Genomic DNA, 115,980 nt, shown 5'->3' with positions numbered 1-115,980 from the left:
CACAATACATAGGGGAAAAAATCATCTAGTTCTCTGAACTGCAAATGAATTGCAAATCTTATTACTGGAGTGGATTCTGCAAACATGCTTTCTTTTCTTGTACACAAACTGTGTTTGTCTATTTGAGCATATTCATATAAATCCTTTGCAAACATCAGAAAATCTAGGTATAACCATCAGGCAAAAGCATGCACCTACATAACATAATGTAGATTATATTAACAGTCACATAGTATATCCTACTTGTCATTTTAGCTGAAAGCAACCATTTTACATGCTTTCATGCTATCGCGTGTTTTGTATAGATATTCATTAAAGAGTAACGTGCTTCTGTGTGAGGTACCTCACCTGTTAAACTTGAATAAGAAACTTCTTTATGTGCATAGTACAATATAAAATAATTTCTAGAGTTTGACTAAGTAGTTGGAAGGCTGATATAGGCTTATATTAATGCTTGCTTGTTTGCTTGGCTGAAACTCTCTCTATATTTAATTATGTATGCATTTAAGTATGTAATTCTTTATATATTCAATTAAATATTTTAATGTGCTGATAAACTGTTGTCTTTCAGTTGCTGGGCTACTCTGCATGAGGGCCAGTCAATGTATTACTAGGAATAGTTTCATAGCATATTAACCTTTAAATAAGCACACTGGGTACAATTTAGATAGCTAAAACAATCAACAACAATATTATCATGATAAAATAAAATGATATGAATCTCTGAAGCTCTCTAGACAAACAGGTGTATGAAAGAGTCTCATGAAGCCGTCTGTGCATACATCATATAACAACCAAATGTAATCTCAATCTGTTTTCCATTTGCTCACTAACCGAGTTAAATTATCAATTAGTCTCATGGAGATGGACAATTAGTCTCCTGGATGATCTCCTCAGCGTTACTCCATATAACAATGAACCGAGTGAGATAAGATGACAACTCTAATTCATCATCAAACCTTACATAACCCATTCGCTAACATCTAACATGATTAATATCAAATACACTAAACAACTTAAACACGCTTCATTTTAGAACTGAAATTTCAATTATGATCGGACTAAAGTCAAGTTGCTAAACATCAACAACCACAAACTGTAAATTCTCGGATTGGTCTGAAAGTATTGATTAGTTTTCTATAGCAGCAGCCCTGCCAATAGTTCCAAATCACCGGTTTATATTATGCACTCATTGTAACATGTCATTGTTTCTATAGTAACATATCCTTCTGAGGAACATGTATGGATGGTGGAAAAAATAGACAGACGGTTGAAACGGACCTCATTTAATGTTGAGAAGCAGTCATAAAGTCATTTGTGTGTGAAAAAAAAATGTTTCTGTAACCTTTCTCAGTTTTAATTACATAAACTGAACAATGTAATTTTAAAAAATTAGTTGTTTTATCATGTTAAGCAGGAAAATTACAGTCACTTCCCGCCCACATATTTACCAGAGGTGCTGGCTTTCAGCAGGAGATGTTCACAGTTCACAGTTTCAGCAGGAGATGTTGGGTGGAGCCACTGATTAAAAACTCATGAAAATATTTTGAAATTATTATTATTATTGTTATTATTATTATTATTATTATTATTTATTTATTTATTTATTTTATTTTTTTTTTAAATGGGAAATTTAAAACTGCACAGTAAACTGGTGTATGATGTTTTAAGTAAGCTATAGTTTCGTTGAGTCATCACAGATATTATGGTTAGAAAATCCAATCTATCCATCCATCTACCAAATCATTCATACATCGTCTATGTATTGATCCATCCACACTTTCCCTGCTTCCTCGAACGCCAGGGCATCTGTCCGTCATAGCCAAGCCAGAGCAGTTCTTTGTGTGTTAATATTTGCTTTCATATGACAGGCTGACTTATCTGATGTTTATACTGTGTAAATGTGCTTTTTGTGTGTCAGTGAATTGTTTTTTTGTTTCTTTGTTTATTACTTTAGTATATGTGATAATACAAGACCATATGTGTGGCAGTGTGTGAAAATCCATTATATGTGGCTGTGGCAGGGGTACAGTGGCTTAGTGGTTAGCACGTTTGCCTCACATCACTGAGGTTGGGGATTTGATTCAGTTATGATTGGCATTTCCAAATTGTCTGTAGTGTGTGTGATCATGTGTGTGATTATGCCCTGTGATGGGTTGGCACCCTGTCCATGGTGTCCCCCACCTTGTTCCCTGAGTTCCCTGAGAGAGGCTTCAGGCTCCCCCATGACCCTGTGTAGGATAACAGTACAGAAAAATGGATGGATATTGCTATGGCTGAATTCTGACAAAAAAGGAAAAAAAATAGGTTTTGGCCAAAGTTGAGTTTATCTGCCAATAATATTGCTTGACAGCACTACTTAAAACCTATAAGTGTTTGTCTTGTTTATATAAAATACTTGGTCACCTGCCAGTGTGTATGTTCTTCATAGCCAAGCAAGAACAGTTCTCTTGTTAATATTTGCTTTCATACTGACTGACTCATCTGAGAGCAAGGAATTGGAATAGGGCAAGAACTGTTAGTGTCCCACTGTGGTGCCTCTTGTGCAAGAGTGTGTGTGTATAAAGAGTTCAGCCTAATTACCAGTTTGAGGAGTTCGCACTTGAACCCGTTGGCATGTATTGTTCAGTCAGAGCAACCTAAAGAGACTGAGTGAGAATCTTTCTTCTTAATTTACTATCAGAGACGCAAGAACATTTGAAAGAACACACATGTAGATGCTAAGCTGATCTACAGCCAAAAAAGAAAAAATCTTTCTTCTATGTGTGAGGAGATATGGTGTTAAAACTAGGCATTCCCATTTTCCACCTGATTAAGATATAAACCATCCCACAATGCACAGATCTGAGCATTGTGTATTGTGTTGTTTATCAAGATTCATGTTGAATATGTTAATTTATTTAGATGGACTGTACACACTGGCCTCTTGAGGCAAAAGACAAGCTGGAGTCTGTAATGTTAATTCATTTGGCTGTTCCAAGAGACATGCACATTGTTTAGGCTTAAAAATGTTTCATCTGAAAAATTACACTCTCTCCAATTTTCAGAATAGCTTGTTTTCCCTTGTTGGCTAACCTTAAGCTATCATCATTATTTCTCTTTGGAACAATCACATACATTTCACATGATCATAGGCTTTTCAGGTGTGATTATGTGAGTAATATGTGATACACATGTGAAAAGCAGGTAAAAGTGCATTTCAATGATAATAGCCTGAAGTAAACATGCAACATTGTGTGAAGAATAAATCCACATGCCCTACACTATGTGGCCAAAAGTTTGTGGACACCTGACCATCACGCCCATATATGCAAAGTCCTCCTTTGCTGTTGTAATAATATGCTGTGGAGATTTGTGTTCATTCAGCTGCAAGAACATTAGTGAGGTCTGATGTTGGGTGAGGAGGCCTGGGGCACAGTCACATTCCAGTTCATCCCAAAGGTGCTCAGTGGGGTTAAGGTCAGAGCTCTATGCAAGACATTCAAGTTCTTCCACTCCACCATTCATGCTGGAACAGGTTTGGGCCTCGTAGTTTCAGTGAAGGGAAACTGTAATGCTACAGAATACAAAGACACTCTATACAATTGTGTGCTTTCAACTTTTGCCAACAGTTTGGAGAAGAACCACATATGGGTGTGTGGGTCAGGTGTCCACAAACTTTTGGTTATGTAGTGTACATGTGAAAATAAATGCATAATGTGTAACAAAAAAATCACACGTGAAAAATGAATCATAAAAACACATTAGATAAACAAATTATGTGGAAAAAATAGTCAGTGAATAATCTCAATATACTACTGTACACTACTGTAAGTCTACTGTAGATTTGTGCCTAAGAACTGATGCTGTAGTCATAAAGACTGTCCTGTGCTCATCCCTGGACTCTTATTCACAATCTGTTCATACTGAACAACCTTTCAACACACTTTGTACTGTTTGCCTTTACTTTTCTACATCTGTCTATTGCAGTGATTTATAATCTCGTCATCCTGTGTCACTCAGAAGATGATGACTTCCCTTTTGTGTCTTGTTCCTCTCAGGGTTTCTTCCTCATGTTGTCTCAGTGAATTTTCTCTGCCATTGTCGCCTCTGGCTTGCTCATTAGGGATCTAAATCTACATCAGGATTTCTGTAAAGCTGCTTGTGACAATGTCCATTGTTAAAAGTGCTATATGACTAAAATGTAATTGAACTGAAAATTGAATGTGGAGATACTGAAAGCTACACAACATCTGAGGCACTGCTGAAATCACAAAGATGTGCACACGACTATAGTCTGCGCTCTCATGCTGGAGCGGATGTCAGTCAGTGGCTGACAGGCTAGAGGAGGGCAGGTCTTATGACAGCACCAAATTTTGTTTGTGCATCAGGGAGATGATGCACTTCACCTTGTTCACATTTCTAATCAAAATCTGCATACAGCTGCATGGTGTTGCATTAAGTGCTGCATCTGGCATAATGACAGCACAATTAGAGGACAATCGACACAATTGGTATGCAAGTAATACATGCAAGTGTGACTGCATGTGTGACACAATGGAGGTGAATAATTAGAATATGAATTTACAAAAAGAAGCCAACATGAGCCACGAGGCACTGATTTCCTGGCATTTCTTTTACTAGTGATTTGAATGGATGACGATTATCATTTAATCTCATCTTAAATGAATTATCATGACATGATTACATTGGGGACGCCATGTTCATTCCTCATGGATGTGTCAGTGTGTGATGGGTGTGAAAACAACCTTGCCTTCTCATTCGCTGCCAAAAGGCATGTATTTTGCAAGCATTTAAGACAGTTTCATATTAAAATACAGAATATCTACTGGACAACAATATGATTCAGTGAAATATGTAACGTGTCAGTTTTGAAACTGCTCTTGTGTCTTATCCCTCTAGTAGTCTGAATATTGGTTCAGCCTTAAAATGTCTGATTAATGTTTTCATGCGTTTGGCAGCTAATGGAGTTCTCCATTTTGTAAGGGCAAAGCCTGAACCTTTTAATCTCAGCCACTTTTCCACTTGTTGAGATGTAGTACTACTAACATGTTCTCCCATCTCTACCCCCGTCTTGTCTATTTCACTCTCAAGCAGATGAAACCTGGTAAACAGAGTATATATGAGCTTCAGCATGCTGCTACTTTCATTTTGTTCCTCCATCAGACTCTTTTCAGAATAGATGCTGATAGCTTCAAGGCATGTATCAACACATACTTTGTGGATGAAGCATCATATTTAATAGGAACACCTGTATACCTGCTCATTCATGTAATTATCCAATCACCCAATCATGTAGCAGTGGTGCAAAGTATAAAATCATGCAGATAAATGTAAAAGAGCACATAAATAAATAAATAAATAAATAAAAGCACATCAAACATCAGAATGGGGAAAAAATGTGATCTCAGCGACTTTGACCATGAAAACATAACGATCTCCTGGGATTTTTATGCATAACCGTCTTTAGAGTTTACACAGAAAGGTGCAAAAACAAAACAACATCCAGTGAGCGGATGTCCTGTGGGCGGAAACGTCTTGTTGATGAGAGAGGTGAGTAGAGAATGGCCAGACTGGTTCGAGCTGACAGGAAGGCTACATTAACTGAAATGACCACTCTTTTAGTCTGGTCTGGTAGATTAAGAGGATGTTTAACAAACGCAGTTAAAAAGAAAAAGGCTACCAATAGCAGTTGGCTTTGTGGAGTCAGAATTAAATCTGCACATGGAATTTTCTCCTTTTTCACTTTTGCACTAAACTAGGATTATGTCAAGAATCTACACACAATAGTCCATAATATTGAACTGGGAGGAAATCTATATAGTTTTCAAAATTATATACAAATTAAAAAAAAACATAAAATGTTATGATTACCATCAGAAGCCATAAAATTAGTTGAATGGAGTTGGCCTGTGTGTAGCTTAAGTATCGCATGGTCTCAGTATAAAGGCACCTGTTCCTGGAAGACTCCAGGGTGTGTTAGAGAACATCAACATAACTAAACAAACAGCATCTTGAAGACCAATGAGCTACCAAACAAGTCCAGGATAAAGTTCTGGAAAAGTATCAGGCAGGGTTTGCTTATGAAAAATATCACAAACTTTGAACATTCCATGGATTAGAGAACCATCAGAGAAGGAACCAAGAGGCCATGGGCCATCTCTGAAGGAGCCACTATACAACAGAACATATGTCAAAATGTAATTCATTTAAATATTGATCCATCTCTTATGTGGTATCAGCATGTCATTGGTTTGTGATGAATTCATTTATATTATAGATAGAAGTTGTATTCAATATTTTTATTCATAATATTTTTAAATAATGAATTATCTTTATGTGAACTCTCGTTAAACAGATTATAGAGAATTATGTTCACACTGACAGACTGTGTAGATAGATCAGTTGTCTCTAGTGTATCTGAGCTTGTTGTACTGAAAGCAGTGTTATGTGAAATCCACTAGGTAGAACCACATTAATGCACAGAATGCAGCTCTGAGTTGGCTTTAGAAATGCAGCCCACAGTCTGGAAGCATTAGTCATTTATACTATCTTTTACACTGAAAAGCACTGAAAGCCACGACTTTACCTTGAACTACCTTTTAAGAAGCGTGACCAATAAAAACAGAGAATAGCATGGCCATGGGTCAGCTTTCTGGCCTGTGAGAGAGAATAAGGCTATTTAACAATCTACAGACACGTAACGTCATCTAGTAGCAATTTCCCCAGAGAAATTTCTTACAGACGTAAAGAAAATTCAGCCATGCATAAAGTAAAGCTGATTGGATTCTTACAGCTCTTGTGATAGGGTTATCAAGGATAGCACACACTGCTGTATGTTGGGAAAACTACCATAGTTTGTGTCACATTTTATAATTATGTATTTATCACATCCTATCATAATTTTGAAAATGTTAATGTGATTACACCTGGTCACCGCATCACTCAGTTCTGAACACAAGCTCATTTCAACATGATGATCAATAAGGAATAAGTCAGTTGGAGGAGTGTTGTTATAGTTAAAATAATAAAATTAAAAATAAATAAATAAATTAAAAAAAATAAAAAGACAGTGGCATGGTGTGATGTGGCCTGATGCAGAGCCAATAACAGCATGCACTGAAATATTTTATTCCTCTTATACCATTTTAAATAGCTAACACTAATATTTTATATAATTAAAGAACGACACAGTACTTTTTACCCATGTATAGTTATATTTGTGGAAGTTAGGTCCTGTTGTCACTTACATTATAAGAGATATATACAGTCATTCCATCACCAGCCTCTCTTTTTGTCTTTCTCATGAAGTTAATAAGACAAAATGTAGCATGCTATCTTACAGAGAAACTACAAAGTCCTCTGTCCTGAAGACTTTCCTGTTTTGGAGAACATAAAGAAACAGCTTTACCATTGACTGTTACAAGCTTTGATGCTGGAGACTCCTTCCAAAAATGCTAAATAAATGTCTCCACACAGCAAACTTTACCACATCAATGATTACACACATTTTTAAAATCTGTTTATATGGAGCATCCACCATACAAATCCCTGTGTAAGATGTTTTTATAGAAACGATGATATATTAGAAAAAGAGTTATGACTTATGATTTGCTTTACAGCTGGCAATACTGTCCGAGTTTCTATATAAAATGTATCAACACCTTCAGCTCAATCAGATTTAAGAATTCAACAATGCTGTGGTATAATGTAGCGCAGTACATTAGTTAGGTTCATGCTGTCCTTGGGTGAACTTGAATGAATGATCTTATTTTGTTGTATCATTAAGGTCACTTTGTATTTATACAAGTATTGACCCAGGAACATCTTTTGCTATGCACAATACAACAGCCCCACTTTAGCCTGTCTATCAATGGAAAAGGACCAACACAGGACCATCACTGAACAGACAGTACTGTTGCTGTGGTTTTTAAACACTGCACACACACACTGGTCACTATTAGACACATATATCTTGTTGGTGTGCAGATAATCTTCCCCTAACCCATCAGTGTCACTTTCTGACCACAGAAGTACTTTTGTTGGACATTTTTGGTTGCTGGGCTGTATCTCCTTCTAGCAATGATGCTGATGTGTTTTAAAATCCTAAAGATGTGTCTGATACATCACACACACTACCACATCACTGTTTTGTTAAGAAAGATCTGCTACATAAAAAAATATCTGCTCAGCAGTGATCCTATCAGTGGTCCTATCCACTAATGGACAGAGTAAAGGAAGGGCTGATAAATTGTGCATAACAACCAATGGACTACAATAACTTATGTATACAAACTGCTCCTACATGATTGCGGTACATGATATAATGGCTAATAAATTGTGTATGGGCCTATGTGTGTGTGTGTGTGTGTGTGTGTGTCTTGTCCCCTCATTCTCGTCCCTCTCACAACTTGGAAATGCACATCAGGTACATCAGACCCTTGATACTGTGACCATCTCTGGGAAACAAAATGCTCTTAAAGCCATTAGTAGTGATAGTGGAGTGTATCACACTCCTGAAGTGTTTCAAAATGCTGGTGCGCCCCAAATACCACTCTCATCATCATCATCATCGTCATCATCGTCATTATATCCCTAAATTCCTCTTACAGGTTGGAGCTAAGAAAAAACTAATGGATCATGGTACAACACCACACATTTGTAAACTTCTGCAGATGTATTGTGGCCTTATGTGGCCTTATGTACATATAAAGGCAGAAATCTTCACATTATAAAGAATATTATTATGCAAATAACAGCTTTAAAAACAACCATTGTAGCCTAAATGTCTTCTGCAGCTCTTGCTCTTCTTATAAAGTGGAAAATCTAATAAAACAGCAATGTGGTGAGTGTGAAATCCCAATTTCCTGTTAGATAGAACAAACTGAGGGACTGAAATCTTCTGGTTTCCAAATGTTTCACTGTCATTTTTTCTGAAGGACATTTTGGAAGTGAAACTTTAATGAGAGTTTGAGAAAGGGTCAGAAAACACATGGCTCACACTATTCTGTCTGTTGCTGTATTTTGGTATCTGTTTTGTAAGTTACTGTGTTGTATGGTTATATATTATATGGGGATGTATAAAATGTTAGAAAGGTGTATGTGTCTCCTGTGCACTCTGTACATGTTGGTAATAGATTGTAATAGATAGATAGATAGATTGTTAATAGATTGTGATTTAGGTGGCACTTCGGTGAGTGATTTGCGTAACACCTCCATCTTGTGGTCATACATAACATTACCATTATTGTCGGTTAAAATTGTGCTTGCGCGCCCCCTAGCGTTTAACTTGCAGAATGACGCAATTATGCTTTAATGTTATAAGTACTTAACATTTAATAGTTGTTTAATCAAGTAGGTCTTTCCTTCAACTATGAACTGCATAAAATGAGCAGTATTTTGTATGTGTGTAGTATTTTGTATAATGTGATAGTGTTTGTAGTCCTATGTACATATGTGCATGTCTGTGTGTACATATATATATATATATATATATATATATATATATATATATATATATATATACACATATATGTATATATACTTTTTTCCCCCTTCCTGCCCACTTAAAAACACTGTTGCAGATTTTTCACTTGTAAATCCCCATTGCAACATAACTTATTTATATTATATTTCTTTCTTAGCTTGCTGTGCGCAGTGCAAAATGGCACCACAGCAGACTAAAGCGGCATATTTCTTCTGGACTTTTTTTAACAAAATATGAGTTTGAGTATACAATTTATTCGTATAGCGCTTTTACCAATAGACATTGGATAAAGCATCTTTACAGACATATGGATGTACTCCCTGAGACAACATGAGGAAGAAACCTTGAGAAGAACCAGACTCAGAAGATATCCCATCCTCTACTGGGTGACACTGAATAGTAAATCATACACAATATAAATCAAACACTTCTGCACCTGTTTTCAGTTGTTTTAAGTTGTTTACTGCATGTGCTGAAAGGATGTTCAATATGAGGATATTGTGAATAAGAGTCCCGAGATGAACACAGAATTATCCACTGAAGTAAGGAGTCTTAAAACAGGTTTTGGGAAGTGTAAATCTTTAGGGTATCCATGTGGGACCATCAACAGAGTTTAGTCATCACTGTGGTTAAAAAAAAAAGATTATAGGATACACTTGTCCCTCAGCTCACCATGGAAAGCTGGTTTTAGATGATATCTAATATTGTAATCAAAAATGGCTACAATAATAATTGTACACTGTAGCATTCAAAGAAGAATTCGTAATAAATTAAAGCAGAGTCATCTGAATTAAGTTTAATAGTCTTTATTGATTTATAGACATTTTTTTTTCCTGTGGTAACTTCAGGTTTCTTTTAATATCAATAATATTTTCCATAAAGTTCTGTGTTTCATTTAAATTACATCTATATTATTTTACTCACATAGGCTATGCATTTATTGGTTGATCTCCTTATTGCAATAAACAAGAGTAGCCGGTATGGGTTGAATATTGCTACGTTTCACCATACATACTCTTTAATCCCTCTGACAAATTCAAAAATAACTTTATTGGCAAGACGAGGTTTGACCAAAAGCTTCTCAGGGTTTCCCTTTTCTCTGCTCCTGGAGAGGCTTAGGGTGGAATAAGGCTACGGCTAAAACACACTTCATCACTAACATTACACCCGCCCTGAAAGATTGGATGAATCTACCAAAGGACTGCAAACATTTATGTACACTGACAATGCTCCTTCTGTTGATGACTACAGGATGAACGTATTCTTTAGAGAGTTCACAGATGGACGTGTGTCCGTATCATGCTTATGGACTGTGCTGGGAAGTGAATCGCTGTTACTCCTTGGAGTTTTCAGCCTGACATGGCATCGCTGAAGCTGCTGTGTGAGTGGTGCTTACTGCAGATCAGTGAACACAGCACCACGGCCAGCTGCGGTCTGATACAAGTCGTTCAGTCCAGCTTGATTGGTTTCTGTCTGATATACACACAACGCTAGAAGATACACACTGACAAGAACTATAGCACCCTTGCTAGTGCCTCACTAACTAATGAGAAAATAAAATACATCTCCAAATAGAGGTCACTTTAATCAAAGCACAATGGTGGACGCTAACATGTGTTAGCATTTCTGTAATGGCATTATCATGATAATGATACTGTATTTCCCAAACCTGCTGACCACACACACAAAATGCAACAATGAAATCTTGAAACTTAGCTACATATGCTATGGTATGGCTGACTATATATTATTTTCACTCAGATTTCCTGTATTTTGTGCCCCTATTAAAGATTCATAAGGCCCTTTTTATGTGAAGGGCAGGTGAGAGTCCATCACAGCCCTTCCTGCTGCACTGAGAAGGCCAACATCGCTGTGGACGAACACAGATTCCCATCAGCAGGCACACACAAATCAGTTTACAGAACCCTGTACATTTGGTTTATGCTCATCTAGAGCAAGTCACGTAATCTGATTGCTTATTGCATTGCAACTATCCAAACAGTAAGACATTTTAGCGCATCACTTGTCAGTGGAAGGGCTTTAGGTGTGTCCATCAGTACCTTGTGGAAAATCCCTCCAATGTTATGATTGGTCTTGCTTTCTAAATGAATATTTCTGTTTCCCCGCATACAGTGAATAGGCCATGTCCCCACTGAATTTCATCCCATGATTCTCTACCTAAAAAAATATTTTTGGGTGTATTTTTTCCCCCACCACAGTCTTCACATCACTAATTATATAATCAACAAAACAGTGTTTTATGAAAATGAAAAAAATAACCACAACGACAAAACAATTACATTAAATCAACCATAGTAAAAGAATAGAAATTAGATGCATTGCATGGCTTTAGATTCAAGACAGGAAGTTCAGACCAAAGAACGGGAGAACAGTCTCGTCCCCTTGCAATGTGACTGTGATCCTGTAGCTTCTTCCTGTTTAGTTATTATTCATTCCATTTTTTCATTTCCCTGCCCTTCTCACTCCTCCTCAAAGTGTTGTCCATTCCTCCACCCCTCGCTGGGACAGGTGATAGAGTTCAGGATTGATTTTAGCCGGTATGCAGGAGGAAATGTTCAGGGTTCATATTGCTGGCCTTTCTGTTGAGGTTGCATAACTTGTGTATATATGAGAGAGAGAGAGAGAGAGAAAGAGAGAGAGAGAAAGAGGATGGACACATTGCGTATCCAAACCTTTGCTTATATTGCAGGGGTGCCCAAACATTTTTTGGGAACAGGATAGGGAAAGTAATATGCAGTCCCAGGCCACATATGCAATAATACAATTAATAGACCTGCTTGATTGCCACTATAACATTCCCTCTTCATCTAGGTGATCTTAATGGGTGAGTTTTATGCAACTTCTGCTGCATAAAAATCTGCCACAGATTTTTGTGGGGCAGGACACAGCAGGCGTGTTTCCTGTGGGCGGGATGAGCACAGTAGAGCTAATATCATTAATCAGGTTTGCCAGGTTTCAGCAAAACTTCCAGCCCACCTATCTCTCAAACTCCACAAAGAAGACTTGAACCTAGCCCAAAATATTCAGCATTACAAACAGGAGACATATTTTCCTCTTTTTTCTCGCAGTCTGTGAATGGGAAATAAGGTCACCTTGGAGGTATGGCAACCCCATTAACTGCCCTGTCCACCACTCCTCCCCCGAGATGAGGCAGTATGGTTCCTGCCCCAACGGGCCTTTATTAGCACTTCTTGCATTTCCCATTTTTGACCACTAGGTGCAGGAATAACTCTATGGAAACTAAGTGGGGAAGTGAACCTATTGCCCCATGATTGCGCAACTTCTAGAACGGCGGCTTATATCTATCTAATAGCAACAATCTTTTATATCATTGGTCACTCAAAAGAGGTAATTAGTATTTCAATGGAATTTAAAACATATGGCTGATATATATGGCTGGGCTCTGCCCCACCTTCCACTACACACACCAACACAGATTCAGTAGTCTTTTTGCCAGCATACCTGCATTTACTTTCTTTTTTTTTTTGTCTCTTTGGTGACACCATGTTTACCTGAAACCTTAGTAATGTTAAGTTAGATCTGCAAAATTAACCATATAAACATTACGAAGAGGGAAAAGGGGAGAAGATTAAAAGTTTTTAGATTCAGTTTTACATAGTAGTGACACCCAGTGGTCAAAGCAAGAATGTCACCTTTAAAAGTTGTTAAATAAGCCAATTTATTCAAGTCTTAATAGGCTCATTTTAAAAATAATTCAGAGGAAGGATGCAGTTTGGACACCCCTGTTATATTGTCTTTCTCTCTAAGAACCCCACCATCCATCTAATACCATCATCACTGAGTCTACTAACAGCTATACCATCTTTTCTATAACATGTATTTTTTTTTTCGTTTATGTGATACTACCAATATCAGCCAACTTGGAAGTTCTGGACTATGCTACACTACACAAGAATAAATAAATGTCTACTGGTCTTCCTTTAGGAACTGAGGGTTGATTTCTGCTAAACAGCAGATCATCAGCTCATGTCTTCCTCTCACTTCTGGAGAGAAGTTGGTAGATGTTTCCCTCAGGAAGTGTTTAGATGTTAGTGTTTGTTCTGAATCCAAACTGTAGTACCACTTAGTGTTGTGAGTATGTTTCCCCACACTGCCATGAATCCAGATTGCCTTCTAGTCACGCACACACACAGACACAACATCCCCTCTGGTCGTATTGTCACTTCTTGTTGAATACCGTAGTTCTTCCAAGGGACCGATCTAAGTACATTATGCAGAGAAGCTTCTCCACACTGGAAAGATGCTAACAGTGTCTTAGAGGGCAGAACTTCATAGGACATGGATTGATTAAAGAGGAGATCACTCAAAGCAGCTATCCTACTGACAGAACGGGTTTCTGTTGTTGTTTTTTTTTTTCCAAGGTGCATAGGGCTGAGGACACGCTGAACATGACAGAGAGAAACTACTCGTACTGTGGTACACAGTATATATGGAAACAGTTAGAAGTAGTAGTCTTTTAGTATGTGTGCATGTTTGGGTATGTTACATGTTACACAACTCTCCAGCAGTTTGTTTCTTACATCCGGTTCCTATGTGACTGCTTCTGTCTCACAGTGTGTGTGTGTGTGTGTGACAAGAAGGGAAAGATCAATGCTGAGCTGAAGTAATTATTATATACTGTCTTTCTATTCATTGCTAATCACTCACTCAGTCACTCCAAAGAAAAGAGGAGGGTAGGGCAAGGAAGAGAAGGAATAAAACTCTTGTCAGATCTTTTCCCTTTGTTGTCCTCCATTTCCTTTTGTTCCAGCTTTTTTTCCTCTTTATAATTGAGCAGTTGGTGGATGAGTTAATTCTAGTCATTGCTGTGCGGTTTGCTATTTATTTTTCTAATTTATTACTTCACAGTGTGCTTTTGGAGTTGCTGCTCCTGGCTGGCTGAAGTGGACGAGGGTGTGTCAGTAGGGTGAGAAAAGAATGGGCCCGTGTGAGGTGCGGATTGGCCCTGGGGCCGGTCTCAGAATAGCATGGCTAAGGGGCGGGGCCTGTAAGAGATGATGATGATGATGATGATGAGGGTGTGGGGCGGGAGCTGCGGCACGGAGAGCTAGCGGATTGGACGAGGCGGCAGCTGCCATCGCTGCAGCTACAGCCAGAGGACTGGGCAAAAGGCCAGCGCCCAGCGCTTTGGTGAGATCCTGAGGAAAGGAAAGAGAAGGACAATTATGCAAGCCAGCTGAATCTGACATGCACTTAGCAAGCTTCATCAATAAATCTGACTGTATCCTTGCTTAACCTTTTAATGTGCCAATGCAGAGCTATGCCTTGTTAGACCAACCAATAAATTTAACAGATAGTACCACAGTGGATTTATGCTGCGTATAAATAGATACAAAAGGGTTGCAACCTCACAACATACCCTGTGTTAAGAAATGCTAAATATAACAGTTAGGGTGAACATTTAGATCTTCAATATTTCTTCTCTAAATCCAGTCCTACTGCAAGGTATACTTTCTTAGTATTAATTTAACACCACTGATCCAGCTAATTCAATACTTCAATAGCTTCCAAATAAAAGAGCCAGGTGTGTGAATGAAATGCACAAGAGAGACTTGTCCTGAATTGGGATTGGTGTTGAAACCTGTAGGTAATTCAGTAAGAGCTCACCGTGAGGTCTGCACCCCTGTGCTTTTTGTGTCGGCTCAGGAGTGGGTTGGGCTTCCCTGCTACTCCATCCCGGTGCCTTCGACTTGATATGTGCTGGAGATTCAAACACATAGAGCTGTCAGTAGAATAACTCTTAAATGAATTACCTGTGTGTGGCAATCTAATCTTTCATCAGTGTGTGTGCGAGGGCTACAAAAATTAAAATCACATAAAAGTGTGAGTTATTTCAAGAGACATGGATTCTCTGTGTTAATCACTAAATTGAATGAATGTGCTGCTCCTCTGAGACTTCACTGGGCTTCTTCTCTCACCTGTTTGAGCTGCAGTTCTGAATTGACCCGCACATTGCAGATCTCACAGTGGAAGGTGCGTTCCTGAGTGTTGGGGTCTGTAGGCCCACTCTCTCCACTGGGCTTGGGCCCAAGACGAGGATACGCCTTAATGGGACCCAGTCCGCTCCGGGCCTCCAGAATGGTTTTGTGTTTGGTGCCTGAGGAACATAAGACAAGAGATAAGACAGGTAGTATGGAATAAATCATACTGTTAACTCAGCTGAAAGGAAGATATATTAGCGGAATAAGACCTGGGGCTATATTGTCATGACTCAGACTAACACCATCTGTTTTATGTCCTTAAACCCATCACTCTTTGGATTGTAAAGGAATGATAGGGATTTGGACTGCTTGATGTTTTTGGTTTAATTCAATACAGGTGTAAATTGTAACGTCTGACTTGGCCACTAGGGGGCTCAATTGTCAAGCATCACCCCTTGTGCTGCACTGTGCTCTTGATTATTAGTTGGTATAATTATTAGATAATTAATGGATTGACAGAAGGTTATGATTAACGATTCCAATCTATATCCTCACTTTGCTACATTCACATTACACTACATGAAGTAAGATTTAAGTAATAAATCGAGTGTTTCGTTTGCATAAGAAATTGTTTAATGTGTAGCATTTCCCAGTGTTTAAGCAATGTCACTCAAGCAATGTTGAAAGCAACCTTAAAGTTAAAACTACATCATTGCAATGCTGCTGTAAACAGGATTCTTCAGATTTCTGAAAACAGTTCAAGACACACTATTTTGCCAAGTACAAACTTCATCAGCGTCCACTGTGGTGTTTATTAAAGTGGAACACATTTCTTTTTAAATGTCTGAGTGTCATGTGAGGCTTCTGAGGATGAAAACATAGCTAAACCTTTTAGACAAACTGTGTACAATAACCAGCTTTAGCCTGGAAAAAAAAATCATGACATATAAAACCACCACATCCCATTATGAGGAACTGCCGTCAAGAAGCCTCACTTTGACCGAGAGTTTACCTTTAACCCCCTGATTCCTGAGCGATGTGTGTGTAGAGTTTAGATTACAGTAAGGGGATAAGTATAGGGGTTAAGGGGAAGGGCTGGAGATCAGAGTGCACGATCTAGAGTGCGCTAGCCAAACATTGCCTTTTAATGTTTGTCTACGTCTTGGTCCCACTTTGGACAGACAATAAGATTTGCCTGTCTCTTTGTCTGCATCTGTAACAAACAGATGGGATATAAATAAACAGATGAGATGAGTGCGGTCAGCAAACTAAATACACCAGCAGAGCTGACACCATGAGCAAACACTCAGCTCTTCCTGCTTCTTGGACTTTTTTCCTCCACTTTGCCGTAAAACATGTGCTTTTATTTTTGGGCCTCACTAGCTTTTTGAGATTTGTTTGATGAAACAGTTGTGTAACTTCCAGACTGCTTGGCACTGCTTAAGCCTTGATTATTGCTTGATTATTGATAACATATCATTCCTATCGATCTGCAAAGTTTGTTTTAAAAGCCTGTTTGTGTGTGCACAGAAAGTCAGAGCATGTGCTACTTGTGCTAAACTCTCCACGAAAGAATGTTTTAAAAGGTTTTAAACCAGGTCGATACAAAAGTTGATACAGGTGATTAAAATTATGTGGAAATTGTAATAGTGGTTTAAGAGCCTGCTTATTTAACTAGCTTGGCATGTTTTCTGCTCTAGTCAACCTATCCAAAAGGCCCTCCTGTTTTAATGCACTTTAAACTGCTGGCTCATGCCAAATGAATAAATGAAGTCATAAATATACAAACAGATGTAGCCATATGCTGAACTGTCTTTAAAAGAACAGACTTGATGTATTTCTTGCATGGAAGTCATATATCAGGACTCTTCTCTGTCCTGGAAGCATGAATGTCCTGGCTGTCCAAACAGCTGAGTAACTGGCTGTCTTCAAACACTGAATAAACAAACACCTTTTCACTAAGCACTTAAATGAGCACTATTTTAAATAAAAAATCCTCTGACTCTGTGTGCTTCTTGCTATGCTAATTTCTCCCTGGCAGGGTTTTAACTTGACAGTATTCTTAGACCTTGACCTAATGAACTAGCATATGTTTCTGTAAGCACTCATGTAAGTCATAAATGTAAATGTAAAATTTTAGAGACCTCTGCTGTCTGTGTGACAAATTGCATTTATAACGAAAAAATTGAAAAGTTTTTTGTTTGTTTGTTTTTGTTTTGTTTTGTTAGGAAAAGGTTCATAGCAGAGCAGTGAAGTTCTGAATGGGGGTGGAGCTAATTGCTAGGTCAAAAAAAAGTCTAAAAACAAAGAATCAAGTGAGATCCATTGCATGGCACTTTTCCATTGCAAATCAATTTTTAGGGTATCTTTGAAATGTTATTACTAGAATAAGGCTAGATTTAGGCTTTGAAAAGATTACAAACTGCACATTTAAAGAAAAGTCAAATTTTTTTGGACTGCATGCCATACTACAAAACCCTGGTGGACCTATTCTTTTAACACACAAAAAAAGCCAAAATACAGTAATAACTGCAGCTACTCCACACAGCTAGGATTCACTAATAAGGTTTTTTGCGTCACTTCTGGGGCATTGTAATGGAGCCTAGTCGGGTGTAAATCACAAATAAGCAAGTGCAAGCTCTCCAAGAGAGACCTAACAACTATCTGATTTTAGCCTTCTAAACAGTTTCATATCATGGTGACTGTAATTGCTAGTGTAGCTCTGCAACTCAGTCAAGTGTGTAGCCTTGAGAGCACATTTCTGCGGCTTGAAGTGCAAGTTAAACCATTTTTTCAGAAAGTGATTTCTTTAAATAATTATGTTTTCACCAGGGCAGGTATGCAAGCTGCTGGCAAACATGTGGCAACAATTCTGACAGGTAAGAAGAAACACTGTCTTACAATGTGTCATTATTTTTGTGCAACTGCAACGGAAAGTCCTCAGTATATTGGTAATCAAATGAGAGTGCTGAATTTTTAAACTTGCTGACCCGAGACTGTTCCGAAGCAGAATGGGTTTTGCATTTTAAATTATAACGTTCCAAACCCAGATGTATGGTTAAGACAGAAAGACCAAAAAGAGGCATTTGAATCAGAAAAGGTAAGAAAAAAACATATCTTGTACTACTGTGTAGATGTAGAAGCTTGTGTTTGTTTGTATCAGATAAGCCTGCAGGGCTGCAGCTCAGATTTGTGGAAAAGCTCACCTTTGTTGTGAGCTTCCAGCTGAGAGAGAGAGTTGACGGCCACTTTGCACAGCGAGCAGTACAGCAGTTTCTTGGCTTTGTCCTCCTCCGTCTCTCCGTTGCCAGGAGTAGCTGCGGTCGCTCCTGGTGCTCCAGCTGGCTCCGGGTTTGAAGACCCACAACCAGGCGAGGAGCTGCTTGCAGGTTGGGGAAGAGGAGTGGCAGGGCTTGGCATGAGGGCACCAGTAGAGGGACCAGGGGAGTCTGGGGTAGGGGGAGCTGACACAGGCGCAGGCCCTTGCGCTACCACAGGCCTGCTCAGCTGTGACACGGGCTGCGTCTCTTCTATAAAACAAAACAGCAATGATACAACACATATTACAGAGACTATTTGTTCTTTGTTTTTGCATTTCTGACAATAAAAATAGTGGATTGGAATGTAAGTGTTTCAAGTCTGCACCACAGGAATATTTTTGCCTTTTTTTTTTAACCTCAGACTGAAGTGAGGTTGAGTGGTGAATTCATTGCCAAGTAGTGTGCACTACAAAGTTTATTGAGCATAAAAATAGTTTGTAAAAATACCAGGCCATGAACTTGAGGGACTAAAAGTTACATGAAACTGTAAAGTGCTCTTTGAAGTTGTACAACAAAATAAAACGGGTCCTGACAGAGTTAATATGGCTTCATGGCAATGTGGCTTCACCCTATCATGTCTCTGTATTTGAGAAAGAAGTTCTTAACCTCAGAAACCAAAAAGAAACATATGGGCTCTTTTATTTTTTTTTATTTTTTAATAAATGCAGCAGTTTGTTTGTGTAAAAAAAGAAATTACCAGCTAAACGCATTCCAGACCTTGTGGTGATATATAAAGACACACATACACACACATACTCACACACACAAATGGTTCTCTGAGTAATGCATTTGGAATTCTTTCAGATTTAGGAGGAGGAGATTTAGACCAGCTAAATTTAGTTGGAGACCCCATGTATTTGGGTTGGAGAGTATTACAGAGAAACACATTTAAGTTAAATGTTAACTAAATTAAGTTAAAACCAATGAACACTTTAGTGCGCTAGATGAAGCGAATGTTTGTCACATACTGTACACTTTTAGGGGAAAAAAGGTTCAGTCTTGACCTCTACAACAGCAGAGAGAAAAACAAATTTGTTGTGGGACAAAATCAATCCCAGATTATGGTTTTGGAGAGAATGCGCAATTGTGCATTGTGCTGTGGAGAGGAACTTAAATATTTCTTTTAACCACTCGAGTTCCTTTTCCTGGTTACATAATGGATTATTTATAGCCATTTTGGACATTTTGAAGCTCTTCTCTATGTGATAATCTCCCTCAAATAAAGGCTCTGACTTTCTGCTAGGCTGCACCTTATATAAGAGGTGGGTTTTATGTAGTGGAAACATTCAGACTGAATGGGGAAATCTCTCGTCAAGTATTTTTTATTTGCGGTTTCCAGTCCAAGATGACAGGTGGAAGAGCAATATCATGATGGAAATACATAGGCTTCATCCTGGACGCCCCCCAAAGTCTGCTCTTCTTCCATCATGCCTCACAATTTACAGATTTGATATGGACGTGCTCTGGTGGTACATGCAGGATGTTTGAGTGACCCATTACTCACAGAAGGTGGGGTGGATAAATGACTCCATCAATACAAACACCATTGTGCACTTGTCAGCACACTGAAGAAGTGAATACATGGAAATATTTGTACATTTTAATTAACTCCATGCTACAGGAGGTGTGGCTTTAAAAAGTCACAGAATTCCCACTGTAACCTTATACTCCCAGGACTGCTCTCACAGAATCATTCATCATCTGTAGTTACATAAAATCTCACAAATGCACACACAATAAAATCTGCTATAAAATTTCTAAGCTCTGTATTAAAAGAAGCATTAGTGTGAGTGGGTGATGAGATACTGCGGTATCCGCAGTGTCCAAGTGGTTTGGGTTGAACTCTGTCGGGGTGAAGAGACCCCCTTAATGCTCGACCACTGCCATTTATCACCATCATCATTTTCATCATTTGCATGCACTCTACACCAAGCGCCCTTCTTCTGCCTTTTGTGCATTCTACTGTAAGCTGATGATTCACTCTTCTCCAGTGTTTATATTTCAGATAAGACAAATGATAAAAGGTATCGAATAGTTTGGCCTCATCAAACTACACCTTAAATATATCAAGACTGGCTTCAAAGGCTTAAAAATACTCTAATTATATACTAGCAAAATGCTTTAAATGTGGGTAATGTGTGTGTGTATGTGTGTGTGTGTGTGTCAGGCAGGTGAAGTGCAGGGCCGGTGCAGGCATGGCTGAGCCTCACAGGTGGATCAGGTGTTGAAGAGGTCAGATAGGATCGAGGGCCAGTCGCCTGCCATCCCACCTACCCCCCAACCCACCGTTAATCATGCATGAGTTCTGAAACCACTAAGCCCATACGAGCTCTGCGACTGATTAATTATAGAGAGGGCTACGTTTACTCACACACTCTCTTTTTCCCTCTGGCTGGCTCTCTCCAAACACTGAGTCAAAAAATATGCACACCTTACATAAAAAAATGTTTCCTGTCATTTTTCGAGACTGAAGATGTTCTGCCACTGTAGCTTCAATCCTGGATTATGATATAAAACTTCAGAAGAGATTTAAAGGAGATTAGAGATATGTGAAATAACAAGAGATATGTGGGCATGCTTGGAAATTAAATGAAAGCACTGCTATTTCCATTTCTATATTCAACTTCGAAACAGTTACAAAGTTCTGTCTTAGCTGCAAGCCAGATGTGTCCATCCAAACTATTGTCTGGAAGTCTAAAAGCTGTGGAGTGGTTTTAGTGCAGCCCTTCATTAGAAAGGGAGGGACCAAGGAAGAGAAAGCCAAAGGGAGTAAACAGAGGGTCTGGAGATCCGTCTCCCACGTTTACATCCCCCAAGCCCTGGCACGGCCTTTTCCCCAGAGCCTCGGGCTAATTCAGTGTCCAGGAAACAAGCTCTATTTCTTGTGGTGAATTAATCAATTGGCTGTCCTGACAGCAGGCTGAAACTGTACACCCGTGCTGGGTAAAAGGTGATGCCACGGATCTTTGTATTGTTTTTCCAACTTCTCCAAGAGGCAGCTCCAGTGATGCATGCAAGCCAACCTTTAATAAATAATAACAGCTCGAGCACCATTGCACATCGGCAGTTCTCATGAAAGCGTGGGAGTTTTCTAAGTTCTCTCCAACATGAGCCCCCACCCAAGCTATACACTCACAAATTAGGGGTGTAATACAAGGCCACTGTCTGTATCTGTTTAGTGCTTGAAATATCCATATCTGTATTTGGAGTTTAAACTCAAAGTGGGCGTGGTCTAAGCCTGCAAGTTTGTTTTTTAATGAACCCTATGACTATACCCCCCAAACACACTGGAAAAACCCAGAAAAATAAACACCAGCATTGTCAGCGTGGTGTGTGAATTCTGGCTCTGACAATTCCTCAAACTTAGCTACATCACTTGAGTTCATACATTTTTTGAGTTCATCTTAAGTTTTTTTTTTTTTTTTTTTCTAGTTTTTTTTTTTATCTGACTGCTTATCATGAAAACTTTTTTCATTGCATCCTGTGGGATCCCAGTCCTGATGCACACCTCTAGGCTCAACCAGATGCCTTACTGTGCCTTAATCCTTTCTGACAACAATTAGTGCACCTCCTATTTGTATCTTTTATAACATATTACTTCCCTCTATCACAAAATCAAAAACATATTCAGGCTGTGGTGTGAAATAATAAAGAAAAACCTCACTAAAATTTGAAGCACAACGTAAATCCTCCAAATTGTTGTGGCACATCAAACACACCACAATCCATTTATACTTATGGTGAACCCAAATCTAAACCCAAATAAAGTTTTGCCACACTACAAACACACACTGAAATTAAGCAGAAGAAACCTCAGGGAACTCTGAAGTACTAAATTATTCTTTTAAACTGTTATGGCACTCGCACACACCATTATTCTTTTCTACCCCCAGATAAAGTGCTTCAAGCAGCCAGATGGGACCGCAGCTGTTGACTCTTTTGGGTTTGTCAGCTCCGTGGATGCTCCGTTGTGAAACTCATATTAAGGAAATGCTGCAGAGAGGCTGATGGGAGATATGAGCTAGCAGGCAATGCATTGGAATTCTCTAAATGTGTGTGTGTGCTAGGGCGAAGGGTCACAGGATGGAGATTTGGATGGAAAAAGGCATTCTTTCACATGTATCTTGTTACACATTTAGATCATAGCTGGCTTGTTTTGGCTCTCTACTGCTGGAACTCATCCTGTTCTGGCCCTTATGAATATGCAAGCAAATCCCTGGGTGAGACACGGCTATACTGTCCTCTCTTTTCTGTCCCCTCTTTTGTAACCCTACCCTATCAGAGCTTAGGTAAAGAAAACATCATGAAGTGCAGGATTCCTATTCTGTCACCACACTTCCAAACTCATGAAAGTATGTACACGAAAATGTGAATGTCTGTCTCTCTAGATTATAAATGTAGTGACATCCAGAGAAAACTGAAAATGACTGTCTTTGGAAAATCCAGCTTCGTGTGCTTCCCACTTTCCTAATGGTTTGATCCAACCTTGGGTTAGTCAGGGTGAGTTAATGGAAAGAGAACACTGGAGAGGCAATGGTAGTGTCCCCCTCTTTCATCCCTCTCTACAGCTCTTTATCCTCTCAATTCAACCTGCTGTCTGAATCATCTGCCCACATTTAATCACTTTTCATTAGACAAAGATCAGCTGTGATGTTTCTGCTCTGCTATGCCGCTGGTCTCTTCTGCAAGCTAATCCCCTCAGACTTGTGAAATCTCTGTTCCTTTATGGTTTTTTTTATCCACCATCTCTCAGTCTCACACCATTACCATCTTTCTCTCTCACTATTCACCAAGTGCTGCCAGCTTTAGCCTTCGGAATCCAACAGTTTATTTTGAATGAAAGACAAATTGCCTTCTAATACCCGGCCTACAGCGATGTAAGCTCATCAGCTGCTTCCAATTAATAAAGATGCAAAACAACTGCCATGCATTGAAGCGACATGCAAAGTCACACCAATCATGTGAGATTGACCTTTAAATGGGGATCAATAGTTGAGGCCTTGGCCCTAGACTTCAGAACCACTGAAGATTCCCATGGTCTGTCCATGATATTAGCAGCATAGCTGTACGGGTTCAGGGTCAGGACTTTAGCGCTTGGCCCTGTAACTGACCTCTCAAACCCAATGCCAGAAAAGTAGCTCTTTTAGCTCTTTTTGAAATACTATGGTCAAAGAACACATGTGAAAGCACTAGAGTACGTAATGGAAAGGTTTGTACTGTTTTTCCATTTGATGCCCTGAATCATTTGCTAAGCAAACAGGGTTCTAGGTGATTCACATGAATCTTTATTAGTTGAAAAGAGTACTGGCAGTTGAGATGAAAGGAATGCATGATGTGTTTCACATAATCAAATACAGACAAGTTCAGATGTTTCTGCCTGACCAATTAGAGCAGCAGGTGATGATGTGGTGGATTCAATACGAACAAGCATGGACAAAGTTAGGAAGAATTACACCATTGCATACATCCTCCAAAGACTCTAGAAAATCTCTTCATTTCAAGAGATGTAAAAAAAATTCCAATGCAATTTGGTCATGTCAAAAAATGATTACAACAAATAAGACTTCTTCCACTGAGACACACTCACTGGCCACTTTAATAGGAACAACTGTATAACTGCACATTCATGCAATTATCCAATTAGCTCATCATGTGACAGCAGCACAAAGCATAAAATTATGCAGATACACGTTCAGAGCTTCAGAAAATGTTCACATCATACATCAGAATGGGGCTGGTTTAGGTATTTCTGAAACTACTGATCTCCTGGGATCTTCTTGCACAACAGTCTCTAGAGTTTACACAGAGTTTACCATGTCCTAAGAAAGTGGACAATGAGTGTATGTTAGTTGCTAAGAAATTACCTTGTGTGTTATGTGTATTAATGATCTCCCATATGATATATGTTAGAATGGTTTGTATAATTGTATAATGATTTGAATGAAATAAGGCAGGTTATCCAGAGATATACCATTTACACTCTGGGTATGTTTTTCTTTCTCTGGATTGTTAAGGGTTTATAGCTTCCTAATGGGATTTTTGATTATATACTTTAGGAAACACTATGTCCTTAAGGATTCTTGATGTGATGTGGTTCTAAGAGTATACATATGAGTATTTCTCTAAAAGTTTTGTCTGTTAAATTGCATCAGTGAATCTGAGTTAAACATCTGATCTAAGTAACATTAGTTTTGATAAATGCATTTTGGAATTACTGTGACGCACTGGTATCCCATTCAGGGTGTATTCTGTTCTCATGCCCAGTGTTCCCGGGATAAGCTCCAGATCCAGTCCCTGACCAGTATAAATCATTTACTGAAGATTAATCAATGAATGAAATTTTGGTACTAGGCTCAGACTTTTGAATCCTACTCTATGCTATATTAACTTTGCTATGCAGAGTGTGTAGACTGTAATCATTACCTGTTTTGCTGGAGTCAGTGTCTGTATTGGCCGTCAGGGATCCTGGGGGTGATGGGGAAGAAGTGGGCCCAGGAGGAGGCTTGTCACTTTCCTGTGGACGAGTCTTAGAGGTCTCAATGCCTTTCACTCTCCTGGCATGGCGGTTCCCCTTATAGTGGGCCTCTGCCTGACTCTGTAATGAAAAAGAAGTTTTAAACTAGTGATGCTGGCCCAGTGTTGTTCACAAAAACCTAGAGCCAAACTTAGATTTGTTCTATTCCATTTCATCAAAGTCTGCATATTTTTCCTTCTTCACTTAACTGGCTCATACTTAGGGCTGAAATACTGCAATGTAAAAATAAACACCAGGGACTGACAAATGCTCATTAACAAAGCAACCCTTTCATTATATAATGTAAAAACACAACAGTGACCATCACGATGTCATGTCACAGAGACACTGTAAACCAACTTGGTCACATTGAGCATAATGAGCACTTTCTAAGTAAGGTCTGTCAGTGTTGTGGGCGCTGTTCTTTATCCATAAGGAATTAGAGAGCTCCAGTCTACGCTAGCAAACCATCTGCACACATAGAGTTGATAAGCAGCAGTGGTCATAGTACTGAACCTTGGGGATCACCTATATCTGATGAAGATGCATGATGTCCTGTCTGTACATCACACTTTTTTGTCTGTCTGTTACTGGTGCTGAGAGAGTCATGCATACAGAAATGAAAATAGGAACAAGGATAAACACATCTAGTCCATTTTTGGATGGATTGTTTTTGAGAAAAGAGAAAATATTGACTCGATTTTAATAGACTCTATTTGTTTCAACACACAATGTCTAGAAATCAAATATACATGAATCCACATATGAAAAAATGTCCACTGCAGTACATTTCAGCATGAACAGACCAAACCAAGTAGTCTGTGTGCACTCTGGATGCTTATTCTGTTTTCATTTTAAAAAATATGATAAATATGGGATCAACATATGCAGAAGTACAGTTTGGGTAGTTAAAGTATTTCTAAAATTGCAGCAACTAGAAAATTCTGCTGATTTTTTCAGCCAACATGTCATCCTCCTTTACCCTCACCCTCTTGCTATTTTAAAAAAGTGCATAGTGATCTATATTAGGCACTAATGGCAATCTTTAAACTACGCTTCTTACTACTAGCTACCCAATAATTACTGATGCACGTTAGCCCCAGAATAAAAAGTAAGCAAAGGAGAAATACAAGCCAAAACATTCTGAAAATACAAGCCAACATTTCTGAAAATTTCATTTGCATATATATATTTTTTCCATTTCAAAATGAAAAATGAATGAACACAACATACACTGCCATCACTTACATATAATTATAATTATATATATATATATATATATATATATATATATATATATATATATATATATATATATATATATATATATATATATATAAAGAAAAATTAAAAGAACGCAACATACACGGATGCAGGGAAGCCTGTTGCTATACATATGAGGCCAGGTCCTCAAAGACTGTTGGTAGGTCAGGCTGTTAAAAAAGTTATGGTTTAATTGTTTGTCTAAAAGAACACATTTGTCAGAGAATGTCAGTGGATAGCACAATATATTTAGTTCTCCCAGTGGAGGAACAGATATGTTGTGCTCCTTCATGTTCAGAAGCAGTACGATCTCTGATATGTGGAATGGTACACACCAGTCATCCATCATACTGCTGACTTGACCTCTGGTGAGGATACAGGTTGGATGTTTCCAGAAATACACATTTAGAAGCTGTCGCCTGTGGTCAGTGTCCTCGTTATGGAGGATAGAAGTGGTCATCGGGACCCACACACATGCGTTACCTAATAGTAGCTTAAAGCATTAAACACAGCCCACCACGGAAAGCAGCCTATCAGGATGGAACTAGTCATTATTAGTCAGAAGATTGTCCTGCTGTCACTCTCCTACAAGAACTGAGAGATGATGACAGCTGCCATTGGCACTGAAAATACACAGAGAGAAAGAAAGCCTGGCACTGGAGTGCAGAAAACATGAACGCAAAGCAAACACTGTAGAGCTGAGATTTTTGAAATGGCGACAGAGAAAGACTGACATGATCCCATCTCTGTGGCAACATCGCACAAACACAAATTGGGGTGAAATTGGGCCAGTTCTCCATGTCCATGATGGCAGGCTGTGGGCCATAATTGGTGATGACAGAGCCATATATAGCTGTTAGTCTGTAATCAAAGCCCTTTGAGGCACTTAAGGGGTTGTCTGTCTAAAGATGTGAGATCAGATTTGAGGTCACAGAGGTGGAGGAGGCAGGTCACTGTTTAGGGAGCTCGGATATCTGGGATCAAGGAAGACTTACAGAAAGATCTATGCTTCTGAATGGCACAAGCAGATGCTCACGTGCTCTGAACCCTCCACCAGGAAGCCACAAATAACATAATCAGGTTTAGGTGTTGAGAATGTGTTAAGGGCAGACACATGGGTTAAGGTCACAGAGAGGAAAAATAAGACTGAACTGATAACTGATCGGAGACCAAACAGAGTGGAAGGAAAATCTGAGAATAAACACATTTTCTTGTAGATGGTGCATGTCATTACCATGTTTGGGCAAATACTCTAAGGCTCCATTTTACCAAAAAAATCCAAATAAAGAGTACTAATTTGCGTGTTCAATCAGATAAATTGCACTCGTAGTTTATGGGTGAGTTGCATTGATTTACAAAAACCTGCATCAGTCATAATACTTACAATATTTAAATGAGGTTTTTGCATTTGCTGTTTGTTTATAATAGTTGTTCTCTCAGAAGAGCAAACTGAAACTTGCCACATGTATTTGTAACCACATGCCAAGTATAGCACAGATTACAGGCAGTGAGACCTGGTCAAAATACAACATTAATGATGTCAGAGGAGAATGTCCAGACTGGTTCAAGCTGACAGGAAGGCTATGGCAACTCAAATAACCACTCTTTACAACCGTGGTAAACAGAAAAGCATCTCAGAATGCACAACACGCCGAACCTTGAGGTGGAGAGGCTACAATAGCAGGTGTGCAGGTGTTCCTAATAAAGTGGCTGGTGAGAGTATAAATATAATAGCAACTTTTGTGAACTGTTATGATTATTTTGAAATACTAAGGCTTATTTGTGATAAACTCATTTTTAAGACGTAGTAATTCTGACCTCAAATGGATTAAATATAATACCTGCCCTTCGGTTGTATAAGGTTGTACATGCAATTCTTCACCCAAAGTGACTTTTAGGCTCCTGTAAAACACAGTATAGGTGCCAAATTAATGTATTTTTATAGATACTGCTCTGTATTTTTCACCTTTAGGTAAAGACTCCTCAAACCTAAGATGCAGCACCAAGTTACATAAGGTTGACTGAAGGTTAAAGTTAAAGGAAATGTGAAAGCAATATGGCAACAGCTCATGGAGCTTAATGAAAACAAGCATAACCATTTCTTTCAAAGGACTAATAAGGGCAAACTCCCACAGTGAACAACACAATAACAGATTACTGTTTCTCACAAAACCAAGTGTGGGCAGAATGACAGATGCAATTACAAAAAAAAAAGAGCAGAAAAACATGGCAATGAGTGTGGCAACAGGGGGAGCAGCAGTCCCACTCATTTTACAGCTCGGATTTAAAGCCCTGCTTATTTTAGAGAGGTGATTTTAAGCTCCAGAAGTGACAGAGAGAGCCCAGGCCCAGTGACTGACAGTGAGCCACAGAGGAGGGCGAGAGCAGGAGGAGGGAACAGCACGCATTCAACCCTATCTTGCAGCAACAGTAGCACAAAGCAATGACATCACTCCTGCAGCGCGGCAAGGTTATACGTCCACCTCACGTGACACATGCAGGGACGCGGGGACACTGCAAACTGCTGCCTACAACAGCACAGCAACGCAGCGCCACAAAGCTCCCAGCTTCTGGTTTGATGAATGCAGCTCGTGATAAATGCTGGCAGCCAATCTGCAGCTGCTCTGTTATCACAGAGCAGGGATTAGAAATATACAGATCCATAATGAAGCGTGAAATGACGGTGGCATGGGGCGGGTGGAGGACGGATTTTAAAGGAATCAGCGTGATGCTGTTTTCGAGAGAAACTGCTGCATTCACTCACTCGGGGATTGTAATATGATCTTTCTAAAAGTGGTAATGCAAAAGGCAGCAAATATTAAAGCCAGGAAATCTGTAACGCTGAATGATTGATGCAGCTGAGTTTCTGTGAAATCATGAAAATCTTTAGCTGATACCTCATCCCAATGTTCTTTTCCTGCTGATTGATTAGCAATCTGTCTCTATCTACTGCCTGTTCCAACCAAACAGGACTCCATTGGCTAAGCATACATCACAAATACATTAGAAATAGTAGCATTTGTGTGCGCGTGTGTGTGTGTGCTGTGTGTGTGTCCAGGGTTGATGCATGAAGCAAAAATGATATTTCAGTAAAACATCTTGAATAGAAGCAATAGTCCTACCAAAAAAATTATTATACGATTACTGAACCTATTTCTAGAGACTATTTTTATGTAATCATACCAAACCAGATTTGTTTATTGACAAAATTTTGCTTCTTTCAAGAAATTGCTGAAGCAGGGGTTCTAAAATACAATAAATAAATGAATGAATGAATGAATGAATAAATAAATAAATGACTTTATTTTATGAATAAACTATTCAAATACTAGGCATATTATTTAAATGTGTAATATATATTAATTATTTATTTCTGAACTTATAGAACTCCAGAACATATTTTTATTATAATTGTTAGATTCCCGTTGATGTAATAAGTTTGATAATGGTGGGTTGTTGTTGGCACGACTGTAACAAAATTAACAAATCAGACCCCCTGGCTATTGTTCACCCCACTTTGAGAGCCATGGGCTTAAAGGAAGTAAAATGACGCAATAAACAATAAGCAATATGTTCACCTGATCACTACAACTAAAACTGATTAATACGTCTGTATATAGGTTTAATGGTTTTGCGGTGGGGGTAGAGATTGTACCTGTGTGGAGCACTGAGCACACAGAAAATTTTACAAAGCAGAACAGCTGCTGGTGTCAGAGATACCCACTAAAAAGTGTGCTGTTTCATCTTTTATTATTTGGAATGTGTCAATCTTTCCAAGCATGCCTGCAGTATTGAGCTGGTTCGACTAGAAGGTCATGAGCTGGGCTATAAACATAGAGCTTCTTCAGACAACACAGGTCTGTACGGAATTCACACCTAATACAACTACAACATCTGGACCAACAAAGCAAAATAAGCCTAGAAAGAGTATAAATAATCATTATGTGTCAAATGGGACCTATATTTAGCCGCACAAGGTCCTAAAATAAATGTCACTCCAATATAAAGATATGTTGCTATGTCTTTATCTTAATGCCAGCTGGACAGGCTCAGTGCGCCTCCCTGTAAATCATTTGTTACTGTTTTGACCCAGCAGCTTAACAGGCCTCCGCAGGCAGACTAGACTTCTCGGGCTTGCCCTCGTCTCTCTGTGTCTGTGGCTTGGGCTCAAAGTGAGCTGTGCATCTGCAGAGTGGAAGCTTAAGATTACAGCCTTCCTCCAAGAACAACATATTCTACCCATGATTACAGTGTTGCTCAATAAAAATAGCTCAGGATTGTGGGACACTCCCAGACATCGCTTTGGAACTAACCTCATGCACTATGCACTGCTTATCAGAGTTACCATCTGAAGGCAGTGCTGGAATATTCCAGGATCTGGTTTCCATTAACATAGATAATCATTGCAGTGCTATTCAGAGAATAAGTGAAAAACAAAAAACAAAAGAAAACCCATTTTAACATTTTTTAAAGAATTAAGTAGAGGTGAAAAAATCTTTAGCACAGGTCCCTACAGCATATTTCGAGTGTGGGCTATTAGTTTTTTATTTGTCGTTACTCAATGACCAAGTAGGTTCAACAACCAAAGAAAGAAAATAATTTCTATTTCCTACTGAATTTTGAAAAACAACAGTTTTCATTAGGTATGTATTTTCACACTCAACCTGCTACACCTCGATGCTGTAACTAAATTGAGTTAATTGTAAATTGAAAAGTAAATTGAGTGAGCTTCCGAATCCCACAACCTGGTGCACTACACACATCAGCTGTGTTGCAATCTGTCTGTTTTTACTAGATGGATTAATTAGCATGCACAGATGGCAGACAATCTTTTCAGAATTAGGAGCGCACAGGTATGTAGTAACACTGACTACACTGAGCAAAATAAACTCTTCCGCATATAACTGTCCTGCTAACACAATACAACAAAGTCACCTCGTGGTTAAACAAATTGCCAAAAAAAATGAAGACCCTAACCAGACAAAAATAAATTCTACTTGCGATGAATGGACAGATCACCACAGTTCAGAGCTGAAATATTTGCCAGTGACTTCTCAAAACTCTCAAACACGATATGGTACGTTAGAAACTTTATCAGTCATCACAACCCCAGGAATTCATATTCCCATTTGTATCACATAGTCTGGATTAATGCACTTAACTAGCTAACTAGCTCGCCATACATCATTACAATATGTTAGCTCTCACTTTTTAACCAGCTAATGAAATTTTGCCTCTTTTTGAGAAAAGGGAGGTGTGTAATGGACCATATTACTCGTGTTCACTTTTTTTAGTTTTCTTTTCTAATAGATAAATTTTAACCAACATCATATGTTGGAAGAAAATGACTGCCTGTAAGACATAAGATCTTAATCAACTCTGCATACTGATATGGAGTTTAAGAATCCAGCATAGATTTCACATGCTGAGCCTCCATACCAGCAACAAAACAACATGTGGATACACAGTACATCTGTATGGAGGTGGAGCTGCTGTGTTCTCCTTCTGGATCTAAATGAGGTTTCAGCAGGCTGGAGCATATCAGCCTTCATCTAGATGAATCACATTTTCAAACATAATATTTGTGTCTTTGTAGCTACCACATTGTATGTTATGAGCACGAATATCCAAACAGAACGTCCATAAAGTGACCGGCTAGAGCGACTGCTTAGATAATGCACCTCTGAGTTGAATCGAATCTGGCAGACATTACAGGAGATGATGGGCCGCTTGGTCTTAACCAGTGGGACTCCGAAGGTGTGGTTGATCACCGCCTTCTGAACAGGATCCATCTGGAAGAGAGAGAGAAAGCAAAGGAGAGAGAGAAGTGAAACAGCTGTTGTAGACAGAAACCATATCCGAAAGGCACAGTCCTATTAATCATGTTGATTGAGAGGTTTGAATGGCCCTCAGGTTAGAGATCACCAGGGAGAGAGGGGGTTAGGGACAATAAAGGGTCAGGACACTGTGAGTAGCACTCTGCACGTATTAAATTTAACAAGTTAGAATTTTACAGTGCATCAACGACTTAGCTAATTAATCAACACAACCCAACTCATTACCTGATATAATTGAGTAGATTCCCTGTCATGCCATTGTAGCTGATTAGCAAATTAGCAATTAGAATTCACACCAAATCCAATGTGTTGATTTTTAGGCCTGAATTTCACCACAGAATGAAAAGAAAACACAAAATGTCAGGAAATTACTGATAATATTATTAATGTATTAATGGAATGTCAGGAAAAAAAGGGCTAAACTCCTTTACCAAGAGGGGTGTTTTCTCCTGGAACCAGACAGCATAGCTTTTACAGTGCTTGAACAGGATCACAGGAACACATTTGTCAGATGCTCACTAGTGAAGGCGTATCCTATGGCGTATCCTATGACATCACTCTAATAGATTTCATGAGCTACCCATCTTAATGCAAACTGGTTGTCTTGAAAAAGTCATGTCTGCATCAAAGTCAGATCCAAGCACGTACAAACCATATTTTTCTAATAATGTCTAGCAGATTTTCTTTCTTTCTCTATTTATCTGCTAATTCCCACCCACAAAGCCAGCTCTTCCTATCATATAACAGCTACCAAGCAGTGAGGGTGAAGGCTAATACATGCTTCCTGGTGAAGGCTAATACATGCTTCCTGTTGAAGCCAGCCGTCCACAGGGCAGCGTAACGCACTCAGAGGAAAGCGCTATCTACCTCCTTCCGCATATATGAGCTCACAGACGCCCATGATTGACAAAAGAGAGACAGTACGCCATCCCTCCCACCCAGAGACCATGGCCAATTTTGTTTTCTTGTCTCCTGGTTGTGGATGGATGTGGATGGCACTGGGATTCAAACTAATGATCTACTGATGATGGGCATGATGATGAACACTTTTCTTTTAACTGATTTTCATTATGGTACACATTTCAAATGGGGCACAGTTCTCCTTGAGGTATGACTTCTGGAAAATGAACAGCACATATTGTACAGCATTTAGCAGACGGTCTTATCCAGAGTGACTTGAAAAAATACATTGAAGTCTTAGATGTAAAACATATCCTCACTCTAGTACAAATGTCTATGTACAAATGTCCAAATCCTGAGTTAGTGTGTGTTAAAACAGCAAATAAAACAGTTCAGCTCCTAACTTTGTAATGCTGCACTTTTATTTAGAAACACTGGTTATACTAAATAATCACTGGTTATACTAAACTAAACAAATTTCAGCACGCACTAAGAACATGCTTATTTTACACGAGGCATCTTTTTAACATTTCAAAACACATTTAGATGACAGCCATGCCTTTCACTTCAACTTCTAAGATCAATCAGGTCTGACAGGCCTGTCTATGACAGTCTCCCTTGGCTGGATGAAAGGGGAAAGGCCGCAGTGAATATTCGCCAACTCAAACAAAAACAGTTTGAAACTCCGCATGGGTGTGGTATCCAGGCAACCGTTGATAAAAAGTAAATACTCAGTCAAGTTAACACATAGAGCAAGGCGTGATGGCGCAGGCAAACACCATGTGAAGAATAACAGACCAACATCCTCTGGTTGTTCTTATCTCAGTACTCATCCCAAACTCATCCACGTAATCCACAGTCTAGAACAGAGCAGCGGACAAATGCTGGATTAATCACTACGGCTGCGCTGTCATGAATCTCCAAGGAATTAACTGCAGATGGCAGTCAGTTGGTTAATCCGAATACCTCAAGCCAGAGCGCGGCAACAAAACGGATATAATAGTCAGCACCAGTCAGCTCAGGAAACAGACTACACTCTTTGGATCAGTGTGATATACTGATATCATGATACTTTTTTCCTAAGTGTTGTCATTATCATCAGGTTTCAGAGCTGGACATTAAAAACTATTAATGTACCAGTTTTTTCATTGTTCCCTGCTTTTCTTGATGCATTACCTAAACTTTTATAAATGCTGGACAAAAATTCCTGAACCTACAGTAGCATATTTTTAGCAAAACCTCAGCAAAATTATATATATTGAGATATAGAGTATCATGAAGTTGTCTTAAGCATTGTGATGATATTTTTGCCATATCGCCCACCCCTACTGGAAAAGCCTCTCATTAGCCCCAGATTAGTTAAAGGGCACTGAAGCTTTTTAAAGTCCACTCAAAGCACTTTAAAACCACCCACATGATGAATTAATAGAAAACAGATTGTCTAATGTCAAAATGCTGATCCAGCCCAAATTCCAGGGAGTCGCCCCTCAGAGCCTCAGGAATCAGAACAAAAATAGCTGTGAGTGGAGTCTGGTGCCTTTTACTCCTACTTCTCTAACTTCATTTTCACTTAGTGTAGAGGACAGAGACGTCAGGCCATATGGCATAAATCAAGAGAAATAATCTCACTAAAACAACAGTCCACTCTTGGCTAAAGTAATGAAATATCTTACATATACTGCTATAGCAGAATTAAGATATTAATCTCAACAGTTAATGCCCTCAGAACCCATCTTCCAGACGACCATTCCTCTTCTCCACTTCTCATAACTACATGAATTTCCTATTCGTTTTACTGTAGTTAGTGAATAATTCATGGTAAAGACTGAGTAATATGAGGTGAATAACTGATTAATAAGAAATTCTTGTAGAGCCCTTTTCAGGGTACAGTACTCTTACCAAGAGCTGTTTTTATTTTGTCATTTATCATACCGAATATGAAGTTTTATTTATTTTATTGTTATTGATTTTGACTCTGTTCCACACTCACATGGCAATTTAACAAAACTGAATTAGGTGAGCATTTCCATTTCCATTTAAGGATAAAAAAAAGAAAACGAGATCATTGAATATAAATCTAAGATAAATGATAGCACAATAAAATGAGCGATAAAAGAAAACTGCCATTCTTATTAGGGGTGGGATAAGTGATTTTCTATATCTCTCAGTCCTCATTCTGTAAGTACAGTAACGAAGTACAACCACTCAAGTATTTTTCCATCCCTGTAAATATGCAGTAGAAGAAAGTTCTTGGAGGCAGACTCAGACTTTTCACAATACTAATAGAATAATTGTTATCATTTTTGTGGTGCCTAACAATGTCTGTTTCCACACTGTACACATCAACACAGTGACCCACTGGGCAGCAAGACATTTAACATCTGTGCTGTCAAGCCAGTAAGCCAGTAAGCCTGACACAGAGTCTGCTATCTCCCCATGTACGGGGAGAAAACACATCCTAGTCTATTGGGCAATAATATATCACACACACACACACACACACACACAAACACACTTCAACTCCAGGTTGAGCAGATTTGAACTCGGACAAAACCACTTTAATTAAACCATGGCATGCGGCTCACATAAACACACACATTCCACACACAAGGGACAAGTGAAACCCCTTCACTCTGCTCTCCCTGGTAAATATTTATTTCTCTAAGGATATCCGACATGCAATAATTGACCCTAAGGAATATTCCAGCTATAACAACTCATCGATATAAAAACACCTCTCTTTGTCTGAGACACTCACCTTTCTGTACTGAGCAGACACAGCCTCATCAGTCTCCCTGTCAGAGCTCACACACGTGTGTGTTTGTGTGTGTTCACTTGCAGGAAGGGGTGTGCAAAAGGAGTGAGTAACTTATCCAGAAGTGATCCACCTGATTCTCTCACACTCACTTGTTCTCACATACACCAATCCAAGAGCTACACACACCCTTCAGTGTTTACAGATCATTACATGAGTCTCTTTGTCCTTTTCTTCCTGTCTTCTGTCCACACTCTGAGCAGTAGTGTTGTGATATCTCAGTTTCTCTCTTTCTCTCTCTCTCTCTCCTGCTTTTCTTTCTTGCTGCTTCTATGTGAGCCTTCTGGCTTCTGATGCTGCTCTCTCTCTCTCTCTCTCTCTCTCTCTCTCTCACTCACTCTCTATGCCTCTCTTTCTTAATTTTCCTCCCCTTCCTCGCTCTCTCTCTCTCTCTCTCTCACTTATTCATAGCCCTGCTCAATGTTCTCTTTATTTTTCTCCTTCCCTGACCAACTTCCTTCCATCTCTCTGTCTCACACAAGCTCTCTCTCTCTCTCTCTCACGCACACACACACACACACACACACACATCCATACTTACTCAAATTGTCCAGATGCAGAGGAAATGTCATGCACTCTTCCTCCCTCTCTCCTTTTCCCTCCTGTCACCCTCTTTTTCTTTCTTCTCTTTCAGAGTGTCCGTCTTTCCTCTACGCCCCCTCTGTATCAGCGCATGGCTCCGCAGCTTGCCGGATTCACCCCTCCCCCAGCTCCCCCATAGTGACTCAAACTCTCATACTAAATACATCCCAAACTCACAGAGATCTCAAGCAGCTGCAACTCCGCCTCAATCAGAGGAACATGTCAAAACCATAAAGGCTTATGGTTCAACTCTCTGAATGATTCTTGCCAAAAACTGTCAATGTCATGAGTGGAACAATCTCTGGTACCATAAGATGCATTAAGACTGTGGTGGTATCACAGGCAATTCAACTCAATTCAATTTTATTTGTATAGCATTTTTAACAATGGACATTATCAAAAAGCAGCTTTACAGAAATATATAAATTCCAGATATAAATTTTAAATTCATAAATTTATCCAGCCAGAGGCGACTGTGGCAAGGAAAATTCCAATACAATTCCGAGGCGATATAAGGAAGAAACCTTGAGAGGAACCAGACTCAAAAGGGAACCCATCCTCATCTAGGTGACACCAGATGCTGCGATTGTAAATAATTTCCCACTATAACTGCATACTATGTAGTCAAAAAGTGCAATTGTGTAACCAGGAACTTCTGATGAGCAACTTATGAATATGAGCATCAGAGTTATTTCTGAATTCATTATAGTTTTAATTTGAAGTCTATTTTGTTGAGGTTATTGAAGTCTGTTTGTTGAATGCAATTGCTACGAACAGTTTTGCTGCGATGTCCTAGGACTGCAAATTGCTATGATAGGCTTAGTACTTAGTAATTCGCAGCAAAACTGTTTGTAGCAATTGCATTCATAAGCCATCCTTATGGTTACTAAGTGATACCATCCACAGTAATCTCACTGAACTTTAGGCTGTCCATATGGGGCCATCCTCAGCAGCGGCAAGTGGTTTTCAGCATAATCAACGTAATCAACATAGTTAATGTAAACCATAGTAAAAATATGGTAATCTTTATTGATAGGCTGTGCTGTTGAACTTGTTTTTTTCCAACAACATTCTGAGGTGTTTTGTTTGTCTAATTACCACAGCAATTTGCCAATACTAACATTTTTAAAAAAAAATTTATTAAATACCCATCATACACTTTATCCATTTACAGTTAGGTTTAATTTTGTGGAATTTCAGCAAAACAAGCTAGTTCTTGTTATCACATTAATTAACAACTTACAAAAAGTACCACTTTTTTGTTGCTGTTGAAGTTATCAAGACAAAAAAACCCACACATTTTCATGTTACCAGGAAACCACAAAGCCTACTGTCTGAAAGACTTTCCCGTGTGAGAAAACTTATAACTTTAACTCGGACTCTGATACTGGAGACTCCTTCCATAAATGCTACAGTAAATAAATATCTGCTTAAAGAAAACTTCATCAAATCAAGGATTACACATGTTTATAATCTGTTTATGTGGCACATCTTCCATACTGTCCCTGTGCGAGTTGGTCCTACAGAAAGTTTTTTCAGTCTCACAGAAAAAAATGTTCACATGAGACTTATTGCCCACTACATGAGCAAAGTTCAGGCTCATGAAACTTCTCTTTTTCCACACGTTCACGCGGAAACGCAGTACAGTAATGTGGGTATTTTCAAAATGCGGGAAGTCTATGTAATCTCTGTAGCCTAAAGAATTTACAGGTTTTTATATGCCTTGCAAGCCTGATTTTGTTTGCAAAGAAGAAGTTTCATGAGCCCAAACTTTATGCATGAAGTGTTAATATGCTAAAAAAAAAAGAGGTAAAATTATTTATTACATATACTTATTCAAATAGTGTAGTGGTAGAGGTGGGTTTGGTTAAAATAAGTTTAAAAATAAGTCTAGAACATGGCATACAGAGCATTCATCTGAAAGTTTGATACATTGCTGTGCAACATATGTGTTTGTGCCAGCATGTTGATATTCAATGTATAGAAAGTGCTGCAAATAAATTGCATGTGAACTTTTTTCTGTTAGATTGGACTGGGTAAATCATATTTGAATCATAGTTAACATTGAGAATAACAGTAAAATCATGGTAGTATCAAACCATAGCTCCTATTGTGTGCCATAATAAAAAGATTGTAAACTATGGTGAAATTTTGTGGCGATGATTTTGAAGGCATAATACTCCAGATAATACTACAAGTCACTCTGGAACAGAGGTAGGTGTTAACGTGGAATACTTGAGGTATGTGTTCTTGAGACACTGCAGAAACCTCGATTCCTAGAACATGTAGCAGGTGAAAAGTAACAAGTCAAGTATAATCTTCCTGATTCTCTGACTTTTAGAGGAAATTCCTGATTCTACAGTGTAAGTGTGTGCCAGATATTCATAAACCATCCACACTACAGCCAGCTGGGGTAAATTATGCAGGCATGTAACCACCCATGAGCACATCCATTCAGACAAGCAGGTACATGGGAAATCACATTAAAGTCACATTAAAGTTCCTGTGTGAAGCAGACACTTGTGTGTTGAGTACACAAGACCAGATCTGATTTAAATAGAAGTGTATGACTATGGCAAATGCCATTAACGTAGGCTTGTGCATTGTGGAATGACTCCAGCGGGGTGTTTTATGTGTCAGCATAATTCATTTGACCTGTTTAACAGTTACAGGAGAACGTCCTAAAAACAGCCTGTTTCTTTTCAGTGAGGGGCTCCATCAAGTAGACGTCAAACACAGAGATTTCTCGACAGCTGTTTACAGATTCCTTCCCTGTCCCCAAGCCAGGAAGGACCCATGAACTAAATATTTCATGTAGATCACTGTTTTAACAGACATAACACTGGTTTGAACTTCATGGCGCTATTACAGCTACATTTCTATCTGTCTCAAAAAGATGTCACAATTTATTATTCACTTATTCAGATTAAAGCATGTATTTAGTAAATATTAGGAAGTTATCAGTAACTATAGTAAAAATAATAGGCAAATTATGTAGTTAAAGGTGCATTATTGATTTTTTTTTTGTTTTACTCCTTGAGCCCATTTCCACCCATGTACACAAAGCACCGCCCCAGAACCTATGATCTAGTAGGTCAACCTTCTAGAGTTAGCATGCTACCTAGAGTTAGCATTAGCAAAGGCTGTCATGACATTACTTTCAAACACACTCAGACATTTAGCTGCTTGAAAGCCAAGTTATAACACTATAAACATGAAAATCGGCTCATGTTGATTTATGAGAATGGTCAAGGGTGCCTTTGCCATCTTGTTTTTCTTTGTAATGTGCTCTCATAAGCTTTATGCTCCAGTATTAGCATTGTTAATATAGTTAGTATAGTAAGCTACGTGATAAGCCATTCAGCTGCATAAACGCCAAGTTTATTTCTCTGCAAACAAACTGAGATGGGGTGGAGTAAAGAGTCATTGGGGATTGTCTATAAAAAAGAGGCTGATGTACACACAAACGAGCAGCCACAGTTTTCTAAACGTGTTTTCTCAGCCACATAATACACTTGTATTGAGGCCATGTCTTAAATAATTTTTTATCATGTTCTACATATTTTCCAGGTTATTTGTACTAGCATGAAAAAATTGACTATTGCACCTTTAAGAGAGGAACCAGCTGATGAGCCAGCTGAGTGTTTATAAGAGGTTAAAGATAAAATCCTAAGGGCTTGTGTTTGCATTTCACTATCTAAAAGTGTCTTGCATAATCCATCCTTCTTATATTTCAGGGTCCCAGTGCTATTTTATTGGACTGCGAACTGCTGCAATCCTCAGGACAACGTCCAGGTGTGCTGTCCTGTCCATTAAAAACCCAGGTCATGAAATTCTTAGAAATTCCATTAGGTAATGCAGTGACACTGCAGTGTGCTTTCAGCAGTGTCCTAGAGAGGAGGTCAGTCTGTCCTTCCAGCCTCTCCAACATCCCCATCTGCTGGGCAGCAGGCACATCTCCCCCATCAGCCTTGACCAGCCTGTACCACCTCACATGGCCCCATGGAGCAGGAACTACAGATTTATGGGCTGATGCAAAGTTCAAACTGCCACAGTGTACATATGCCTCTCCCTGAACATGCATGAACAAAAATGCCAACTCGAAAAGACAAAAGTTACAATTAAGTGCACAAGTTTGCACGCAGAATAAAAAAGACAAGGAAATGCCATGTGTTTCAAAGATGTTCTAATGAAACAAATGTGGTCAAAACCATAATTTAATCAAAAACTGGAGATAAAGTTTTGCCTGCAACTGCATCTACAAAATCAATAGGCATAACTCATCTCATTGAATCCTACATATTTTAAAATATTAAAATATCACTTGGCTTTCTTACTGAAATATAATTTAAAGGCTTTGGAAGAACAGTGGGCAGTTTGCTTTAGATTTGATGATCTGGCACAGAAACTGTATTTTCCCTCCATCTGTGCTGTCATGCTGTACATAGCCAAAGGGCACAGCAAATTTTACACTGGCAACAAGTGTCAGGAAACATCTAAGCCAACATTAGCACCATAAGTCAAATCTGGCTTTGACACAACTAAAAGCAGGTGTCTTTTTTAATGCATTCTTTGAAATGCACCCTGTAGACATGGAGGAGTTCTGAATGAGAGAAACTGCCAGCATGGGAAACTGAAATGATTAGCCATAAATCACCTTGTGTTTATTCATCACCCAGGGCAAATCAATGAGATCAGCCAAAGCAAACAATGCAGACATTTCAAACGGGTGCAGATGGCGGTTAACATATTGGTGATATCGAAACATCTATATCTGGCATGCTAGTATGATTTAAGCAATACTGTTCTAGTACACTCTGTCAGTGTGGTGAATCAGACACATTGGCTGGTTGATCAGACTCACTGATCTAAGATCAATTTATCTGGTGATATGAGGCATGGTGTCAATGAGGCTTTACCATTGTGAAATTATGAAAGAGTCCAAAGGAGTAGGACAAGGCTGTCTTTACTCACCGTGTTAAAATTGTGGAAGAGTCCAACACTGTGTGGCGGAGGTGTCTCCATGGGGAACTGCAGGAAGGGCTTCATGTCCAGATGAGGCTGGATCACTGTGGGGGTCCGCAAAAATGTGGGGACTGCCCCTGTTCGGTTGATACTTCCTGTATAAAATAAAGAAAAAAAAGAGTTTTTGAGAATATGATCATCATTTGATTGTGAACAGTTCTGGGAAGGACTAACACAGAAAATCTGAAATAAGGTCAGGCTTTTGCTAGTATTAAAGGTGTAGTTTAGGGTTGAAACACAATGCCACTATCTGTAACTGTATCTGTTTATTGCTCCAAATATCTGTATCTGTATTTGGATTTAAAACTGAAGTGGGCGTGGCCCAAACCAGAAAGGCACAAGACTGTGTTTTAAAATCCCACTCGTGCAATGATTTTTTTTTTTCATTTTTATTTCTTGTTTGTACCTGCCTGATATATTTTCTAACAAATTTAGTTAGTTCTATTTCCCAAAATATAAACAAACTAGTAGCCTAACTTAAAATACCATGACCTTGACCAGGCAGTTACTAAAGATGCTGTTAATGCATCACAAAGCAGCATGGGAGCACCATATACACTCGTGTTAATGACTGTGGTCTGTGTTTGTGCCGCAAGCTTCATATCTGACCTCTCAATCATGCCCACATGAAAGTAAAAACCTTCGCTTGCATGGCTTTTTTGTTGCAACCTGCAGGAACGCAGTCCTGATGCACACCTCTATTCTCAACCAGATGCCTTGTGAACCATTCTGGTAAACTTTCTGAAGAAAAAAAACCTATATTGCCCCTCCTATTTGTATCTGTTCATTCCAAATAATGCATTTGATTACATTCTTAGTATAGTCACTGATGTTAATGGAAGTTAGCTGAAGCTCATTGCTTTGAAACTCAAACTTCACACTTACAGAGCCTTGGCATTACACAGACAGGAGTTTTTGCTATTTTTAGCAATGAAAATGTGAGAAGAACATCACCAAATATTACAAACAGCATTCTGTCTTGAAAAAAAAAAACATTCTGACCCCAACTTTAATTCGGCATATCATTGTCAGTCCTGTGTTATGAAACTGCCCTGTCTCACTAAGCCTCTCTCTTTGCCATCTTCCTCCTTCTGCTCTCTTCTGCCCGTTTTCTCCTTTCCTCACTCCGTCTCTCTTCATTAATCTGCTGCCAGTGCAACCTTGTGGATGAGGCGTTGAAATGAGCGGCTCTTCAGAATGCAGCTTTAGCAAGTAGTTACTTAAAGCTGCTTAATTTTCACAGTTGGATTTTCCTCGCCTCCAGTTCCCAGGAGTCCTAAATCTTTTCTACTCGTCTAGGTCTCGCTCTCTCATCTCCACCTCTCTATTTCTCCCAGACATTTCTCCACTGCTTTTTCAAGATTGTTTGTCAGCCTCTTTTTTGATTCTGCAGTGCACTTCTCAGACGGGTTTCTCAGCAAGAGCCATCAGTGGGTTGGGCGGGGGAGAAAGCCTGCTGTGAATACTTCTGTCACTGAAGGTAGCTGACAGGATGTGACGAGAGGAGAGGAAAAACTGGTAGAAAAGAGGAGAGGAGAAGAGATGAGAGTGGGTTTGAAGGGAAAAATGTGTTTGATGCCGTACAGTTTCAGGTCATGCTCATGTGCTCTTCTTGCTCCTTCTCTGTTGGCGCCTCAGGCCCAAATAATCCTTTGCTTCATTAAGTGATAGTGAGCGTGCAGACCTGCAGGACTCCCTGATGGCAGGGCAGTACACAAACAGCACATGAGAAAGGAGGTGGAACAGGCAGGAATCAGTGGCAGATATAGAAATAGAAAGCAAAAGAAAGAAAATCTGCTTGGTGATAAAACACTGGTGAGAAAGAAAGCTTGTGGGTAGTGTTTAATCCCTCATTAACTCACATAACATTTAGGAGGTACTACAAAATTAAAATTAAAAATTAAAATTATATTGATGAATCTGAGGAAAAATAACCATTTTTTCCAAAATGGCAACTACATTTGGGGTATATTTAGGAACTAATTAGTTCTTGTCAAACTTTGTGCATGTAGAAAGAAAAGATACATTTACAAATTCTCAGCCAAGACCAAGCCATATTTAGCAAGACCAAGGCCCAAGACTACAACAAGTCCAAGTACAAATGCCAATAAATCAAAGACATGTCCAAGCCAATGTGCAAAACATCATGAGACTGGACTTGAGTCCTAGACCTTTGTATGAAAACCTTTGAGTGGTAAAATATGTTCTCAAAGTCAGAAGTACAACCTCTGACTTTGTAAAATCATCCAAGGCTGGTATTATTTTTGTTCATTAGTAAACTGTCACGTCTGATTATGGCACTGCGGAAACCCACTTTGTAAAAATGTTCCTCAGGTCTATGAACCAGCACGATCTCCAGCAGGTGTAGCAAATGAGACACTTTTACAGCTCACATAACTGTTCTGCAGAAGAGGCCAGTGCACCGTGGCGCCCTAGCTTCAAACTGTTTACACCACATACATGGCAGCATACGCTACATGTAACAATATTACAATGAGAGACAGAGAAGATATCAGACCCTTTGCATATTCTCATACCAGCTGTGAAGCAGTACAGAAATTGTTAGAGAGACAGAAGGAGCGACATAGTCATAGAAAGAAATAGCTGAAAAGGCAGGTAGTGAAGCACAGCAGTGGAGAAGGGAGGTATGTGTGTGTGTGTGTGTGTGTGAGTGTGGTTGTCTTTACAGTCTTGAGACTCATAATGTGTTTGACAGTGCACCACAGCCAGAGTGTATAAATCAGGTCCCGGCTGCTTCCTTGCCCTAGTGTATAATTACATCATTAAAATTAAAGCACCCTTTCGAGACCTGGTTCTCACTATAACTCACATTCATACGTGTCCACGCAGGCATGTGTGAGAGATTATATACCGATTTTGTTTACGTACAATACAATGTATGTGTACATATGCAAACATAAACTCTTGTGTGTAATGTCATGATTGGTGGATTAGGTTTTAATCATCAACAGCATTACATACTAATGTAACAAAAACACACACATAATCACATGGACAGCTGTTCCAGATCGAGGGGTTATACATCAATTCAAACAAGAGTGCTGATTAGCCATCACAGCACTATCAGATGCTTTGCTGAAAGACAAACAGCCTTGATGAGGATAGTGTGGTCTTAACAGCCTCATCAAACTCCCACAGAGAGCACCAGCTATGTTGTTGTGTCTCATGATCTAAAATCTCCCCTAGCTTGCCTGAGAACCTGATCAGGGCTGTGGGTGAATGATGGACAGGGCTGTCTGGGGAGATGGGAAGGGGGACAGTGCAGGTTTTGGAAGTCGATAAAACCTTGTGACATGCCAGGAATCCTGCAACACATGCAGAGGGCTATAATCACGCCTTTTAAACAACCCACAGTGCAGGGACTGTGCCAGTGACCACGATATTACAGCCAACAGAGTGTGAGTGTATACGAATACAAACATGGCAAGAGGAAGCAGCTGTAGCTAATGTTACAATTAAAAGAGTTGAAGGAAGATTTAAGAGCTGAGTGTGAATAATAGAGGGTTGGGATTTGGAAAGGGGAGGTGCTGAGATTTTATAAATAGACAGAAGAGCACCGGAAGATCATAGTTGCAGGAAAACAATTCACCAAACTCAAATAACTCTGTGTAACCATGATAAATGGAGGATCAGACATTTCTTTAATAAGTGACACTGTCTTCTTTGGTGCATTTGTTATTTGAACCAATCTTGTGAACACATGATGATGAACATGATGACGGGGATGAACACATTTTAGAGATCCTCAAGAAAGTAATCAAGGAAGTAGTTGAGTAAAATGGTGAGATTTCTATTGTTCAGGTACTACAAAAACAATTTACAAACAGTTCATAATCACTTAGATACATTGGGTCTTTTGGGATTTTTCTCATTAATAGTCCAACAGTCTCAGTTCTGAGGATTCAGTGTTTTGATTGTTCAAAGTGTCTTCAGGGGCAACAAAGGACCAAATAATCTGTCCACGTTTTTAGACATGGGGTGGCAAAGGAGGGGGGCAAGACCACACTAATGGGTGGCACCACCAAGTTATACTATATGGCTAAAAGTATGTGGACACCTGACCATCACACCTATATGTGGGCCTTCCCCAAAGTGTTCTCACAAAATTTGAAGCACACAATTTTCTAGAAGTCTTTGTATGCTGTAGCATTAAGATTTCCCTTCACTGGAAAAAATTAGGGGCCCAAACCTGTTCCAGCATGACAATGTCCCTGTATTAGCATCAAAACTGAAGCTTTGGAACCTGATCTGTTTGAGCAGGGCGCACAGATGAGGAGGTGAAAGACTAACGGACTAAAGCACTGCTGCATCGCTAGCTTTAGCTCTAGCTTTAGCTAGAGATGAAGAACAGGCTAAATCTCAATGGCAATACTATCAGCAAACAAACAGCATTGTAGGCAATGTAGGAAACCAAAAACCAAAAAGAAATAGACCAACATACAGATGAAAGAACTTTCAAACAAAAAATAAAAAAAATCTACTCAGAAATTCATCACAAAATAAAACTTTAAGATCATGTTATAGCTTTGTTCTGCTGGAATCTGGGAACTGTACTATGCTGCTCTAGTCTCCTTCTTTGTCTCAAAAGAAAATAAGAAAAACAAATGAGAGATAAGAGAGAGTGATAAAGGAGGATGGGAGAATTGCTTTCTTTGGAAGAATATAGATACCAGGTGTCCCCCCAGGTGAGCATTCATAAGAGAGAAAGTGAGAGAAACCCCATGCCCTAAAAGGCCAACTGGTGATGGTGTAATCCTCGTTTGTGAGTTCTGCAATGCCGTAGGGTGTCTCTTTTCTCATTTTGGGGTTCCAATGGCTGCACACTAGTATTCGCTATGAGCCAGTAAACACCTATTGGTAAAGTCACTTACAAAAACGCTAGTGTTATTAGCTAGGAACAGTCACAGCAGATGCTTTGTTGTGAGAAAACAATGTTAAGCAGTAACGATGATGAAAAGAAAGATATAAGAGAAAGTATAATGGTATCATGTTTGCATACAGTATCATGGTTGATATGTACATAGGACAAACAGCATACAATAAATAATTAAACCTCGCACCTGATTTCATCTACAGCCTACATCATTCGATATGGATGTCATTTTAATTTGTCAAAGTGATCATCTAGCACATAGGGCTAGAGAATGACTCTCATCTCCATCTGAAATCTGAATAAAAATGACAAACATTTCACTGGCTTTCGCCCAAGCATTTGACTGAGTAATGACATAAAAACTTTATGATGCTGTGTCCCAAATTTTTAGTTTTTTCACCCATTGAGAAAAACTAGCATACTACAGGTTCCCACTTTGTTGAAAACATCTAATTGTGGACTTGAAGGAGAACCACAGGACTTAGGGTGCCATGGTGGGGTTATGGGTCTTCCAGTGGCATATTTCCCTCCCTGTCAGTTTCAAATTCATTGTCAAGGAATAGAGTTTACTAATCCCTTTCGTTTTTACTGAACTAGGTTCGATCATCTCTTTTATGCTTTTTGTTCTATGCTCCCAATAACACAAGGGGTTAAGACTAAGACCCTTCACCCAAAAGAGCTTAATGGCTCATAGAGGAATGAATGAGATGTACAGCATTTGGCAGACACCCTTATACAGAATGACTTACAGAAGTGAAAGGACATTACATTTTACGTTTATCTCATTTATGCAACTTAGCAGTTGAGGGTTAAGGGCCTTGCTCATGGGTCCAGCAGGGGCAGCTGGGCAGTGCTGGGATTTGAACTCATGACCTTCCAATCAGTAGTCCAATGCCTTAACCACCAAGCTTCCACTGCCCTATATGTCCCATAATGACCATGTGCCATGCAGATGCTGCAGGCACAAACTTGACTGGAAGCCCGAGTACAGTTGCCAGTCCCTCCACAGAGACTGCTGTTTGCCCAACACACTCGCCTTACTTATTCAGTTGGTGAAATTTCAGGACACAGCAAGCCACTTGAGTGTGAGATCTAAGGGAGAGTTAAGGGAGCTGCTGAGCATTGTAGTCCAGATACACATATTTGTAACAGTCAAGTAATAGAGAAGAACCATTGCCCTGACTAATTAGTGGCTGAAATATTGATCAGATGAGGAAAACCATGGCTTGATTGGTTAATCCAAACCGAAATGCATTCTGTATTACTCATCAGTAAATGGAGGTGTAAAATAACTGACGTTTGGAAGAAAGACCACGCCTGAGACTCCATCTTCTTCCTAGAAATTTTCATCTATATGTTTCAAAGAAAACAAAGTGACAAAGATCTCATACTTCCCCATCTCCTCACTACTATATGCAACAACTCCTACCCAAGAATCTTTAGTGGTCTGGCTTTTTTAGCCAAAAGCAGAATTCCAGGTCAAATTCACAGAGTTCTCTCCACTTTTGACACTTTTGACAATTCCACAATCAATATTCATATGATTTAGTTGAGGGTGTGGTCTGCACTCTCAAATGTCTTATTGAAGAAATATGCAATAAGCCCATACTGAACATTATCTGCAATTACGTTCACAGCTGTGCAGATGATTCCTGATGAGAAAATGGTATTCTGAAAACATCTTCAGCATGCTTGCATCGTTAGAGAAGAACAAAGCTAAAATGATGGCCACGGTACTCCAGTCAAACAGCTGAAGAGATGAACATTAGGAGGGAATAATGTAGGGCCAGGAAAAAGGCTGTAATTACTGGTGCAGTAAACAACAGTAGGCAGGTGACACCTCTCTCACTGTTTAAATGAACGCTGTAAGCAGGAACATTTGGTGCATGTTTGAGGAGGCAATCAGCAAGGGAAAGACGCATTCGCTCATCATCATTATTTTACCACAGAATACACAATGGCTGTCTCTTCTGACAGTTTAATTATTAAAGGATGGGACTTTAAGCTGTGATATTCTTAACAAGAGTTCCACGTCTCTCCCATTCAGAGGCTATTTGACTGTGCATGGTTTCTTAATTATTATGCCGAGTATTTCATTTTTCATTATGACCATCTGTCTAAAGGCTAGAATCGCTTGCTGTCAAAGCATCAGAAAGGTCCATCACAGTTCAATTATTAACCACTGATTAATCTATCGACACATTTACAACTGTAAAACGATGCAATTGTAACACACTTGTTTTCTCTAAATGCCCACATGCATGTGTGCCTTCATTACATCCACAGACAAGTAGGTAAATTCTCTTAAAAAGAGAACTCTTGCTGGACAGGAAGTAAAAAGTAAAAAAAATGGAACTGAAGTATTTTTCTATTATTATTTTCTCCTTAAGTATACAAAAACTGAAATCTGTGTACACTTAGTTCTACACTGTTACTATAGATGTCAGAGTGTGTGCATGCTACTTCTGTTCATAATATTGTGAGAAAACATGAGTGGGACCTATAGTACAATTGTAGCCCCTGTTATAATTGTAGAACGTCATGCTTCAGAGGTGTTATAGACTGTTAAGAGTAGCAAACGCTGCCGTTGAATCATTCGGATCTCATTCACCTGCTCATTAACATCCATGTCCTTTCAGATCTTCCATCATTTACAAAAACTAACACAGCGAATAGAAGGTAACAGCAGATCTGCTTTATGGAAGTGACTCTAATGCCATTTCTGTGCCACTCTTGAATCTTCTGTGCCCGTCCTGTGCTCAGCTGTGGCTCAGGCTGGAGAAATAACTCATTCATTTAGCCGGTTTAGGGCTAATTAGCAGAGCGCCAGCACAACTCTGCTTTGTATTCCATCACCGTCTCTGCACAGAGGTAGGGGAGAGCCAGAACCTTCACCTTACCGCCAAGACCATACATCATCCAAATAAACCCTCCAGACTAAACCCCACTGCTGTGTCATAGTCACACACACTCCATCTCTCAAAAACACACTGCATGAACTGAACCTGGATATTGTCTTCTTTCACCTGCATGTATTATGCTGCTTCATGCTGCATTCCTCGGTTGAAGATTTACTGCAACACATCTGTTATGAGTGTGTGGGTCAACAGCAGATAAACTAATGCAGGCAATCCCATTATCTCACTGCCAGCACATAAAAGCCATACCAGGTCTCTAGAGAAAGTTCCTCATTAAAGATGTACATTTAATTAGCATGAATCTTTGGCACCGCAATCAGAAAGCAAAAATCATCCTCAAATCCGCAAATGTGCGGCTGGGTCCAGAAACCATTAATGGCCATTAAAAATAATAACAGAAGCATTAATCATTGCAAGCTGAAATAATTCTGATGTAGGCAATGAGACAGTTGTTGGCTCGCAATTATTGATCTGAATAAACATCTTGAAATAGTCATAACCATATAGTTCAATGTGCCCTGACAATTATTATAATTCAAAAAATAATACAAAAAATAATATTTAAAATATTTTTATAAAAAAAATAAAAAATTTAAACTCATTGTTGTTAAAATCATAGCAGGAAAAGTATATTTTGCCAAAGAAGTTCTCTACATTATATCAACTATATTAGACATGTTACATGATTAGGCCAAAGGCACGTAAGACAATCTACGGTCGTCTACAGTTTTTTTTTTAATAATTATCATACTCTTACATTTGTTTTGCTTCCAGAAGATTCTTTCTAAATGTGCTCCTTTTTGAGTGTAAATTCTCAAAAATCTTTCTGGTTTCTTATCCCAAGCAATTTTGAATGGTAATTAAGGTTTTTTCAAGTTTTTTATGGTATTATTCATTTTGTAACTTTTAACTGTAAAATAAATTCCACTTACCCTCCCAGTGCATATTTATTTTATGAATATGGAATAGTGAATATTGAAATATTAGACTTATTATTAAAGAAATATTATCTTTAAGGTACCCATATTATTAGTAATTTTGAATAATAAATTGTAAAATAATAAATTGTTTGAAGTATTTTATTTAATTATTCCACAGCTAAGAAGCTTCCTAATTCAAGTCTCAGGATCTATAATTATAGAAAAATACACAATTTAGAAACACCGCTAATTCTTCATGCCAACCTGAATAACACAATATTACTAACATTAGCTAGCTAACTGCTAGTAAACAAGTGAACACTTGTCGCAAGTGGGAATCTCAATTCGCAATGTCATTTAAAAAATTTTAAAAATTTATTTAAATGGTTTTAACCAATCAATTGTAGCTTTTAGAATTTTCAAGAAAACACTGTAGTCATTGTCTGATCGAAAGATAACACATGAGGTGACACATGAGGTGCTATTTTTTTACTGCCAGAATTTCCTTACATTTTTACATGTGTTTTATTTTAAAGTTTCAGTTTCAGTAAAGTTTTAAAGCTTTATTTTAAAGTCATCATTTGGTTAAAAAAAAAGAGCAGCACCTTTCCTAAAATCTTTGCACACCTGGACAGTCTCATAACATGTGCATTAGCGTATCAGAAGTGTCTAGACTCTAACCAGTCATTTAAAATCTGTAAGCAGCGCCATGGGGTTAGATCATAGCCTATACCTTGATTGGGCCTTGATCTCAGTTCACCTGCAAAAACTGGATCTAATATATTTTCAGTGCGAGAAGAAGACAACATTCAGTCTGTCATAAAAAGGCTATAATCATTTGAGGCATCCAAAATGTTCAACACAGTCCCAGCATTAGCTAATTTATTAATCTCTATACTAAAGTTGCTCTACATTTGAATCAAATCCAAGTCACTTGGCTTTTAATGTCTTCTACAGTTTCCAAAGACTGACACACTGGGTATAAATTCGAACCCTGGATGTTCTTTACATAGACAATAGGGAGCGACACCCTCTCTCCAGGGCTTAAAAATAAATCTAGGTTGTGTACACTAGATTTTAGAAAAAAAAATCCTGTACTTGTCTATTCTTGTATGCATACATTTGACATTTGCTGGTTCCACTATAGTTTCAGTGTGGAACTGAGAGTAAATCTGCCTACACCTGAGTGGTAGAAAAAATCTGAATCTGAAAGAAATATCTCAAAGTGAAAGTTATTTATTTAATTTTGTAAATTTAAGAAACAGATAATTATGTGTATGTCAAACACTTTCTAAGCCAAAACGTATTAATATACAGTACAGTAATAGTATGGCGAAGTGATGTGTAATGACTGAGATACACTGCCAAAAAAAAAAAAAAGACATTGCTTTAAAAAAAAAAAACAAATTTAGGGTATATCTGTAGAAGTTAAATGCTGCCTCAGTGTGTCAGGCTTGGTCATTACTCTAGGCACTGGACCTTATTGCAATTCAACCAATTGTGAATACCTTCTTTCCTGCCTATGTACTGTTCAGAGACAGTTACATAAGCACATTAATGAACAATACAGCACTATTCAAAATCTAATCACAATATTTCTGATTTTACATTTATAGACACAATAACACTGAATGAATTACATATTGTATAATGCAGTGTCAATCCAGCTCTCTGGATTTTCAATTTGTGATTATTACAACCTGCTGTATTGAATGATTCATTTGACTTGGCCTGTTTTTTTTTGTTTTTTTTTATGAATGCATCCACACAGACCTATATTCATATGTATCTACAGTACTGTACCCTTTTTTTTAACATAACCTTTGTTTTATACACTATATGGCCAGAGGTTTATGGACACCTGACCATCGCACCCATATGTGCTTTTGAATATCCCATTCCGTATTTAGCCCCTTTTTGCTGTTGTAATAAACTCCACTCTACTGGGAAGGCTTTCCACTACATTTTGGAGCATTGCTGTGGGGATTCAGCCACAAGAGCATTAGTGAGATCAGACACTGATGTTGGGTGAGGAGGCCTGGGGTGCAGTCGGTATTCCAGTTCATCTCAAAGGTGTTCAGTGGAGTTGAGGTCAGGTTTCTGTGCAGGACACTCGAGTTCTTCCACACCAACCTTGACAAACCAAGTCTTCATGGATCGCTTTGTGCACAGGGACATTGTCATGCTGGAACTGGTTTAGGCTCCTTAGTTCCAGTGAAGAGAAATTGTAATGCTATAGCATACAAAGACATTCTATACAACTGTGTGCTTCCAACTTTGTGGCAACAGTTTGGGGAAAAACCACATATGGGTGTGATGGTCAGGTGTCCACAAACTTTTGGCCATATAGTATACCTTCTGCATAAGTGTGTCAGCAGAAAAAGAGCAAATTTTAGGTTTCCAAACATTCCACAAATAAATGTTACCTAGAATATTTGAATGTCATTAAAGAAAATAACATTTTAAGCAACAGGTCACTTTTCTTTGATACAAACATAACAAAAAACTGTCTCGTATGGGAGAAAAACAAGCACAACAACCAAACGTCCTTATCAAGCTGCGTGATTGTACCTCGTAGAACTGATGCAGTTTTAAATGCAGAGTCAATTATTATATGCAGAAATGTTTCATTTCATTATCTTTGCATTATAGAATTTCTTTACAGTACTGTATGTTATATTATACTACAGGTGCTCTATAAGCTCATCTGAATGATTATGGGATGGCTTGTAATAGGAATATTGATTATTGGTTGTTTGGACTAATTGTGTCCTGTAGACTAATGGAGTGTTTTTCAAGCTAAATATACATGTGATGATGCTTTTGTACTTAAGATTAAATTCATCTTTTTTGCAATGCTTGACAATTTTGGAATTTATTCTTTTTTTTTTCCTGTTTACTAGGACACAATGAAGTAGCAAAGTGTCTTTTGTCCACAAGGAGGTGCTAGCATAATTTCTCCTACTTGGCCTGAATATACATAACTGCAGTTCTCCCTCGAGTTTATCACTTTTAATGCTTCATCAGTTTGTTTTCCCAGTCCTAACTTATGGCTGCTGTTTCCCTGTTGTTTAAATTGCTAAAAACTTCCAAAAGCAGATAATATTTTACTGGTACACAGTAAACCTCTAGAGTCAGGTTCTGGAGTTTATGATGGATTATTCTAGATGAAGTAGGTTGTGCTGTAAACAGTTTGCTCCCTCTTAAACATATTGTCAAATGCGAGTTCCACGTGAACCGAGCTCACTGCCTGCAGGTAAGTGAATGGGTTTGAAAATGAGTTGGGAGGCCTGAAGCATAGTTGAGAGCAGAATGAGTCTCAGCATGTTTGTCTTTAATCCCAGCACAAATCCATGTACAGGGTTTCTTCCGTGTGTGTGTGTGTGTGTGTGTGTGTCTGTGTCTGTGAGCAAAAGGTAGAGAGTGAATTTGTGTGTCTGACAGACCTGTAAATTAAAATGTCACCACAAATTATACACCTACATGAGATGTGGCATCACAATGGCTCTGACGTAATTCACCAGTGCTGTAATTTCTCTATTTTATATCTTGCCTTTTGGGATATATATTGGGTTATGGTTGGGGCACAAATTCTTGATGAATGTGGTGCATTGGTTTTCTGCAGCAGATTTTAGATTTTATATATGTCCTGAATGTCCTGAATGGAAATCCCTGTAATTCCTACATTCCTTCCACAAAGAAAGTCAACAAAACATCAGGACACAAAAACACAGGTTTTGTAAAATGGACAGTGATCTGCTGCAGCCCCCTTTCTCACACAAAACCCTAGTCTCACTGTGCTGAAAGCAGAGCCAGCAAGAACATCCCTGCAAAACATCAAGCAGATCCATTACCATCAGACTAAACTTCCTGGGTTTGTCACATACTTAAAAAGACAAGCACATATAGCAACACAGAGATGCTATTTTAAGACAGCAGGGCTGCAAATATCCAAATGTGGGCAGATGAAATAATATATGTAGTGTGCAGATTATGTGTGTAATGACATCCTGGGGAGATAATAACATGACTGAAAGTCAAAAGTCCCCAAAAGGTCTGAGGCTTGATCTTGTAAGTAGGTGAATCCAGGCTGTGAGGCTTTAATTACCAGGCTGTCTCTCTGTTGAAAAATGTGCTGAGTCTGTCTCCTGGCTTACAGGCCACCTGCACACAAGCTTTAGGAAGCTGCCCTAAGCTAAGCAAGGTTTAGAAGTTTACAGGTGCTTTCCACGTCTCTGTAGTCCTCATGTTGGGCCCACTCATAGCCTCTGTTTGTGTTTTCCTAGCTTAAAAGCAGATGCATACCTTAATCTTAATCTCTACGAGTTGCACTGTTGAGGCCACCTTGAAAGTAGTTATGCCTCACTGGCAACCAGTGGAGAGCAACGTTGGTGGCATTTGCTTTAATTCGACCGGAACCTTTAAATATAATTCATAAGGATGGATTCTTTAATGTTGTAACACATCCAAACATCTTGAAATTAAGGACTCTAGCAAAGTATCTTGCTTAGCATAATGTCCCCTTTGATTATTTCATCTCAGGAATTTGGAGGAAAGCCTGCATCCTGCACTGGGCACTGATAAGCACTAGAGGCAAGTCCTCACAAGAAAGTATAGAGACTTGAAACATGCTCTGATGAACAGATACAGTCTTAGCAATGAATACTTTGTTAAACATTTAGTGTTTGCTGAGAACATGCATTAATGTCAAGTCAGCTCTGGCACCAAGTATAATTTCTACTCTGGTTTTCATTGGCAGATTTGGACATGTGAGAATTGGCGGGTTTAACAATAAGTGGCCAAGAGATGAAAAATAATTATTCATGCAAAGAGACTCAACATGGAGGTTCTCAACGTGGGATTGTATAGCCAGGGGGTCTGTGGTTTTATTACTTTTTTAACATGACAGTAGTGATGAGCACAATTAACTTCTAGCAAATTTGCTGTAGTTGTTACAGCTATTATATAATTATTATATAATTATTATAATTATTATAATTTATATAATATAAATTATATAACAAATATAACAACCTGAATCAAACTGCAATCATTATGTATGTATGTATGTACATATTTGCTGCATGTGATTTGCATATATATATATATATATATATATATATATATATATATATATATATATATATATATAATAACAGTTATAGAACAGTTTACAGCTATGTAATTCAAGTGATATATTCAGCACAAACCAACATGCACTGTATAAGTAAATCTGTGTGTGAGTTCATACACGTACACACCAGTTTTATATTTCACTGCCTCAAGGTACCAGTATGTATTACAGTGAATACCTTTATTGTGTAGGTGCCATGATGTAACTGTTCAAGAAAAGGCCATGGATCCAGACACATGGTAAAGTGCTGTGAAAGCAAGAAAAGTCTTCTAATTATGCTGCATTAACTTACCACATTATCTTACTCTTCCATACTTCCTACTCTCTACCTCCTTCTTTACAGTTAATGGTAGTCTTAACTTTGTGTCATTATTTCAGCATTTACTCACTGTGTTCCAAATGATCTAAGTTTGGCAGCCGGACAGCTTGGTTGGTAAGATTATCTGCTCTTAGCCACTGCATGCTCTTAGCTGTAGGGCTCATCTGATTGACTCAGTGAAGCCTGGAGGCTGCTGTGAAGCGCATGGCATTTCACTGACTGTGAAATGAGAATGATCCATTGCATAAAGAAACAGTGTGTTTGTTAATCTCTATATTCTTTATATTCTATATATTCTATATAATCTCTATCTCTATATTTCGATCATTATGGCAACTTGATGGAGTTGGTGCCCAGTAATTTTTTTGGATCTTACACAGGGACAAATCACTAGTATAGCTACTAGGTTCAACAACCAAATAAGGAAAAAACTGACTTCTGATTCACTTCCGCAAAATAAAAGCTTTCATTTGGTGTGTATGTTTAAACAACATGGTGATGCAATAAACCTCAATGATTTAACCACAGCACATGCTTCCACGCTACACTATACACACGAGTAGAATGGTTTCCTAGGTGGATTAATTAGCAGAATCAGGAACAAATATGTATGTGCAAACACCGGACAAAAGAAACACCTAGAACAACTCGCAGGCATCTCACAGTTTGAGAGAAAATAAGTCTATATTATTGCATTTATCTAGCTAGTTAGCTCATTATGTTGTTACATTATGTTGCATTAACTACCACTTTTTAGGCTAGTCAATTAGCTTTCCACGCAACCAAATCATGGAACTGGGCACTCCAGTAGAATTTTTACTTGCTCAGTGGGCTGGCTAATGATTTTTTTTTTATTTTTCTACCTCGGTTACAGATTGTGAATTAGCCCTGCTCTCTTCTGCTCTCTCTCTAATCCTGCTTCTGCTTGCTTCAAAAACTTGTGTGCAACAAGGCCATTTTTGACTTTCTATTCCCTGCATAAGAGACAGAAACATTCCATCCTTGATCATTGCTGTGGAACAGAGCCACTCCTTCAACCCCTTCTTCCACCTGGCTGAGATCCGCCTGCAGGCTTTTCTCATCTCTCCGACCTCCACCCTCCCCCATTCGTCTCTCCTAACTTCTAAAAGTCAGGAGTGCACGCCCAGACAAAACAATGACCATCCTTTCTTTCCCACCCACCTCCTGAAAGCCTCCTGCCCTCAGGTATGAAATCCTATCACTCAGCACAAATAGCTGGACTACCCAAATTCATCTAAGAGGCGGAGACAGAGGGCTATGAGATTCCTTTACAGATAACAGTTAGCGCCACAGGTAACACAATCCCCTCCAGCTCTGGCTATAAGTACTTTCTGGAAGCCTGAGCGTCCAACGTTGTTGAGCAGAAAAAAACTAATAAAAAGAATAAAAAATAAAATGCAAAGCAAGTCAACATAATCCACAGTATGACATTATGTATCACAGAAAGGGGTATAAAGATTTGTCCTTATTTTGAGTAGCAGTGTCTATTATTAATATGTAGCTGGTTGACAAATGAGTCCTTGGCACAAGATGCCACTCTGCGTATATGTGTATATTCTATTAGCTTGAGTTCAATCTTGCTAAGTGCACTGGGCCATTTGAATGTCACTTGTCCTTGGTATATGACCACAAATGACAAGCCAGTTTTATACTGCATCCGAGAATAAGGGTATTTTATGTTGTTTTTTTCTGTACACAAAATTTTTGCTATGATAATACAGAACAAAGATTATCTTTGAGAGATAAATCATATAATAAAGAGAGAGAGAGAGAGAGAGATACTGAGGTAAAAACATTTCTGTGTAATGCGAAAAATGCTGGGGGATATATTTTTTTTTTGTGGATTTGCATTCATTTTAAATAAACACACAAAGCCAATCTAGGTTGGACTTGAAACACATCTTGGAAAGTAAGCGCCCCAAAGCCAGCATGTAAGATAAAGGATGCAGAGCAGACTGGGAATCCTTGCTTGCCTGGCAGAAAGTTACACTTCAGCAGAGCTCTGTCACTTCATATATCTGAGGGGGAATACAGTTGCGCATGTGAGGCTTGAGTTTGCGTCTCACTTCCATTAAGACACGGCTCTTAGCAGAAGGCATTAGTCTATAAATAGACCTTCCCTATGCCTTTCCATACCCTCTAAAAAACAGATCCGCATCCCCCATGAGGATAACGCTCTCATTTAACCTTGAGCGTATATGCATTCTGTTTCTCTCTGCCCTCTGCACACATGCTGAACCATGAAGCCAAGAGGAACTGCAGCAGTGCTTGCAAACATTTTATAAATGCATGCTGGCACACTCGTTATATAAGCAGACTTTGTCTACTGTTAGAAAAAAAAAGGAGGTGGGCAGCTCAACAGGGATAGGACAAGAAGGACAAAATAGAGATCGAACACTGAGTTAGCACCCTGTCTTTGTTTACATCCAGACCCCATCACACGCTTAATTTCTTTTCTCCTCTCCCCTTTCTTTGTCGCAAGCAGGTCTCCTAAGAGCAGTGGAAATTAGAGTTTGACTAGGAGAGAGCGAAGTGATGCAGATTCCCTCATTGTTATTATGATTTCTTTTTTAATGAGTGCACTGCTCTCCCTCTCCTATACAAGCGCCTGATTGAATGTGGCATTGTATTAGCATGTAAAACAGTCAGGACTTCATCGGTGAGCCTCTGACTGGCAGCTGATATCATCTGAGTAATTGCTCAGTACTAGAGACAGAGAGGAGAGCTCAAAGTTTACAAAACAAAACCATGAAATAGGTATTTCCTAAAGCCAGTCTGTGTCTTTGTGCGTATATGTCTATGGGAGTGGTGAACTGTTGGTTTTCCATTTCAGTGATGGTGTGTTGTTGTGGTATGCAGACTATTAAACAAGACTGCGCAAGGTGGTCCAGTTACTAAGCTTGGACCCAGTAGAGCAAAACAGACACATTGAAACAGCTCTCCTGACAAACACTGTGTGGTTGTTGTTGCCGCCACGACTAGCTTCACACACACACACACACACACACCTGGCTCTCTGCGTCAGCTCTGCAGCAGTGCTCACTGCCTGCCTGCATATCCGGACCCCCCCATTCTTTTGGTTCAAACTCTTCATCCTTTCTGCGTCACTACCTCTCCCCCCACCCCTTTTCAGTTTCCTGCACTCTTTCTCTAACTCTGTCTTTGAGCCTCTGCAGTAAATGAAGATTGAGCAAACACACCGAAGAGAAGGGCTGCAGAAAAGATGGTTATCCTTCCTCCACGTGCCCTGCATCCCATATCAGCCCTCCCTCTTTTCTTCTTCCCCTTCATCCTCTCCATCTCTGTCCTCTCCCCTTTACTCTACAAGCATTTCACTTTCTCTTACTCTTATATCTTGTCTCCATAACCCCTGATAATGGACTGATAAACTTTTGCTGTGTTCATTGGTGCCTGAGCTTGTGTATGTGCTGGCTCGCTTGGAGCTCTCTAAGAGGTGTAAGGAGAAGCAGTAAAGACCAATCCGTCCTACCTGCTTCCAATTCAATCGAGCCATTGTACCAAAAACTGACACCAAGTCAAACCAGTCTAAACCAGTCCAACCCAACCCAAGCATCCTTCTCCCTTCCAACCCAGTCTAGCCATCCTGCCCAAAACCCACCCCAATGAAACTATTCTACCTAATCTGATCAAATCTACTCATCCTGTCTCAGTCTAATCCAACCTAACCATCCTACCCTGAGCCAGGATAAAGAAACTTTCCTTAACTAGTCCAATACAATCCAAGCATCCTACTCATTTCTGACCCAGTCTCCCTGAATTCGACTTCCTACCCAAATTCCACCCTAGTCTAACTTAGTCCTTCCAAATCTATTAATCCTACACCAGTCTAATCCAATACAACCACCCTACCCAGAACCAACCCAAAATCTACTAAACTAACTCCAGCCAAAAATCTTTACCAACTCCAACCGAATCTAATCATCCTACCCTAGTCCAATTCAGTCCAAAGTCCTGTCCAGTCCAATCCAATTCAACCATCCCTCATGGACAAATTAAAGTGTTAAAGTAAAAATTGTAAGGAAGAAAAATATGTAACTATAAATATGACAGTAGCCATATCTTAATACTATAAATATGCAGGTCAGTGGATTAGAACTGTTACAGAAACTAAAACAAAAACTGAAAACAAAAGGAATTTTTCATTAACAGCATTCAACAAAACTCACAAACAAAATCACTTCAATTGTTCCAGAATGAAAACGTTAATGAAAATGAAATGCTTAATAATGGTTAATAATGTTATTTATTCATTCCCTTATGATTTCAAGAAAGTATAGCCTAAACCTAGACATTTCCCAGTAGGCCAAAATTCCTGTACAGAATTCGTCACTGCCTGTAGCAGCATAATCAGAAAATGTGCAACTAGTGCAGGTACTAGTGCAGTATATCAGAGGATCTTCTATGAGCAGAAATACAGGAGCATGACATATGTTGAATGACTGTTATATCAGCTAGAATGCAAACAGACAGCTAGCACAATATACCAGATGATTGTCCATACCTATAAGGTAAAAAAAAAAAAAAAGCAGTAAATGTTGCTTAAAACTAAACTAATATTTTGCTTTGTCATTTTTGAGTGACACTGAAGTAAGTCAAAGAGTGTTGAAGAGTGTGATAGTCATAGTGGAGTGCTTTAGTGGTGGAGTAGTAACAAATTGCCCACTACATGCAAATTGTTACTTCAGGTTTTTTTAAGTATATCTAATTAATTATGTTTAGATTGGACCCTTCTACCCCAGTCCAACCTTATACAATAATTTCCCCCAAGTACAGTCCAACTATTCTACTATTCTTCTAAACTAATTAAATTATCCTACCCCTATCCAACCCCTCTGCCATGGTACAACCTTTTCCAACAATCCTACCTCAGACCAGCCGAACAAATGCTACGTCATGCAAGTAGCTGTGTGAATAGAGACTAATATAAAATCTACCTAAGGGCCAGTATGTAAATGCAGGTACATATCCAATGTTCTGGTAATTCAGTCTTCCTATAATCAAAAGGGGAGGGATGGAGGAAACATTATACAATAAGTTTTGTTTCAGAGGACATTCAGTGTTCTGGGGAATGTGTTGAAGTAGAAATATTATTTCATGAAAAGATTTAGTGTTAAATTGTAAACAATACTCAGGTAGTTTGGCTATAAATTCCCCTTGCTGATTCAGGGCACGTCTGACAGATTATAGAAGATCCACCTGCTTTTTTTTTGTAATGTGGTCACTTGTAATGTGGTCACCGCACTTGAAAGCTCTACTCTGCGTCTTTCACTTTACATCTCTCAGCATGGCCTTGCTATAGTCCTTGATGTGAGATTAATAGGTGATAACCAAAGGGGTCTTCTCACTGTGCCAAATGCACCGAGCAGACAACAGCCGTCTCTCTCTCTCTCTCTCTCTCTTTCTCTCTCTCTCTCTGCCCTTTTCTACAATCTAGCCACAAAAATCAATAATTCTTTACATTAAGCATGGATTAAGAGTGGCCTGCCAAATATTTTACACACTGATGCAAGAAGAATTTTCACATTGTAACAGTGCCATACCTCATACACTGCTCTTTTTATAAATGTAATAGGCAATAAGCTTTAATATAACACATTTCTCTCCATTAGGGCGGGTTTTTTTTTAATTAAATATGAACTCTACCACTCTGCCCTGGAAACACTGGAAAACACTGGAAAACACTGGAAAAAAGTAGAAATGCCAGCACTTTTAGCAGTTTTTTCAGCCTCAGTCACACAATTTTTTTGTTAGTAGCTGACCATGACATTTTCTAACAAATTTATTTTCTAACAAATTTATAAACAAACTAGTGGACTAAAATAGATCTTCATTCATATCTGATCACTCGCTCACATGAAAGTAAAAACCTCCTGCTCGCTTCACATATTTGTTTGCATCCTGTGGGATCCCAGTCCCTTGCACACCTCTAATCAGAACCAATATGCATCCTATTTGTATGTGTATCTGTTTAGAACACATTATCTGTTCAATCCAAATCCTTTTTGATATCTCCATCCATTTTAGTAAGCTTGAGTGAAAGCCCAGTTTATCTGCTATACCTATGCTATTCTTTTCAGCCTTTGTGGAACCAGTTGGTGTTTTTATTCAATGAATATCAATATGCACTTTTGGTCACAAGCGACATATCTGAGACATTTACTCCTCTCTCGTTCTCTCTGTTTTTCCCATTACTTATTACTCTTTTGTTTGTTTGCCATCTCGTCTTCATGTATCCCAATGCTATTTTGAGATTCAGTTCTGGAGCAGCAAAATAGACTGCTTATTTTGTCTCAGAGGTCATCCAGCTGGGTGGGCTGGATGGGCGGCTTTACTTGGTCATCAAAATTCAAGACGCCTCCATGCTGGAGGACCTAGGACATCTAGTGAAATTAGCCTAATGACCAGACAGATGTGCCTAGCCAGCAGGCAGGAGACAAGATGTGAACAGTGTGTTCTCTTGCCCAGTGATGGAATGCAATTCTGCAGCACTATTATTTCAGCATAAGGCACAGGGAATGACAGATATGACACACTGGTCATAGGCACTTCAAATCAAAACAACCCTTTTTTGGTTTCATTTCTTTCTTTCAGCCATCTTTCTTCTGCCTTTCTCCTCCTCGTCCTCCTCTCTCTGCCCTCCCTCCACAGATCTACCCATGTCTGTGATTGCAGCAGTACTGGGTAGTCAGTTGGAAAATCCACTGATTGTTTCTGACAAAAAAAGAGAAATGTGAGGTCGAACAGAGAAACAAAGAGAGAAAGCGATATGAGAAATAAGAAAAGGAAAATAATATAAGGGGTATGGAACATCAATACCAGAAAGGATAAAGGATATTTACATATTTGAAAAGAGGCAATTTGAGAGGTCACTGATTTTGAAAGACGAAGATGGTGGCAAGATGCTCACATGCACGCTGTTCCGACAGTACGACCTGATGGAAATGCCCCAAAGTGAGCCGAGACCTAAATGCTGAATCTGCGCTATACATGCTACATTTACTCCCACTATGTGTAGAATGAATCTTTGATAAGCACATGCTCATTTCCTTGTATCGTTACACTATCAAAAGAGTAAAAGCTTGTCTGCAGAACTAAGGGTGTAACTATCTGTATCTGTATCTCTATCTTTGTGGTGCTCCAAATATTCATATCAGTATCAGTATTTGGATTTAAAGTGGATTTTAAAAATGTAGAGGTCAGCATGGTCTGTGAATTCTGAGCTGACATTTCCTCAAGCTCAGCTAGGGATGTGCATGGGATATTTTTTAAAATTATTTTTAGTTATTAATTTTTCATTATTAAATATCAAATCTAAGAAATCTAGCTGAATCTATTCCCCAAATATGAACACAAAAACCAAAACAAAGTAGTAGCCTAATTTAAACCACCATAACTCTGACCAGGCAGTTACTAAGGATGAATGAAGGAACATCCATGTTAAATAATGTGACTTTTTTTTGTTCTGAGTGCTTCACATTTGCCCTCTCACCAGAATTAACACAAAAAAAACGCCCTGCTCATACATTTGTATTGTTATGTCAGTCCCAGTGCACACCTCTAGTCCCAGCCAGATGCCCTGTGAACTTTCTGACAAGCTCCCAAAAACTAAATATATAAATAAAATAAAAAATAATTTTAAAAAAGTATCTTTTGTATATGTTTAGGATTAGTGATCTCTTCCCTCTGAAAAATGTAATTGTATTAGTTATAATTAGCGTTTACTTTTCAGCCTGTCTTTTTTTTTTTTTTTTGAGAAGTATAAATGTAAGGCAGTAGATTAGCTAAAGGTCTTGTTTTGCATTATTATTATGACTGACACTGTTTTCTCCTCTCTCTCTCTCTCTCTCTCTCTCTCTTTCTCTTTCTCTCTCTCCCTGGTGTATAAGGCCCCATGCTGTGAAGGTCATCCTCCTAACAGCTATGGATTACATAGCCATGCAAACTCAGGCAAAATTGGATACTGCCCTTGAGGGAAGGTTTGTCTGATACGTCCACCTCCAGCAAAGGTGCTAAGACCCAGCCAAGCCATGTGAATGTGTATGATAGTCACTCATCACATGTGTCCTCTTGATGGCGTTTTCTTCTTTCCACTATTGCTAGTTATTTATGCTGTGATCCTCATAGATGCTGAGAAAACACACAGCTACTCTTGAGGAAGTGTCTTAAACTTTCAAGATGAAGTAGATTAACTACATCCCAGAGCTGTGACTGAAATAGGCTCAAACACAGCGGCGGTACTTCACAAAGCTGCTGGATGAGTCATTCCAATCCCGTACCATTCAGAGTCGATATTTTCTCTTTCTCTCTCACTCTCTCTCTCTCTCTCTCTCTCTCTCTCACACACACACACACACACACACACACACTTTGCTCTGCCTGATATCAAAGCCCAGACTCAGCGCTGCAATAACACACCACATCACTGGGCATTCATCATCCCAATTTTCTGTCCTTTATAGTCAAAGACACACTCATCACCTTTCATCACTGGGCAAAGAACGAGGGGCATTTTGGTCTCTAGTGGGAATTTATAAATAACCCCTGAGAGTCTCCCAGTGGCACAGATGACATGGTGGAGCTGGGTCTTGATCTGGTGTGTGTGGTTAGAGGAGATCAAGTTGGCGGTAGAGAGCCAGTCTAGGTCAGATTTTGTAAGATGTCCACTGCCTGCTGTGACCTTAATTTGTTCTGCCTTGAGTCGGCGGCCTGCCGGGCTGCTGATGCACGTCGAGGGCACAAATGTACAGCTTGGATGGCAGATGTCTCTGAGTGTGGGTGTATTGTAACTTTGGTTTAATGTGTTTGTGTGTCCAAAATGAGAGAACAGTCTAAACGGATAAGACAGAAAGAGAGAAAGGAGTAGAAGAAGCAGAGGCAGAGGGGTGAGAAACGAGAGCAGGATCCATCTCCCACAGCTAATGCTTTAATGAAGATGTGTGGCACTGTCTGTGCTGTGATTATTGGGGTGCTGCAGAGCCAAATCACTCCTTTCACCCAGGACAGAAATACTTACATATGGGAAAAGCACAACAGAAGCACAGCAGCCATGGTACAGCGCTAGCTTAGATTTTTAGTTGCTAACACACAATAAATACACTCACTCTCCACTTTATTAGGAACATCTAAACACCTACTCATTCATACAATTATCTAATCATGTAGGAAAAGACCAGGCGATGTTTTTCAAATCTTCTACTATGCGGCTTATGTGAGCCTGTAACCTCAGATTCCTGTTCTTGGCTGACAGGAGTGGAACACGATGTGATGTTCTGCTGTTTTAGCCCATCCATCTCAATTTTTGGCATGTTGTGCAATCTGAGATGCTTTTCTGCTCACCTTGGGTGTAAAGAGTGGCTATCTGAGTTACCGTAGCCTTGTGTACCGTAGCTTGAACTAGTCTGGCCATTCTCCCCTGACCTCTCTAAAGAAAGGCTTTCTGATCACAGAACTGCCACTCTCTAGATGGTTTTTGTTTTTCACACTATTCTATTAAACTCTAGAGAGTGTTGTGTATGAAAATCAGCAGTTTCTAAAATACTCAAACCAGCCCATCTGGCAGCAAAAACCATGCCATGGTCATTCTGATGTTTGATGTGATCATTAACTGAAGTTATTGACCTGATTATGGTATGCATTGTGCTGCTACCACATGATTGGCTGAATGGATAATTGCAGGAATGTGCAATTAAAGTGGCCAGTTAGTGTATATGGTGTATGATGTACTTTGAAGAAAAGTGGAGAACACTTCAATTTGCTGCATGCCTTTTTCATAAATGTCTGTTGTTGAGATTAGTAGGACACAACATGAGTTTATGGCTCAGAGCATATTTTCTTTGTTGGCTTTCTCTCATCTCAGCTCACAGAGCAGCTCCTCGCCTCCATTTTACAAGCTAATTTTATGGAAATGGCTTATTTCTTTTCCAAGCATCAGCTTTGTTGCTTTTCATCATGAAATTCACCAAATGTGTTAACAGCCACCATGTGCTTCTCAATGAGAATGTGGAGTGCATAAACGGGAGACGCAGACAGCAGATCGCCATCACAGCAGGTTTGCTAAACGCTTTGCTAAACCATCTAGGAGCTTTGTGAAGACAGGAGACAAAAGGGATGTAGCCTATAAAACGATGAGAAAAGCATTTTCAGTTTATGGCTGTGTTTATTGCATTCACACTCAGTTTGACACAAGCTGACAGGATGAAATTCCACATTGTCTTTAGAGCATTCTCAATTTTCGAAGTCAGAGAGATGCAAACCTTTCCAGTGTGCCCAATTTTTTTTTTTCTTCGGAAAACTGGAAAGGCAATATCCTGCTGTCATCAAAGTACAGAGTAACTTTGTAGAAACAGCAGTTAGTTTGTCCCATTTCCTGGTTCATTTCTCGCTCTTTCATTTTATATGTAGATCAGATTTCATTCATCATCTTTGCTAGTGATGCATACAGTGAAGATTTAGACATTTAGACATTTGTATGTTTTGAATATTTATGGACTAATATCTTCTTTTATACTGTACTGTTTATTGAGTGACATGTAAGGAATTATATGATTGGAAAATGTATGATTATTTTCCAATAACAGAGCATTCTGAAGTGTTTTATTGCTCTTATATCCCAACAATTTTCCAGAGATTACAATTTTTAATTTATTAATTAACACTTCATGCTTTTTAAATATTTATAATTACATTTAAAGTTGTATAACATCTGCGAGACATTTTTCTTTCTTAAATAACATGTTTTTAAATCAGATTATTATTAGTCATAGATTATTAGATTAAATTAGATTTAAACTGAAATAATACCATGCCTTTATTGGTCACATTAATAAACTGTATCATAAACTGTACAAGCAAATTTACAGTAAATATGGCACCACAGTAAGGAACCCAACAGACATGTGTTAAAACATGTGAATGGAGATTTAATGTACTAAAGTCAATAATCCCTGATATGTGATGTTAGTTAGTTAAATGTAGGATTATTTCTGGTCACGTCTCTGCGTGGTTCTTGAAACACTGTCCTGTACATTGATCTATGCTTATTGCCCTTTAAACTGCAGTGGACTGTGGAATAATTTCTTAGTGCACCAGTGCACCTGGCTAGCCCTGTCAGCCTGGAGCACCTCTCTCTCCTCCCACACACACACACACACACACACACACACACTCCTCAGGGCTGGGGCAGGTCTCAGCACAGTCCCTCACATCCTCTGCTCTAAGCCAGCAGTGGGAGAGAGGAGAGACAGGGGGAAGCAGGAAGGAGTGGGGGACAGGTGCGCATACCAGACGCTTGTAACAGGTCCTCCACACCAGTACCGATAAAGCTACCTGCTAGCCAACCCGTTTTTCTGGCAGAGGTTCAGAAAGAGCTCAATGCTAATTTATGCTGTCAACTTCAGCAGCGGCACTCAGAGCTGAGGGCAGGTCTGAGCCTAACCCTCATAACTCACTCAGTAAAGCTTGTTAGTAAATCAGACTAAATCATGGTCTTAATCTTTTAAACTTTATTTTCAGATTTAACAGTCCTAGCAGGTTTTATGCAGATTTTGTTGTCTATTGCAGTGTAGCCCGAAACTGAAACGAAGAAGACAACGTGGATTCATGGTCTCAGAAGTAAAAGGAGGGTCATGCCTGATCGCCCTTCTGCCTCGCTCTCTTATTAGGAGTTTATTCAACACTGCTGGCTACTGGCTCTCTTGTAGGCATGAGTCAGACTTTGTATATTCAGAATTGTCTCAGAATACTGCAGGCTTGGAGGGATATTTTGCATATTCATTAACCAAATGCACACAACATACAAGATGTACTATATTGCATATGTGAACAATACTCTGCTCTATAATATCTCTTCCTATCTTCCTGTTTCTTTGCCTATCTTCCCTTCTTGCATAGCCACATGCAGTGACCTTGCAGGGTTTCAATATGAATTGATTTTTCCCTTTTTTTGCTGCAAAATCTTATCTTGATGCCGTTCTATGTTGTCAGCTGTTTGGTCCGAAATCACTGATAAATATGTCTGACTGCTTGCCAATGAACTTCTGTGTTTATTATCCATCCAGATTTCATAAGCGTCCTCCTAAACTGTCCGTTCGGCCACTGAGTCACAAGCGCTGATGATCCATTTGTTTACTGAGCTACTCTACAGAAAGCAAACACAACATCCTTTTTCCAGACCAAACACTGCACATGCACAATGTCTCTTATAGTGTGTGTACATACAACAACACACAACTGTTCACTCTCACAGTAAATGCTCCATGTGATTTGATCCCAAGGAGGATGTGGCTCTTTGGCTGCTCTATTGGACACCTGGCACTCATACACACTACACTTAAAGCATTAAAGAGCTCATGCAGGCAGAACAGGCACAATACTTGGCCTGTGTGTGTGTGCATGTGTGTGGTGTAGAAACCTTCCAGTGCTGCATTACAGCAAGCACTCCCAGGCCTCACACATTGTGTAACACATTCCTTCCTCCCAAAGCTCCACTTATAGTCATTTCATTAGTGTCTATTACACCTACTATTGACAAGCGTCTAACATCCAGACAGCAGTCAGTCAGCCAGCGAGGCATAATGTGCAAGATGGTGTGTGAGACGGTACAGTGTGAAGATTACAGTAAGCAGTCAAAGGTTTAGTTCTAAAGACATACTGTATGGTAAGGCATTCAGTCAGTTCCAGAATTATTGGTAGATCTTCTTACAATACAAGTAATATGATAAAAGCTATTATGGCATTTAAATGGAGAGTATGCTCATTAAAAATGAGCACAAGGTGCCAGAGAAACTGTTGCATGTTACTGAGAGCAATTCAGTTCTGCGAGCACTGAGCACTGAGATACATGCTTCCTTTACACTTTACTCTTCACTTTTTTTGTGAGTCATGCTGCAAATCATGGCATGTTGCACACATTTTTGATGACCCCACTGCCTGATATTGCTCTGTGCACTCAGGTCAGCCATCCTCATGCTCTCTGTTAAAGATGCTCTTTAAATGTAGTGACATCTTAAACATAAAACTCAGCATGAGGAGTTCATTGCTAGCAGCCCACGACAGCAACCAATATAAACAGAGGTTACTCATTTCTGTATCAGTATCAGTAGTGACAAGTACAAAAAAACATGTGCTTGTACTCATATTTTGGTCTGAAAAAAATGGTATCAATGCATCTCTGGGTAAAAACAATACACTTTCTCTTTTACTGGCAACTCACACTTATAGCACAGTAACAGTCCTAATGGTTAGCCACAGAACTGGATTAATAAGGGAGAACCACGGAGGATCATGGGTATGCAAATTAGCCTTGCTTACGGAAACACAGTGCTACAATGCTTATTTTTAATTTGACTATTTCACTTAGTGAATCAAATTTTTCTCTCAGTCAACAGGAGAAACTACTTGCTTTTCCTGTAATAAAATTATTCCCATAAGACGTTTTTTAAATCATATTATTTTCCACTTATAACAATATTGGCACCCTTTGCAAATGATATACTCCTTTTAGAAATGAAAAAATTGCACTAAAGGAACTAAATGTACAGGTGTGAGTTGAGACATCATATGATTATGTTTGATTTGACTTGGGTTTGAGGTTGAAATGATTTAGAATGCTGTCATAACTCACATCTAAGTCAAGACCAAACTCCCTGAACTGGGAGTCCAAGTCAGGTCCTGATGTAAAGTATATTAAATAATCACCATTGATGATTCATTTAAAATGTATCAGGGGAACTTGCACCACCTCAAATGACTTTAGTATACTGAAGCAGTGTTGTATGGGTTACATTATTTAATATAGAAACATAATTACACATAAGAGCATGAAAAATTGACTGAAAATCACACAAGCACATACATTCAGTATGTTTAGGATAGCTTTTTTGTCCTCTTTTATCTTCCACACTAATTTATTCCCTCATATTCACTGAATTGACTGATTGATTGTGGGGCAAATGAGTGATTCTTTGCATGAATCTTATGCTGACATTAATAATAGGTTATAGAACAGGAACGAAAGTCTACAGTAATTTATTCCATCCAGAAACAGGAACTTGAAGCCTACCTTGGGTGAGCTGCATATTAAACCAAGCCAATGTGCATGAATATGAGAAACAAATGCAAAAAAAGAAAAACACACATTTACAGTATGATATATGTAATTCCGCACTGAGAATAGCCGAGAAGATAATGTCAGAAATTAATACACAACAGAAATGCTTCTAATAAACATGTACATGAAGCGGTAAGGAGATTTGGTTCCTGGAATGGAATTTGAATAATGCTTTTTGAGGATTTGTGCAGCTTGTGCCAGCATTTAGAAAAAGTATGAATGTAAAGGTTGTCTATATGTGTGTTAAAGTTGAGCTGAGACTCAGACCCTGCCATGTAGATAAGTATGCTGAGCTTTAGTTTTAGTGAGCAGAATTCATAATTGCTGTGTCAGTCTAAAACACAGAAGGGACAGAGGGAATGGAGGAAAAAAAGCTTACTGAACAAAAAACACACTTTTGTTTCTATCTCGTCTGACCTCCACAGAGAGCTTATGGTATGGAGAGAGAGAGAGAGAGGTGGGGGGAACTAGGCAGAAAGAGAGAGGGGAAGAAAACAGCAGGATAAATGGAGAGATTTGGAAGAGAGGTGTGATAGATAGGCGAGCAGACAAGCAACAGGCATTACAGAGACAGATGTGTCTGCAATGAACATAAAATCTCAGAGACAAATAGACAGAAAGACAGATAACACATCAGATGACCCTGGGCACTGCGCCTAAATGCCACAAACAACAAATGCTCTCTCAAGACCGAAGAAGCTGACTCTTTATTTAAAAGTTAGATTTATTCTTTCACAGCGATCGCTGACCCAGTCCTTCGTATATGCAGAATTACATGGTGGAACTTCTTTCATTCTGGGTGAGAGGAGCATTCTCAGCACAGCAGCACACTGTGTGTGTAGCACAAATACAAGTGTATCACGTGCGGCAGCATTGCTGGAATTTTTAAACACCTCAATATAATTGAGACGCTGATGAAGAGCTAGACAAGTGTGCAAGTAAAATTTCTAACAGTCTAGTCACATAAAGTTCCTTGCTTACAAAGGTCCAGATAGGCAACTAACATGACTGAAAAGCGACAGTAGTTAGCTTTAATGCTTAACCATGAGTAATTCTCACTAACAAAACATAACAATTCGAAGTGGTTATGTTTTGTTTCATAATGACGCCTCATGTTACTACTTTTGAATAGCGCCACGGACTCTAAATTGATAAGACATCTATTTTGAATTTAACATATACAATAAATGCACACTTCTCTATCCAATTATCGTTAAACATTCTTTCATCCCAAACTTTATTTTTAAAACAAGCCATGGTGTCAGTTCACTAATCATCAGACCAGAGACCATAAATGGCACAGCTAATGTCTCTAGCCATGTAGCTAGTCTCTGGTCTGATGAGCTGCCTTCAGCTAAATAATTGACATAAATTTGAATAGAAAATTTGAGTCACTGATCTATGGCCATTTTTTTCAGACCCATATTGTCCCTGCTACAATATTTTTTCTAGTTTGGCCCACAGAAATACTTTGCTGGTTCTGCATCTAGACTGCAGTCCACTAGAGGCTAGAGGATGACAACAAATTCTTCATGTATAAAGATTAGCTGTAATCTCTGTCTGCACACCTAGAAGGTGGTCAAATACAGTGGCTTGCACATGAACACCAGTAACACACTACCATATCGTTATTACTGCTATACTTGGAATAATTCACTACCCACATTATATCTGTCCTGTGGTGGCCCTGTGATGTCTGCTTTCCACTGATCTATGTGGAAGAGGGGCACTGATAAATCATCCACATATGGTCTACAGTCAGTAATTGTATACTTACAAAGTGACCTATGAGGAAGGTTTGTCTGATAAATGACCTGTGATTGATATAGCTAAAATGTAGCTAATAAACTAGCACTCAGTGTGTCTGGATGTGAATAAGAAAAGACAATGAGAAAGGTAGAGGGAGTGAGACCGTTTTCCAAGAAACCCACACTGCAGTGAATTTAAGTCCCTTTATCAAACTTGACACTCTCATCCCAATCAACCAGGCCAACTATCTCATCCTGCTCATTTTTCAGAGACAGCAAGAAAAACAGAAAAATGAGTCTGATAGCGAAATGGAGAAGAGGGGAGGGAATAAAGAGTGGATTTATTCAAGGTCATTTAAAATGCATCCAGACAATGAACACACACACACATACACACACACATTCTCTTATGTATGTGCATACTAGAAATCAATGGTGTGAAAAGAGACAGCATTTAATAAATTAATTGCAATATCCCCAGCACACCGTTAGACAGTGTGTGTGTGTCTGTGTGTGTGTGTGTGTGTGTGAGGTCATTTGTATTTAGTGGAGTGTGAAAAGGCACAGCGGAGGAGATCTGACTGCATCGGCATTCTAAAGGTCATCGCAATGACAAGAGCCTCTGAGGGACTAGCAGCGTGCCAAAGCGTCAAGCAAACAGCAGAACATAAATCACAAAGGCAGGAACACAAAGGGTACAAACTCAGATAAGGAACACAGCACTTTTCTGCGATGAAATCTTTAAATATTAGAATGCCCCTGTGTCAAATTGGTTGCATCAATCAGAAAATCCCATGCAATATAACAGATATGTATTATATACTGTATGTATATGTATGTGTGTGTATTAGCTAAACACAAATTATACAGTATCACCTAGACTGGAGTAAAAATAAGTGTGAGATGCAGTGAGAAGCAATGTTGACTGATTAGCCTGTAGGAGGACAGCTGTTATTAGAGGGTTAATGATGCTATTAACACATCTCTCTAGTCACTAATGCCTCCTCTGCGTCTGGCGGTGTGTGTTGTGGATCTGTGCTCGTGTGCGTGTTAAATGAGGCTGGTTCTGCATCCTAGCATCAAGAGCAAAAAACACACACTAATGTGCAAAACTTAAAATATACAAAAACACACACACACACACACACACACACACTCTATAACAACGTGAATGAGGAAATCCAAATAGGTGGCTGCATGTTTTAACAAAGCCAATGCTGGACCTTGACAGAACATGTTAAGCATCACAAAAATCCTGCTAGAGCATGGATGCGACCAGGTCAACACATGTACACATATAAACATGGCACCAGAACCTGCCATTACTGAGCAAGCAACTGGCCTAAACACCAAGTAAAACAGAAGACTTCAATAAAAGTGTCTCTGTGATAATCTCAGTCTCAAACACACCACATCACAGACCCTATAATCATTACAGTCGGCGCTCTGAAAATCATGCCCTGCGGAAAGTATCAGCGTCGCTGCTGAATTAGCCCAGGCATGCATGAAGTAAAGCGGCCTGCCCCGGTGCAGACACACGACAATAGAATAAAGCCAGAACAGAACAACACACTGAGCCAGCATAGACTCGCACAGGCCTACACACCCAGAACTGTGTCAAGAGAAGAAATAAATCATTAAAAAAAAAGAAAATCTGTGAGTGTGATCATTTCATTTAAAGAAGCTAAAGAATCTTAAGTGACAGGACTGTTTCAGATCAATAATATTACAGGTTTACTGTATATGCAATACTGTATGAAATATATATGAAGAAGAATCCACTCAGTAAGTGCAATGCACATCAGTAATAAATGTAGAGGTAGTCAAAACTGCAGTGTAGTAAATAAAGTTCACAGGGATAAAAAGATGTTTAAAACTGTTTCAGCAAAGTGCGTCTGAATCATTTCTATACAAACAGTTGACACATTAAAGGAAAAACCTACGTAAAGTAAATGTTAGTAAGGTGTTGGGCAACCAAAACAGTTTCAAGTTTCTGGAACTATACTGAAGGATCAACTCTGTTCTTCCAAAAAGCTATTTGCTCAATTGGGGTTTTTAAGATGGTGGTGGAGATGGTAATACTGTATAACCTTTCGCTCCAGAATCTCCCATAGTTGTTCGCTTGGATTGAGATGATGAGGTGACTGTGAAGGCAATAGTATATGATCTGCATAATTATTATGGATGTTTTATGCAAGAGTATGAGTCGGTGTGTCTGAGTTCACACTGATGCAGCAAGCTGGAGTTCCATACACATCTCAGCTTACAAATCGGGAAGAAACTTCTAGCAAAATATCCCAATCAACCACTCAGCACCAGCCTATGATTAACGACTTAGGACCTTACTCAATACCAGCATGTCAATAATATGCATACACTGACTTTTTGTTTTAGTAGTTACTAGATTAGTTATAGCTAATAAACTGTCAGTCATTTATGTACATAAAGTGTATATACTGTATAAGCAGCTTATTAGGTATAATGATCATAAGACTAATAACATTGCAGCTCAGTGAATAAAGAGTGTCATTTTAAATTGGTACAAAGCCTCAAATACGACATGCCGTGATGCACAATTTTGGAGGTTACGCCAAAATTCAACTATTAATGAAGGTAATTTCTTTGCCATTTTAAAGTGTAGCCAGACAACACAACCTCCAAATTTTAGTGCAATCGCCATGACCTTTACTGCCAGAACACATTCACCATAAAGAAAACAGCCCAGGGGGCCATGCACCCTGCCACTCTTATCACACACTCTAGAGTTATTCAATCAGACAGTGAAAGAGTGCGTGTGTGTTTATGTGTGTGTGTGTGTGACTCATAGCTCAATGCATTTAAACCGTGAAAGGATTTGAAGCGTGCAATAAAGACATGGAGCCTCGAGAAAATGCCCAGAGGAAACTTACCCAAAATCATCCTGACAAACTTGGCTGGCTTCTTCACTGCTGATCCGAGTTCTGTGACGCTCCTGGAGAGCCCGATTCCAAATTCTTCTCTGCGCTCCTCTTTTCCTCTCCCCTCCGAAAAAAGAGGCAGATCAAGCAGCAAACACTATCTGAGTGCTGAGAGCATAGCTGCAGTCCATCGTGTGTCCCTTGTCTTGTGCCTGCTCTGTCCAGGTGAACAGTGGAGAGGAGGAGGAGGAGGAGGAGAGGTGGTAGTAATTTTGAGGGTGGGGGTTGTTACAGGTCCTCTGCTCCTCTCAGGTGAGACAGAGGGCAGTTAGTTAGATGTCAGGGAGGGGCATTTGTGAAGGTGGTGAAGACACAGCAGAGCTCCAGTCAGTGAATGAGTTACATCCAGGGAAGTCGAAGCAGGACGGATAATGTGTCCCTACAGACGGCTGATTAGCTATTTCCCTTCAACAGCGCCATTCATCAGAGAGTGTGGACAAAATGCCTTAGTAACACTGTCAAGCTGGTGCCTGCTCTGCTCTGCTCTGCTCTGCTCAGATACCCCCCCTCTCTCTCTCTTTCTCTCTCTCTCTCTCTTTTTCTCCCTCCTTCTTGTTTTGGGGTTGGGTATCACCTAAAGGCACCTTACATGCCTGCACGCTGATTGGTGGCCTTCCCAGCCAATCAGAAAGGCAGCAGCCGCTTGTCATTCCGCAGAGTGGGAAGCATGCAGGAGACAACGTTGGACCCAGAACGCCACCGTCCCCCTCTCCTTGTTTCTCTCTCTGTCTCGTCCTCCATCTCATTCCCTCTCTTTCACCAGCTCATCATCGGACTGTTTATGGCAGTCAGGGCAGCTCACAGACCCCCTCCCTGCTGCTCTCATTCATCTGCCAGCCTGCTCCCTCTCTTCTCTGACTCCATGTGACACTGGACTTGTAAAGGGGATTACCTTGCATCCCCTGTCCATATCTCCTTCCCTAGTTCTAGCTGCATCTTTGTGTACAGGATTACAGTTCCTGCTCCTAAGTCTTTTGGCTGGTAGATGAATTTCGGGGAGAGGGAAAGGAAAAAGGGGGGGGAGGATGCTAGAGGAAAAAAAGAGACGGAATAGAAGGTGACAGGGCAGAGGAGCTGGAAGAGATTAAACTAAATTCAAACTGACAGAGGAATGAGGAGACATGGAGTGATGGGAGAAAAGACTTGGGGGGAATGAAACAGAGATATTGAAAGAAACAAACAGCGAGGAAAGACAAGAAGACAAACGTAAGCAAGATGCACAGTAATTAGCTACAGTAGATCAATGAATGAACTTCAAAAAAAGTGTTTCCTGTATTGAATGGTGCTCATAAAGATCTGTAAATAGACCAGCTATGATATGCACTGGCACTTAAAGGAGGACAGATACTCACTCAAAGCTAAGCACACATGTATAAAAAGATGAATGCAAAAATGAGCCGGAAGATGGAGAAAAATGTCTTTTATTTAGTATCTCATTTCTCCCTATTCACCCCTTCTCCTTTTCCTTGTCTCAGGCTTGAGCAGTGAGTCAGTGAGTAGTGAAGGGAATACTAAAGAGGCCAGCTGACACTCATAATAGCCCAGTACACAGCACATAAGGGTGAGAGACAGAGAGAGAGAGAGAGAGAGAGAAAGAGAGTGAGAGAGAGAGAGAAAGACAAAAGACACAGCCATTTTGTGTGCATTACAGTATGTCTACTAACATAACAACATAATAGCACATCTATACAAGTAAACAGACACACACAAAACACGTGTACACAGATGCACACCCACCCGTGCATACATGCTGTCATCTGATGCCAGACATTGCTCATACTGTACACCATCACCTGAGCAAACAGCATTGTTTCGAGGGCAAATGTCAGCTCCAGAGAATGAGAACAATGATAAAGCTCTCACACAGATCTTAAATGAGCGTGCACTCATGGTCCTGGGATTTATTAACTGCTTTTTATCAAAGCTTTGACAAAATAATGTGTCATAGCAGCTTGGATTGCCCTTTCCACCTACTGCGATCACAAGTAGATCCACACCTGCTTCAGCCCAGGCTGGACAAGAGCAACAGGGAGCGATCTATATAAGTTGGGTTAGCCTTTATGTTAAACTTTGTTATTTTGTTATCCTACTGCCTAATAACTCTGATACTGCAAGAAGGAAAGTGTTCAGGTTAAAGAAATACTATTGCATTTTACAACCTAATCTTTATCCATAGCATCTATAATCAACACGTTTCCCTATACCGGGGGTCGTCAACTGGTGAACCATGGTCTGGATGGGGACCCAGCAAGTATTTCAGTGGATCAAACCAAGCACTGAAAAAATACTAACCAATGTGGAAAAAGTCACTGTAGTTCATAGACTTCAGTTTCTTAAACATGAACCATCATCTGTTGCGGCTTGTTTTGGCCAATTAGAGGCATTTATGCAAATTATTTATAATTCAGCTCATCAAGACAGGAAGGAGTTTTCACACACTTTCATAGATTTTTCCATTTTATTTACTTTCTCAAATTAGGGAGAAGACAACATGTTTTGCTAAAAAAAAATGCCAAAAACAACAATTTAAAGATTTTAAGACAGAGAAGTAGGCATTTATTTTCCATTTCAAGTTCAAAATATGTGGATGTCCTATTTATTCAGAGTCCATTCTTTTAGGCAAAAGTTGTAGCATGAAGCACTAATGCAAAGCAAAACAACCATTTCACATCGTCTTAATTATAGTTTGAGCGAATCATTAAACATTAAAAGGTAACTTTTGTTGCTTTTGAGTCATGTTAGTTGCTGATCTTGTCTTTTGTAAGCAAGGAACATGTATGTAGCTATACCTTTATAAATCATAGTTGAATACCCTTGCTGTATAGTGCAAAAACAACAAAAACTCAATATTTTCTCAAAACTCACTCATAATTTAAGCCTAAGGGTAGTCGTAAAAAAAAATGTTAACACATGCAATTATATAATGCATATTCAAAACTATAATTGCACAAACAATAAAGGCTTAAGCGGCATGAGAAAATGTCTTGTCAAAGCTGTTCTTATATAGAACCTTTATCCAACTGTCCAGCCATGGGGTGATATAGTAAAAGCAATTCCAGTTGCTTACTTTTTTCCAGTATGGTTTTGTGGAATCTGTGTGCCATCAGGTCACAACTGAGGCACTTACACCTTTACTTTGAATTACACTGACTGCAAATTCTTTCCTCTGAAAATGTAATCCCATCTCTGCATCAACTAATCATTTTCATCCTTAATTTATGAATACCTTTGACTGAAGACTTTATTAAAGCATTATGTATAGTATATGTTTTGCAAAAATGTTTCATCCAACAATTGCCCTTAGTAAATTCAGATTACGCAAGGTCTTCTTTTTTCAGTAAAGGGAAATGTGTTGCAGTTATTATCTGTGCTAATCACACAGATATGGTAGTCTTAAATTCAGTTAAAAATGCTGGAGTATTCCTTTAATCAATAATATAAGTTTTGGGTTTTTTTTGTTTTTTTTAAGTGTGACTTTGTTAATTTCAAGTTGTAGCCACTATACCATCATGAGAAGGTTGTACTGATAATAATATGATAATAAACTTTATTTGTAGAGCACTTTTCACACACATGGTAGCTCAAAGTGCTGTACATTAAGTAGTAAAAAAATTAAATGAAAATGTAATATTAAATAATGAATATTAAATAAGTTAAATGAAACGTAATATAAATGAATGCATAGGATAAAATAAATGATGAAGTGAAAATATAAGCACATAAACTAGCTTACACAAATATATAATAAAATGACATGCATAAAAATGTAATAAAATATGTAAAATGAAACTATACATAACAAAACAGAGGGGGTTCTATTAATTAAATGTGAAATCAAAAAGATGTGTTTCAGAGTCGATGTCAGATGTTGATAACGGTCATAACGGTTGCCCTTAGATTTTTGTTATAAATAAGTTTTAAGGTAGATTTCGTTCGTTTCTCACTATCTGTGGTAATCACACATATACTACAGATGCAGTGGATAGAGATTAAAATAATAAAACGCTTCAGTATTCCTTTAAGTGTCTTAAGCAAGAGCACAATGGCTAATATACTACATCTACTATTATTCCTAGCAATCCAGTCAAGCCATCAACTAGCTGTAATCAGGATTCAAACTGGTGACCCTCCAGTTAAATCAGAAAGAATCATTTTAAATCGTTGTCTGATAGTTTTGCTACTTTTGCACTAAAGCATGTGAACAATAGGCCATTTTCCACCCCCGCAGAATGACACAGAAATGCTATCAGATGCCCTCGACTTTAGCTAGCCTCTCTGTTTGCTCTGTTAAGGTGCAGGAAGGCAGGTGTGCTGAAAGACGATTGTGTCATCAGTGTGTGTGTGTGTGTGTGTGTGTGTGTGTGTATGTGTGTGTGTGTGTGTGTGTGTTTTGGGGAGGGTTATGGAGTGGAAGCTGGTATGTGTCAGCAGCAGTGGCGATCGTGTTTCCTCATTAGTTGTGTTGGTATCAATAATTCAGTGCTGGGCCTTGTTAAGCTCAATGGGCCGATTGCTAATGTGCTGTCTACCCGCTGGGGCTTTGGACCCAGCAGGACTTTAATGGATGTCATGATGAGAGGGTGAAATCCAAGATCAGGGATCTTCTGTCACCCCCTGGCGCAGTGTGTGTGTGTGTGTGTGTGTGTGTGTGTGTGCGCGTGTGTATGTGTTGAGATGGCAGATATGGTCACAGAGAGACAGAGTGGCCATCGATGGACAGGTGTGAGGATGGAAGAATAATCAAAGAATGCAGAGAAGACAAAGGGCAGTGGCCAAAGTCTCTTGCATGCCTGAGTAACCGTTCATAAATCCACTATTCTGGCCATAGTGTATATGAAAGCAGCGCTTTACTGCACTTTACTGTTACTAAACCTCTGTGTCAAATACTAGTGTATTTCATAGAGAAACTGGACACGTGAAGAATGGAAAAACGTTGTCTGGACTTTTCCCAATCTTCACCTGTCCAGTTTCAGTGAGCCTGTGCCCACTGGAGCCTCAGATTCCTGAGAAGTGGAATCTGATGTGCTATGCTGCTGTTGTAACCCATCTGCTTCAAGGTTAAAAGTGTTGTGCATTCTGAGATGCTTACAGCTGTAAAGAGGGTGCTTATTTGCGTTACCATAGCCCTCCTGTCAGCTTGAACCAGTCTGGTAATTCTCCTCTGTCCTCTCAAATCAACAAAGGATGTTTTTTTGTTTGTTTGCTTGTTTTTCTCACCATTCTTTGTGAAAATCTCAGCATATCAGCAGTTACTGAAATACTCAAACCAGCCTGTCTGGCACCAACAACCATGCCATGGCTGTTTGGACAAATGCATGAATGTAACTAATTGCCTAAAGTTACATAATGGATTTTAGTAACTCTGGTGCATTAAGTCTGGAGCCCCGCATTCTGTTTTTTTTTTTTTTTTTTAACTGAATAATCACAGCCTTTCTCACAATTTTCCTGTCTCTGCTCTCCAAATATTGAGAAGCAGACAGACAAAACCGAGGATTACTAAGCAGGCTGGACCTAGTATAGCTACAATAGTCACACAGAGATTAATTAATTTAGTTATTTTGAGTCTAACTGATGAATTACTCAAACATATACACATGAATGTATATAGGATTATAATGTACAATATGAAAAAAAAAACAGCAGACTTTTTGATTTAATAATTGTTGATCAGTGGGCAAAATAGTCAGGATGATCATTTTAGCCATACTACTCTTGGTCCTCTCATGGTTTCTTCCTTATGTTATCTCAAGGAGATGTCTCTTGTTAAAAGTGCTATACAACTAAAACTGAACTGAAAAATCGAGCTCTACATGTGCCTTGTTAGCTGGTTAACCTTGTTTTACTTGTTTAACACTTTCAGTTGTTTGGCCTTGAGTGTTGTACTCCATTTCCCAAATCTCAACATCCAGAATGTTATTCCCATCTCTGGTTCTCTAGAATCAAGCCATGAAAAATGCTTGTGAATTATGATCACAAATACAGTCTCAGAGTATATTATCATGGCGATATTAATAGCACTTAATATAATATTAAAAGCACTTGAAATTCCCAAGTTGGGTTTGTGCATATAGTTGTATCGGGCTATGCCATACAACAGCAGCCTGGGAGCAAAGTGGTAATCTGAAGACAGAGAGTAACAGCGTCAGGTGTCACTGTTTTGATCCTTGCCACCAGTGGAAAATAGAGAGAGAGAGAGAGAGAGAGAGAGTACATTGTATGTCCACTAAAAGCCTTGTTCCAGGCTGAAGCTGCACTGCGACACAAGGGAAAAGACCTTCACTCTTGTCCCTGAGTTCTCACCATTATCTGTGACTACACTGATATAACATGCTCTGATGTGATGCTGTAATAATGGTACACTATTGCCCTCTGCAGGTACACTCAAGGCAAACACACACACCACTTACAGAGTTGGGTTTTCTTTATTTTTGCCATTTTCCCAATGTAAAATAATAGTGGATATGTCAAAGTTATATATGCAGTGACCAAAAAAACTTATATTTTAGATTATTCAGTGTAGCAGTGATGACAATTTAACACACTCTTGGCCTTTTCTTACGCAGCTTAATGAAGTCTCTGAGCACTTGTGGGTTGATTTTATATATAGAAACTATATACTGGACAGACATTTAGAAAATATGCACACTACTTACTAATATTTCTGTCTTTCTGTCAATCTATATATCTACCTATTTATCTTTGTCAGTTTGTCTATCTGTCTTTTCATCTGTCTTACATTTTCTATTGCTTCAGAGGAACATTGTTCAAAGGAGAGTTAAATCAAAATGTCTATAAGGTCACGAACATACATTCAGTCATACATGTACGTGTCAGTATTCTGACTGATAATGTATGACTCTGTTCCAGCATATCTGCTCTGTTATATAGTATATATTATATCTTCATCATCTATCATAATATTCTCTTAAATTCTAGGACATGATTTCTATCCATATGTCTGATGCTATTGTTGTGATTTCTAAAGATTAGCCACAATCAATAGTTAATAAAATGGTAGCAGTTTACATTAAGTTTCCATTAACTAACATAAATTAATGCATTATTTACATAGTATTTACAAAAAGAAAAAATGGTAAAATGTAATGTTGGCTACTGTTTATACAATAAATATTTATAGTAAGGTACTGTAATATATGTACAGGTAATTACTGTACTTTTACAGTATATCACTGAATGTTTCCAGTAATATACTGTAAATTTAAAATAATATATAATCCACTACATTCGCTCATTTTGGCTGAGGTTTTTACCCAAAGTGACTTAATCATCTTTGTTGAACTTAAATTAGTACAGTATGTTCCTAAATGTTGATTGGATAACTGAATGTGCAGTCCTCCAACACACTGCAAGTGGAGAAGTAAGTGACAAAACTCCAGGTGTAAGGTGTAAGGTGTAACTCCAGGTGTCTCCAGGTGTAAATATTGGAACTTCTGACTGATAGTGTGTATGTCCTGTATGCTGTCTATAATGGTGTTCCATACTACTGTGTAAGCAGCAAGAAACATTATGTGGTGTGAGACAGCAAGATGACAGGTCGTGTGCTGAAAAATATCACTGTGCCCACATGGTCTTAACACATCCTGGCTATTTAGGGATTTTTGCTCCTTGTAAAGGGCACCAATTACCATGAGAATTATGGTTTGTTTATATATCTGTTTTTAGATGTTGTGGACAGCTCCCTCCACCACCCTCCAACCACCTTCCACCATCCTCCAACACAGTGCAAGTGGAGAGCCACAGAAGCAAGCTTGGAGTGCCTCCAGGCTGAAAATCAACTCCAACCGCATACTGACATGGCCACGCGAGCACCCATCCGTCTGGACATAAACCAGACTTGGAGACAGGATAATAACTGGCATGGATGACAAAAGTCATTATACAGTGTATAAAAGCAGTTTAATGGTTAAAGTTCTGTGCTAGATCAGGATATTGTTCTTAATAACCACTGTTATTTGTTATTTGAGTAATGTCACTCTCAACTGCTTAGTTGTATACTCTTACAAAGGGTTCTTCAGATAGTTAAAGGTTCATAGGTTTCTAAATGGCACTGTAAACACTGCTTAATAGGAAAATCCTCTGGTGCAGGGTTCAGTGTAGAACCCAGTGATGGATTCTTTGGTTTACTCACTTTATTAAGAACACCTGTATGCCTGCACATTCATGCAGTTATCTAATCAGCCAATCATGTGACAGCAGCATAGTACATAAAACCATGCAAATGTAGGTGAAGAGCTTCAGTTAATGTTCACATCAAACATCAGGATTGTGGAAAAATGTGATTGGCATGGTTGTTGGTGCCAGATGGGCTAGCTTGAGTATTTCAGAAACTGCTGATCTCCAGGGAATTTCACACACAACAGTCTCTAGTGTTTACACAGAATGGTGTGAAAAACAAAAAAACATCCTGTGAGCAGAGGGTCTGCAGGCTGAAACACCTTGTTCATAAGAGAGATCAGAGGAGAATGATCAGAGTGGTCTGAGCTGACAGGAAATCTATAGTAAGTCAAATAAGCACTCTTTATGGCCATGGCCACTCTAGAGACTGTTGTGTGTAAAAAAATCCCAGGAAATCACCAATGTCTGAAATACTCAAACCAGCCCATCTGGTACCAACATATATATAGATATTGATAGATAGATAGATAGATAGATAGATAGATCATCTCTTTTTATAAAATAAAAATAAGATCTATTACCTATTAGTCCTATCTAGACAGTCATCGAATTCAAGTGTTTATTTCTATAAAGAAGCAAAATTTAAAAAATTAATAACAAGCTTGAAAGTAGAATGTCTAGAAACAGACTGAATAAGTTTATACTTTTTCTATTGCTGTTTCAGTTATTCCTAAGTAAGTCAAGGCCAGTTATTCCTAAGTAAGGAATAAAACATTGAATTGTTTTATGAATATAAAACAATTAATGTAATTTGAATTACAGCTGACCATAAGACTGTAATATATTTTCATTTGATATCATTTTTGCTGTCTATTGTATGCTTGGATAGTATCTTATCTCAGATGTAAGTGACTTTGGGAAAAAGCATCTACCAAATTAGTAATCACCTGCTTTTACACAGAGCCTCTCTATAAACCCCTAAGTATTAACAATTTTTATAGAAACCACAAAACTGGTGCCAGATCAGTGAAAACAGATAACTTGGATTAACACTACAACACCTTCCGCTTAACCAAACGTCCAGGCAGCCATAGCAGGTTTTGGAGAGCTGATGCTTCCACAGCACTGAGACAAACTGGAGCATACCATGGAAGAAAGCCAGGGGATTTGGGGTAGCTCTAGAAGGCTTCCCTCTCTGGCCTATCTCTCCTGTATGGCAGGAAATGGGTGAATGGAAGATTAAACACAGGCACTGGTTTGGAGAGTCACCCAGATACTAGATACATTATCTTATATCTAGGGGATGAGGCCTGTGTAAATCTACTGACATGTCTTTCATCACCATGTCCATCATTATTATCACTCACATTCTGTCTCTGTCTCTCACTCTCTCTCTCTCTCTCTCTCTCTCTGACATTCTTTCCAAGCATTTATTAGCTAAAAAGCTCTATACTGTACTATGGGACTCAACAACCATTTTTATTCTACATATTGTATCAAACATTATTGCTGTATATATATATTTCTGGATATATATAGAGGACATATAAATCTGGATATTTCTTCTACGAATTTCGTTTGAAATGTCAGATATCACAAGTACATACTAGACAAGACAGTCAACAAATGCCCTGGAAAGTAGTGCCAAACTGTAAAAACCTATTTCTATGTCACATGTGGACATTTTTTGGCTGCTGTACTCATTTGCAACATAGGTACAGGAGTACTATAATGTATAGCACAACACTACGTAAACATGATCACTTTTGAGATCTAGATATAACTGCTGTGGAAGTTCAGAACTTCAATTCAGAAAGATGTCAGATGTCAACCACAGCTACCAGGGGTCGTCAACTGGCAGACCGCAGTCCTGATGCAGACCCAGCGAAGTATTTAAGTGGATCAAACAAAGCACTCGAAAACTCCGGTAGCAGAACTGATCAACATATGAAAAAAACTGGCTGTAGTTCAACAACACAGCTGTTGTGGTTTGTCCAGTCACATGTAGTTATGTAAATTATGTAGCTAAAGACAGCTCATTGATCAATTAAAGAGATTTCACACACTTTCATAGATTTTTCATTTTATTTACCCTGTCTGGTATGATTTGTGAAGTGACAACATGGCTTACACAAAAAAGTTGACATTTAAAGATGATTGGACAGAGAAGTATGCTTTTATTCTCTACTTCAAGCTGAAAACAGACATCACATCTGTTCAGAGTCCACGGCTTTATTCAAATTGACCTGTCTTGTTTATAGTTGTTAAGCATTAAGGTAACTGTTCTTGTCATTCTGTCATTTTAGTTGCTTATCCAGACCTTTAATAACAAGGAATTTTATGTAACTGGTCCTTTGCAAATTTTAGCTGAATGCCTCAGCTATACACCATTCATGCATGTGATGTACACTTCACAACTGCATGCTAGGTTCGTCTTCATCTCTCACTCATAAAGCGACTAGTCAGGATTCTGTGTAATGAAAAGCCCTTGTGTATGTTCAGTGTGCTCCGGCATGTATCGTTGGTCGATCAGCAGTACCATGTGTTCTGGCGTGGATATGGTGAATTTAGAGTCTGCACTAAAAGGTCAGAGGAAGGGCCAGGCCCTGCCTTCATCTCCACATCCATCACTAGAAATAAAGTGTGTGAAATCTGAATGTTTCCAATATAGGAAATGCATAAAATATATGTTTTCATGCAAAATGACAAATATGCAATGCAATGCTGGATAGAACCACTTCTGCGTAGTTAATGGCTCAGTTACACGTATGTGAGCGTAACTGTCATTAAAAAGAACTTACAAGAAAACCCATGATATTATAACTAAGAAGTTTTATTTTTAAGTAAGAAGTTTTGTGTTATATTTTTAAAGGTGTAATTTAATGCACTGCTGGTTGGCAGTCTGTTACATCAATTCTACTATTTCTCTTTCCCAACAAATAAATGAGTAACTAACTAACTAACTAAATCAATAAGTAAATGCATAAACAGATTTAGAATTAAAAAAAGCTCTATTGTTCAAAAATTAGGTTTATTAAAATATCTTCCTTAGATATTTTTGCATATAACACATAATACATCAGTATTATAATATAGCCATCTTAATAGACATCTTAATGCTTTGCCTTCTAAGATTTCTTTGTGATATTCCAGAAACACTTATTTTTTAAATAAATTGCCATTGTGTTCATTTTGCCCTTGAAAAGCACAGAGTCAGTATGTCTGGCACATGAGGATCAGTTTGCATGGTGGTGCATGATCACACTAAAATTAGAATATTGATCAGGAACGGATAGATATGCAAGTTTCCTCTGCAACAACAGGAAAACTGAATGAGGTTTTATATTATCATGATGTGAAAGTCACATGAAAAATTCGTTCCAGGGCCTCCAAATGTGTAGCCCCTGAGTCTCTTCTAGGTCTATGTATGGGGAGAATGTTGATGTTGACTGTCACTCTCTCACAGACAGACACTAATTTCACACATCTGGCAGAAGACAGAGAACCTCCTCATGCCTCATGCCTCATAATGTCTATGAGATACATTGCATTATGCACACATACACACACACACACACACACACACACACACGTACACATGCTCAGGGATTGGCAGCAGATACAAATGCATATCAACATTTTATTCTTATTGATTTTATTGGTATTGTTATTTTATCTTTAAAAAAATCATCTCAGTTGTCTTTGGATAGTTCAAAGGAAAGCTGCATAAATGCAAAGATGAGGTCAAATGTGTATAAAATTTGGAAAAAAAAACTTTTTATTACATCATTTTTTTGAAGGCATAGAAAAGATGTCTACTGTAGCCATATAAAAGCCATAAAATTTATAAACCATATATTTAAGGGCCAAATCAGCATGGACTAGGACCATTTAATTTTATGAGTCAATTTAAGTCCAGTAATAAACATCCATAGATGTCTCTGGTTAGTCAGAGACACACACATTTAAACACAACCTAACAGTAATATTTGAATTGTCTTTGTCATCTTATACGTGCAGGTGTGCACAGGGATTTGAGTCAAGCAGCTTCATCTATCACACACACACATACACACACTTTAACGATCTCTTGGGTGAAACTCAGTGCACTATTAGCCAGACGAACAGCTGTGTGTGAGGTTAAGCTGACCGCAGATGTGAGGGTAAAAAAGGAAGCAAGCTTTCTCAAAAAGCTGCTCCCTGATGGTAATCCAGGTCAGAGATGGATTTGTTCAGACCACAGGACAGCGAGTGCTGTAAACTCATAATATCTATCATGTTACCTACTATCTGTTTATGTCTTGCATGATGTATAGTTTACATCATCACATCAACACTTCTAAAAATAATTCACTTTAGGCATGTGTATCAGGAACATGCTGCAGGACTGTTAGGAAGAATTAATCAATAAACAGTTGTGCTTCAATAGTAAATGTTGTGTGGATGTTTCAAACCACACTACTAAATCCTGCTACCTGCTTTAAAATTTCATTTGCAGGGGTTTTTCTTTGGTAATAAACAGAATAAATCTTAGATAGACGTATCTACTTTACAGGGCATTATCCTTATTGGGAATAAATGGATGTCCTTACCTGAGCCCCACATTAAACTCTCTTCCTCTGCTTCTTCCTTTCCTCTTTATCACATCTGCAGCAATTTTTTTGCATAGAAGTCCTTTCTGTCATGAACAAAGCTGATTCCCAAAGATAGTTTGCAGCACCCTGATAAAGACCTATAATTGAAACACAGGATGGTCCTTATGGGTTACCTCCAAGTGAAAGCCAGGCTCTGTCTTGCACACAGCAGGTTGTGTTTGTAGAGACACAGGCCGTGTGGTAGAAAAAAAAAAAAAAGAGCAAGCAAACACATCGCCCCCTTGCGTCTCTCCCTTTGGCCCTGCTCTTGATCTCACCACACTGAGAATACAGAACAAGTTCAAGAGATTCCAGAAGCTAATCACAGCAGAACTTTAATAAGTGAGGACAACTGTGCCTGCTGGGAAGCGGGGGGAAGCGATAGATAGGGAGCAAGTGATAGGGTGAGAGAGCAAGGCGGAGTGCGGGAGGCTGTAGAGTCAAGTGTCAATGATATAAGAGATATACACAGAGACATACAGTACATGGAGGCCAAGAGACATAATTTGAGCAGAGGAGACATGGCAACACTGCAGTGCCTACACAGGTTTTAATCTTTCTTCTTAACCCATATGTTGTGTTCATTAAACTCTTGAACAATGTAATTAGCTTCTTCAAAGAGCTCTAAATAACACATTCTAAGAAGGCATTTTATATATATAATGATCTATGAATACATTCATTACATGTTATAAATACACTCATAAAGCATTATACACATAGGTGCAGTATATATTTACAGAAAGGCAATAAAGTTTATAGCCATGTTTATACTGCATTTAAAAAATTGTTAACAGAATGCATTATAAGTTGTGTTTATAATACGTTATAGCATCAATACAAAAGAAATTCAGCCCCAGTTTGCTTAGCGCATTATGTTTAGTCATAGACACACTTTATCCTTGTCATGGGACTCATTCACATTTAGGGGCAATCTAGCATAGCTAATCTGCAAACTTGCTTGTTTTTGGACTGTGGAGAATCAGAGAACCTAGAGGAAGCCCACACATGAACACAGGAAGAACATGTGAAATGCCACACAGACAGTAACCTGAGCTCAGGATCAAACCCAGGACCCGGGAGCTGTGAGGCAGCAACACGAGCAGAGACTCAAAGTACTAAATTTATAAACGTTTTGTAGTATGTTGTAAAGTTGCAACGTTTCTTGATAATTTCTCTAGCGTAATTCATTTGTTAAAGAAAAAAAGTCAGGTATCATTATGCACTATACAAAGTGGGAATGGGTTTTGTTACTATTAGTGATATAAGGAGTGAGGAATACTCCTTAGTATCATATTAAGTAGCATCATGTTAACTGTACAAAATGCATAATAAAGATACCTGCAAAGTGTAATGTGTTTTCACTTGCATGTTGCTGTATGAAAGCATTATAACAGGATATGATATACAGGGCATTTTTAAACCACACAGCTCAGAAGGGTGCAACACATGCAGCACAGCATATACAGTCTTACTTCTTAGGGCACAAAATGGCTTGAGAAGAGCACATGTGCCGGGGAAACAAATCTGAGGTCTCTACTTTCTATTAACAAATAAAAGTCCATGAAGTTTCCACCTGCTGTTGCAAGCCACCAGGAATAAGCATGACATCTACAGTAGCACAGCCAGTGGTCACATCCACCCACTCAACATCTAAGACACATCAACAAGGATTAGAAGAGTCCAAAATGAATGTGCCAAATGTCATGCCTAATATGACACACTAGACAGAATACCAAGTGACGTAAACGACCCGCAGTTCCCCTCGGCAGGTGCGTACACTGATCAGTAGGCATAAAAAAAGAAATGGCCACGCCATCAACATTCCATAAATGAATGTCTTCAATGAAAAATTTCTACACAAGCTTAAGTTAAGGAAGCTTTCAAAACACACTAATATGGTAGTCCACACACTATGCATGACTTTCCTGGAGAAGGGCACAGGGCTGTATTTTGGACGAGTAAGCACATTTCAGCAGCCGGGTGCAGGGAAGGATAGAGTTACAGGAACACAGTGGTACTCCGAGGCCTTCTCTGAGTCTGCCTGACAAAAACAGATTCCAAACGTTAACAGCATAAACCTGCCGGCCACTCCCAGAGACAACGCGTTATTCTGATGTTGTCTGATTGTCACAGGATTCAAGATTTTTTTTATTGCCGCACAAGTGTTGATGGTAATTGGGTTCTCTACAGCTCCTCAATCAACAATAAACTAAACAATAAAGTGCATTAATGTTTCAGAGAGTGCAAATTTGAATGCAAATGTTGCAGTAGAAAAGATACATCAAATGCACACCATAAGCCAATTTCAGCCTAACATTACTGCCGACAAATTGTTACTATCATGTTGGAATGATCATAATCGTATATTAAGTCATGATCACCAACTTGCTGAACATTGGAAACTATTGTCACTGCAATGACACAGTTGCACAGTTAGAGTATGTAACACAGCTGACTTCGTGTGCTGTGATAACAGATGCATGTCATATTTTTATACATTAAATATGAACTATTTACTGCATGTCTCATAAAATCAAACACAGCCGTCTCAATAACACCACAGTGTCCACTTTGTTTTGTTAGTCCCACCGTGAGCCCCTGAAAGTGTGCCAAGTTGTAATCTCAACTTCTAGTCATAAATTTGAAATTTATGAGTAGCACGCGCACACTGGAAACAGAATCCCTGCCTGTCGTTCAGGACTCGATTTCTCCAGCAGAGGGAGGCATGTGGTTTCTGTCCTGTTATGATACAGTTCTGGGGTTAATAGGAAAACTGTTTTTTGTCTTGTCTTGTCTTGTCTTGTTTTGCTTGATGTGTCGTTACCATCAACATGAACACAAAATAAAACCTGTTTGCTCTAAACATTTATAATGCAATTCAGCAGATAGGCCTAGTTGTTGACTATAACGTTGAGTATGGTTCACTTGTGGGCCACTTTGCTGTGTTCATATATGTACAAATAATGCTGAGTCATGGATCTGAGAACACTTGGAGCACTGAAACGGACCAAGTGTGAAAACACCTTTACACTCCAAGCTGTGAAACAAACAAAAGAAAGTCTGACCAGATAAGGTCTTACACAGTTTTATTCAACGTTCCAACAATGAAGCAATACTGTCAAAAGGTTTGTGGCAAGCACTATCAGAACCACTCAATTCAGTACAAATGAAATGCACAGATATTTACATTTTTTTTTTTGGCCCCAAACCATCCTCCAAAAGTATTAAATACTGTCTTACCATCAAGACCTCCTGAAATATAATGTAATAAACATCTCAGTATAATTTTTTTTAAAAAACATGTCAAGTAGTAGTGAGTTTTTACGAGTTTTTAAAGGTTAATTGGGGATTACTTTGTAATCTTACTTGAAAAAAGGTCTATGTAAATAGGTAAAGACAGATACATACTTTCACTGACTTACATTCAGCTCTGTGTTTTGCCACTTTTTTTCTTTTGTGGCTGAATATCAAATGATGTGCATTGCATGTAGTGAACTACATAGGTTAAACAAGGTAATTGTCACACCTTAGGTAGAATGCATAAAACACATGCGTAATAGTGTTTTAATGATTAAGATTTGTGATCAATGTAATGTTAGAATTTTCCAAGAAACCCCTGTGCTGTAAACAAAATAAGAGGTATAAAATGATTCTGTTTTGCTAGTCATGAGCACTTGAAGGAGATGTTTACGATTTTCAAAGTAGTAAAATGTAACGTTTACGAGGAACACACACACACACACACACACACACACACACAGGAACAAAATCTTCATGTGGGTTCAGTACTTAATTTCCCCAGCAGAGGGAGACATTTACAACTTCAAAATGTAACTTAAAGTTCTTGTTATGCTACCAATCAGAAGTCCTGACTGCTTACTACCACTGCTTCATTTTGTCTGCAAATATGCAAATAGTTTTATGCTATTTTGGAAATACATAAATAGTTAATTTGACTCTATTTTAGAAATATGTAAATAGTTTGTGGTGTGATGACAAAAGACCACTTATTTCTATATAATATAATATAATATAATATAATATAATATAATATAATATAATATAATATAATATAATAATAATATTTGTACTTCATACTTTATTATTTTCTATTCTGATAAACTCTGTTCTATTCTCTCATTTCAATTAACCATAACCATTCAGTGAATACGCAAATTAGTCTGTGACCTAATTAGTCACCTGGCAACTTCAAGCAACTTTATGAGAATGCCTTCAAGTCCTTCCTGGAAGTTTGTAAATATGAGTTTGGAGGTTATTTCTGAGTCCCAGTTAGCATACTATCCTTCGTATATAGTATCCGAGATTAGTGTTGCCAAATTGTAGTATGTTGAAATGAGTATCCCAAAGGTACCTGGATGGTCTACTATTTCCGGTAGATTTTCTGGATCTGTGGACACTTTTTCAGCTAATACTGCCCATAGCTCCTTGTGCAAGGGAGGAGTTTTATAACAGTTTGCTTTGCCAAATTCAAAGACGTATTTTAGAGAGGTGTAAATGAAATGTGGAAAAATAATTCAAGGGAATGGTAAATTAAATTATATTGTATAAAAAGAAAAATGGACAGCCTGAGTAGGTAGGCTACTCCTCATCAACATTCATGCAAAGCTGTGAACAAAATGCATACAAACAAGCTTTACAATACAAAATTGTACAAACTACAACTGTACTGAACAGTTAACATGTAAAATCACCTCTTAGTTTTAACTGTCTGCTGTAGGCGCCATGATGTTTTGTTATTGACATGCTTCCAATTCGGACAGTCAGAGCTAAAAGAAAAATGTGAGTTCCCGAGTTTTGACATTGACATTTTGACATTGTGGTGCTGTTTAAGCACTCTCACCTTGACATTCTGAATTAGCTACTTTGCCCTGAAAAGAGTTGGCAACGCTGCCTGTTACAACTGACCCCTCTCTCCCCATTATCAGTCATCTCCATGCCTAGGTTCCTGTAGCATTAGTTCATTAAGATTTATTATAAGTTATTGAGTTTATTGGAAATTGTAGGGATGACCTACATTTTTGGAAATTTTTATTTATTTATTTTTTAATTTATGTAATTTTATTAAATTATTTATTCAACTTGTTTTCAATTATGACTTATGGAAATATGTGAATGTGTATATGCACATATGGGTGTATATATATACACCCATATGTGCATATACACAAGCACACACATTTCCATATGTAATATGTCAAATAATAAATGACTTTGTTGTATCAGTCTTACCATTTATTTATTTATTTGTTTGTTTGTTTGTTTGTTTGTTTATGTGTGTGTGTAATGAGCTCTGCTCATTTAGGATGTACAAGTTTGTATCTTGTTTTGCTTCATTTGTGTATATTAATATATATTGGGAAAAACAAGAAAAAAAGGCTCCTGTAGCAAAAATGGTCAATTCAATTGATTTCTCTGTGGTTCATTTATTTCAAGGAGTACAATGAGTTACAGTGAGTTAAGTACTTCAAGAGCAAAAAAAAAAAAAAAAAACAGCTCAAGAAAGCTAACTCTTGGCTTTAATATGTTAATCTTTGGCCACACATTACTGAAAAATAACCAGCATTTTATCTCAGCTGAAGCTTGTGATCAATCAGGGCTGCTTAATTAGATCCCCCTTGTTTAATTAACTGCTTTTTTGACAGCACAGAAATGTGTAGTAGTCTTTCTGAGGGTGTGTTCTCATTGTATACGGCTTTTATTAAATGTTTGTGTAGTTATGTCTCACTCAGATGTTATTGCTGCCAGATTCCTGACCTTTGACCAAATGTACAGCTATGAGAGGCGCTTACAGACGTTTGCAGATTGGCCTTTCCGTGAGGACTGTCAGTGCACACCCGAGCTGGTGAGTTCAGATAACATTGCTCACTCAGCTAGTGGTGAATAAAACATTCCTGCATTTAGGCTAACGTCCTGAGGGCTGATTTTATTTCACTCAACCTATTAATGAGTTGTTTTCTTGCAGTAATCTTTACTCTTGACAGCACACTGATTAGCTCTCTAACAGGTGTTGGGTTTTGTGGTAACTTCTCTGTGGTTAACCACTGCTAACAAACAGGCCCATTTTTAACCACCAGCCCATCTAAAATTAATTCTGGTATATTACTGGTATATCCAAGCTCCCTATAAGCATGATGATGCTTAATAACAATAATCTTGTGGAGAAATACCCCTAGTGTCAAGTATACCAATGTTTACTTTTGATGTAGCTTATGAGAATATATGAATATGCTTGAATTTGTATGTGCCAAGTATAACAATACAGTTCTAAAAACTGGTTCTGGGATTTCATTCATGCAGTCTTACTCAATCTTCAGTAACAACTGGTCAAGGCCACAGTGGATCTGGAAACCTATCCTGGGAACACTGGGTGTGAGGCAGGAATACACCCTGGATGGGATGCCAGTCCAACTAAGGGCACCAAGCATGCATGCATTCACACACTCATTCATTGCTAGGGGAAATTTAACATGGCAAATGCACCTACATGTGTGTGTTTGGGAGGTGGGAGGAAACTGAACAACTTAACCCCATGCAGACACAAGGAGAACATGCAAAACTTCACACAGACCCCAACTTGGGATCGAACCAGGCACTGGGTGACTGTGAGGCAGCAACACTACCCACTCTACCACTGTGCTGCCCTGTTTCTACTTTTACTGAGTCAAATGCAATTATTTATAATGTTTGCATGATTTAAACCAGTATAGCCTGCACCTGCGCTGGAATCATTTTGTCAGACTTTCCCTCACACTGCTGCAGAAATCACCATGGTCTCAGTCAGAAATTTGTAACAATTCACTCGACTCAAGCTGTTTAAAAGATATGAAGGTTCAGGTTAGGATTAAGGGTGGGTTAGCCTTCATATCTTCTTTTTGCTAATTCAATTACATGAAATTCAACAACACTATCTGAAGAAGAGATTTAAAACTCTTTTTTTTAAACTCTTTAAATTCAAATCCTTGAAACTAACTAGTGAACAAAAGGCAAAGCAAAAATTTATTTTTGAATCATTTATTTCAATGGTATGCTTGCATTCACCATCCTGGATTGATGTAGGCAGCGAGTGGCATGGTAAATATATTAAAATATATTTTCTTAAGATTTGTAAATTTCACTTCAGGAATGAGCTTCATGTGTCTTTTTAAGTCAATATGTAGTTTATGTTCACATGCACAGATTAAGTGGGTGACAAACTCGTACAATTAATTAACTTGGTATAGTTTTTGTCCCAATTCAGTCTGATGCAAGGTGAACATGGAACTAGTAAAAACCAAAGTAAGGGCTATTCCAAGTGTGTGTGTGTGTGTGTGTGTGTGTGTGTGTGTGTGTGTGTGTGTTTTTTTTTTTTTTTTGACTGCTTGCTTACTGTATTGATTTGGGTGATTTAGCAAAATATCTGTTGCATCAAATGAAATCAGATACCCGATGTGAAGTGTACTGTTTTTACTAGTCCTATAGAATTGTATCTCTTTACCTACAGATGGCCAAGGCAGGTTTTGTGCACTGTCCTAGTGAGAATGAGCCTGATGTGGCCTGCTGTTTCTACTGCCTCAAAGAGTTGGAAGGCTGGGAGCCAGAAGATATTCCCTGGTAGGCCTGCCTTCATTAGCAGTGAATAAATCATTGTCCCCTGCTGTCTTCAACACTGTCACAAATTAGAGTAGGGATGTATGGATATTAGGCCGGTATGCATGCCAGAGATCTGGTCTGATCAGCACAGAGATTTTTTTCCTGTTTTAACACACATGATTGACTGGACCGGGTGTTTTGGAGCAAAGGAATAAACAAAACTGCTATTCTCAATGCACAGTGCTGTATCTAGGCTGTAAGTGAAAGTTTTGATCACTGAAACATGTTTAATTTGTGTTCCAAGGTCTGAACATGCTAAACGTTCTCCAGACTGTGGATTCCTACAGATGAAATCTTTTGACGAGCTCACTGCCATTGAATTTTTCCGTCTCGAGCATGGGAGGATTCGCAATTACATAGTAAGAAAGGCTACTTTAAAAAATGCCTTGTTTTTTATTTTACAGACAGCATAAATTTTAACTGTTCTGCACCCACTCATTGTGCAACTTTTTATCCTTTCTCAACTCAGAGGAAAATGGCACACATGAAGATTGCGTACTTCCGTGATGAAGTGGAAAACACAAGCAAAAATTTAAGAATTCTTTTTGATATCTTGTAGTTTATATCAATTCTTATTTTATCTGTAACCTTTTGCCTATCAATAAATAATGTTCTGTCTTTTCAAGTCTATGGTTAATTTGGCTCAAAAATAGAACCATTTGCAGTGTCAGCAGGCCACAGGGAGGCAGTGTCATGCAGGGTTCTTTGCTTGACCGGTGCAGTGTGAGGAGGGGGAAACTGAATCCTAGCAGTATTTGCTCTGCCTTCCTACAAATCCTGACCAAATCCTGCAGGCGCCTAACGGAACTGAATAAATGAAATGTTTACCACGTTTTTAGCCGTTTAGCTCAACTTGCCACACTAATTTTTTTTAAATCCCCCACTCATCCAAACCTTGACCCTGGGCAGATGGTCTTAAGCTCCTCCCCCTCAATACCAACTGTTGCCCCAGCAACATCTGTCACTTTGGACACTGTGTATAGGAGGAAGGGGATACACAGTGCATCCAAAATTAATACTGCACACTTATGCATGAAGGTAGACCATTAAATACTCTTGGCCAGCACAGTATGGCATTCAGTTTAGTGCAGACATTTTTATGCATGCTACAACAGCTAGTCATCCCTGTCACTACTAAACATGAGCACCTTACTAGGTGCTAACAACCAGGTGGTCCACATTTTCTGAATTTGTTAGTTGCGGAAACGCAACATTATTTATACATACAACAACTTTGGGTATAATGTCAACTGGAATCTAACTGGAATCTAAAAAAGGTCCTCTGGGTGGAATGAAAAATGCAATAAATAGTCAAAATACTATCATACACGTTGAACTAATGTGCTTAATTTTTAATAGTTTGATTGTAAAATATCTGTGTACTGAGGTCTGTGACTTTATTTTAGTTAGTTAGTTTTTAATATTTAAAGGGGTGTCTGACTCTAAAAGATTTGAGAACCCCTGATATGAGAGTCCCAGACAAAAACATTTTCCAAAATAAGAGATGTCGTGTATAGCTTTATACTGAACAGTGGGATGTTTAATCCCGTACAGTCATATTTCTACTCAAGAATACATTTTAATTGGAATTAACAGAAATGAGGCCCATGAGAGATCCATGAGGATAATGGATTATTTTTAAACATTAACTGCATGAAGTATGCTTGAAGTTTTCATTATTTCGACTTTTTATTAATTATTGCTGTATGAATGTGCGGACATTTTCTGTCTTGGACACGTGTACTTATGCTGATACACCTTACATCACCAGGAGGAATTAAAAACATACAAATTCCTATTCTGTTTTTATACTTTGCTCTGTGACATATTTTTCTTCACTTTATAGTTGAAAAAGTGTGTGTGTGTGTGTGTGTGTGTGTGTGTCGGGGGGGGGGGGGGGGGGGGGGGGGGGGGGGGATTGGTTGTTATTGGGAGGGAGGTAGGATTAGAGGTACTATCCCATCTCCCCCTTACTTTGTTCTGGATTACTGTGTAATGCAGCTCTCTGGATACAGAGCCTCAATCAGCTGCTTAATTCTGCTTTATCCCCTCAGTACACAAGAAGTGGAAAAATAAAACAGTTTGAGGAGAAATGATGTAACAGTCATGAGGAAGAGACTATATGATCACTTAAGAAAACATTTTGGTGTTGGAGATGCAACATAGTCCACCAGCTAAGTGCAGCAGGTGCTGGGGATTTGTACAATATATCGGGTGTTTGTTAATCAGGGAATTAGCGTTGGCTGTTAGTCTTCTGATTCATTTTCATCCCTATATAAGCACAATAATATGCACTAACTGCCCCTGGGTGATGAGTTTGATGAGCGCCTGCGCTTCAAGCAGTAGCTGGTTAGCAAGTCATTTTGGTCGTGTGAGTGTGTGGCATATGGACAAACGGACAGATGTTCCCAACAGAAAGTTTACAACCTGAGAGCACCATTGGGGCCCATCTGTTGCTGTGTGCGGGTCCTCCCTCCCAGTCCCTCAGCTCTCCTCATCTTACACTGAAGGGGCTTTTCCCTATCTCCCTCACCTCCGCTCAGCATCCCCCCACTTCACCCAACCCCATAATCAAAGCCATTCAGTGCTTATTACATGCGGCGCAAATTAATGATGAGGGCCTCACCTGGAGGTGTGGGGTTAAACTCACAAGAGCACATGAGGTCGCTGAATGAAGGCTGTGCACTTGTGTCACGACAACTAAGTCTGGTTTAAGTGACAATTGTAGTTTTAGAAAGTCCTTTAGAAAGTATCAGTAGATTACTATTATGCAGGTTTTCTTTCTTCAAAATGGAGCTTCTTATTCACTCCAGTTTTGCAAACGCTCCAGCTCTGATCTGTTTATATGGATCGCATTTGAAATAAATTATGTATAGTATATTGAACCTATATATGCGTTAACTTTAAAAGCGCAGTGTTTTAGCCTGTTGTTAATGCATTTAACTTACTGCAAATTATTGAAATATTTACCAAAAATCTCTATCTTTGATGCTAGATTAAATATTTAATAGCCAGCCAAACATCAATGTAGATCAATTTTCAAACACTGACTAGCGAGAAGCCTGTAGACATGTTCATTGCCCTGAGGAGCTTAAAAAGTAGTGCAGGAGCTGATGTAAGACATCTCTAGTTTTTCAGTATTACATAAGCATGTTTTTGTTTAGACATTTCACATGTTGTTTTGCACATTTTTTACATATAGACTTTTCACATGTAGGGCATGTGGTTTTACTTTTCACTTTTTTCACTATTCATTTTTCGCATTTTATTTTTTCTCATTGAATTCACATGTGCAATTTCAAGGCATAACATGTTGAAATGCATCTTCTCATGTGATTTCATATTATTTGAAATGTATGTGATTTATTTTCCATAAGGGACAACCACTTTAATTATGAATAGACTCTATTTCCATCATTATCCAAGCCTTGAAATCGCATACTAATGTTTATATTAATATATTAATTCCATATGTATTATTTAGTTTCTATATTATAACCAACCTGCTTGATCATCATCTTTTATATATAAATAGTTAATATACAAGATAAGTATAAATATGTCAACTGCAAAGTCTAGAGCTAATCCATCGACTTTTTCCAGGTGACTGTAAACTCATTATTCTCATTATTTTGCCTGCTCCAGGCAAATCTAGGCAGATACTGTATTCCATAGTGTGTATAGACTATAATCTATAGCACTCCAAATCCCGCTGTGACCTCTTGCCCTCCCCTTTTCCATTTCTTTCTTTCCTTTCCATCGCTTTCTCTTTATTTCTCCATTTCTTTGCACGGTGAGCAGCGTGAGCAGGACAGAGGACTCCCTCTCTCACACGGCCCGGCCCTCCTACCTTGCCTCCTTTTTGTGCCTCCATCCATCTGTCCCTCCTCTCTAGCCATTGTAGAGGCTCAAAGCTGGGCCACGTCTACAATGCAGTGGGCGTGTGGAGGGGGGAGGCAGGGTAAACACGACAGCATCCCCATCCCATTAGAAGCTCTTTAACTCTGACACCCTAGCACTCTGACAGAGTGGACTCAACCTTTTAGCCTCACCTCACAATATCACACTGCAATGCCTAGTCTTTATTCTTCTCTAACTCTCAACTGAAAACTTTGCTGAATAAAAACTATTATATAGCTTTCTCTGCATGGTTTATTACTTGTGAACCACTGAGACTAGATAATGTAGAACAACACATAGCTTGCATCATTCATTTAATCATAAATTTAGAGGTTTTTTTACATATTTATGAGTAAGACGAACGAATTCTTGAAAAAATGAATAAATGTGACATGGATGTTAATCGTCATCACACCCTTTGTCATTTTTTCCTTTCCCTGTCACTCCAACTTGTTCTTATCCTTTTATTTCTGTCTCTCTTTGTCTTTCCTTTCCCAAAGCTCCTCTTCCCTCGGGCCCCACATCTCCCTCGTTTCTCCTCACAGCTGCTCCCGGGGTCTCTCTCTCACTCCATCTCGATTTCACTGGGCTCCTGCTCTGGCACCTTGGCCATGCTTTTCTAGAGTGTGTGTGAGTGTGAGTGACCGAGGAGGAGGGAGGATCACAGTGTTAGCAGCAGCTTAAAGGCAAGGGATTAAGGCAGCACAACCACTGATTAAAGCCTTCCAGCCTCCTATGGCCCCATTAATACAATCTTAATCACGATGCTTTATCCCTCATCTCGCCCCTGTGGATCAGGACCTTTCATTTACTGGGAGTTCGTGTTGTTTGCCCAGTGGATTAGTGCCACAGAGAGACAAAAAAACGAGGGAGAAAAAGAGTGAGAGGTTTGAGACTGCACTTTAATGTCCAGTCGCTCTTTCTTCATCTCTCCTTCACTTTTTTTTAAAACCACAACTCCCATCCTGTCTGCCTACTGGAACAAAAGAGACTCCAGGAAGGGAAGCGGGCTTCATGAGGATATTATGCCATCTGAGATGTCTTTTTAGTGCATAAACTTAATATCTGCACTATTGTAAGTTTGTGATGAAGGGAGATGGTATGGGAAGGTTTTTTGATGACCACACATGATAGGAAAGTTATAACAATTCATTTGAGTTCAAATATTTTGTCTTTGTCATCAAATATTACATGTGGAGAGTGAGAAAACTGAGATTCCTCAGTGCTGCACAGGTCTTAAAAGGCTCTTCGAGTTTTTTTTTTTTTTGATAGTTAAGTGTTCTTAATTTATGTAACTGAAGGGTATAGACCTTCATAATAGAAATAACAACCAGGAACTAAATTAATTAATTTTGTTTTACTTTATGCTTTAATCCAAAATCTCAAAGTGCGTCATATAGTAAAAATAAAGCAGATATTCATGATAGAAGCAGAATTAAAATCTATAATTTAATAGAAATAATAATATAAATAATTTGTAAAATATATAATATAATTTAATTCAATATAATTTAATAAGAATTTAAATAACTATGAAGTTTTTGCAAATGGAATATAATACATTAAAACTTGTTCAATAAAAAAAATCCAAGAACTATCAATGGGCTAGTTAAAATAAGTACAAATTAAAAAAAAAAAAAAATCTCTGGATCTTCCTGCATTACTATTTGTGTCCACTGACTGGATAAAATCTTATATGGTTTATGTTTTTGTCCAAGAAGAACATCTTCCCAAGTTGTAAGTGATCCTACAGATAAACAGAGGAGAGTTGTTAAGGTGGTTTTTAACACAATAAATAATAAGCAAAATGTCACGAGCAGAACTTTGTGGTTAATGCAGAATTTATCACTTTATTCTCAGGTTTGTTCTTATACTGATATACCAACTAGTGATAAATTAATGATAAAAAACAACATGAAGTGTGTAATGTGTTGGCCCATCAGAACAGCTTTAATACACCTTGGCACAGGTTGTACATGTCTCTGCATCTATACTGGAGCAAAGAACACCATTCTTCCAAAAGCTATTCCCTCAGTTGGTGTTGTGATGATGATGGTCCCATAGATGTTGTATAGAGTAGAGATCTGTTGACTCTGAAGACCATACCATGTAATTTACATAATTTATGTCACTTGTCTGTATATTTAATTTTTCCATCTGTTTGTTGGTTTGTTTTTTAGATTTCAAAACTGATCATACCTTATATCTCTGTCCATCCTCCTCTGTCTGAAACTATGTGAACTGTGTGAGAGGTGATGCTGCAGGCAGAGGTCACAGTGATGGCAGCAGCTCCCCTGGGATGGAGCCACAGGGCAGAGCCTCAGTCAGTGCAACACGTTTCTGTTCCCATCGGCTTTTCAACGCTCATGTCAGCACAGTCAGAGAGCAGCTGATCACTCGCAAGCTTCTCCATCTACTCTGGTGAGAGTGCCACACATGCCACTGCTCTTTTGTCTTTAACTATGAAAAGACTATTTAAAAAATGGATTAGAAATTTTAGAATGCCATTTAGAATGATTTTCAGGGATAGGAACACTGTTTTTGTTAATATTTATAAATTTATAAATTTAAATTACATTAATTACATTAATTACATTACATTATTAATTACATTAATTTATACATTACATTTATATAGTAGTATTTTTAATGTAATTATTAATTACCTAATTGTCATATTCCATCTTGTCATATGGCAAGAATTTTTTTTTACATTACAAGGTACACATACAGTTCTCTTTTCCAAAACTCATCAGCACAAATATACCATGCCTAGCAGTTTATTTTATGCACAAACAACACAATACACAACAAAATACAACTCAAAGCCAACATTGCTGCCATCTGAATTTTAACTCACTATGTCAAAACACCAGTGTCTATTTTTATCTAAGATTGCTTTGTTAACCAGAGTACAATGAGAATTTCCACAGCACTATGACAATTTTGTTTAATACAAACTTTCCAATACAGTCACAATGCTGAGTATTTACTTTATTATTTACTGCATGTAACACAGTAAAATACACTGAAAGTTCATTGGCTTTACTTGATTCAAATGTATACGTCATTTCCAGGTGTTACTTCAACATAAATTCATCTCTTACACTTTACTTAACTTGTGTTTGTTTGGTGCACGTGAATGAATTGATTTACATTAACACAGTTTTGAAGCACTTTGCTTCATTTGTTTTTGTATAGCCAACATGATTTGATCGTGTATTTAAAGCCCTGGAATAAAATCAGCATGAAACTTCACACAGAATGTCACCCAAGCTCAGGATCAAATGCAGGTCCCTGGTCCCTTGACCCACTGCACCACCATGCCTCCCGTGATTTGATCAACTTAACAGTGTTTAATATCGACTTCTCCTGTTCTTGCAAGATTTAATAACGTGATTGGATCATGTTAATACTAGGCCACTGGATTCGATTTTTGTTTAAATTCAATTTAGCATTAGTAATGAAATCATGTTTGCAACCATAACTAAATATTTTTATGTAAACCTCACAAGACATCATATTCTCTCTCTCTCTCTCTCTCTCTCTCTCTCTCTCTATATATATATATATATATATATATATATATATATATATATATATATATATATATATATATTTCAAATCAAAATTATCCTGCAAATCAGAAGTACATTAACTATTTATTTTGCTTATTCTGCTACATTTAGCCACATGTTCTAATTGTGTGTCAGATCCATTCTTGACCATCTTGATCTCATCATCTGGACACTTTCCATTTCCATGAAGAACATAGTACTTTGGAGATGATGACTGTAGATCAATCTTTGTTGCTTAGGAAATTACTACGTTGCGTGGGCATACAAACTTTTGAAAATACACGTTTTGTCAGTGATGGAAGGAATTTGGCAAGCTGTGTTTACCTCCAAAACAAAGCAACTAATTTATTTACAGTTTAGTCCATGTACTGTATGTGGTGCTAATTTCATGAATAATTTTGAAAACCTCAGCTCAGAATTAAAAATGTTTGGTGGCTTGTAACATCAGGTTCAGAATCATGTGCTGAGGTTCTTCTGAGTTTGTTTGACTTAGCATGATTCTATGCTGTTTTTTTTTTTTTTAATACCCAACCCATCATATTTCCATTTTTATAAACCGCAACCTTCCTAATAACAGGGAATCAAAGCACAGTTAGCTAGTTAGCCATGCTCTGTACCCATTAGCTAGTTAGCCTTGCTCTGTACCCAGCCCTCCTTCCTGTCTCTTTGCACACCTGTCTGCCTCTTTCCGTCTGTGGCCATGTGGAGTTATGTGTTCAGTGCTGGGGATGAGAGGAAACTGAGCTGCTGAAAAGAAGAGAGGACTTGGAACAGAATTCATTTACCTCCCTGTTTTGCATACTGCATTCTACATCTCTCTCTCTCTCTCTCTCTCTCTCTCTCTCTCTGTGCCTCAGCTGTCTGTCAGCCCCCCGCAGCTCTCCCAGCTGTCTCAGCTCCCCGAACGAGCGGCTTCACAACAATGCAGGTCAAAGGTCAAGAGAAAGAACAGGCTGCACTTACAATGGACCAGTGGCGCCCGCTAAAAAACAATCACTCCTTTTTTTCTCCTTCACTTCTCTCGCCATGCCGGGGCTGGAAAAGACAAACCTATAGAGATGTCTGTGAACGGGCTCCACTTCATGCACAACAGCCTGCCCTTCTTTTAGAAATGCCTCAAATAAATAATGCATGCACACTAACACACACACAAACACTTGTTCCACTGCTTTTCCAAACCACCTTCACACTCCATTACCCTTCTTTTTGTTCAAAGTTGAAGAACCTCCATGTTGACCAATATCAGCACAAAGCAGCACACAATCAATGGCTCTCGGCTTGATTGCAGTGATATAAATGTGTTGGCTAAAAAAAAAGCAGTTGTGCAAGAGCAGAATTGTTGTGCTATGTAGTCATGTACTCTAGTCTCAGGATTTGAAAGGCATGAGTCAAAGTTTGCCGAAGCATCACCCTGGCCTCCCTGGCATTAGTGAGTACTAACAAAATCCATTATTAAAAATACAAATGCTACGATTTCCCTTGTGTGGTGCTGCAACATTTTGGTTGCAACAGTGGGGTGTTAAATCAGTGTATTCACTTATTTCTCTGTTGTTTAGCCGCTTAATGCAACTCTCCTTATTTGTGTACTTCAGGTGATTCTAGGAAACATCCTTAGCAGGACTTTGTAGTAAATGCAATATGTCATTATTCTCTCATTTGAATGAAACATAAAATGTCTATTTAATTTGATTAGACTAACCTTCTGGTTGCAAAATGGGGTGTTAAATCATTTTGTTCGTTTATATTTCTCTGTTATAATTCTCTCGTTTGTGTTTTTGTGATCACTGTCCTGAGATGCTGGGAAAATATGAGAGAGAAAAGGGCCTCCGTGACACAGTCACCTGTTCTGCAAGCTCGAGTTCCCATGGCTCCCCGAGGCCAACATGACCTGACTTACTGTTCGATCCTTCAACACAACACTCAGCTTCTCTGCTTTTTTTTTTTCTGAGGACCAGCCAAATTTGAAAATCTCCAAATTCTCATGTATTCCTCATGTATTCAAAGGACTAAAAAGGAGTAAAACCTTAATGCATACATACATAATACATATATACATATGTTTGTATCTTTACTAACTTTGTGAGGACCTAAGGCAGATAATTCATGCTGTGCCTACACCTAAATCTAGATGTAAATCTGACCCTAACCTCAGTTACCAAAAGGAAATTTTTGGCTTTTTCATTAAAATAAAAGTTGCAGTGCTTGGAAAAAAAAGGACAAGGACCCACAAGGTCCAACCTGGCAGATATGCCGAACACGTGGTCCCCATCAAGCTATAAAAACATGCCCACACACACACACACACACACACACACACACACACACACACTCACACTGTATAATCTTAGGCCTTTTATTTTGACACTTTGTAAATTTCCACTGCTGACATTTGGCAGAATAATTCATTTACCCATTATTTCCTTTTTGAAGCTACTGGTTTAATTTAATTTAAAATGTGTTCTGTTATGTTTACATTTTTTTTTACTGTATGTACACTAACTAAAGGAAACATAGGGAAATTATCATGCTCCCCAGGATTAATTGTATTTATTGTAGGGTGAAAGCATATTTAATGAGATTTTAATGTTTACATACTGGATTAATGATGTAGTCAAGTGTATAATCTCTACAAGATTAATGGTGTGTCAAGTAATGAAATCTATTGAAAAAAAAAAAAACACTGTGATATCCAGGGACATGTCTTTTACATTCCACTCTCTGTTGTATTAATATTTAGTTCTATTTTCTTCTAGACTGTATAAAAATCTGAGTGAAAATACTAATAAGAATGAAATTGATGACCAAATGTTTTGTATATAATATAAGAATATTTATTTTAAGTGCGAAATAGGTATGTACAAAACATTTTTGAAATGACAAATACAGTGGAAATGGCACAAAAATACATACAAAAAACAAAACAAAAAGAATCCAATAAATAAATTAAATACTTTATGAGGAATGGTAAAAGCATGATAAACCAGTGCGGACTGTTTCTATAAAATCACACAGTCAAAATAAATATTAAATACGGCTATAAATAAATGCATTTGTATGTCTTTGTGGCAAAATGTATTGCTTTGTGAGGGTGTTTCTCGAAATAGGCTCTTGAGCAGAAGGAAAGTCAACGTAGAAGGTTTAGAAAAATATAAGTGTATGGAGGAGAGGGGTGTACAGCCTTTACAGCACATGCATAAGGGACCTCTCTAGCAGTGATCATCTAGGGAGAGGAGTTAAGGTCAGACAAGTATGCGAAAGAAGAAAATCCAGAAGAAGTCACAAGCCAGATGAGTGATCACAAATGCAAGAATAAATTAACAAAATATCTATGTCTGCAATGCTGCTGTATCAGGCAGGCCACAGTTTCCCTCACAGTGTTGCTTGTGTGTTACCAACCTGCCTCCTTACATTTGTGTTAATTCTGGATACATGTTCTGAGGTCTGTGGTAGCCATGGGTGTTCATTCGTTGTAAATGGTGCCCATCTGTGAGCTCACTATGTGTGGTGCACTGAATGACTCAAAAGTGATGTCTAAAGGTAGCTCATAACGGGATCCAGGGAACAGTGCATGGCCCTGAGGCAGTCCAGCCATAGAGGATACTGGGTAGTGGTGAGAAGACAGATAGTGGGCTGGGTGTGTGGGATGTGGAGTGTAGTTCCTCTCAGTGTCAGGCTCTTGCTTGAGGGCGAAGTTGCCACTGATGCTGAGGGGTGGTGTGAGAGGGCCGTCGTAAGGCGGCGTACCATTGCTACACTCATTGGGTGAGTGATTCTCATATGTTGCTCCTTTGAACCCCTTCAGGTGAAGAAGGTGGGAGGCCTCCAAGGAGCCGTAGGGGGGGCTAGGAAGACCAGGTGATGGGAAACTCAAAGCGTGTGCCTGCTGAGCGCTCACTGCTTCCAAGGGTCCACTCTTCTCGTCCAGTTTACTCAGAAGCATGGCTGTAGGGCCCAGCTGGAGGCAGCCGGCCACCAGGTTGCTGGTGGGCTGTGAGAGCCCTTTGCAGAGCATCTCCAGAAAACCATGACTCTCTGGTGACTGGCCACTCTCGAGGACCTCCGATAACGCCCAGATATAGTTGCGCGCCAGTCGCAGTGTCTCAATCTTGGACAGTTTCTGTGTCTTGGAGTAGCATGGCATGACTTGCCGTAGGTTGTCCAGGGCGTCGTTGAGCCCATGCATGCGTGTGCGCTCTCTGGCATTCGCTTTGACTCGACGGGCACGGAAACGCTCCAGCCTGGCTTTTGTCATCTTCTTCTTCTTGGGTCCCCGGCGTTTTGGTGCCTTCTCCCCATCCAGTCCACACTCTTCCTCCTCCTCTTCCTCTTCCTCCTCCATGTCCTCACTGCCAAGATCCATGGGGACCCGGCTATTCCTTCTGTTCAGGCTGTAGTGGTCTCCTATCTCTGGCGTCTGCTCCCCATCTTGAGAGCTCAGGTCTTCCTCAATCCAGCCCAAAGAGCTGACCAGCTCAGTCACATCTCCAGGCTTCCCATATGGTTTGGTCATCATTGTGATCTGAGGACACAGAGGCATGCAGACGTTAATGCAATAGATAATATTTAAAGGGCATTTGAAACAAACAAATAAATAAAATGACATTTGAATATTGAATGAAATATTAGCTTATTTAATATTACCAGGGTTTGACACTGACTAATTTGTGATAAAATAGTATGGGGTTTCAGCACTAAAGAGCGGACAGCTCAGAGCTCAAACTGCCTCCACCAAGTTCACATTGGGGTTTTTTTTTCTTCACTTTATTATTATTTTTTTAGTTTATTTTAAATTGCCCATGTGTCAATATCTGTTGTGCATGCTATAACTAGCTGCAAGTTGCAGGTGTCCACTGGCTCAGAAAAATAACACTTGCAACTGAACAAAACCTTGTGAATTTATTTAATCTAAGCTGACCTGAAACAGAAGCATGTAAGAAAATATGGAAATCATAGTTTACAGGGTGCCGTGTCGTTATTTTTGAGACTCTCTCCATCTAGGACACGAGCGGATTTAGGCGGATAAAGCGCTCGGATTTAAATTGTGCAGACTCTAAAGCAAAGTCAGCAGACACGCAGACTGATGAAACCCAGACAGATCAGTCGGATTCGCTGTTGAAGACTGCTGAATAAAAAGTTAGTGGAAGTACACGGAGATCCTTGTGCATGTTAGATTTTAGCATATGGCTTATTATTATGCACAAACACTTGCGTGCATAACATCACACGCTGATATCGCATGGAGACACTTTCAGCTGAAGTCTAATAAACATGTCATACTATAGGATAATCTACTATAGAATTAATCACAGTGCATTTTACATGTTAATAACTATCAGATGCAATACAGTCTTACCTGTTTAGCCTATTACACAACTCCTTGCAGATGTTCTTGAGAAAATTCCGAGAATAAGCACAGCTTGTCAGCTTCTATTAAACCTCACAGTAACAGATTCCCAGCTGATCAGCGGCTCTCCCTCAGCTCTGCACGCGCCTCGGAGCGTCTCTCTGTTTGTGTCAGGATTCCGCTTTGACCTTTCTAGTGAAGCCTCTAAGCCCCGCCCACAGCCACACCCCATCTTATGCGCGTGGCGGACTCGTGGCTACAAGTTTTATGAGTGTCACTCATTCACCGGGCTTTGTGTGTGCGCGCGTGCGTGAGAGAGAGCGAGAGAGAGAGAGAGAGAGAGATTTGGAAAAACTTCGTTAAGAACGATTTCACTGTTTATCAAATCTATTGATAAATTAACACACTTAATTAGTCACTGCAGTGGTAATAATAATAATAATAATAATAATAATAATAATAATAATATGAAACTGATTATATACTGCAATAGCCTTTAATATTTTTGCTCAAGGTTAATAACTTTTTTTTTTAACTTCCTGTCCAATATTTTTATTTGTCTTTCATTATCCCTAATATAATCTCAGTCGAACGTATAATATGTAACTTTACAGCCTTTATAGTCTCTTGCAAATTGCCAAACACAGGCAGGACAAACGTCAGTTTAATGTGGGTTAACCAGGAATATAATAATATAATAAAATATAATAATTTTGTTTATAAATTTATAAAACAAATACAAAAATGCATAGCCTGTGTATTTGATACAATTATGAAAAAGCGAATTACTATTTTCATTGGTAACTGGCTTTTTAAATCGATTTTTAATTTATTATTTTTTTCAAACAAATCTTATTTAATTGTTTGCTCATTTGTTCTTTTGTTTGTTTGTTTGTTTGTTTGTCTGTTTGTGTAAAATAAGCGTGGTACCCAGCTAACAATTAGGTTCTGGGAATAGATTTTTTTTTTTTAAGTTCCTGTTTGATTTTCCAGGAAAGTTTTGTGCTGAAATCTAAGAACTTCTTAGGACGTTTCTCTGAACGTTCTCTATAACCTTCTGCTAACTTGCACTAACCAGGGATGGGCGTAGAAAGTTGTCCTATATCGTTAAAGGAACATTCTCTGAAGCATTCATTTACAAGGCTGTTAGTAGACCATATAGACCATAGCTTCCTGACACAAGCCTCGCTGGGGATCAGGTGCTTCTGGTAAGTTTGTTTCTAATAAAACAGAACGGACACATTCGCGTTAATATTTGTGCACGCGCCGGAGTGTCTATGGAATTATGCAACACATCATTCGCAGCCAATCAGGATGCGACCAGCACACACATCTGTCTGAAATTCTGACCACAGGCGTTAGTGGAGTTGGACAGCAGCAAGTGTGTGTTTCTGTTTAAAATAAGCAATGCATACTGATGTTGTTGTTGTTGTTGCTGTTGTTGTTGTGCATGCATCAGCTCCATCCGGAAACAGCCAAGACTTTAATCACTGTTTGCACTTTTTAGACCGGGATAAATCAGCATTACACGGGACAAGATTTCAGCAGATCCTGCGCTCATGTCGTGGAAAAGTAAAACTCGGCGTGTCTCCCTCCGGCTGTGCGTAAACGGCTGTGACAGCTTGGCGCGGTGTGAGCAGGTGTGTGTGTGTGTGTGTATGTGTGTGTGTGCGTGCGTGTGTGTGTGTGTGTCAGTTCGTTCATTCATTCTTTCCTTCCTCTCATTAACGGCACCATCTCAACGTTCAGTAACTGCTGGATTTCGAGGCTTAACTCAGCTTTTCCGCGCCCTGCAGCACGCAGTGAGTGTCTGTTACAGTTACACAGTGAACTCGGTCAAAACGAGTGCTCTCCTTTAACCCGGAATCAGTAGCTAGTGCAGCTGTTACACACACGTACAGCCTATAGTAGAAATTCCCGTCAAATTCGGTTTCGTTTATCTATTTGTTTTTAGGCCTGTTTTATTTTGATTTGTGTGTGCACAAAGAAGTTTCTCTCTTACGCAAAATGCCGAGACACACAAATGCACCATATGTGATTTAATTCCCGGATTTCTGTAACTGCACGTGACCTCACACTGATCCTATTGTGCGCGCGAGACGGACACACGCTTCTCTCTCCTGCTTCACCCCAGTGACCCTCCCCCCCTCCCCCCGCGCGCGAGCTACACTTTATATCATTAAAGGTGTGCTCTACTGATTTAAAAATAGAAAATAGAGATAAGCAAAGATTTTTACTTTTAAAGTGAAAAAGTTCAGGTTTCCAGCGAGGTTTCATTTAAAAAAAAAAAAAAAACTCATCTTCACCAAACTAAAGTTGTCCAAAATCAATATCCTGGTAATTAAAGTTCTGGTGAAGCGTCCCCCAACTTCCCCAAACACACACACACACACACACACACACACACTAATGGATTAAGCCTAATGAATTAGCTAATCCCTGCTTCTCTCTTCAGTCTGTCTGCTGAAAACTAGGTTACAGGCAGCAATTAGGCTACTATCCAGGACTAGAGCGAAATTCACGCATTTGTAACAGAAAATAATAAGAAATTAATGTTACTTATTATTCAGTGTTCACATAATGTGTGCAAAAGTTATTGCACTTATACTTCTAGGCCCAGCTATTATTACAGTTTGTCTACAAGCCATATTTAAATTATTAAATCCATAAATACTAATGTTGTTGCTGCTGCTGTTTTAATATTTATTGTTTATGCATTGTTTATTGACCTCATTTAGGTTAAAATACAACCTCAAAAATGTTTCACAAAGAGACTAAGTTAGGTCTACATGTGTGTTTGTGTGTGTGTGTGAGAGTGTGTGTGTGTGAGTGTGCATGCATAAGTTGTCATTGCAACAATCATGTTTTTTATTATGACATAGCCTAATAAATGTAAAAGTTTTTTGAATGATGATGAGAATAAAAGTTCTCCTGCCTGTGTTCTGCTCCCATGTGAGCTTTATCTACCCTTATATTTGGCATTTGCTGTGATTAAATGTGTTTAATAGCATCCATTTAATTAAATTGCTTAAATTCATATTCAAAAACTATAATTAATTGAACTAAAATCGAACTTTTAAGCCAAACTCTTGTCTATAAATGAGCAGATGGTCGTTTATGTGAGAGAAAAGGGGAGGGGTACGCGCTCAGTGCGCGTTCACGCCTCCGCCCCTGAGTCACACCGTGCTCGCGCTCCGGATGACGTGTTTGGTTCTGCACACTGGGTTACCTTCTGTTAAGAACCCTACAGTAAGAACAGATAATAGAAACAAGGCTGTGCACAACATACACACACTAGCCACACACGTCATAAAGTATTGTTCTCCAATAACAGTACATTATGACACATTTTTCCACAGTAACCTTATAGGAAGTGGAGAAAATAACTGTAAGGTGTGTATTTCTAAACAAACACAGAAAATGTGTCCTTCTTGGTGGAACCCTGGGAAGGAAAAGTCCACCCAGGTGGGATTTGTTGCACGCTAGGGCTGTGTCTCAGATAACACACACATAGATAATGTTAAAAGAAAGCCTACATAACTGTCTTGTGTGTTCAGTTAAGAAATGTAAGACCCAGATGATGGACTCTATTTTCCCGAACATAGGAACTGGGTTATAATGGACACTGTTTTTTCCCAATAGCCAATCCCATCATGCACCACAGAAGGGACATGTTGATTGTTTTTGCTTTAACTACCCTACTATATCATACATTGCTATACTGCACTGAACACAAGCAAAAATTATGCACAAACTACAAAACAAGCAATAGTCATGTTAATGTTATTAATTAATACATAGTAAATGCATTTAAATGGTAGGTCCTTGTATGCAATTTAAGGCATAGCTTAGAATTTTGTTAGACCTGAGGTTTGCTAATTGAATTGCATTGTTATTTGGCAGTGCAACAACTGCAGGCTCCACACATCTGAAGGCATGTGTGACTATTTCTCTTGAGTTTTTTAAGTATCTAAAACCTAAACTCTTATGGCATCAAACTCTATGGCATCAAACTAAATTGGCACTACATAAATATGTCTTTAAAACAAAACTGATGTTGTTTTTTGTAAAAAGATGAAAAAAAATCTAAGGGATTTCACATGAGATGATCAGAAATGAAAAAAATCCCATATTTTGTGAAAACCTACAGTTTACTGATAGAGAGAAAGCATGAAACAAACTCTCTTCTGTACTATTCATGTAAAAGTGTGTGTGTGTGTGTGTGTGTGTGTGTGTAAGTGAGTGACTGTGCTCATTTAAATGTGTTCTGTCCCATATGAATGAGAGAGCATGTGTGTGTCAACAGTGTGTGTACTCTGTAAGCGTGTTACGCTTCCCTGAGGCTCCCTAAGTGACCCCGCTTCTCTGTAACCTCACATCCCCGGAGTGTTTACAAGGTCCTGTGTCACACCTGTGTCACAGAAATGAACATTCTGACCTCAAGGGAATGCTTTTTCACATGACCTCACTTTCAGTACTTTCATAGTGTTTCTTTAAGTCTCCATGAAGTCAGACAATCGCTGAACATGAGACGTTAGGCCGCGGCTGCGTCCCTCCTGTTGAGAGAGTTCAGAGTTCAGGCCAGAGCAAAGTGAAACAGCTTCGCAAACTCTCATGATTCTGAGTGTGTGTTTTCGATCTGCATCAGGTCTCACGTTATGTTTGACATCTATATCAGGCCTGTGGCACAAATGAAGCCTGCCAGATTGTTGTTGATTAATATAATAAAAAATAATAACAATAATAAAATCAACCAATGTTGTTAACCAGCTAAGTCAGTAATTTCTGTCTTAATTTATTTATTTTTTTGTAAAAACAATACAAAGTCAAATAAAATGAAGGGATAGAATAAAAAGAAAACTTTTTTGTGAATGTACATTTACTGTATTTTGAAGTTTATGATGAAGTGGGTTTCCATAACAGCAAAAACAATACTATATATGGATTCAATATATGATTTTGTATGTTTTGGTCATACGGTTTATTGTTTTTATTCACGAATGATGTCAAACATACATTATATTTTAAATTAGGATTAACAGAAAATCAGTATATGAATAAAAAGTCATTCAGTATAACATAAATAGAAAGAAAGAGAAAATAGTGAAGACTTTTAGCTATACTGTTTGGCGAATGTGTATAAAATTGCACGGTAGTCATTATACACCACCAAGAAATTAGCTATTTTAATTTATTTATTGATTGATTTTTTTAATCTGGTACACTGAATGACATTTAAATAGATTGAACCTCTGTTAATCCCGATTAAAGTATACTGTTTGACATTAGTTATGAATAAAAACAAAATAATTATATGAAAAAAACATATAAAATCATAACCATTTATCCATATATTATATTGTTTTATTCATGAATAAAGTCAAACATATACTTTAATGGGGATTAACAGAAACTGAAATGTTCGTTATAACATTATTTAAAAAAAAAAATCAATCAATAACTAAAATAAAACAGAGAACACTTTTAGCTATACCATTAAGCAAATATGTCCAAAATTGGACTGGAATTATTGTACACCACCAAACAATTTACTGATTTTATTTTGAAATCTGTTACTATTGAAAATTCTACATTGTTCTCTTTTCATCGGTAAGACATTTAATATATTATTTTAATTCTTCTAACATATTTTAATATAATTCCACTGATCACTTTTCTGTTTTAAGTCACTGAATGCATAATATTTTATTAAATTATCAGTTTAATTGCTGATGGTGTATTCTATGACAGTGTAAACCCTTTGCATCTTTGACCCATACATATGTCTCCTACGTTAATAAAAAAAAAATTTAAAAAAAAACCAAAACTTTTGAATAAACCAAATCTAGGGGACGTTTTTAAAAATGTCAAATTAACAATCAGAATTAAAAACAAACCCTAACATTCCATACACATCTTGTTTGTAGACTGATGTCTTTTTTTCATTATATAATTTGCTCATTAATTATAACTTGTTCCTCCATATGGTACTTCACTGTGTGAAACAAACAAAACCAGGGAAGATTTAGCAGAAGGCCGACAGGACATTAAAAGCCAATCTCTGAGCAAGTGAATCCACCCCCTGTCAACACGTCAAGCCCAATAACACAAGTTTGTTGTCTAGATCTCATCCTTCACAATACAGTAGTGTTTCTACACGTCTCTCCGGTGAGCCCGTTGTGGTGTTATTAATATTACTGTGCTGTAATTTCTAATGGTTGAGATTCCTTTCCTGTGTGCAAAGAAACCAAAAACCACAACTCTTGCCACAAGTGAGTTATCCCTTGCTTGTGTCCCAGGGGAGCGGTTTGGAGAGGAAAGGGGGGACACGTTTGCTTCTCTGACAGATGGGTCCTTGTTCCTGGCTTTTTCTCTCCCTCTTTCTCTCCCTCATTCCCTCAATCCAAAACACAGACACAGACACACTCGCTTACACTGAGACTGCACGAATACAATAGGAATTAAAGCCATGCACACATGCTCCCTCTAGCCCTCCTGAAAGCTGAGCCCCTTGTAGTAATAATAAAAGGAGGGTGTATCGGGGTGACGGGCATCGATCTGCTGGGTACAACTTTTGATGCAAATGAGGAACTTAAAGGTCTGAAATAAGCATTCTGTTCTGGGTTGGTGATAATTATTCAACAATTATATTGTTAGATAAAGGTACAAAAAAAAATTACGCGAGAACTGTTTGTGTGTGTGTGTTTTGGGGGTCATCCAATGTCCCCATAAATATAGGAATATTTGACAAGGAAAACTACAGCTTTGAGTAAATAATAATAATAATAATAATAATAATAATAATAATAATAATAAAACAGCCAATTGTTTCATTTTGGTTACTGAGGTCAAGGTTTGAGTTAGATTTATCATTAATTAGCTGCATTAGTAACTATGTCAGTGGAAGGTCCTCACAAAGATAGAAAGACCAACATGTGTGTGTTTGTGTGTGTGTGTCAGAATTATATCAGATATGTTTTAAAGTCCCAAAATGGCAGCCCTGTTTTTTTTTTGTTTTTTGTTTTTTTTTGTTTTTGTTTTGCTCAATGGAGCTATGTAGGTGAACGCATGAGTGTTGCACACAGGATCCTGGGGGACAGACATGGAGGACAACTGCGTCCCGACTCCCTTCAGTCGTACAGAAGAGCAGAGAGTCAGTGCAAACCCAGCATGCACTTTTACCCTTAATATCTATCAACACTGGCTTGACTACTATGAATTATTTCCTGTCTTGATTAGCAAACATCATGGCCAGTGAATGCGAAAGGAAGCGGCCACTCGAGCTAACGCAGTCGCAGGGGAGGCCGCGGGGGCCAGTCTGCCAGTTTGCGTAAATCAATCCCATATTATATCACAAGCCCAGCACATAATTGCAAGCGTAAAATTACCCATTTAGACACTATGCCACCTGCAACCCCTCTCTAGACATTCTGCTTCACTGCACTGACATTAACATGGCTGGAGGAATTGAGGATGGCAGACAGCTTTGTGGCTACATTTATGACCAGACAGAGCCTTTTAAAAGCTGTGTAAGGTGTATGGTCATGGAAAGCAATGTTACTAGCTTTTCTTTTTAATGCACTGTACAGAGAAGACAAAAATCCTTAGTTCATGTGTCTCTCTTGAGTTTGGATTTGGATTTTGGAAGTTTAGTATCAAGTTTAAGAGTCTTAGACATGCCTGTATGTACACATCTCATTAGTAGCTTAAGACTTTGGAGTATTTAATTTAAATCTGGAGCATTTAAGGGTTCTTCGGTTGTCCCTCTGAGGATTTTTTAGGAAACTAAGAACTAAAGAGCCCTATTTTTGTAGGAATGTAGAGAAACTCTTGGTGAAACGTTTGTCTTCCATACAATAAAGAGAAAAAAGATGTGTCATTTAAGCAAACCAGAAAACACTGTGTCGCAGTCAGGCTAAAGTCTTCATCACATCAGCGTTCATCCATTCCTGTCCCTGAACCTCAGCCCTGTTTGTGATGAACTGAGAGA

The 115,980-nt window shown here is 38.7% G+C and overlaps 3 protein-coding genes across 6 annotated transcripts; 1 reads left to right on the top strand and 2 right to left on the bottom strand.

Moving 5' to 3' along the window:
• Positions 1-10,277: 10,277 nt before the first annotated feature.
• znf385a (zinc finger protein 385A) lies at positions 10,278-87,894 on the bottom strand. Of its 4 annotated transcripts, none has more exons than XM_026920896.3 (8): positions 87,474-87,894; positions 41,656-41,801; positions 32,229-32,339; positions 25,194-25,365; positions 18,657-18,980; positions 15,448-15,626; positions 15,137-15,229; positions 12,976-14,667 (listed from the first exon to the last, which is right to left on the bottom strand). In XM_026920896.3, exons 1-8 carry the CDS (start codon positions 87,484-87,486, stop codon positions 14,428-14,430), a joined length of 1,278 nt encoding a protein of 425 aa, XP_026776697.1. In that variant the 5' UTR covers positions 87,487-87,894; the 3' UTR covers positions 12,976-14,427. The 4 variants fall into 4 exon arrangements, with proteins under 4 accessions (XP_026776700.1, XP_053096935.1, XP_026776697.1 ...); XM_026920897.3 differs by lacking the exon at positions 87,474-87,894 and adding an exon at positions 74,698-76,245; XM_026920899.3 differs by lacking the exons at positions 41,656-41,801; positions 87,474-87,894 and adding an exon at positions 36,641-36,788 and having other exon boundaries at positions 10,278-14,667.
• Positions 87,895-93,170: 5,276 nt separating this feature from the next.
• On the top strand, positions 93,171-95,793 carry birc5b (baculoviral IAP repeat containing 5b). The gene is made up of 4 exons (XM_026921192.3): positions 93,171-93,381; positions 95,020-95,129; positions 95,413-95,527; positions 95,638-95,793. The coding sequence occupies exons 1-4, from the start codon at positions 93,256-93,258 to the stop codon at positions 95,725-95,727; spliced, it is 441 nt and encodes a 146-aa protein (XP_026776993.1). The 5' UTR covers positions 93,171-93,255; the 3' UTR covers positions 95,728-95,793.
• Positions 95,794-105,517: 9,724 nt separating this feature from the next.
• neurod4 (neuronal differentiation 4) lies at positions 105,518-108,143 on the bottom strand. Its single transcript, XM_026921112.3, has 2 exons — positions 108,000-108,143; positions 105,518-107,165 (listed from the first exon to the last, which is right to left on the bottom strand). Exon 2 carries the CDS (start codon positions 107,157-107,159, stop codon positions 106,107-106,109), a length of 1,053 nt encoding a protein of 350 aa, XP_026776913.2. The 5' UTR covers positions 107,160-107,165; positions 108,000-108,143; the 3' UTR covers positions 105,518-106,106.
• Between the last annotated feature and the right edge of the window lie 7,837 nt (positions 108,144-115,980).

This window comes from Pangasianodon hypophthalmus, chromosome 16, assembly GCF_027358585.1.
Source record: "Pangasianodon hypophthalmus isolate fPanHyp1 chromosome 16, fPanHyp1.pri, whole genome shotgun sequence".
Lineage (NCBI taxonomy): Eukaryota > Metazoa > Chordata > Actinopteri > Siluriformes > Pangasiidae > Pangasianodon > Pangasianodon hypophthalmus.
Note: the sequence above shows the minus strand (reverse complement) of the source record. Positions and strands in the feature narration are given on the sequence as shown.

Coding starts and splice junctions, on each gene's coding strand:
- znf385a (XM_026920896.3), bottom strand. Junction 25,366..32,228: donor AGATTCGATTCAACTCAGAG/GTGCATTATCTA, acceptor TTTTCATTACAG/AGTCAGGCAGAGGCCCACTA. Junction 14,668..15,136: donor ACAGGGGTGCAGACCTCACG/GTGAGCTCTTAC, acceptor TCCTTTCCTCAG/GATCTCACCAAAGCGCTGGG.
- birc5b (XM_026921192.3), top strand. CDS start 93,256: ATGTCTCACTCAGATGTTATTGCTGCCAGATTCCTGACCTTTGACCAA. Junction 93,382..95,019: donor GTCAGTGCACACCCGAGCTG/GTGAGTTCAGAT, acceptor CTTTACCTACAG/ATGGCCAAGGCAGGTTTTGT. Junction 95,130..95,412: donor GAGCCAGAAGATATTCCCTG/GTAGGCCTGCCT, acceptor TTGTGTTCCAAG/GTCTGAACATGCTAAACGTT.
- neurod4 (XM_026921112.3), bottom strand. CDS start 107,159: ATGATGACCAAACCATATGGGAAGCCTGGAGATGTGACTGAGCTGGTC.